General features: G+C 39.8%; 1 protein-coding gene, 1 long non-coding RNA gene and 1 pseudogene across 8 annotated transcripts; 2 read left to right on the top strand and 1 right to left on the bottom strand.

Annotated features, from left to right (window-relative positions):
* Nucleotides 1-35121: 35121 nt before the first annotated feature.
* On the bottom strand, nt 35122-98734 carry RNF182 (ring finger protein 182). 5 transcript variants are annotated; one of them, XM_038584201.1, is made up of 3 exons: nt 98579-98734; nt 97646-97835; nt 35122-38381 (listed from the first exon to the last, which is right to left on the bottom strand). In XM_038584201.1, the coding sequence occupies exon 3, from the start codon at nt 38170-38172 to the stop codon at nt 37429-37431; it is 744 nt and encodes a 247-aa protein (XP_038440129.1). In that variant the 5' UTR covers nt 38173-38381; nt 97646-97835; nt 98579-98734; the 3' UTR covers nt 35122-37428. The 5 variants fall into 5 exon arrangements, with proteins under 5 accessions (XP_038440129.1, XP_038440131.1, XP_038440130.1 ...); XM_038584203.1 differs by having other exon boundaries at nt 97737-97835; XM_038584202.1 differs by having other exon boundaries at nt 98619-98678.
* Nucleotides 54868-55482, top strand: LOC100685133 (annotated as a pseudogene).
* LOC102154515 lies at nt 98544-117980 on the top strand. 3 transcript variants are annotated; one of them, XR_005384346.1, is made up of 5 exons: nt 98544-98667; nt 99679-99927; nt 102710-102824; nt 115746-115984; nt 116662-117980. It is a non-coding gene; the product is annotated as an uncharacterized LOC102154515 (long non-coding RNA). The 3 variants fall into 3 exon arrangements; XR_005384347.1 differs by lacking the exons at nt 98544-98667; nt 99679-99927; nt 102710-102824 and adding an exon at nt 115038-115180 and having other exon boundaries at nt 116662-117977; XR_005384348.1 differs by lacking the exons at nt 98544-98667; nt 99679-99927; nt 102710-102824 and adding an exon at nt 115097-115253 and having other exon boundaries at nt 116662-117977.
* Nucleotides 117981-119415: the final 1435 nt, after the last annotated feature.

Below are 119415 nucleotides of genomic sequence, written 5' to 3'. Positions count from 1 at the left end.
CCCGGATACACACTGGGCCCTGTAGATGGAGCCTGGGCATCAGCACTGTGAGGTGTGGGGACCTCTGAGTCTCCCAAGAGCTTGGAGAATGCACTGGAGCAGTGGTGAAGGGCACAGAGGATTGGTGCAGAGCTGAGCTGACTGCCTGTGGGAACAGACAGTCCAAAGGAAGAAGGGGCCAGTGGCAGACAAGGTCAAAGCCACTAAGGATTGGGAGGAGGGTGTCCACATCATTTCCAGGAAACCTTCCTTAAGAAAGAGGAAGGGAAGGACTGGCCTCTCTCCCGTGCATGCTCTGCTCTGGCCAGTCACTGGCCTCGCTCACTCAGTTCCTCTCCTATACAGTAGGAATACTAATGCCCACTACATTGAGTGTGGTCTTAGGGAGGAAATGCAACACACCCAGTAGCCCGTCAGGAACTGACAAATGCTCATTATGTTGGAAAGCAGAGAGAAAGGATGGGGACCCAACAGGTAAGCTTGGCCCCGGAAAGGAGAGGAAGGGGGATGAGCCACCAGCAAGGACAGGGCTCCCTGGTCACACCCTGGGAAGAGAGGGAGCAGCAGGAAGGCACCCAGTCCTGGGGCAGGGGAGGAGGCTTCCCTGAGCAAAGAGAAAATGTCAAAAAAGGAGGATTGGACTGAACACCACTTCTCACAATGTTGGGGCTTGAGGGTTTTTGAAATTTCAAATAATCATACTAACATTTTTTTGGATGTTATACTGTTCTTTTTAGCAGGGCAGGGTCACTGTATGGAGTTAGTCAAAGGATGTGAGTAATTTTTTTTTATGGCAATCTGCTGCCTTACATCAGTGGGTCAGAAGTCCCCTGCCCTACGGTGACATCCAAAAGCCAGGAGAAAATGCATGTATTACCTTTCTCAGGGGACTTCTCACTTCTAAGGTTTTTTTTTTTTTTTAAACCTATGATCTTAGAAAATTCCCTGCAGGTTAATTAAAAGCTTTACTCTCCAGCCTCTGGTGTGTTGTGCAAAAAATATATTTGTTGGTTTGGATGTCAACAGCAACTGATATTTGTGAATAGCTTATGCAACATCAAAGAGTAAGAAGGGGGGAGGAAGCCTCAAATACTTTATGGCACAGTGAGTAACTGCCTCACCTTCTGTGCTTACTAAAATAATTGAATTCTACATTAGAAGCACTTTATTAAAAAGCTTCAGGTGAATAAATATATCCAAACAATGCAGACTTTTAAGTAAAGCACCCCTCTATGCACATGTGTGTATTAGAAGATGATCACACATTGACTGGGTCAAGCGTAACCGACAAATATTATGTGATTAAAAATGATTATATCTAAGTCTTTGATGGAATCTTCTCTCTCTCTCTCTCTCTCTCTTACACACACACACACACACACACACACACACATACTACCCCAGATGAGGCCTGAACAGACTCATTCATCGAATTCTATCCCATACATTAAATAGAATAATCAGGGTATTGGTCAAAAGTTTCAATCTCTTAAGCCAGAATTCTAACCTTCATTCAGATTCTAAATCTGCTGCCGTTGCTGATGATTCTTTAAAGGTTTCAAAACAAAATCAGAAATTTTCATTAAAATGCCCTTTAAGGGGCACCTGGGTGGCTCAGTAGGTTAAGTGTCCAACTCTTAATTTCAGCTCAAGGTCCCTGGATCGAGCCCTAAGTCAGCTCTGCCTCTGCAGGGGAGTCTGCTGGAGGAGTCTCCCTCTCTGTCTCCCTCTGCCCCAGCCCCTGCTCGCTCACATGCACATGCTTTCTCTCAAATAAATAAATAAAGCTTTTTTAAGAATTTAAGAACTGCACTTTAAAATGATTTTTCTTTTGAAAGATAGCCCTAGTCCAACTTGTTCTAAAACCCAACACCCAATTTCTCAGGCAGAGGGTCATGCTAATTAGATCTGATTCCCTTGGCTTATCAATAATTAGCTACCATTAAAAACAAATTTCATTAAGTCCTTCTCCAAATTCTGAACCCTCCGCTTCTATTAATTAGTTAACGATTGTACAATGTACTAGGGACCCACTTGGAAACGCCAGAGGCAATGTTAGAGTCATTTAACACTTGCTTACTTGGCTTCTGCAGTGAGTCAATATGTAGGGAGCTAGGACTCAGGGGGTATTGGGGGGTATTGCTGGGACAATCAGAGCCTGGTCATCTCCTGCAGGTAACTCCCTCAACAGGCACCATGATCCCATTGATTCCATCATCCCTGCCCCATCTCCACTTCGCGGCAAACACCGTCTGTTATCGCCACATCCTGGAGCCATCTCACCTTTGCTTCCATGCCAAGCTTTCCCTCATATACTTAGCCTACCCCTGATGCATGTGGCAAACAACAGGAGGCTGAACACGTGCCCAGGAAGCGAGCTTGCTTTGGAGTCGGGTAGCTGGATTGGCTAAACTGACATTAGCCATTTCCTTGTCCACGAGTGCATCCAAAGCCCTAGAAAAATAAAAAGTAATGGAAATCCTGTGGAAAACCAGAAGAAGAGAAGGCATGAGAAGGATCAGTTATAAGTGGTGAGAAAGTGACAAGTAATCATAACCAAGTGTTATGTCCATAACCAGGACTGGATGGAGCCTTAAAAGCTACTGTATTAGGTAAGATAACTGTGAGCTGCTAAAACAAATAAACCCAGAAATCTCAATAACTTAACAAAATAAAAATAAATCCACAAGGGAGGAAGGGAAAGGTAGTTTGGTTGATATGTAGGAAGAAAAGAAAACAGGTTGATGAGCAACCACCCAAGCTATACAGTAGTTCCCTAGGATGCTTTCCTCTGTCCCCATAATCACCTAGTAGATGCATACCTGTCTTTGAACACCTGCAGGGAGGGGTGCCTCATCTCTACCTGGAAACCAGGTTGCATACTCGGGGCCCAAACAAATGAGCAAGTGAAAGATCAGACAGTAAGGTCCTGCCTGTGGCTGGACAGCTTTCCACATCCTGGAGCAATAGAGAGAGACACCAACTGAGTTTAATTCAGAACTGACTCCAGCATTATCAGAAATGCAGGTTCAGTGATTTCACTGAAATCAAAATTGAAATTGAAATCAAAATTGACTAGTTGAAAGCTAGTCCAATTTTCTTCTGGGAGAGCTGGAGCAACAGAATCCACAGAGATAAAGACCTTGAGCACTTTGTGAGTATGAGTCTGAGTGAATAACACCAGATCATTGGTAAAAATCATTACCTAACCAATTCCTGAACCAATTCTTGCGCACTTCATTGTTTGCAGGAGTGCTGGGATACTTTGTAACCTGTAAAGGTCTAGACACAGGTAAACTATTGCTATTGCTAATTTGTAACAACAGGTATGTATTAATACAAATTGCTTGTATAATAGGTTTATTAGTGAATTCACTATTCTTTGGGAAAACTGAAGAAAACATCACACACACACACACACACACACACACACAAACACCTAGCACATTCTGTCTATCTATTCACTTCCACATCTGTAGATGCTGACTTCTCTGGGCTTCTAAATGCTGTGCAGCAGCCTTAAGCATGTGGATACTGATGCCTTGCACAGGCTATCATAACTAAGTGATCCTCTTGTGATAACTGTTACCTTACTGTGGATCGATCTGCAGTACAGGAAGTGCTGATTCCTGCCATCAGCTGTAGCTGTTCCATGATGCAAAGGAGGGAACCCTCGGAAGGAGGGGGGAATGTTAACCATGATGAGCAGCAGGATACAAAAATGCAGCAAAGGGCTTCGAGGGAAGAGGGAAGAGTGTACCAGAGTAGCACATATGCTCATAACATGCTTTTTCTGTCTTCCATCAGGGGACACCTCTAAATCTCACTCCAGAGAGCCTCATTTTCTAGCGGGCATTCACAGACAGACTTCATTGGTCAGAGGGCAGCAGCAGTGCTTACATTTGAGCAGACTCATGTCTCTGAGTTTCCCACATACCTCAAATGTGCTCACAGGCTTACCAGAGACAGGCGTAGTAAGAACTTTGGAAATATAGCAGATGACACCTGAGCAACAGAGGCAGCACAGGGGTAGGGGTGGGGGTGACAGAAAGGAAGAAGTGGGAGCCCCCTGGGGCTGTGGCCTTTGGGCAGAAGGTGGGGGGACACCGGGTATGCTGAGAGCTTGGGGCTGTGTCTCCCAGAGACTGCCTATGGGAATGAAGAGAGCCCCAACAGCAGGAGCAGGAAAGGACCTGAGGCTGTCATGCTCCACATTGGTCACTGCTGTCTCCTGCATGACTTAGAGAAAGGTGCCACGTTATGGAAAGGTAATGTTCCTAACAGGGACTTCACTGAAGCAACTTTTTTTTTTTTTTTTTTTTTTTTTTTGATTACTGATTCAATTTCATTGCTGGTCAGCAAGTCCTTTCTTGCACTCTGAAGCATCTCTCTAAGATAAAGTCAATGTCTAGAGAGTCAATAAAGAATGTTAGGGGCATTGACGACTTTCTTTTTTTTTTTTTTTTTTTTTTTTTTATTTATTTATGATAGTCACAGAGAGAGAGAGAGAGAGAGAGAGGCAGAGACACAGGCAGAGGGAGAAGCAGGCTCCATGCACCAGGAGCCCGATGTGGGATTTGATCCCGGATCTCCAGGATCGCGCCCTGGGCCAAAGGCAGGCGCCAAACCGCTGCGCCACCCAGGGATCCCCATTGACGACTTTCTCAGCCTTGATTCAGAGGCCCTTGATCACTCTCAGTGATGTAGACGTATGTGTCATTTGTAGCAGGCTAGTGAGAGACTTTTCTCTCCTTAAAAGCAACAACAGGGGCTCCTGTGTGGCTCAGTTGGTTAAGCCTCCAGCTCTTGATTTCAGCTCAGGTCATGATCTTAGGTTTCTGGGATTGAGCCCAGAGTGGGGCTTCATACTCAGCAGGGAGTCTGCTTCCCTTCTCTCTCTCCATCTCCCCCTTCTTGTTCTCTCTCTGTCTCTCAAATAAATAAATAAATCTTTAAAAGCAACACTAAACTTGACTCCAGCATTTATTTCTCAAATTTGCAATGTGGTATATTCCATGCAACCAGAAGCATCTTTGCATGCTGAGGCTAAAGGCTGCTTCAAAGAGCTCAATAGTATTGAATAAAAATGTCTGAGGAAGTGTGTTTTTTTATGAAGCCCACAAGAGTTTGTAAAAGAGGAAAAGAGAAAACAAAAATTTTTCAAAGAGGCTCAGAGCATTTTAACACATTCCAAGTAACCTACTAACAGCTTTATGTGATAAGGCAGGTAGAAATCAATGTGCCCATTTTACAAATGGAGAAAGAGAAACCCAGAAAAGACTTTCCCAAAGCCTAATGGCACACTGTGTAGGAGAAATGAGGTGACAGGCCAGAGCCTGCTGCAGACAAGCACCTCAAAATGTTTTCTGATGATGATTGGAAATCAAGGGCCTCTGAATCAAGGCTGGGAAAGTTGTCAATGCCCCTAATGTTCTTTATTGACTCTTTAGACATTGACTTTATCTCAGAAAGATGCTTCAGAGTGCAAGAAAGGACTTGCTGATCAGTGATGAAATTGAATCAGTAATCCAAACAAACAAACAAACAAACAAAAAACAAAACAAAAAAACAAAAAACAGGGACACTGGGGTAGCTCAGTGTTGGAGCATCTACCTTTGGCTCAGGGCATGATACCAGGGTCCTGGGATCGAGTCCCACATCGGGCTCCCCACAAGGAGTCTGCTTCTCCCTCTGCCTATATCTCTGCCTCTCTCTGTCTATCATGAATAAATAAATAAAATCTTAAAAAAAAAAAACAAGTACAGGACCACATGGCTTCACAGGTGAATGCTGTCAAATATTTAAAGAGTTAATACCCATTCTTCTTAAACTATTTCAAAAAATACAAGAGGAAGGAAAACTTCCAAATTCATTCTATATGGCCAGTATCACCCTGATACCAATAACAGATAAAGACACCACAAAAAAAGAGAACCATAGGCTAATACTTCTCATGAATATAGATGAAAAATCCTCAACAAAATATTAGCAAACTAAAAAAAAATTAGCAATCTGAATCCAACAGTATATTTTTAAAAACCGTACACCACAATCAAGTGAGATTTATCCCTTGGATGCAAAGGTGGTTCAATATTTACAAAACAATCAGTATGATATGTCACATCAATAAGAGAAAGGATAAAAACCTTATGATCATTTCAACAGATGCAGAAAAGCATTTGACAAAGTACAACATCTATTCATGGTAAAAACCCTCAACAAAGCAGGTCTACAGGGAACATATCTCAACATAATAAAGACCTTATATGAAAAACCCACAGCCAACATCATACGCAATAGTGAAAACCTGAGAGCTTTTCTCCTAAGGTCAGAAACAAGACAAGGATCTCCACTCTCACCACTATTATTCAACATAGTACTGGAAGTCCTAACCATAGCAATCGAACAAGAAAAAGAAATAAAGGGCATCTAAATTGGTAAGGAAGAAGTAAAACACTACCTATCTGCAGGTGATATGATACTCTATGTGGAAAACCTAAAGAGTCCTCCAAAAGACTACTAGAACTGATGAATTAATTCAGTAAAGTTGCAGGATACAAAATCAATGTGCAGAAATCTGTTGCATTCCCATGTACTAATAATGAAGCAGCAGAAGGTGAAATTAGGAAAACGATCCCATTTATAATTACACCAAAAACAATAAAATATCTAGGAATAAACTTAACCAAAGAGATGAAAGTCTTGTACTCTGAAAATTTTAAAACACTGATGAAAGAAATTCAAGAAAATACAAAGAAAGGGGAAAACATTCCATGCTCATAGGTCAGAAGAGCAAATATTGTTAAAATATCCATACTACTCAAAACAATGTACAGATTTAATGCAATCTCTATCAAAAAAACAAGAGAATTTTTCACAGAAATAGAAAAATCCTAAAATTTGTACAGAACCACAAAAGACCTACAATACCCAAAGCAATCTTGAAAAAGAAAAACAAAACTGGAGAGTTCAAGTTATATTATGAAGTGGTGGTAATTAAAACAGTGTGGTACTGGCATAAAAGCAGACACAAAGATCAATGGAATAGAAGAGAAAACCCACAAATAAAACCACAATTATATGGTCAACTAATCTTCAACAAAGGAGGACTGACCATACGAATGGGAAAAATACAGTTTCTTCCACAAATGGTACTGGGAAAAGTGGATAGCAGCAACATGCAGATGAATGAAACTGGACCACTTTCTTACACCACACCCAAAAATAAGCTCAAAATGCATTAAAGACCTAAATGGTAAATTAAAGACGTGAAACCATAGAAATCCTAGAAGAGAGCCCAGGCAGTAATGTCTTGGACATCAGCCATAACAACATTTTTCTAGATATATCTCCTGAGGCAAGAGAAGTAAAAGCAAAGATAAACTATTGGGACTACACCAAAATAAAAAGCTTCTGTGCAGAGAAGGAAACACGAAACCAAAAGGCAATTTACTGAATGGGAGAAGATATTTGCAAACAACATAAAGTGTTAGTATCCAAAACATATAAAGAACTGATACAGCTCAACACCCAAAAAACAAACGAAGACATTTCTACAAAGAACTCCAGATGGCCAAAGACGCATGAAAAGATGCTCCACATCACTCATCATCAGGGAAATTCAAATCAAAACGATAATGAGATATTACCATACACCTGTAAGAATGGCTAAAATCAACAACAAGTTGAGCAACAACAACAAGTGTTGGTAAGGATGTGGAGAAAAAGGAACCCTCATGCACTGTCGGGGGAATGCAAATTGATGGTGTCATTGTGGATAACAGTATGGAGGTTCCTCAAAAAGTTAAAGATAGCACTCCTCTACAATCCATTAATCACACTACTGGATATTTACCCCAAAAATACTAATTCAAAGGGATAAGTGCACCCCAATATTTATAGCAGCAGCATCTACAGTTGCTAAGATATGGAAGCAGGGCAGCCCAGGTGGCTCAGCAGTTTGGTGCCCCCCGTCGGCCCAGGGCATGGTCCTGAAGACCTGGGATCGAGTCCCACATCCGGCTCCCTGCATGGAGCCTGCTTCTCCCTCTGCCTGTGTCGCTGCCTCTCTCTGTTTCTCTCATGAATAAATAAATAAAATCTTTAAAAATATGTATATATGGAAGCAGCCCAAGTGTCCACTGATAGATGAATAGATAACAGATAAAGAAGCTGTGGTGTAGATATATATATTTACATGTATTTTCATACATATATTTATATAATATATATATTACTCAGCCATAAAAAGAAAGAAATCTTGCCATTTGCAACAACATAGGTGGAGCTAAAGAATATTATGCTAAGTGAAATAAATCAGTCAGAGAAAGACACATACCATATGGTTTCACTCATATGTGGGATTTAAGAAACAAAACAAATGAGTAAAGGGGGGAAAAGAGAGAGAGAGGCAAACCAAGAAACAGATTCTTAACTCTAGAGAACAAACTGATGGTCACCAGAGGGAAGGGGGTGGGGGTAGGGTGGGGGAATAGATGATGGGGATTAAGGAGGGCATTTGTTAATAATGAAATGAAATGAAATGAAATGAAATGAAATGAAATGAAATATGAAATGAAATGAAATGAAATGAAATGAAATGAAATGAAATGAAATGAAATGAACAACAACAAAAAAGAGGACTTGCTGTTACATAAAAAAAATGGGCATGGACCAAACATGGGCTTAAAAAATAAATGCACTTTGTGATTACTTTACAGATGGAGAGAGAGAGGCAGAAGGCAAATGGCCTCCTCTGGGCACAGCAGTAGCATGTGGCAGGGCCAGACAGGACCACAGTTCTGATTCCTCCTCCATCCTACCCCCAGGTTGAGGGACTCAGCGCTGAATCCGTCCTCTCAACCCCCCTTCGGCAGAACACAGACAGGCAGAGCTAATCGCTGTTTTGGTAAAGTCTGTGTAATATCGGCTCAGACTCTGCTAGGAGATAATCTCACTGACGTTTTGATTTCCCAAATGTCAAAACATGTAAAGGATCATGAAGTTCAAATTAAATCTCAGGCGAGTTGGAGAACATTGTCAGTTTTTAAAAGAGAAGGCAGAAAGAAATAAGGTAAAAAAAAAAAAGAAAAGAAAAAACCACTTAGTGAGGTTCACATGTAACAGCAGGAACCATGGTCGGCAGGGCGCTGTCTTCAGTGACATCAGACAGCCACTCTGGAAAGGCCTCTGCTGGCTGCCCAGCCATCAGCAGAGCATTTGGTGAAAAAAAATTTCCAAAGGTAGAAATTTTGGAAAATTTCTGGAAAACTGTTCATCGGGGATGCAGGGAGGGGGAGTCCTGAAAATGAAATTTGTATAATGGGAACATTTGGGAACATGCAAATGAGGGTGTAAGACAAGATGGGAATGAGTCTCCCTCCCAAGGTACCTGCCTCCCCTCTTTTTCTCACCAGGCCTGGCTTATGCACACAGAAAATGAGATACAAGAATCCCAGAGACCAAATCAGTAAATCTTTTTGTATCGAAATAAAACCAACAGACGCACAAGACAAGTGTTGACAAACTGTTATCAGGGTGTGTCTTTAGCTCAGTTGTTGCAGAGAACGTGACATCTTCACCTTCAAGAGCACAAAAGGACGATCTGGGTGTGAAGCTGATGGCCACTTGGTGGCGGGAGAAGTCCAATGGGGTGACCAGTGGGGCTGCCTACCAGGGAGGATGCCTCCCAAAGGGGAAGATGGCACAGGAGGTGCCTCATCTAAAAGCCATGCGCAGGTAGTAGATTTCTACTCATCTTCGATTTTCAGGTCAGTTTGAAGATAGAAACAGATCTTTTTCTGTCTGAAGAAGAAAATAGGTATTGTGGTGTAAAATCTCACCAAAATCCAGAACCTGGTTTATAACGAGCTCCCATTCTAAGGTGCAAATTACTTCCTCTGCTCTGGGCGTTCATTTGTCTCCCGTGGAGTCACAGTGGGGTACACCTCTTACCTGGGACCGAAAGCCATTCCTGTGATGAGTTAAAAGAGCCTTGAAATTCTACAGATGAACCCTGATTGGAGCAAAAAGAAGACACCAACTTTCTACTCTAAGTGCACCCTCAAATTTAGGGAAGTCCATGTCTGTGGTCCTTATTTTTGTGCTGCGTAGAAGGGAGCGTCAGGTAGAGCAGGAACCATGGCTGTGTGCCCATGACCATTGATGGAAACACCCGAGTGATGCTCTTAGTGCTGCCCTGACGCCTTACCCGCTGGAGAGCTCTGGGCTGGCTGGTCACCCACCCTCACCTTGAAAGTAGCCTGGAGCCCTCTGTTCGAATCTTAAGAAGAGGATTTTTTCCATTTTACTCATGCTCAGAGCACTTTACCATGGAGTTAGTCACTGGGACAAGAACAGCAGGTTTTTCTGAGAAAAGTCTCAGCAGCTGGGTAGTGTTTCTTGCAGCTGTCAATGGCTCCTCACCATTCATACTGGGGAGGCTTGGCATCTCCCGTTGCTATGGAGATTTGCGGTGGGTTGAGGAAGTGCACTGGCTTGTGCTTTCACCCTGGAATTTGAAATGAGAATATGTATTCTGATCTAGGCTTTGGATGTCACACGGCTCTACATAAATTAAGAGACCTGGTAAGCCAGGCACCTAGGCTTATTCCTCAGATCCGGCCATCCTCCTTCTCCCAGAGCATTGATTTCCAGCAACAAAATCCACAAGTTTCTTTTATCAGGATGACCTAGAAGACAACAACCTGCATAACTGGCCTCCGTCACTAGCAGCTTACAGGATCATTCCCAGTCTCCAACCTGAACTCGCATTTTCATTGGATCCCTAAGCACAACTTCATGATGACTATGGATCTGCATTGGAAGTGTCTGGGATAAGAAATGAGGGGAAAACGGCCCCTCTACGCTATTTCTCATACAAAACTCCACACCCCAAAGCATCTGTCTTCATAGTTAATCCAACTAATACCGAGTGAGCATCTTCAACTGGCAGAGAACCCAGTCCAATTGGTTACATGACCCCAGCACAGCCTTGGAGGAACAGGAGCTCGTATCCTTGTGCCTCAACTAACAAAAGAAAGATACAGGATGAAAGAAACACAGGCTATCTGAAAGACATTTGGGAAACACTGGCAGGTTTAAAGAAAAAAATTAAAATTGCCTCACTCGATGATCTGTCAATAACTACAGTGAACATGTTGCCTTAATCCACTCCAGCTCTTTTTCTGATTTTTCCCTCCACAGTGGAAACTGTACTGAACACATAAATTTATTTCTTGCTTATTTCCTTTCAACACTATAAGAAGACTATTCCCTCTATTGCCAGAAAAACCCTGTGGGCGCGACATCTTCCTAATTAGTCATTTTGCCTTCATCCTCCTGTGATAGATTCATTCATCACATTTTAAATGCTTTTGTTTCAAAGTTTCATTAGGTTCTGATTAAGTGAAGTGATGCTCTGGGGTTGCTGAGTTTCGTGCGAGTTTGTTTTAAAATCCTGAGAATAAGGTGGATGGCAGAGGACCATCTACACACACACACACACACACACACACACACACAAACACGGAAGGTTCAAAGGGCAAGCAGCTGATGTGGATGGGGAACAATCCTCCCTTCAGATTGGAAAATGTGCCAGAATGTTGTCAGGCTGGCAAATGCAGAGTCAAAGAGACAGTGGAGGGATTATTGAGAAAATCAAATTTACTACTGATCTAAAGGCCAGATTATATTTCTATTAAGTACAATCAAGTCCAAGAATCTCTAGTTAGAGGTAAGCACAGTCGGTAGGTGGTTATTCCTCCGTGGAACTAAAGAAACGCAGGAAAGGGGCACCTGGGTGGCTCAGTGGTTGAGCATCTGCCTTTGGCTCAGGTCGTGACCCCCTGATCTTGGGATCGAGTCCCCACATCGGGCTCCCTGCAAGGAGCCTGCCTCTCCCTCTGCCTGTGTCTCTGCCTCTCTCTGTGTCTCTCATGAATAAATAAATAAAATATTTAGAGAAAGAAAAAGAAACACAGGAAAGTTGAAGGATTTCTGAAATTCAGGGATAACACAAACATGTGCTCCCTCTAAGCCCAGACATGGGGAATAGCAGGATTAGATGAGCAATAGCTAATAGTGCAAATGGCTATGAAGTTTAAAGAGACTTTTATATTTCTTGAAATCTGATTGAATCACAGAGTTGGAAGTTGTGGGTTGCATCGCACTCCCCCCAAATTTGTGTTGATGTCCTAGCTCCCATGCCTCAGGATGCGACTGTACTTGGAAAGAGAGTTGTTGCAGATGTAATTAGGTAAGCCAACGTTATACTGGAGTATAACCAGTCCTGACCAGTGTGACTGGTGTCTTGATGAAAAGGCAAAATTTGGGCCCAGAGATGGACACACAGGGGGCCACCATGTGCAGATCGGAGTTGCATGGCCACAAGCCGAGACACGTTAGAAGCTGGGAGAGAGCCTGGGACACACGCTCCCCTGACACCCCAGAGGGAGTGTGGCCCTACTGACACCTTGACTGCAGACCTCTGGCTTCCAGCACTGTCGTCGAAGCCACTCAGTCTGCGGCGCTTTGTCATGGCAGCCCCAGGAATACAGGATATGGGGGTGCCTGCATGGCTCAGATGGTTGTGTCTGCCTTGAGCTCAGGTCGTGATCTCGGGGTCCTGGAATGGAGCCCCACATCAGGCTTCCTGCTTGGTGGGGAGTCTGCCTCTGCCTCTGTCCTTCTCCCCTGCTTGTGATCAGTCTGTCTCTCTCCCTCTCAAATAAACAAATAAAATCTTTAAAAATACAGAATCCAGAAGGAATCCTGGAAGTGACTCCAGCCAGCATCCTATGTAATGCAGATCTCCCTCCCCACACGGGTAGATGCACCCATCAGCCCGCCTCCACGGGACACCAGGAGGGACGCAGAGGCCACTGTTCTTGGGGCAACACACTGAATTCTTGAGTAGTTCCAATTATTTCATTGTGTGGGGTATCATGTCTTTGCAATGTAATTATTAGCAAAACCAGCTGACATTAAATGTTGCCATTTCTCTTTCTCACACAAAGTTCTCTTTAACATTCGATAAAAGGGTGATGATACATAGAAAAGTATGCGTGCATCTCCAGCTTAGCCTAGGGCCAGGCACTGTCGTTTGCTCAGAGGCCATGAAAGTACTAGGTGCTTGGATGCAGACCAAAGAGGCAAGAGCACACTTGACACTCTGCTGTGGCTCACAGAGCCTGCTGCCCTACACAGTGCCCGCAAAGAACAAATCAATGCTAACAGACTGGCCAACTGAGTCATAAGAGGCACAATGCATGAGCCAGAGCACAGCATCTTCCTTTCCGGCTACAAAAGAACAGGGAAGAAAACAGAGCTGTGAGTCATCAAGTAACACTGGCAATGCAAAAATCCCACTGGAGTAGTGGAGGGGACGTGAGAATCATCTTTGATGCGTTCCCTGACATTCTTTATTTCCAACCAGCCGCATTTCCCGAAAGGACTGAGAGCTAACTTCCTGCCATCTCCCCTTCAGACCATTCAACAACAGCATTTGTTGAATACACATGGACCATCAGCCTCCGGGGAGAAACAACTGGAGCCCTAGGGCTGATTAACTCTTAGGAGCTAAGAGTTGGTGCCTGGAGGCTAAATGACTCACAATCAGAGATCAATGCTTTAAGAAGACAGGGCAAGCCGATTTAATTTCCAGAATGCCTGGCTCTGGGTGCTGTTGAGAAAGCCTGTCCCTACTCTGTAACGTGGCCTCCAGCCAATACCCAGTGATGAGATCAAGCCATCTCCTAGTGGGAAGCAGAGTCTGTATTTTCACCCTTCAGGCCTATTAAGGATGTTCTAAGCCCCTGCCCACTGGGTGTGCCTAGACCTCTTGTCTCACACACTCACATTCAGTGTAATTCAGCAAACTCTGGGCAAGTCCCCTGCTAGGAGCCGGGAAGCTACAAAAATAAGACCCAATGCCCTGAAGGAGCTGGGGAAGGAAGCAAGACAATTACCCTGTCTTCACTTATTGACGTCAGTTCATAGGCTGACATTTCTATTTGTTTTTCATAAGGGGATCAGAGAGACCCAAGTCCATATTCTGGCACCTGTGTTTGCTTCCTGTGGAACACGAGGCAAAATCTTGGGAGGGATTTTGCCAAATTGGACAAACTGGTTTGGAAATTCATAAGAAAAGCAAAGGATCGGGACTGGCTGAGACAACTGGAAAGGTGACAACCAAGGTTTAGGGGTCTTTCACTGCAAAGATATCAGATTCAGAGCTGTGTAGAACTGTCGTGATTAAAACAGTGTGGTCAAGGGAGTATCACAGCAGAACTGAATGAGTAGAACAGTGATGCCCAAGAGAAAGCCAGCAAGAAACACACAGCAGGGTGAGAGCTTGTGATGTGACCAACGTGGCATTACCAATCAATCGGAAATCACAGACTCTTTGAAAAATGGTGTTGAGATAATTGCCTGGTCCAGGAAAAAATTAATTTCATCTCTCCAGTACTGCAGTTTTTTTCTCCTTCTGGACTCAGGGGGAGGTTGCACTTTCCTGCCTCCTTTGAGGTTAGACATGGTCATGTGACTTGCTTTGGCTACAGAAATGTGGCCAGAAAACACATGTGTCACCTTCAAGCATGGCCCTCAGCACCAGTGTTGAGACTGGCCACATTTATGGCTGCAGAGATCTTGGAGGTCCCTGTCTAGATAAGCCTCCATCAGTCTGGGTCCCTGAGGGGTTACGATGAGCAGAGACCCTGGCAACTCATAGTGGACAAGAGTGTAAATGAGGCATAAATTTGAGATTAAACCTCTGGAATTTGGGGTTGTTTCTTTAGCATAACCTAGCCTCTCCTAATACAAAAATAAACCTTAAATTAAACTCCTAGTGATTAGGGGCACCTGAGTGGCTCAGCCAGTTAACTGATTGACTCTTGATTATGACTCAGGTCATAATCTCAGGGTCGTGGGTTTGAGTCCTACATCAGGCTCTACATCCAGCAGGGAGTCTGCTTGAGATTCTCTCCTTCTCTCTCTCCCCCTCTGGTCTTCCCCCTCTAGTCACAGTCTCTCTCTCAAATAAATAAATAAATGTCTTAAAAAAAAAAAAACTAATAGTGATTAAAAACCGGATGTGGAAATTTTAAAATTTTTAGAAAAGGATAGAGGCAAATATCTGTATGAATGACCTCAGAATACAGGAGGACTTTGTAAAAGTTTTTTAAAATTATAAACCATAAAGGAAAAGATCAATATATTTGACTGCATCCAATTTAAAGTCCTCTGCTTGCCAATAAACACCACATTGAACAGATGAGCCGCAGACTGAAAAGGATACTTGCAGTGTGTATAACTGCTGAAAGGTAAGTGTGGAACATACATAAAAACACCCTGAAGATCAATAAAGAAAAGACAAACGAGTCAACAGAAAAAATTGGCAAATATGAAAAGACTAGAAACACAAGAAAACTGCTGAAATCATTGACTCATTGAAGAAATGCACAGTGACGCAGTTTAAACCATTTCACACAGTAGGTTTAGCAAAGATTAAAATTTTGCTAATACCTAGGATTGTCAAGGATATAAGGAAAAACTGCACTGAAGAGCAATTTAGACAAATCTCCTGAAGTTGGGAACATGCATAACTTTCAATGCAAGAATAATCATTCTCCTCAGTGCATTTCCTAGGAATCCTGGCACTTTTGCACAAGGAAACATGCTTTGCAAGCTTGTTTTTAATGTCAAGAAATTATAAACATTCAAATATCTACCACCAGCAGAATAGATGAGTAATTTGTGATACATAGAGTGAAAAGTACAGTCACTTGCTTCTAAGTGGATAAATCTCCAAAGCACAACTTAAAACAACAAAAACAGTTGCAAAATGTTGTGTGGTATGTGTGCCATTTATACAAAGTGTGAAAATATGTACACTTTAATAAATACATACACAAGCAGCACGTGGTGAGAGTGTGTAAGTGTGCATAAGAACGAAAAACAGAGAGAGAGGGTAGTGGGGTCAGGAACGTTGGTTTCTAATGCATATGTATCACTTTAACTATTAGGAAAAATTGAAATTAATATAGCACAACTTTAGATTGGGTTGAGATTGGACTGAGCTGGAAGGGAGTCACAGATGATAATCATGCTGTTCTCTATTTCTCCCCCTACGGAATATTTATTTTTCATGCTTCCCAAGAACTCCTATGAGCAAATGACAAGATAAACCTCAGAGCACTGTTTTATTCACCACCCCACACTCATGTTAATATACTTAAAATGAATAAACCCTAATTCTAACATTTCTGTACCTCTTTTGAATAAGCCAGCCTCTATACATGCTACACATGGCAATCTCTGGGGTCCCTGGGTCCCCACCCCAGAGGTTTTGATCACAGGCATACCTTGGAGATATTGCAGATTTGGTTCCAGATCACCACCCCCACCACCAATAAAACTAATTTCACAATAAAGTGATTCAAATGACTCATTTGCTTTCCCAGTGCATATTAAAGTTGTTTATACTCCACTGTAGACTATTAAGTGTTCAATAACAATATGCTAAATGTGGAGGCCGAGAAAAATTAAGGCCATTCCACCTCAAGTTTAGCATTAGCACAAGTACAGCCATCTTAGGCCCCTGTGAATAAGAGCTGAACTTTACAGGAAAAATTGCAGAATGTCCTCAGCAGGGAATCCCATATCAGAAAGACAACAGAGCTCAGAATTGCCCTTAGCAGAGAATCCCACATCAGAAAGACAACAGAGCTCACACCCGTGGCAGAAAGTCCCATATTAGAATGAGAACAGAGCTCAATGCCCTTGAAAACCCCATATCAGAATGTAAACAGAACTTGAGAAATTCCTCCACCCCTTCTGAAAATCCCCTAGACCAGCCCATAAAAAACCCAGCTGTAACCCACTTCAGGGTCCAAGTCCCTGCTCCGCTGTGTCGGGTATACTTGGACCCAAGCTCGAGCTTCTAATAAACCCTCGTGTGCTTGCATCGGTGTCTGCTCCTTGGTGGTTTCTCGGATTCGCAGTCTTGGGCACAACACTAAAAAATGCTAACCATCATCTGAGCTTTCAGTGAGGTGCAACCTTTCTGCAGGTGGAGGGTCTTGCCTCTATGTTGCTGGCTGCTGACTGTGGTCAGGGTGTGGTTGCTGAAGGTGGGGATTACTGCTCTGTAATCCTGGGTAATTTCACTATCAACTTCTCCATCACAACAATGTGGATAATAATACTTATTTGGGGGGATTGTTAGAAGAATTAAAAATGAATGATGTGAATAAATTACTGAGCACAGTACCCGATTTATGGCAGTAATAAGTAGTTTTTCTCCTTAAGATTAACAAATAAAATTGTGATGCATTTTATGGCAGTGAAAATTAGTTACTGTCCTGGATGATCTTACAAATGAACACCAAGCAGATTGCTCAGATCCCGGGAGTGGGCTGAGCGTCTTAACACCATCCTCCGCCCTGTGCCCTAGTCTTCCCTCTCCTCCTCCTCCATCCCACTGACTACCCTGTGAAACAGCCTAAAATCCTGCTGCTTTCTCCCAAGCATGCTTGGAATTTTGAAAAGCCACAATTGCATGTTTATACCCAAAATATAGCCCTTCAGCCAACAACTTGGTATGCTGGACTCTCAATATTTCTTTTTAACCGATATCATTATCTCAATGTGTCAGATAACATCATCAAAGTGATGAATGAAAATGTTTTTTTTTTTCTTTCTTCTTTTTTTAAAGTATTTTGCAGGGACATCTGGGTGGCTTAGTGGTTGAGCGTCTGCCTTCAGCTCAGGGCATGATTCTGGAGTCCCAGGATTGAGTCCCATATCAGGCTCCCTGCATGGAGCCTGCTTCTCCCTCTGCCTGTGTCTCTGCCTCTCTTTCCATGTCTCTCATGAATAAATAAATAAAATCTTTTTTAAAAAAGGTATTTTAAAATAGAGGGAAAGATGCCATATTACAAAGCCACAATCTTTTAAACTACCTTGCTCATGGATGAATCTTCTCTTGACTTCAGAAGATAGGACTCTATTCTCAAGGTCTATTGTTACTTGTTCTGCATATCATGGATTACAAAAACAACATTATATGATCACCATTTTCAAAACTACTTATTTTCTCAAATCCTTTCTTTTATGTATGTCAGGAGAGAGAAATGCAGAGTCTACATATACAAGCAAGAAGGAACTACATTCATGTAGGCTATCAGGTGGTTTTGCTGAACAGACCACATTCTGTGCCTCAAGTAAATGTTTAGTGTGCCTACCAAATACTAGACGTGCTGAAGATAAAGCAGTGGATAAGACATACTCTCTATTCACAAGACACTTGTAAAATATTTTTGAAGAATAAAGACATAAAAAGATAATTCATGGGGCATCTGGGTGGCACAGTCAGTTGAACCTCCAACTCTTGGTTTCAGCTCAGGTTGTGATCTGAGTGTCATGGGATTGAGCCCCACAGGGGTGGTGTGGGGGTTGCTGAAATTGAAATTCTCTTTCCCTTTTTCTCTGTACTTTCTGTTTATGCTATCTCAAATAAATAAATCTTTTTTAAAAAGATAATTTATAATACAAGATGGTAAACAATTTAATCACCTGGAGAGATAATACCTATAAAAATTCCAGGTGAGGGCAGCCTCGATGGCTCAGCGGTTCAGCGCCGCCTTCAGCCTAGGGCGTGGTCCTAGAGACCCGGGATTGAGTCCCACATCGGGCTCTGCATGGAGCCTGGTTCTCCCTCTGCCTGTTTCTCTGCCTCTCTCTCTCTCTCTCTCTCTCTCTCTCTCTCTCTCTCTCTCTCCCTCTCTTGAATAAATAAATAAAATCTTTTAAAAAAGAGAGAGAGAGAAAAGAATTCCATGTGAAAGAGAGATCAAGCTGTTTGGTGTAGTAAGGAGATCATCAGGGCAGGGAACAGTGCTTGATCTGGACATTAAAGGATGGATGGTCTGGCAACCCACAGGTTGGCTCCAATGTCATTCACCTGTTCCTCATTGCTTTTAGATCTCTGATTGTGTTTGTACAGAAATGTGCCCATTCTGAAAAATAAGTCATGTCTTATGGTAATCCTGCTGTCTTTGCAGTTGATGGATCTAGGGATGGGTTTAGGGTACAGTTTCACTCAAATTCTTGGAAATACTGTTTTGCTGTTTGCCCCACTTACTTATTTGCTTGTATCCCTGTCCTACAAAGATATGAGTCTGAAAGCTGAATCAGCCTTCTAGTGAACATTATAGAGGGCATCACCAAGACAATGAAGGTAGTAGAATACAAGGATGATCAAGTCTGGGTCACTGGTGATGTTGCAGAGCTATTCTGTCAACCCTGGGACCGCTCACCTCCAAATTTTCTGTTATGTGAAATAACTATGCCTTTATTACTTAAAATACTTTAGTTGGCTATTCCATTACTGATACAGGTGGCTCAGGAATTCCAAGAAGAACAGCAAGAGTTATTAGCATGTTTGGGGATGATGAATGGATGAATTTGACTAGGTAAACTAGAGGGCTTGATAAAAGCAATAAACACTGAAATCGAGTGAGAAAAAGCATGAAATTTAGAACCAGATAGATCTGCGATCCAATCCTGGTTTGGTCATTGAAGATCTATGTGACCATACCAAGTTCTCCCACTTTGCATCTGTAAAATGGACATAAGTATACCTTGTAGTAAGTGTTACTGTGTTAAATACATAAATAACAGGTACTCTATAAATGATAACATCATTATTATTAGAAAAAAAATCGAAAAGTTAGATTGAAGCCAAAATATGGAGGGCTTTGACTAAAGGAAACCCTTTACTAATAATGGGGAGTTCTGGAAAGTTTGCATCTTGCAGATGTTATACATAAATACATAAAAGTATATATTTATTTTAAGTATTAATTTTAGCCAGATAAATATGTTTTCACACTGATGGCCTATTTATCTCAGTTCCCAATATGCAATACAAGATGTCCAGCTTTCAATAGAACTGCCAAAATTCACATGCAGAGAAAGAGATATTTGAATAACTATCTATTAAATAAATTTAATCAATAATGAATAACCTTCCAAACAACAGAAAGCACCAGGCTTATATGGTTTTCTGGATATTTTACCAAACATTTTAAAAAGAAATTATACCAAATATCCACAACCCCTTCCAGAAAATATAAGCAGAAGGCATTTTTATTCCCTTATTTCTATGAGGTTGGCATTGTTCTAATACCCAATCCAGATGAAAGGCATTACAAGAAAGAAAAACTATAGACCAATATCTCTCATCAACATAGATACAAAAATCCTCAACAAAATATTAGTAAACCAAATCCAATGATGTATAAAAATTATATACCACAACCAAGTGGCATTTATTGCAAGTATACAAGGTTGGTTCAACAACCTTGAAAAATCAATCAATGTAATCCACCACATCAACAAGCTAAAGAAGAAAAAACATATGATCATATCAATTGATTTTGAAAACGCATTTGACAAAATCCAATACCCATTCATGACAAAAACTCAGCAAAGTAGGAAAAAGAAGAATTACCTCAAGTTGATGGGGAACATCTACAAAACTCTCCATACTTAATGTTGAAAGACTGAATGCCTTCTCCCAGAATTGGAGAACCATAAATATAGTCAACTCATCTTTGACAAAGGAGCAAAGGCAATTCAATAGAGAAAGTCTCAAAAAATAGTTCTGGAATAATTAGATGACCATCTACAAAAAAAAAAAAAAAAAAAAAAGATCCTACCTAGAGACCTTAAACTGTTCACAAAAGTTAACTCAAAATGGATCACAGGCCTTAATGTAAAACACTAAATTATAACATTTCTTGAAGAAAACAAAGAAGAAAAATATGGGTGATCTTGGATTTGGTGGTGAATTTTTAGATATGACACCACAATCCATGAAAGAAATCACTGATAAACTGTACTTTGTTAAAGTTAAAAACTCCTCTAAAAAAGACACTGTTAAGAAAATAAAGAGACAACCCATAATCTGGGAGAAAATATTTGCAAAACACATGTCTGATAAAGGGCATGTATACAAAATATACAAAGCAGTTCAAACCTGTGCAGTTCAAGTCTGTATTATTCAAGGGCAACTGTGATATTATTGTATTATAAATACCTGAAACAGCCTCCCTGAAGGAGGTGGTGGAGAGAAAGGTGGTGACATAAGACACTTAGGAAACAGAATCAGTAAGAATAAAGCAAAAGGGGGCACCTGGGTGGTTTAGTTGGTTAAGCTGCCGACTCTTGATTTCTGTTCAGGTCATGATCTTAGAGTCTAAATTCTTAGACAGAGCCCCACGTCAGACTCCCTCTGCTTGAGGATTTCCCCCCTCTCTCTCTGCCCCTCTCCCTGCTTTGCTCACTCATTCTCTCTCTCTCTCTCTCAAATAAATAAATAAATAAATGTTTTAGAAAAGGAAAGAATAAAGCAAAAGGTACTGTGTAAAAGCAAGGTACGTGGTTAATTGATAAAGTTGTATCCCATGGGGATATGGATTAACAATTCTGATACTGATATACATGTCTCTCCATGGTCTTCCACACAAATGCCCGTAACCCCAAGTCTAATCATGAGGAAAAGGTCAGACAAATCCCAGTTGAAGGACATTGTACAAAATAGCTAAAACTCTTAGAACTCTCAAGGTCTCCTTAACACTACAAATGACCTACACACACCAATCCCCTCCACCAACTAAAATCTGCATATAGCTTTTGACTTCCCCAAAACTTAACTACTAACAGCCTACTGGTGTCCAGAAGTCCTACCAATAATATAAACAGCCAATTAACACATATTTTGAAGATTTTATTTACCTCTTTATTTAAGAGAGAGAGAGCATGAGCTGGTGGAGGGGCAGAGGGAGAGGGAGAGGGAAAGAGAATCTCAAGCAGATTCCCTGCTGAGTGCAGAGACTGACTTGGGGCTTGAACTCACCACCCTGAAATCATGACATGAGCCGAAATCCAAAAGTCATACCCTTAACTGACTGACCTACCCAGGTGCCGCAACACATATTTTTACACTGTATTCTTACAATAAAGTAAGCTGGAGGAAAAAAATGTTAAGAAAACGGTAAGGAGGAGGGAAGCTTGCATGGCTTAGGCAGTAGAGTGTGCGACTCTTGATTTTCTTCACTTAATGCTGTTTGGAAGCACAGCAATAGGCCTCTCTCAGAGTCTCCATCCCAAATCAACAAAAAGCTAGGGTCTAAGAACCGGAAGTCAGCCAGTCATAGAGAAATAAGGTTGGGAGTTGAAATGCACAATTTAAAGTATTAACATAATCAACAGAAATATCACAAAAAGCATAACCAAGAAAACTGGAGAGAGATTAAATGAAACATAATGTGAGTTAACTACTTGCCCTCTCAGAGAAGGCAATCAAGCACTATGTAAGGTAGTGCTTACCTTATACTTAAAAGGGAATACTTCTAGAGAGTAGACCTGAGTTTGGAAAGAGAGAACTTTTATTTTTCACATAGTAGCTGCCTGCAGTTAGCTGCTAGATGGGGATAATGGAGTTGCTGTGACAACTGGCTGAAATAATGTGCTGAAGGCAGTTCACCCAGAGTGTGGCATGTGGTGTGTGCTCAGTAAATCCCAGACATGACTGTCATTGTAGGGTTTCCAGAAATGTATGCTACAGGAGGAGGTAACGGGGCCCCAGATTCCATAGGCCCTTAATTCACAAGCACAAAGTAACTTAAAAAGTGCAGGAAACAACTTTATGGCTCAACAGAGTACATCACTTCACTTTTAGTACTCTATATAACGTAGAGCACGTTATAATTCTACAACCCAATGTGAAGCAAGAGTTGGCTGGGGTCAGCATCAATGTCAGATACTTTTACAGACAACAGACTCCAGTCTCACATTTACCTGCATGATTGAAAACAAATGATGCCTGACAAATGCTTAATTATGTCTGGATTTTATATTAGAACAATGTCAGCATCATGCAAAATAGATTTTGACGAATAACTTGGCCACGGTGAACCTTTTAAAAGAAAAATACTGGCTTTGATGATCTGAGATTTTCAGATTATGAGGTCATTAATCATGGCAAGTGTTATGTCTCATTTCTGCCAGAGAGTTATTTTATACCCTTAGGGCTTAGGGCTGTAGCATGTTTATTAGACTGAAGTTAAAAAAGAAAATGATTTCTGCTCAGAGCTATTCAAATTTTATTAAAAATAATTTCTAAACCAGCAATCATTTTTCCTTCTCTTTATTAAATACAAGAAAGAGTAGGCTTAAAAAAAACCCTGCCAGGCTGTCCTGCACATTTTCCGTGTTCTAATATAGAGACAGCAACACCCACTGATAAAGAATCTTTCTCTTTGGTGAGATTGCTAGCGAAGATGTGTGTGTCTTTTGTGATTCTGAACTCCAAGTGAACCCACACAAGCTTCAGGTGGAATCATTCCATGGCACTGCGTGTGTTTTTGAACTGTTTTAACCCTCATGGTGTTGCGTATACACTTCGACCACATTGTAAGAGAAAGTTCTAAAGTTTCTAGAACCCATGGGAGCTCATTTGGAATCACCCCAGCTAATAAATACAGTTGGTGGGGGAACACAGGGCTAGCTGAGGACAAAGCACTAGCTTGGGGCAGCACATTGACAAGTCCTTGAAACAGGCAGAGGGAAATTCCTCTCTGGATTCAACTGCCTCAATGTTCATACTCTGCTAAGGGCAGAAGGCAATCTTAGCTCAACCCCCAGGATCCTGTAAGTCTACTTTAGCATATAAAAATTCCTTTAGAAATGTCCTTTATCTCTAAACCCCCAAGATACATGCTGACAATCATCCTCCAAGCACATGGCCCACCAATATACATTTGAAGTGTCTCATGACTCAGGTTTTATTAGATGGTAATAAGTGACCTTTTCCCAACAATAGCCACCAGCCTCAAGGTCCCTGAAAACTTGCTTCCAAAATTCCTTATAGAGTGCGCTATCCTCAAACCCCTCCCAACTCGCAGGGATATAATCAACCACCCCTCACAGCTCTGGGGCAGCAGCTCTTCCAGCCCATGGGTCCTGTCCCTGGGCTTTAATAAAACCACCATTTTGCACCAAAGACATCTCAAGAATTCTTTCTTGGTCGTAGTCTCTGGACCTCAGCTATATTCCAAAACTTCATCACAATGAGCATACATTTTACCGGAAGTTGCCCTTAATCCTGCAATAGGACCAAGTGGCAGAGGCAACAGGGAGAAGAATGAATGTCAGAAAGAAGCAAGTTTAACAGAAGCTTGGAATGGCTCAAGAATTAGAGGTACCAGCTACCTCTAGGATGGGGGTACAGCATGGTTGAGCATTGGCAAAGAGGAAATTACCCTCCTGGTTCCTCTTGTCTCTTCCTGTGGCCCACTAAAAGCCAGAAGAAGCTCACTTTTTCGAAGGATTGCATCAGAGAGGGCCTGTCCTGAGGCCTCCCCACTGAGGGCAGCAGTGGGGAGTCCTACTGAAAACAGAAGTATTAAATGACAGGTTCTATATTGAAAAGGGAGTCTGACACCCTCCTCCCCTAGCTTAGCTTCCAAATCACCGGCAGCCAGGATGGTTCTCTGAGGAGAAAACTCATTAACGTAAAAGACCCTCAGGGAGTAACAACTGAATGTCAGCCAGTAAAACAAGAGGACCTTCCCCTGAGGCCTGTCAGTTGACAAAAGCCCAGCCATGCAGACAGATTTCCAACTGCCTTATGGAGCTCCTCCACTAAACCGAAAAGACAGACAAGGATCAGATAGTTGAGAGGTGGTTCTCCATGAAAGACAGAGCCCAGAATAAACTGACGAAATCAACTTGAAAGAAACAGACAATGCAGGGAGTAAAGGAATACATAGAAACTCTAGAATTAAGATTCTCACTAAAGTAAGAGAAGATCCTGTGCTCATGAAGTGAGAAGAGAATATTATTTAAAAAAAAAAAACAAAAAAACATTCAGAGAACAAGAAAGCACTCTACGAAATTTAAAATGATGGCAGATACTATAAAATTAAGCAGAAAAGTTGATAGATAAAATTGAGGACAATTCTCAGAAAACGGATCAAAAAGGGAAAGAGATGAGAAACAGGAGAGAAAGAATAAGAAAATCAGAAGATCTGCCAAGATCCCACAGGAGTTCTAGAAACCAGAAGACATAAAATGCAGGGGAGGATATTATATTAAAAACCATTCAAGAGCATTTCTAGAACCAAAGAAATGAATTTCCATATGGAAAGGGCCTACTGAACACCCAGCATAATATACGGAAAGAAGCTGTGTAATAGTCGTTCACTGTGAAATTTCAGAACAATGTGGACTAAAAGAAGATCCTAACAGTTTCCACAACAGAAATAAAGATCATGGGATCCCTGGGTGGCGCAGCGGTTTAGCGCCTGCCTTTAGCCCAGGGCGCGATCCTGGAGGCCTGGGATCGAATCCCACATCGGGCTCCCGGTGCATGGAGCCTGCTTCTCCATCTGCCTGTGTCTATGCCTCTCTCTCTCTCTCTCTCTCTGTGACTATCATAAATAAATAAAAATTAAAAAATATATATTTAAAAAAAAAGAAATAAAGATCACAAAGACTCAAAGATTAGAATGCTATAGAACTTCTCCACAGCAAACTGGGGATTGCAAGGAGCAGAAGCAATGAGGAAGAATGAGTTCTTTCTTTTTCTTTCTTTCTTTTTTTCTTTCTTTCTTTCTTTCTTTCTTTCTTTCTTCTTTCTTTCTCTTTCTTTCTTTCTTTCTTTCTTTCTTTCTTTTTTTAATTTAAATTCAAGTTAGTTAACATATAGTGTAGTATTGGTTTCAAGAGTAGAATTCAATGATTCATCACTTATATACAACACCCAGCGCTCATCCCAACAGGTGTTGTCCTTCATGCCCATCCCCCAACTAGTCCATCCTCCATTCACCTCCCCTCCAGCAACCCTCTTAACTATAGAGTTTGTTCTCTTAACTATAGTCTCTTGTGGTTTGCCTCTCTCTTTCTGTTTTTATCTTACTTTATTTTGAGAGAAAAATGATTTCCAAACAAGTTGTGAATTAAGCCTATGGCTAGAATAAAGATATTTTCAAACACACAAGGTCTTGAGATTTTTACCTCTTAAGCCTCTTTTTTTCCTCCTGCAAGCTGCTGGAGAATGTGCTCCCCCACCCCCCAAAATAAATAAACCAAGAAAAAGATGGCATGCAATTCAGAAAGAGAGAATTCCCTGGATGAAAGAAAGTCCCTGTAGGCCAGCTGGGCAGAAAACAACCCATCCAGATTGCATGGAAACAATGAAGGGCTCCAGGAGGGCAAATTGGCAGATTACCCGCCATGTTTGATGGGAAGGAAAGGTCTTTCCTGAGTCAGAGACTCTCCGGATGATTCAGTTGTAAGTTCAGAGAAATTGACGTAAATTTTTAAATGAAGCAACTAACTCAAGGAAAATTGAAATAAGAAAATTAAAATAAGAAAGAAAATGGTGGTGGTTGACAGGGTCTGAGGGGTGGAGGAAACAGGGAGTTGGTGTTCAATGGGCATAAAGTTCCTCTCTTATGAGGATGAATTCATACAGGATGAATAAGTGCTAGACATGGGGCCCATAGCTTACAGTTCAGTATCGTTATGAATAGATTCACCTCCATTCAAGTATGGAGGTGACTGACATGCTGGTTACCTGGAGTGTGGGGATGGTTTTCACAGGTATAGCCACATCTCCAACCTCATCAAATTGCATACATTAAATATGTCCCAGGTTTTTTTGTATATCACTTATACTGCAAGAAAAGCTGTTTAAAAAATGTATTCACAATACTAGAACTTCAGCTATAATACTACAGTCATTCACAATCTAAGCACTGAATATTTATTTTACCAAGACTTGTGATAGAACTACACTGAGATGTAAAGAGTGAAAGAGTGTGTGTGTGTGTTTAGTGTGTGGTGGAAGGCAGACAATAAAAATGGAAATCCTCACTTTCCACAACAGAAATAATGAGTAAAATTGAAAAAAATAAGGGATTATTATATAAGCACAATTTTCAGAAATATGCAAGTAAAGATTTAAGACAGATTTTAGAGATTGCACATTGAGGACCAGGACAGATAGGTCAGGGGCACCTGTTTCTCATTATATGACCTTATACATTTAGCTTTTGATAGCATGAACATGTTTACCTTCAATAAAAATGTTACTTTTTAAAAAAGTTATCAGTCCTTTCGAGATAACAGTTTCATTACAGTTATAGTGGTAAAAGCCAATTGTGCACAATTTGATGTGAGCTACAGGATGATGGGTGGTGAGGACGTTGGGGATAGGGCAGGGGGAAGAGAACCAATCATGGGAGTTGAGGCCCAGGCACTGCAGGACCGGGGCACCAGAAGAGCATCTCCCTGGATGTGAGAATGAGTCCAGATACTGAGGAATGTCAGACTATAGAGCATCCTTCTACACCATACCTCAAAAACTATTGGAACTTCCAGGTAAGGGTGGAAATGAGGGTGGTGCATATTTACAAAGACTGTCTCCATGGCCTATCTTCTTTTTTTTTTTTTTTCAGATTTTATTTGAGAGAGAGAGTGCATAAGCAGGGAAAGGGGCAGAGGAAGAGGGAGAAGCAGGCTTCCCACTGAGCAGAGATCCTGATGCAGGGCTCGATCCCAGGACCCTGGGATCATGACCTGAGCTGAATGAAGGCAGACACCTAACCGACTGAGCCACCCACGCACCCCTCCATGGCCTATCTTTAATCAGGCTCCTCTGAGCCATCTGTTCAATTCTGCCTCACTTGGGATTTCCTCTCATCCCAATGAGGAATGGAGTCTTTGTAGAATCCATTTTGAGCAAGAGAAATCACCTACCCTTGGTGTCTTTTTTTTTTTTTTTTTTTTTAAGATTTTACTCATTTATTAATGAGAGACATAGAGAGAGAGAGGCAGAGACACAGGCAGAGGGAGAAGCAGGCTCCACACAGGGAGCCCAACGTGGGACTCGATCCTGGGTCTCCAGGATCACGCCCTGGGCTCAAGGCGGCGCTAAACCAGTGAGCCACCGGGGCTGCCCTACCCTTGGTGTCTGACCAGCCTTAATATCTTATTACTCTGGTCTACCTTCAGCAAGAATTATTTTGAGTGGGCCCAACAAGAATCCCCCTTACCCCTGAAGTCTCCTCTTAGTAATTTTCTATCGTCTGACCACCATCCTACTCCTTGGATATAAATCCCCTCTTGTCTTCGTGTAGCCAGGGTTGAGTCCAATGTCTTCCCCCCAGTACAAGACCCCATTCAGTGGGTCCTTCACCCACCTCGTGGCTTCCCTTGCTTTACCATGCTTGAATACATGTCATTTTTTTTCCTTAACAGAAAAATATTTTTCCTAAAGAATAAGGAAAGAAAAGATCAATGTGAGAGCTTGCAGATCCTGATGATTTATCACACATAAAGAGGTATGGACCTCTTACCTTAATACCCTCTTCCTTTTCCTAAGAATCACAGCTACCTGCTTCTGTGTGATAAAGCTCTCAGTATTTGTTTTATGGATAAGTTGGCCATACTCACTCCACTGGTTTGATCTTTCTTCTCCAGAACAAAGAAGGATGTTGAATGATTCTGATGATCATCTCATATCTTCATTACAAATTTTTGCAGCGAGATATAACTTCTAGGAACAAAATAATCTCTGTCCAGCTACATATTTTGTTGTCCATATGGAAAAAATAAGTTGACCAGTATTGACTATTGGAAAGTGGAGGATAAAAAGCAAACTCGGGGGGATCCCTGGGTGGCTCAGCAGTTTGGTGCCTGCCTTTGGCCCAGGGTGCAATCCTGGAGTCCCGGGATTGGGTCCCACGTTGGGCTCCCGGCATGGAGCCTGCTTCTCCCTCTGCCTGTGTCTCTGCTTCTCTCTCTCTATCATGAATGAATAAATAAATAAATCTTTAAAAAAATCTATATTAAAAAAAAAAAGCAAACTCGGATCTCAAACATCTTGCTTGGAACTTGGCTCCAGCACTTGTCATGTGACTCCTTCAATCGCTTTTCAGGGTGTAGGCTTTACTGTCTGTAAAATAAGGCGGTTGGACTATGATGTCTAAAATCTTCCCAGCCCTAACATTCAACGATCAAAAATTTAAATCTGGTACATGTCTTTCAAAATTTGGAACATTGGGTTCCATTCTTTGAGAATTAACTGTGGAAGTTTCATAGACTCAAAAAATAGCCAGTGGTTCATAATTCTGCTGGAGACTTCCTTCTGCACATATTTAGATATTTTCCCAGTGTAATGTAAAGACTGATGCTGACACAGGGCATAGAGCCATAGTTTCAATGTGTCATCCCATAAAACTCTGATAAGAATATAAATTGCTTAATTTGGAAACAAGTGGTATTATCAACATTTTACTGTCTCTGCTACTGGAAGCCTGTTCCTTTCCTCCTTTGCATTTTGGCATTCTACTTGGATGTACTGCCAAATTGTGACTTTCTTCTCGACTGTCTTTTTAATTCACACACTGGTTCAGTGATTTACATCTGCAGTCAGATTCCATATGACTGTTTTATCAATTCTCTAGTGAAAATTTCATAAAATGTGCCCCCACAGAACACTAATTCCATGAAATATTAATAGATGTTTGAGAAAAAGTTTGATGGTTTCTTAAGTTAGAGAAAACATTGGACTAAACCACTAAATAGGTTTCTTTAACTATCTTACAGGCCTTCAGTGAGGATCTTTGAGAGGAAGCCAGAGTTTGCACAGTTACTGAAACATACTCAGCCATGAAGCCCTCTCTTCTTGAGCCATCTACTTGGACATGTTCCATGTCATGTATTTTGGAATGACCTGCTTTAATATGATACTCTTTCCAGATACTGTGATTGTCTTTATATTTTTTTCACTGAAGCATGACATGCATGGACTCTGTCAAAGAGTCAAGGAATATTTGTATTCTATGCATAATAGGTAGTCAATGCTATGGGTTAAATAATGAATCTAAGTGTTTGATCAAAAAACCTGACAAAGTTCAAGTTCCCACTTGGAACAGAAAGGTATAGGTAAGGAAGAGGACTAAGTAATGGCAGTGTGGTCCTCCTCCTTGGCTCCAAGAACAGAAGTTAGTATTTTTGGCCTTCTGGTGCCATTTTACTCTACCCTCCACTCCAACACCAGAAAAACCCACAAAATTACAGTACATTTTGCTCCTTTTCAACTGGTGGTTAGAGTTTCTCAAATTATAGGCTGGAAATAGTTCTATAATATTAAAAGCTGTAACCAAAGATAAAACTTGTAATAACAACAAATTTAACCATAGAAATACATCATTCTAGCTGGAACATCTTGAAAAAAACCACACTAAATGGAAGCAGTGTCAACAACCTGTCCATCGTGTAGCTTGGGATGTTCTCAGTTGCTTATTAATGGTGAATGCTATAAAGGAGGAAATAATTACCCCCAAGACAAGCAGCTGAATCCATTATTCTAGTAGTCAGATACGTAGTTTGTTAGAGGTCACAAAAATATTTTGAAATGGTTCCTAAATGGATAATTACCAATAGGCAAAAGACTAATGTGGTACTCCTTTACAAATCTGTTTCGTAAAATGTGAAGACTTGGGATGTGTAGTGTGTGTGTCCACAAGCACATGCGCACATGAGGAGGTGTGAAGGAGGGGGACAATGAGGAGCACTAGGTTCTTCCATAAGTGGCATTAAAGAAATCAAAGAAAATAAGAAAGAAGGAAGAGTGCAGGAGGTTTTGGCTCAGGACATAACAAAAACAGATGTTCATTTGTTGACTCGAGATGTTAATTTAGCATAAAAATAACATTTCATAGCTAAAGTGTCCTCTTAATCCAATTAAAATTCCATGTTAGGAGAGAAGTTTTCTTATCTATAGATATGGAACAATAAAAAGCTTAATTTATTCTAAAGTATAGAGAAGGAATTTGAGATGAAGCCAGCTCTCAGAATTACCTTACTGTATAGTCCAGTACACATTTATTAGCCAGGGTAATTTATGACTGGCTCAACCAAATTGGAATTGTATTGGCAAGGATTAAGGGGAGATGTTAAGTTTAGAATCACGCAGCATACATTTTAAGAATAATGCTTATTAAAAACTTTACAAATATATCTAAAGACTACAGAATTTATTATGTGAGCTGACATAATAAAGAAGCTCTGCACACATCCCACTTACTACTCAAGGGACTGGAAAATCTAAAAATGGGAGGGTGCATACAGAAAAGTTCTAGACTATTATCACAACTAGGAAAATACAGTGAGCTTTATGGAGAATCCACTGCCTGGAAAGGATTTTAAGAAGGGTGAAGATGGTCAGATAATAAACAAGTGGTTATTGTGGTGAAACAGGAGGACTCTGAAGATAAACTGAGGAGTGCACTAATTGCTAGAAAAACAAGAGAATAGAGCTATCTGAAGTGAAGTGCTCAAGAAGATCTGACAAAGACTGAGGCAAAGGAATTTGGAGGCTTGAGGGAAATGATAAATAGTCCCAACATGACTAGAAATAATGAGAGTTGATTAAGTAACTTAAGCCAGAGAGTCATAATGTGTTTCTGGTGGATAAATATCCAAGTAGTATTTCAAAGGTTTGAGGCTCATCCAGTACATTATTTACAAGTTTCACAAAATGTTACTTCACAGAAGATTTGGGTTTCTTTTTTCTCCGAGATTATAGAAAGTATCTCAGGAGAGGGGCACCTGGGTGGCTCAGTCAGTGAAGCATCCAAATCTTCGTCTTGGCTCAGTTCATGATCTCAGAGTTGTGAGAGCCAACCCCAACTTTGGGCTCTGCACTCAGAGAGGAGTCTGCTTGAGACTCTTTCTCCCTCCCTCACCCTCTCACTCTACTCCTCCCCTTGCTCATGCTCTCTTTCTCAAGTACACAAAATCTTCAAAAATTTTTTAAATGAAAGTATCTCAAGACTGATTAAAGATTGTTATCCATTTCAGTTTATTCATTCAATAACTGAATGACTCTAATGATGCATTACAACCCTAAGATTCACTGAAGCTTCAGACAGGTATAGGCTCCTATGAGTCTATGTCCTCCACAGCATTCCTGCCAACACGTAACTGGACCACCCTCTCTTGAAATCCTCCAGGGAAAGAGAAGTTAGTTCTCACAGAATAACACATTCCAAATCTTTGGGAAATGAAATAACCAATTCAAGCAAGGATCATCACTGGATGCTAAGGACCTGCTAAGGACCATCAGGTAGAAATTATCAAGGAAGATGACATTTGCATGGTGCCCAAATATCCCCCCACAGATGACTGGGGAAATGAGATGCCTGGGTGTCACCACCTTAATTGAGTGATGAAACAGCACTTCGTATTGTGGAGCGGACTTTCAATCATGCCCCCCATGTGATGCAATACCAAGTATGCAGCACCATTTAGAAAAATTCTTGCCCCAAATCTGAATGCAATCAAAATCGTCTAATTTTGGGATACTTGGGTGGCTCAGTGGTTGAGAGTCTGCTTCAGCTCAGGTCATGATCCTGGAGTCCTGGGATCAAGTCCCATATCAGGCTACCAGTGGGGAGCCTGCTTCCCCCTCTGCCTATGTCTCTGTCTCACTGTTTCTCATGAGTAAATAAAATCTTCAAAAAAAAAAAATCCTCTAACTTCCAGTTTACAGGAAATACAAGTGATAGAAGAAGAAATTCTATTTCCTCACCACCATGAGGAAAAAAAACATCCAGAATGTGAGATATTGTTCAAGATAACAGGCCTTCTTTCTTCAAGCAGTCAATGTCACAGGGAAAACAGAGCAGGGGAACTGTTCCAGAATAAAAGAGAACAAAATACATAATAACCAAATGCAACACATGAATCTTGATTAGCACCTGCCTTGTGTTTTGTGCTTCAAGCTATAAAAGATATTTGGGAATAGAAAAATTTATTGAGACTGCATATTAAATAATTAGAAAGTTTTTTCAATTGTCTTAGATATAATAATGATATTTTAGTCAAATTAGAGGAAGTCTCTTATTTTTGGGGGGAGAGGAAAAACAAATATGGCAAAAGGTTAAGTGCTGACTCTAAGTGGTGAGCGTACCAGTGACAATTACACAATTCTCTGAACTATTTCTTCAGGAGAAAAGCTTGATAAGCCTTTTTTTCAATAAAGTAATCTTCATCTGCTTCCACTTGTATTCATCTAATCATCCTAATTCCACCTGCTTCCTCTTGGCCTTTGTGAGCACACATCCTCCAGTGTTTGTTGTTCTCTTTCCTGGGGCTCTGGCTATACCAATGCAGTCCCTTTGCTGGCTCCTCTACTGATCAAAGTTAGAACTTCACAGAGCTCAACCTTGACCCTCTCCTCTCTCCTGCTCTTCACTTCTCTACTTCCTTGGCTTCTGTTTGCTGCTAGAACACCAAAGACTCTCAAATGTATGTCTTCTGGCTAGACTGCTGATCTGAGGTAAATGGATCTGAATGCTGGTGGGAAAAAGAAAAACAATAACAAGAAAAAAAAAAGCTTTCTTACCTAAAGCACTGAATTTCATGGGAAAACGAAGATCTGAAATGACCTACTAAGTCAGAGCATGTTCTCCTCTTATAAAATCCCCACAGTCTCAGTTTGAAGGGAAAATGTTAATGTGGTGCAAATCTAATAAACTCCTGCCCAATTAAAAATGCTTGTAGAAAAAAGATGCTTGTAGAGTGATTGTTCCAAGTAATTGAAGGTTTTTGTTAAATCGAGTTTCGACCACTTCTAAAAATACATTACCACATAGCTCTACATCGTATACACAATGTGCAGGGCATAATTTATGATTTTTTTTTATTCCTAAATTTAAAGCACCTTCATGTCAAAAACCATAAATATCTGTATACTGAGTGTACTTGAGATTTGGGTTATACCAAAAATTTACATGACATAAGCAACTGAGTTGAATCTGTATTGCCTCCGGACTCACGTGGAATTTACAAATTTAACATCCGACTATCCACCTATTTCTTTTAAAAAAAAATCTCTTTCACACAAAAGTAAACCTGTCAGGGTAGACCCAATACTAAGCATCTAGTTCCCTACAGAAGAGTGAGACTTCATAAATCATTTGAGGCCGAGAAGTAAACATCTAATGGGCAGAGATGTGGAAAATACATCCAACTCAAGCTTCAAGAGCCAATGCTGCAACTTTTTAAGAGATCTTACCTGTCACCAAGCCTCCTATTGGTTTTAAAGAAAGCTCTGGAATAATATGTGGTTTTCTGTGGTGTTTCTAAGGAATTAAGGCAAGTATCTGCTTTTTGCCAAGAAGAGTGAAAAACAGAACAAGCCTCAAAAAAAAGTAGAAACACAGAGAACTGTAGTTGGCCCTCATTACACTCAGGTTAACTCTTTTTCACACCTGAACTCCAGAACTCACAGAGGTGGCTCTTATACTGTGGTATCAGTTTCTCTATCAATACAGGGTTCCTTTGGCATCTGTGTCTACCTGGATGACATATTAGAGCATTTCTTCTAAGCCAGGGTGTCTGTTTACAACCAGGCACATGCTCATCACTTGTGGGTCTCTCGGCAGGGAAGCATGACTCCTCTAAGTTATGACTAGTGCAGGTAATGCCTTTCCTTAACCAGATTCTTTGCTCATTTATGTGAAGATTTCAGAAGTGAATGAAAACCATTACTCTTGATTAATGTGTGGTACCAATTCACTAATTATCATCAATATGTAACCAGTACATACTTCCAAGTGATTTCTGCTTTGCCTCACAACGGTCATATTTAAAGATCAGGTAATTATAAAAATTTGCCCAGATCACAGAAGGTTAGTGATTCCCCAACTAAGATGGACACTGTTTTGCTGAATGGCTAGGCAGATTCTAGAAAATAAATCAAACAAATTTAAACCAAAAAAAAATGTATTTATCAAGATAAAGACAATGGTTTTTTTTCATCTTCCCAAATTCCCTCCCCTGTTTTGTTTTTTTAAGTGTAAAGCCTTTCAGAGGTGGCACCAGTTAGATCAGAAAGTTCTGAAATCTTCATCAATGTGAAAGAGGTACTTCATTGGTGTTTCTGAAAGCTCAGGTTTCCAATTAGCTAATATTAACAGAAGTCCAAAGAAATAACTGAATCTTAACCAATGAGTCAGAGAAATCAAACTTCTGGTATCGAAACAATAACAATTTAATGGACAAAATATTATCACAGTGAATAAAATAGTGAATGAAGCATTATCCTGTTTTCATTCAACAGCATTAAGAGTTTTTTGTTGTCTTACATTTAAAACTCTTTAAAAACAAATTAATTTACTGGCAACTAAAAAAAAAAAATCACAATTTACAAAGAAACACAAATTTAACACTGCAGACATTATACAAATAAGCAAAATACACAGTACCCACACCCAGAGCTTTCTAGAAACCTCATCATATAACTCACCAATTTATTTGATGTTACATGTCAGACAAAATGAACATTTTGTAAAAACCTTATAAATATATAAATCCAAATCACAAAACACCTCCTAAACATTTTGTTTACTCTAAGTACAATGGATTTTTGGAAACTGCATTCACAATGCTATCTAACCTAGATTTTATGAAATTATAAATGTCTTTATCTATAACTTGGGGCTTAAATTCATTGGACCACACCCCACATATGCTTTCTCATCATACTCACCATGGGTGTATATATTCTCAAAGTCAGTAGTTACGCGATTAAAATCAAACTACTAATCTAAAAATAAGTGTCAATTCTTCCTGAATAAGGAAATCCAACTGGTCCACTGCAACCATGTCACACAACAAATGTTTCATCACAAACAAGTGGAAGTCATCTTAGTATTGCCCTTTCCTAAGAGTAATAAATATTTTAATGTTAATCGTCAGTAATGGGTCTTAGAAACTGAAACGCTTTTTTTTTTTTTTGGCCCAGTTTCTGTGGACATTCTATTCCCTCAAACCTAAAATCTGCTAAACAATTTCTTCTCATAAATATATACATTCAACTTCCCCTGCATCACGAAAAGAAGTTCATTAACTCAAGTCACATAGCTTATGCTTTTATTTGAAATAAATTATGTAAGAACATGAATCCATTCTAAAATGGACTTTAAAGCAAGAGGCACAGCAACACATCACGTTGCTCTCTGCACCTGCATTTTACTGCCCTGGAGGGTCCTCTCCAGCAGGCATCGGCGCTGTGTGTCTCTTGCCCATCTCTCTCTCTGGCTTACTGCAACCTCGTTTTGCACATAAGCCTAAACCATTGTGTTTTGGTCCAACTCAGTACAGTACAGCAAAAATACTTCAAACGGCGAGCCAGAACATCCCAATAATTGTTTCTGGGTTTCCACGGCCACAATTCACCCCAAACTGTTATAGGATTAGGTTAAACAAGTCCATCATAGAATCTGAAATACAGTGGGGGAAAGAATCCTCGTGTGCTTCCAACAACTAACTGAAGTGGAACCGCATTCAGGGTAAGGCGTGGGGCTCGTTGAACAATGTGGTTAACAAAACTCAGTTGAAATGTTTCAGGGCAAGACTCAAGATTTATTTCCGTGAACAGTAACTGCTCTGTGAGAATTTCAGAGAAGATGGAGGAGAGAGGAAAATAAATATGGAGAAGATGGCTTCAAAGACAGGTGGCCATATTCTATCATGACATTTGCTTCCATGCAAATTCCACTCTCTAGTAATGTGGCAAAATGGGTATTTAATGGAAACCACACAAGGGCAGGAGGCGGTTTCCTCTTGGTGAAGGAGTATGTGCAGAGGGAAGAAGCACCTCACTGGAGCAGCAGACCACAGACAGTGGCATTAACTTGAGAACACATGAAGAGGACTCCAGGAAATATCAAAAATGGAGGGGTGTGGGAGGGCTGTGAGGGGGTTGTGGAAGGGGGATGCGGGAGGGGTGGGAGGAGGATATGGGAGGAGTGTGAAGAATTGTGTGGGAGGGGGATGCGGGAGGGGTGTTGGAGGGGAATATAGGAGGGGGCGTGGGGTGGGGGAAGTCACATTTTTCAAGTGGATGTGTCTTGGAACAGCTTTCCTCTCGTGTCCACCATCCATCATAGATTCCCGAGGATTAAGAGAGGAGTTAGTTCATCCCTGACGTTCCACAAAGCCCCAACTACTGCCTAACACACTACATCTCTGGTGTCTGTCTAGCAGGGCTGAGTGAAATCCCACCCTTTCTGTGGGAAGACTCACAAGAAGATCTTTATGAAGGCTTACCTTAAACATTTTTGTGTCTCTAACACCTAAGTAGAAATGAACATTTTTGATGTCCAGCACACAGGAAAACCAACTGAGTCAAAATTTTTATAGAAAACAGACCACAAACATTTGGCCAGTGGCTTGTTAACATCACAGACACTAATCAGAGAGAATATAAAATAAATAAACGATAAATTACCTAACTTTAAAGATGGCAATGTGTGTCAAATTTCTTAGTCTGCATATTGATTAAGAAGAAGGTGCCATACAGTCTAGAAATTCATGACAAACGCACTGGCAAAAACCATACACCATGAGAATAACAAGGCTCGAAGGGACGAGGCTGACAAAGACAACCCCAAGGGTGACCTTCTTAGACACCAGTAAGTAGATGCCTAAAGGTAAGGAGCTGAAGTAGAGCAAACCTAGCAGCCAAACCAACACGCGGATAGACGTCTGAAAGAGCAGGGATGTGCAATTCCACACAGTCCAGTTGTGTGACACAGTGGTAACAGAGTCGAAGCTTGCGGGCCTGTAAAATTCTACCACAGGAGTGGAGCTCAGAGATGGGGAGCTCTCTCGCTGTACCTCCATGATGGTTATGACCAGGCAGTTGGAGGAAGCATGTGAAGGGCTTACGAGAGATGCCAGCCTCTTGGGAGTCAGCAGCAGCTCAGTAGGGTTCTCTGGCAGGCACTTCTTGCCTCTGCCTCCACAAGTCAAGTTTACCAGGATGTTGTTGTCGTCCGGCAGGCTGCTGACTTCATCATCTGGCAGGCATGTCTCGAACCTGCAGAAAGGACAGACGATGACGCCTTGTGGGGAGTCCCCAAAGTCTATGATCTTGTAGAGGCATTTGGCACAAACCCGATGACAACACTCCAGCACTTTGGGTTTCCTCTGCTTCAGGTTGTACCGATTATAACAGATCTTACACTCGAGCTCGTCAGAGACCTGAGCCTCTGCTGTGTCTTCTGGAGGCTGACTGGCCATCTTGAACCGTGCGTACTACCTCTAGCTAGAGGCCACTCGCTGACAACAGTGTCGATTAAGGCGTCCCTCTGAACATCACCTCATCCGAATCAGGCGGTGATGCAAAAAGGCAGGGCATGTAGCAACAGAAACCAGGAATCTTCCAGGCATTTTCAGCTTCTACATTCACTCTGTCGCAAACCCACATTTACAAAGGCCACATGAGAGGTCTGCAAAGGAAAAAAGAGATTCTAATATAGTGAACAGTTCACTGCAGAGCACTTCATGGAATGTTCTGAGCTTCAGTGGGTAGAAGCAATAGGTTTCAAGGTTAGAGCCCCAAAACAGGAAAGTGCTTAGCTTTCTCAGGCTATACATACAATAGTACAGGAGGAATGAAGACTCCTATTGGTGTAAACACATTCTCACACACCATCAAGGAGTATGATGAGATAAGGAGATTTTTCTCTATGAAACCTGTAGAAGTTCTGGCCTCTTTGAAAACAGAACGGGACACGTATTGGAAGTAGATAAATTTGTAATCAAATTCTACTCAATATAGGCTGATTAATTCAGATTATCAATAGTGTAAATGCCAGTTATCTAAATACCCTTACTAGTGCCTAGGGATACACAAAAGAAGGAAAATCTCAAGGATAAATTCCCTCAAGGAAGAATGAAGCCAATGACACCTGACAGCAAGTCTCTCAATGAAGAGAAGTAAACACACACAACACGTGCATAGTAACATTCCCAAGCATGAAGAATTGTGCACAGGTGGCTATCAGGAAGAAGTACTCCATGTTCACCTACTCGCCAACTTCACATCATGTAAACTCTTTCTGTAGTGAACAGAAAGCATAATACAGCCCACAGGACTTCCTGCTGGCCCTCAGGTGCTTGTCACTGGCTTTAGCCAAAAGGTCAGGGTTGATTCCATGTGTATGGTCAGTTCCCAATTATTAGCACCAATGAAGGGGGCAGCAGTATGGGATATCCTCATAACATCTGTATATGGCTTTGACATAGGTGACTTTTTTAGTAATAGATTTGTCTTAAATGATGTTTTGCTTGGGGAAATGTCAACATGTATTTGAGTTTCTTTTTTTTTTTTTTTTTTTTAAAGATTGTATTTATTTATTCATGAGAGATACAGAGAGAGAGAAGCAGAGACACAGGCAGAGGGAGAAGCAGGCTTCCTGTAGGGAGCCCGTTGTGGGACTCAATCCCAGGACCCCAGGATCATGCCCTGAGCTGAAGGTAGATGCTCAACCACTGAGCCACTCAGGTGTCCCTGTATTTGAATTTCTGAGCACCCCCACACACACTGTAGTAAGGCTGCCACAATAGTTCTAAGAGGTAGAGAACAGCTATGCTGGAATTAACTTTGCTATGGGTCATCCTGCTTAACAGGAAAGAGGTGGTGGGTGGCTCAACTTGAATATATTTGAAATTATGAGTAGTTGGCTGTGAATACATAATACCTTCCTTTTTGTCACTTCAGCTAATTTTTTAATTGACTTCATGTAATATAAGAATGCATAATAGGTATCAACTGCAAGACATTCTTGATGGGAAAAGGAGGTCAATCAATAAATAGAATCTCTCTTGTCAACAAAAACACATAGATAGGATTTAAAAAAAAATTTATTGTATTTGAATGTATGTATTTCAGAACTACTATCATAAGCCGATTTCTGTATATTCACTCTTACACACATACAGACACAGACACCAACTCTTCTATGCCTTTCCCTTCTATGTGCCCTTAATTTTTCTTTACTCCTGAACCTGTTCATGAAACATGTGCCCATATGGTCACAAGATGTAACTGTATCTTGCCCACAATTCTACAAAGCTGGCTTCTTATTCTCCTGGTGGATGAACATCTATCCAGGAGGGGAGTCACCATTCCCAGTCCTTGTCATCCTTAGACAATGGGCTCTGGCCCTGGGCAGGTTATTGCAGGTCCACTTCTTGGACAGCTCCCACTCATCAGGCCTCCTGGCTGCTACATGCAGACCAAAAAGACCCATCTAAATGGAACATGTTCTGTACTCTTTGCAGCTACCCTCCCACTCAGTCTTAATTTCTTCAGGTGTACTGAAACTGACAGGAAGAGAAGAATTGACAGCAGTGATTCCCTCTACTGCCATCGAGAGGACTGATGTATATGAAGGTGTTTGGAAAAGGAAGAGACGGTATGTAAACAGACAGACATAAAGACACCCGGAAAAGAGAGTAAAATATTCAGTGAAGATAAAGAAGCAAAATTATATCTGAAGGCATAGAAAGCTAGAATATGCATCTAAAAACACCAACAAATGGCTTATGTGTATGTGAAAATTCAACATTTGATGATCAGCTCATCATATTAGTACTTTCTGTACCCGATTTCCAGCCATCAGAAGAGGAGCGGGAATATTCTACACTGGGCCAGCCACAATTTCTAGTTTATAGTTCTTTGAACAAAAAATCACTTGTTTGACAATATTGAGCTATTACTTGAAACAAAGCTTTCCTTTTTCTCAGAAACACACTTTCAGACTTTTGAATATGTTAAGATAATGTATAATACATTATAATAAGGTCCATATTCGTAAAACTTCACATAACATGCAAAGAAAATACTGGATGTTCACATATCCAATCAAAAAGACACCTACTTTGGGGTGTCAGGGTGGCTCAGTTAGTTAAGCATCTGAGTCTATTTCTGCTCAGGTTATGATCTCGGGGTCATGGGATGGAGCTCTGAGTCGGGCTACAGGCCCAGCAGGCAGTCTGCTGGAAATTCTCTCTCCCTCTCCATGCCCTTTCCCGCCCACGCTCTCTTCATGCCCCCCTCCATGCTCTCTTTCTCTCTCTCTAAAATAAATGTCTTCAAAAAAAAAAAAAAAAAAGATACCTACTTTAATTCTAAGACTAACTCTAAAAAACCAGCTCCACTAGCTTGAAATACTTCAAGTCCTGCCACTGAGAAAGGCACTTCGGGGCAGGACTGGCTGACAGCCTTGAGCTCTGGTGCATCCCTGGAAATGCAGCCAGCACAAGTGTTTCTTCCTAGAAATGTCATAAAGCAGCATGGTGATTGTTCCTCTTGGGAAGGCGGGGTACCAACTGCTCGAGTTCTTAAAAAATAAATACTTCATCTGTCTGTCACTCAAAGGTCCCTCAAAGGACTTGATTAATAACCTAAAATATATAACTTCATAGGGTTGCCACGAGTCAGAGTTATTCGGTTCTCTGAAAGCTAGGCGTTCCCATCCTGCCTTTGCTCTGGACAAAAGCGCTGGACAATGATTCTGATGCAGAGTAAGGAAGCAAGACCCAAAAGAGGACATACTCTATGATTCCATTTCTGGAAAATTCAAAAAACAGGCAAAACTAAGGTGTGTGGATACAAGTTTAGGTGGTGAAACTATGATGAAAAGCTAAGGAGTTATTCACATATAAGCTGGGATCGCTGCTGCCTTTGATGGGGTGGAGCAAGCAGTCTGGGGAAGACACATGCTGATGGGCTGGGGCTGATGGGCTGGGGCTGCTGATGGGCTGAAGGGCTGACAGCGCTCTGCTTCCTGACCTGGATGGTACTCAGGAGTGTTTGGTGTGTGATACACCATTGGGCAATACGGTTTTCTGTGTTACCTATCACAGTAAAAAATTTTAAACGTGTTATCTATCACAGTTAAAAACAAAAAGAGAAGGGAAAGTGAGGGTTGAGGAGAGAAGGGGAGGGGAGGGAAAGGAAAAGACATCTCTGGCTAAATATTTTAGGCATTTTTTATAGCACAGATTTTTCTGTCAATAGGTATTTTGGATCAGCTTATCATCTTTTCCTCTATGGTCTGTAATTGCATTTATTTTTTTTCACAAAATAGAAATGTCAATTATTTATCACCTAAATATCCAAGCACTACTGTAAGTCAATATTAAGATGGATAAAATCTCTAAGATGAGTGCATCTGGTGCATTCATTGATGAGAGCAACCGTCTCAGCAGGCACAGGGGAAAGAATCTGGCACATTCAAATTGCCTCAAAAATAAATGCATGGGATTACCTGAGATGACGGATGTGCTTACTAATGTTACTGTGGTAAACATTTTGCAATATATATGGGTATCATATAACGTTGTCCACCTTCAACTTACACAGTGTTGTGAGTCAATAATGTTTCAGTAAAGCTGAGGAAAAATACAAAAGGGTTTCTTTTCTTAGAAAAATACATATTCACATATATGAAGTAGATATTCCTTATTAATCTTAATAGACATCAATCCTTCTGTAAATCATCCGGGGGAAGGCTACGTGCATAAATAATCACCTATTATAAATCTTGATGATATTGGACAAATGTTTACTTTCCCTGCATGGGACTTACTGTTCGATTCAAAGCCACTTGCTCTACTACTTAATTCCTTTGATATTAAAGATGCAAACTTGGTCCTATATTTGAAGCAAAGCCCATCATTGGACATCTGTTGTTTCTAGGATCTTTTTTCCTCCTTTAGACTGAATTGGTCTGCCTTCTGCCACCACTTCTCTGGGGAAGCGCTCCCCACTCACTCAAGTCCTGTGATCATGCTTGCACTGTCACCCGCAGTACCTCCCTCCTCTCCAAAGGTGTGACTTTGTGACCCAGGTCTGGCCCATCGTGCTACTCCACTATTGCCCTGCTCACAGGGGGTAGCCAGGGTGGGCAAGGGACCCGGACCAGAGTCAGTGCTCTTCCCTAGGACTTTTTTAGGTGAAGCCAGGGGGAGAAGGAACACAGCAGGGGCCAAGGGAGGGAGCAATGACCAGAAAAAAGATGTTTCAAGGAAGTGTCTTGCCCTCAAGAGGGAGAACACAAGAGAATAAAGCTAAAAATAAAAAGAAAAACACAGGAAAGCAGAAAGCAGAGATACAGACAGAGGCAAAAGACAGACACCTGATGACAACTCCACTGACCTGAATGATGGCTCCCATGAGCCAATAAATTCCTTTTTTCACTTATGTTAATTTTTTCGTTGGATTTCTGCTTCTTACTTACAGCCGAAAGAGCCCTGAACACAATTACCATGCTGTATTTGATTTGAGAATTTATGTTTTCAGATCTAGGTGCCTCCTTAGTTATACAGAAATTGTAAATAATAAGATTAAATAAACATACTTATAAAATTCATTTACATGTGTATGTACATGCACATATACATGTTTAAATTTAATAAATATGCAAACATCATAAATATCATTGTTTATTACTAGCATGTGTGTGTTCTTTTTTATTTTGTTAATTTCCCCTCTTCACCTCCCCATAACCAGCCTCAGTGCTGCCCTCTTCCCCCCAGTAACACATATTAACTACCTGGTATGTTTCTTCCCTATATATTTCCATGTACACATATTTCTCCACTTACATATAATTACACAGATATAAGCACAATTTTTCCATTGTGTTCTGACTCCTATGTAATACCCACTTTTCTGCATCTTGCTTTTCCCATCCAATAATGGCTCAAGAAAAGCTCTCAATTCAACTAGTAAGAGCCTTAAACTCAATTTAATAAATACATATTTCACCATTTGGATATACTGTAAGACAGCCAACCATTCCTCTCCTAGCAAACACTCATTTACCCCCATTCCTCCCAAAACAAACATTACGGCACGACACAACCTTGCGATACACACCCTTACATATGGGTGTTTTTATTTCTGTAGGAGACAAGGAGTGGAACTCCTGAGTCAGATCCTACCCCTGACATATGCTGCCAGAGTGCTCTCCAACAGGAGTGTAACACAGACTTTGACCAGGAGTAACAGAAGGACTTTTTTCCCCCAACAGCAATAGATGTTCACGGACTATATATTTGCCCATCTGAGGAATGTCAGACCATGATTTGGGTTTGACTACCTTTTATGTGTCAGCCTTCTGCATCTGCTCCTCTCTGAACTCCACCTTCTTCTTTTTTTGCTTATTTTTCTATTGGATTGCTGGGCTTTTCTGGTCAATTTGTAAACGTTCATTGTTACAAGACATATCAAACTCTGTCCTCCGTATTGCACACACTCCCTCAAATTTTAGCATTTACTGGCTTTGCTTAGTATCTTTTGAAAAGCAGAATGTCTTACTCTTTGGACAGTCATAGGCTTATCCTTTCTCTTGTAGCTTCTAGATCGCCAATCTGAATTAATACTGTTCCTAATATTATGTGTGCGGTTATTTTCTTATAAAGTTTGTCTTGCTTTATTTTTAACTTGTTTTCAGTTTTACATACAGTATAAGATACAATCCTAATTTTATTTTCTTCCAAATTTGGACATTTATCTTTGGCAAGGAAATAACCCATTTCTTCTAGTTTTTCAAGTTCGTTGCCATAGCGTTGAATACAGTTATCTCTGTTGTCTGTTTTGATTCATTCCTGCCTCTCTGATTACATGTTTGCTCTCATAATTTTTTTTTACTATTTCTTAATCAAATACATAAATCTTTGTATCTATTTTGTTGTTTCAAAGAACTATTGTATGTATTTGTCCTTTACATTATTATTAACTTCAGCTTTTATCTTTATTATTTCTTCTTTCTAATTTATGTTAGTTTTGTCATTCTCTTTTTCTCACTTCATAATAAGAGTACACTTTGTCTTTATTCTTAAATAATGAAAACATCTAAAGGCTGTAAAATTTCCACTAGCTACAGCTTTCACTGTATTCCACGGCTTTTGCAATAAATTGTGCTCCTTTGATTGATTTCTAGATTGACTTTTGTTTTTTCCTTTGATGCTAAGGTTGTAAAGAATGTTTTTAAGTTTCCAAATAGTAAAGGTTCTTTTTGCTATCTTCTATTATTTATTTCTAATATTACTGGGTTATGATCAGAGAACAGGATCTATAAAAATCCCTTCTCCTTTCAATTTGCTAAGGTCTCCTTTGTAGTCAAATATATGATCAAGTTTTGTAAGTGATCCAGAAAACAAACATTCTGTATTGAAGGAATGTAAGGAGTCACATATCCATTGAATCCAATTTTTTTTATTTATTCAATTTCTACATCTTAGGGTTCTATAGATTAACACAGGTTGAGACAAGCAAGAGATGTTTATTAAAGTATCTCATAACTATATTTGCATTTCTAATACTTTTGCTTTACAGATTTAGTGGCTATGTTATTCTGTATATACAAGTTTGTTTACCTCCCTCATTAACTACGCCTTTTAAAAGTATTATATAATGCCTTTCTTCTGACTCTGCCTTTGCCTGGGATCTTTGTCCATCTTTTTGCATTCACCTTCTATCACTGTTTCAAGTGTTTTTTTATAAACACCAGATAACTGGGTTTTGCTTATTAACTCAGTCTAGTATCAAATGTTTCATGGGGAAAAAAATTGGTTCATTTTTATTTAATGTTAAGACTGTTACATTTTAACTTATTCTTTCCTTCCCACTTGAGTTAACTGATTAATTTAGAAAAATTCCCTCTGCTATCATCTCCCCTCACCTTGTGGTGTTTATGATGAAGTTTTTGTTTAGGTGCTTTTTGTTTGATACTCTTTCTTGGGTATCAAGAAAGAGGTTAGAAAATGGGGGATGGAATCTCTGATTCTAACAGAGCAGCAAATTTCTTATACCCTGACAGGGAGATAACAGCTTGAGTATGTATGTGGCTTTTGGGCTGCTGATTTTTTTGTCTCCATGGTCTACAGAAGTTACTCTACCTGTGTCATTCATGAAAAATCTGGGGTTGGTCTGATACTTCGTAATGGCAGATAACTTGTTCTCTCTGCCTGGAAGCTTCTAAGATTTTGCTTTTTATTCTTAGGAGTAAAGCACTTTCCCAGTATCTACTGGGATGTCTTTTTTCATAAATCTTGGCTGGAGCTTGATGAGCCATTTGAATTTATAGACTCAAGTCCTGACTTTTAAGCTCAGAAAATTTGCTTCTGATATTTATCTAATTATTGCCTTTCCTCCATCAATTCCTTTTCTCTTTTTGGCTTTCCTGTTACTCACATGTTATGTTTCCTAGATCCCTTTTCTCTTGATTTCCATCCCTTTACATTTCTGGCTCTGTGCTTTTAGATTCTTCCACTTGACTGACCAGGCTACTAATCAAGTCTCAGGAATGATCATCACCTCCTTTAATTCATTTTACTGAAAACACTTGATTGGAAAATCATGCATTTCATCTCTAGGAAGTCATTTTATCTTGCATTTTTTTTTTATTTATTTATGATAGTCACAGAGAGAGAAAGAGAGAGAGGCAGAGACACAGGCAGAGGGAGAAGCAGGCTCCATGCACTGGAAGCCCGATGTGGGATTCGATCCCGGGTCTCCAGGATCACGCCCTGGGCCAAAGGCAGGCGCCAAACCGCTGCGCCACCCAGGGATCCCTTATCTTGCATTTAAATCCCCTTGTGTGCTCTTAACTATTTTTTGTCAGGTTGTCATCTGTCTCCAGCTACTGCTGTATTGCATTAATCCTGTGTCCTATCTGTCCTCGTGAACTATCCTCTCTTTGGCTGTGATGGCATTATTTCTCTTTGTCACATCACTGGGGTTCAGGTCTGACTGTTGGAGGATGCATGTGGCATCCAGGGCCCTGCCAAGGCACCAGGAGGAAGGACTTTATGCTCCAGTCTCCTTATACTCTCCCAGCCTCCCAAACAGGGAAGACTCAGCTCAAGTGTTCATTTTCTCCTTGGTCTCTTATGGGAAACGCGCGCGCGCACACACACACACGCACACACACACAGAGAGAGTCACACACATACAATGGGTGAGCGACATTTTCAATCTTCCTCCCAGGAGTCCCTCGACCCCTGTAGATCAAGCTCTATATAGTAACCCATGTATTCTGATCCTCTCCTATGACCCATCGATGCCCGCCTTTATTACCAGCCCAGCCCAGTCCAAGAAGAAAGCCCCCACCTGTTGTCTTTCACCCTTAACTTCCACACAGTTCAGGGTTTCACCTGCACTGAGTGCTCGGGCTGGCTCCAGGAATGGTCTGGGTCAGGAGAGGCAGGGTAGAATGGAAAATAGCACGAGAGTGAGCCATTTTACCTTGCGATCTCCCCAGAATCCTCACCAACTGTAATTCCTGGATTTCTTTTTCAAATACTTATCCAGATGGGAAATGTGGGAATTTGTGACAAAAGCTTAACTAGGGGGAGGAAGATGGCAGTCCTCATCATGTTTGGTGACTATTATGTAAAGATACTATCAAACTGATATTTATCTCTAAGTTCATAACTATTTTTGAAATTCACTTTTTAAAAAAATTCTCCTTTCTATATATTCTTTTGTTTTCTTTCTTCTATACCTCTAGGAACACATGAACTGGACACCCAAGAGTGCCAGAATCATTTTACTTTTTTTCTTGGCTATCTTGCCTAAATAAGACCTGTCAAGTTCTACTTTTTATATCAGAGAGTTGTACTAGCTAGCACATATCAGTTATACCAAAAAGCCACTAGATAAGAATTCTTCATATTTTTCTATTTTTTAATATTTTTCTATTTCAAAAAAATTCATATATACTTTTAGAAACTTAGACGGTTCGTGGTCTTCACTATTTGGGTCTTAGGCTATTTTGGGTCTTCTTATCCAGTTTTTCATGATATAACTCTATTTAAATTTTAAATTTATTAGTAAACCATTTTACCTAACTATCCTTTGCCCTTCCTGCATCATGTGTAGTAGATTGTTTGCACACAAATAGGACTATAATAATTCTCCAAAGCCCTTTGCAGTGGGACTTTTCCTTTATCCCATCAACAGGTAGAAGAATCTGCTTCCCCACCCCTGAGATCTAGGCTGGCCTTGTGACTTGCTTTGACTAACAAAATAAGGTTGTCCCCTTGGAACCGTGGCATGGCTATGTGAAGAAGCCCAGGGTAGTCTCCCTGAAGCCGACAAACCCAGACAAAAGCCAGCACCAATATCAACATCACTCATGTGAATGAGACCATCACAGAATAACCAGTCTCTTGGGGATACCTGGGTAGCTCAGGGGTTGAGTGTCTGCCTTCAGCTCAGGTCATCATCCTGGGGTCCTGGTATTGAGTCCTGCATTGGGCTTCCCGCAGGGAGCCTGCTTCTCCCTCTGCCTCTGTCTCTGCCTCTCTGTGTTTCTCATGAATAAATAAATAAAATCTTAAAAAAAAAAAAAGAACAACCAGTCTCTGTTGAACTACCAGTGATTATAGCCATTTGAATGAATGATACCAAGACAAATCAGCCAAAGAATCATCCCTACTTAACCCAGTAGAATATACTGAATCCTGAGCAAGTAAAATGGCTGTTATATTAGCCACCATGTTTTGAAGTAGTTTGCTTTACAATAGATAACCAACATACCATGCTAAACTAGCCCTTTCTCACCTAATCCAAAACTAATCTCGGTCCAAAGAAATTATTTTCTTCATTTATCATGGCCATCATTTCTACCTAGAAGACTTGGACTTTCTTACTTACTCTGAAGCTGCCTAACCCTACAGTTCTTGCAATTCTTGTTTGTGTTAAAAAATTCTTGGTCATAAAACAGTTCACATATTTTTTCTATATATAAACTCATAATTTTTATTATCATAGCTTCTGTTAATAGAATCTAAGAAGCTCAAAAATTTTTAGAAATATTACATAACCTTCATAACAGTGAAGGGCAATTATATATTCCCACTTAATAGATGGAAAAAAAGCTTATCTTCTATGGGCATTTACACAAGATGCCATAAGTCAGGACAAAGGGAACTCAAAAAACAAGCTTCACTGTGATCCTATTTTTTACCCATCCAAGGCTCTGTCCTATATATCACTCTGCTGTCTGTATGAGTTAATTTTCTACATCTCTGGGAGTTCAGGTTCTTCCAAAGTGTTTCTCACACAGGTTTCATTTAACCTGAATCATGCTCCCAGAGTCCATCAACCATTTTAATTTGGCACCAATAGGACAGGTTATATTTTTTCCCCCTTATGAAATAGCAACACCTGCCAAGTTTCAACTCCCATTTCCTGGATCCTCCTCCCACCCTGGAAAATAAACATTATTAACATTGCTTTCTACATGATGAGTCAAGATATTTTAAAGGGCTCTCTAAAAACAACAAAAAAAGATATAGACTAAAGGACCATTATTTCCATGATCCATGGTTTCTGTTTTTAGAACTGGTGCTAACAATTTGCTTCTGTCTTTAATTTTTTTTTTATTTTTGCAAATGGACTGTCACTCTTCAAACACTGAAACGTTGTCATTTAATGAGCACTGCTTTTTATGACAGCCTACATTGTTTAATAATTCTATCCCCCAACATATAGGAGAGATTTGGGCACTAGAGCATCATACTTCTTTGTGAATGATCAAGGCAGAACATTGGTTTTGGAGCTTTATTTAAGATTTATTTATTTGTTTGAGAGAGAGCAGAGAGGGAGACAAACAGACTCCTCGCTGAGTACACGCCTGACATGTGGCTTGATCTCAGGACTCTGCGAGTCAAGAGTTGGATACTTAACCGACTGAGTCACTCAGGCACCTCAAGAACATTGGTTTTTAAACTTAGCTACTGATATATGATATACACTTGCCATCTCTCTAATGACAAGTCTCTCATTCACAAAAACCAAATCTTAGCGTCTGTAGTACTTGAATCTCAAATTAAGCTGAAACCATACATGTGGCATCTTACCCTCAAGAAAGTCCAGTTTTTTCATCTAGATATTTGTAATTTGGCTTCCAGTTAAAGTATGAGAAAGTCTCATTACCATCAATAATTACTAATCACCAATATTATGCTGGTCTCAGCCCCAGTTATAGTTCTCCCTTGGGAAACATTAGCAATATTTGAACTTTCTTTTATAGCACAATAGTCTCAGAGTTCAGGTTTTTGCCATTACGGCTTTTCTTTAAAAACAATCTTTCATATTATAATAGAAGGCTATAACTTAGAAAGTCCTAAAAGAATAGGCTCAACAGATGGCAAGCACTCATTTTCAAAGGATTGACAGCTGACTTTAAATGAATTTAAGCTGCAACATCAATAACCTTTAATGGTTGTTTGGCAGCATACTGAGAATTCCAGAAAGATTCAAAGACTCAAAGATTAAAACTCTTATTTTACCCCTTCTCCAAAACCAAGCAAATTAATTTGATAGGGAATCATAATCTATTAGAATACAACCAAATTAATGATCTAGAATTCCAGGCCATTAATTTTGGAGAAGCCGCCATTTATACACATGGAGACATTAATGATGCATCCTTTGATGCTAACAATCTTACGATGCTACAATGAATGTCTAACAACAGGAGGAAAAGATAGGTACTCCTCACCCTATGCATGCTAGGAGCATGACCGTCACTTTCAGGCAGTCCAAAATGGAAACACAGGGATCTGGAATCAGGAGACCTAGATTTGTGGGCTGGCTCTATAAAGTGACTGGTTATGTGATCTTGAGCTAAGAGACCAAGAACACTGCCTCACAAGGTTGTCGTAAGGATTCAATGAAATCATACAGGCATAAATATTTTGCATAAACAAGCACTATATGGATGCTATTTGGAATGTAGAAGTAACATATCCATTGATATTTTTAAAGTACTTCAGCATTCTCAATTGGTAGTACATCTAAGATTCCACATTGAACACAGTACCAAAAGCTACCCAGGTTTTCTATCTATAGATAGAGCGCATTGCAAGTCAAGTATAACATACCAATTTTGCAATAACATAGTAACCTCTACTACCATAGTTGAAAGAGAAATTTCATTATGTTTTTCTTATTTATCCTATCTATACGGGGTATTAACAAATAATGAATAAATCTTATAAATTCAAATTGTTTGCTCTGTACCTTCCTCTATACTTAGAAGTAGCAAAGCTATGATTTAAGATCAAGAGTTATTAGGAATACAGGCTGAAAATTACATTCTTAAAAGTGACTGAATCCTTTCCCATTATAACCAATCTCTTCGCTATTAATGCCTTCCTCCATAATTTCCCTTGACCAAGGCTTTATAAAATTCTCTAACCATGTCAAGAAAGAATAAAATGTCTAAAAAAATTAAAATAGGTGGCTTTGTATCATTTCTGTAATTTCAAACTTAGGTGGAAGTAGCTTAATTATTGTGCTGCCAATTTCACCAAATGAAACTAATATTACACACACATACACGCAAATATTCCCTTCTTCCAAACTAACATAGCCACTTTTCTTTTAGAACACAGAATATACCTACAGATAAAAAATTATGCAGTTATACTCTTGAAACCATTCTGAAAGTCAAAGACTTCCAATATATTTTTATCAGTATATTAGTAATTAATAGAAAAGTTGTATCGACTGCTATGGAAACTCACAAGAGCAACAGTTGGATTTAATTTGGGATAGACTCCACGAGGTAGCTCTCTTTTGACTCTATCTCTTTCATTTAATCTTTGAACAAGTATTTTCCTAATGCCTATTTTGTGTCAGGCTAGATGGTAGATGCTAGGGATGCAAAGACAAATAAGGCAAGATTTCTTTTTTTTTTTTTTTTTAAAGTTTATTTATTCATGAGAGACAGAGAGAGAGAGAGAGAGAGAGAGAGAGAGAGACGCAGAGACACAGGCAGAGGGAGAAGCAGGCTCCATGCAAGGAGCCTGACGTGGGACTCGATCCCGGAACTCCAGGATCATGCCCTGGGCTGAAGGCAGGTGCTAAACCACTGAGCCATCCAGGGATCCCTGAAAGCAGAAGCTGATTACAAAGGTAAGTGGATCCTTTTCTGCCCTCATCTTGTTTCACCTCTCAATAGCTTTCTACCCAGAGACCAACCCCCCCTTTCTCCTGAAACCCTCTCTTCTCATTGCTTCAGCGCTGTAACACGGTTCCAGCTCTCTTCCTGACCACTCTTTCTCAATGTTCTCTCCCAGCTCCCCTTCTATCAAATCTCTAAATGCTGGAGCATCCTAGTACTTGGCCTTGAGCCACACTGTTCCTTCTCTGTTTGCAATCTTTCCCTTGGATTGTCTCATCTACTCCAACAGCTTTAAATACCAACTGACACCTCCCCCAGTTTTGTATTTACAGCTTATACCTTTCTTCTGAGTTCCAGACTGTCTATTGAAAAGCACTATTTGTATTCTTATAAATATTTCAAATTTGGGACTCCTGGGAGGCTCAGTCAGTTAAGCATCCAACTCTTGATTTCAGCGTCGGTCCTGACCTCACTTGTGAGATTGAACCCCACATGGGGCTCCATGCTCAGCAGGGAATCTGCTTGGCTTTATAATTTTTCCTCTGCCTTTCCTACCCTTCCCCCCACTTTTACGCTCTTTCTTTCTTTCTAAAATAAATAAATAAATCTTTTAAAATATTTCAAACTTATTGTAAGTCTAAGACCAGTCTTAGTCTTCACCTCTAATTCTCACTCAACAGTTTCCCCATCATTACAAACAATACCACAATTCTCCCAATTTTTCAGGCTAACAGTGACTTCAGCTGAGAGTTATCTTTGATTCCACACTGTCTTATCTTCACACCCAATCCATTACCAAGTCAAGTCAATTCTGCTTCCAAAGTATGCCTCTAATCTACCTTCATCTGACCTTCATCCTTGTCCACTATAAAACTGCCTCCTAAGTAATCTTCCTGCTTCCAAGTGTTTCCTACTACCAACTGTTTTCTTTGCAATAGCCAAAAGTGAACTTTTAAAATATAAATTAGATTATATCTATTGCCTGCTCGATAGTTTTCTTTTAAGTACAGATTGAAATCCAAACGCCATATAGCAAGGCAGTATGGAGTTTAGAATACAGTCCCTCCTTGAACCCCAGTCCACACTGCCTTCTATCACATGCAGCTTTGTTAAATTCTATGAACACTCCAAGCTCTTTCCTGCTTAGGATGGGGAATGTCCTTGCCACACTCATTCCCTCTCACAGACCTCAACTTCAGGATAGTCTTCCAGGGGCACCTTCCTAATTACCTCATTTTTAAAATTCCTTTCCATTTATTTTCTATTATAACATCATTTTCTATCTTTGACAGTCTTCCACAAGCCCAATTTGACTAATTAATTTGTCAGCTCTCAACCTCCACTACTAGAATGTAATTTCTAAGAATAGAAGAGCCTTCGACACATTGTTTACCACTGAAGCACAAGCACCTATCAGAAGCCAGCACAGAGTAACTACCTGCCTAATAGATAAATATATTAAATTGTCTCCAAGATTCCTCCTCTCTCCATCAATTTATGATAGTGCACTGTACCTGGCTAAGTGTGGTGCAGTCAGCACTTTGTCTTGATATTCTTAAATGCTATACATTTTTTATCTAAATTTTTAAATTTTAAATCTAATACCCCATAATTTCCATATAGAAATATAGAATCTGATCAGCTGAACTTCTCAAAAACCTATAACTATAAATAAAATATGTATGTCAAAATATTCATAAATCATAGCAACTAGGAAGCCTTAATATATGTTGAACAAATGAATGAATCTCTTTATCTTTACCACTGAAAATCAGTTTTCATACATATTTGTCTACCAGTTTCAGGTGTGGACTCATCAAAGACATGGATTCATAAAATCTGTAGGACACAATTCCTCTGGGATTGTTTCTCTGTAAATGTCCAGACATCAACCTGAGAAGGTATATGTTGTCTTTAATTTTCTCTTAACACACCCTTATATACTAAGCAAAACAGTCATCACTACTATATCTAAATACAGCTTTCTCAAAATTATTATAGACATAAGAAAAGCTAAAAATATTATTTTTAGCACAAAATTATTTTTGTACTATTACTCTAAAATAAAAACAAAGTGACAAAAATATTTTTCCTTTTCATCTCTCCCCAAAGTGTTTTGCTCACTTCCCATAATTCTAAAGAATATATCATCTCTTCTCCAGCATTAATAAAAATATTCACAGCACCTCCTGAAAGGGAATATATTTACAGTTACCAAAGTCCAACTGTGCTCTGACTCAGCAAAATGAGAACAATCTAATTCATGAAATGCTTCAGTTAATAATGAGCAAAAAGATTTATGAAGGGAAAAGAATCACTTTCCAAATCCTACCACATTTACTATAGGTCTTAATCCAAGATTGGCAAGGAGAAACAGAACTATAGTTAGACTTTATTGTATTTATTTGCCCTAAAAGGCTTTTCTCAAAAGGCCTTTCAGATTCAATCTTAATGAATGTGTCACTCTGCAAAACAGCTACATAATGTAGCATTACTGATTGACATATACTCCATGGTGAAGATTAGGATAAAGTGAAAAGCTACAATGTTTTTCCGATGAGATAAAAGTGATATTTGTACAGGAAAAGAAGCACATTGTTAGGGAAGATAGTTTTATATTTATTACATATTAAGTTTAAGGGATTGTGTTGTGTGACAGACCCATTAAACACTCATGCCCTTAAAAAGCAAAGCCAGAAGAGCACTGCTTTCTTTCTTATCAGCTCAGAAAATAACTGGCTTACAGAAGCTTTTAAGTTATGAAAAAAAATTCCTCTTAATTTTATGGTTGAGAGAAAAATGTAGCTCAGCTGCTGGTCTCTTTAGATGGTCAGAATTAGTCTGGAAAATCTTCATGAAAAGGAGGGAAACATGCAGTGGGACAAGTATGTTAAATACAGAAGTCATAGATGTGTCTAAAGCAAAGGACAGCCAGCAGAGCCTGGGCCAACACAGGCAGGATGTAGTGGAAGATTAAAACAGATAGCTATTAACAAAAGGAATGCAGTGTGAAGTGCAGAAGCAAAAGAAAGCAAGGATGTACGTAATCATGAAGTGAAGGCTTAATCTCAGGAGAGGCTTAAAAAGGAGGATAGATTAAAACCTCTAAAGAGAAAGAAAAGAAAGATCCCAGTGCACTCAAGGAAAGAGAAGTCTCCCAACATCCTTCCTGCTTCTTTTTCCAATATAACACACAGCTGGACCCGCCTTACCACATCCTGGTTGATACTAACTTTATCAACTTTTCCATTAAGGCCAAACTCAACTTAAGCACAAAGATGGACTGTCTGTATACCAAGTGTATCCCCTATATAACTGGTTTGTGATGGCTGAAACTGAGCAATTGGAGCAGAAATATCGAATGCCTCTAAGGATTGCCAAGGATCCAAGATTTGAATGATGACCATGTACACACAAAGAAAGCAGATGAGTGCTTAGTATAGAGAATAACTCAGCACAAGTGTTACACTGTAGCCACAGCTAACAGGGACCCTAAATGAAGGATGTGAAGATCCCTGGAGTTCCCATCATGAACATTTCTAACCACAGCTACAACACTGAGTGGATGCCAGAGGATCATGGAGGCCCCTGTTCTAATTCTTTTTTTTGCTTTTAATTTTTATTTATTTATGATAGTCACACAGAGAGAGAGAGAGAGAGAGGCAGAGACATAGGCAGAGGGAGAAGCAGGCTCCATGCACCAGGAGCCCGATGTGGGATTCGATCCCGGGTCTCCAGGATGGCGCCCTGGGCCAAAGGCAAGCGCTAAACTGCTGCGCCACCCAGGGATCCCCCCTGTTCTAATTCTTAATAGAGTTTCTCTGCCTTCCTTTACCAACTTTTTCTACTGCCAGATCATATAGCTATATGAGTTATAGAATGAATTATTATTCCACTTACTCATCTGCTCTGTTATGAGCTGAGTATGGTTAAATACACTCACTTTCTGATGTTGTTTTGAAATTGATATTTCACATCATCTTATAATTTGTTTCAGGGTGCCTGGGTGGTTCAGTGGTTGAGTGTCTGCCTTCGGCTCAGGTCACAATCCTGGGGTCCTAGGATCGAGTCCTGCAACAGGCTCCCCAGAGGGAGCCTGCTTCTCCCTCTGCCTATGTCTCTGCCTCTCTCCGTGTGTCTCTCGTCAAAAAATAATTAAAATCTTAAAAAAAAAAATTAAAAATAAAATAAAAATTTTTAATCTTTTTATAAATCAAATGATTGCTCACAAATAAAATAAAATTAAAATAAATAGCATAAAGAGCTTATCAAATTCAACACCCAAAAAACAAATAATCCAGTTAAGAAATGCAAAGACAGGAATAGACACTTTTCCAAAAAAGGCATCCGGATAGCTAATGGACGCATGAAAAGATGCTCAACATCACTCATTAGGGAAATACAAATCAAAACCATGATGAGATACCACTTCACACTTATCAGAATGGCCAAAATTAACAACACAAGAAACAACAGGTGTTGGCAAGGATACGGAGAAAGGCCCCCAAGAAAGGGAACCCTCTTACACCTGTGATGGAAATGCAAACTGGTACAGTCACTCTGGAGAACAGCATGGAGGTTCCTCAAAATGTGAAAATAGAACCCCCCATGATCCAGCAACTGCGCTACTAGGTATTTACCCGAAGGATACAAAAATACTAATTCAAAGGGGCACATGCACCCTAGTATTTGTAGCAGCATTATCAACAATAGCCAAACTATGGAAAGAGCCCAAATGTCCATCAAATCATGAATGGATGGACACACACACACACACACACACACACACGGCCAACACAATGGAATATTACTCAGCCATCAAAAAGAAAGAAATCTTGCCATTTGCGGTAATGTAGATGGAGCTAGAGTGTATAATGCTAAGTGAAATAAGTCAGTCAGAGAGAGACAAATACTGTATGATCTCACTCACATGTAGAATTTAAGAAAGAAAACAGGAACATACAGGAAAGGGGGAAAAGGAGAGAGGGAAACAAATCATAAAAGATTCTTAGTTACAGAGAACAAATGGAGGGTTGATGGATGGAGGTGAGTGGGGGATGGGCTAGGTGGGTGATAGGCATTAAGGAGGGCACCTGTTGTGATAAGCACTGGGTATTGTATGTAAATGATGAATCTACTTAATTCTACTCCAAAAACCAATACTGGGCTATATGTTAAAAAAAAAAAAAAAAAAAAAAAAAACTAAAATTTAAATTAAATAAAAATATAATAAGCTCATCTTCAAAATCTTTCACGGATTAGCCAGCACCCAGGCGGGCTCCATGATGACATGAATACATTTAAAAGGTACCTCTCTTCCCTTGGATTTTATTTTTATTTGCTAGAAAAAGTCAAAGTTGAAACATCTGATATTCCACAATAAATATGGAAATAGAAACATCAGAGCTCAGAATGAGACAGAGTTATACAAGTCATCCGCATACGAGGAGTAACTGAAATCCTGAAAATAAGACTGGCAAATCATGAGCTTCCCAGGGAAGTTAGAGCAACTTAGAGAGAGAAAAATGCTTAGGATACATAAAAAAGACCTGGGAACATTGTTAACATGCTGGGAAAACAGAAGAGAAAAAAAGAATCAAAAGGTGAGAAGGAAACAAAGGTTATCCATAAATCCAAGGAAAGAAAGAGTAAAGGGAAGTGTCAAAGTAGCCAGCAGACTGATGGGACAAACAAGAAGAGGAGATCACACATAACCATAAATGTCCCAGAAGACAGACTACAATGGGCCTGGGTAAAAGTTTGGCTGTAGCAGAGAGAAAATACAGACAATGAATTTGAAGAGCTAAAGTAACCAAGAAAAGAACTGAGGAAGGAAATTATCAGAACCAGTTGAGCTAAGTGAAATATAGATGATAAATCAGGAGAGAGCTTTTTGGAATGTACCAAAATTTGAGCTCTTCAAATATGCCCGTTTTTCCCTACTTGGCACTAATGAAAAAACATATGGTATTAAATCAAATTTCACATTGTAGGCTAATGAAATAAAGTTGCATTTTGAACTTTCAAATGTCAATTTGGCTCAACAGTGACCCAGCCATGCTAAAAAATAAATACATAAACAAGTATATTAACCCAGATAAAAATATGTAAAATTACAAGAAAGAATCTAATTTTTTAGTTTAAGAAACATTAAATGTTTTCCTTACCTAATAAAGCTGTAAAACTGTAGCATCATGGATTTTACAGCTGCAGAAAGAGACCATTGCTTTACTTGATAATCACTACAAGTGAGGCACACACATGCACAGACAAGGCTCTTGCTGCATTGCCAAAGCCTGTGGGCACACGCAGACAAGATATTTTCCCACTGCCTTTCTGAAGCGAGCATGGCCCACCAAGTACACTCTCCAGCTGTCTTGCTCATGCCAGAAGTCATGGGCAATCCACAAAGGAGACATCTGGGCACCTGGCCCTGGTGACCAAGAAGGCTGGTGTTCCAGAGCTCCACAGGGATGTAATGATCAGAGAAATAGCTCTTGGCAGGCCACCATCTCTAGGGCACCACTACACAGACAACAGAGGGAAACACAACCCTAATCTTCCTGAGGTTTTAAAAAAAAAAAAAAAAAAAAAAAAGGCCTATTTACTTAGCCTGTAGCTTCAGCCTGAAGGGCAGGCTAGGCCACACATCTAGTAGCTAAGCACACCCAGGGAACATAGCAGGGAGACACCACCCTTTGCACAACCCTTTGGCCTTGCTACAGCCATGATTATAGCCCCCACAAGACTATATATACTTGATACTTTAAGAGCTGCTGCCTGAGGGTCTGGCTTCCAAACAGCCTGTAACTAGGTGTTAAACAAGATTCTTCCCCTTGGATCACTGACAGGTCTTGGCACATCTGAAGCAATGAGGCCCATTAGGAAGTTTTGACAGTCACAAAGGCTTGAAAGACAACCAGGAGCTAAGGCAGGTTTGAACAAGAAGGATCACACCTACAGAAGGCCACGCCTTCAAGACTGAGAGAGGTAGATGTTCCACCTAATACACAGAAACAATACACTCTCTCAAGACTGAGAGAGGTAGATGTTCCACCTAATACACAGAAACAAACAAACACAGAGAGTCAAGCAAAATAAAGAAATAGAAAAACATGTTCCAAACTAAAGAACAAGACAAAACCTCAGAAAAAGCCCTTAATGATACAAAGACAAGAATTTTATCTGATAATTCAAAATGATGGTTAGAAAGATGCTCACTGAACTTGGGAGGAGAATGGATGAACACAATAAGAACTTCAACAAGAAGACGGAAAACAAAAAAAGTACCAAACAGAAGTCATAGAGATGAAGAATACAGTAACTGAATGGAGAAATACACTAGAGGGGTTCAACAGCAGTCTGGATGAAGCAGAAAGATGTATCCATAAGCTGGAGAATAAAGCAATGGAACTCATCCAGATAGAGCATCAAAAAGAAAAAAGAATTTCTAAAAATGAAGATAACTTGGGACACTTGTGTGGCTCAGTGGTTGAATGTCTGCTTTCAGCCCAGGGCATGATCCTGGGCACCTGGGATCAAGTCCTGCATCAGGCTCTAGGCAGAGAGCCTGCTTCTCCCTCTGCCTAAGTCTCTGCCTCTTTCTCTGTGTCTCTCATGAATAAATAAATAAAATCTTTTTTTAAAAAAATTAAGATAACTTAAGAGATATCTACAACAACAGGTGGAATAAGTCATATATTGGGGTCCCAGAAAAAAAGAACTGAAAAAGGAGCACTTATTTCAAGAAATAATGACTGAAAATTTCCCTAACCTAGGGAAGGAAACAGACCTCCAGATCCAAGAAGCCTAAAGAGTTCCAAATAAGGAGAATCCAAAGACAGCCATACCAAGACACATGAGAATTAAAATGTCAGAAGTTAAAGACAGTATCTTAAAAGCCTCAAAAGAAAAAAAAAAGTTGTTATGTACAAGGAAAACCCCATAAGGCTATCAGATTTCTCCACAGAAACTATGCAGGCCAGAAGAGGGTGGCATGACATATTCAAAGTGCTGAAATACATTTCCAACCATGAAAACACTACACAGCGAGGTTCTCATTCAAATCTGAAGGAGAGATGAAGAATTTTCCAGACAATCAAGAACTAGAGGAGTTCATCACTACTAACCCAGCTTTACAAGAAATATCAAAGGGATTTCTTCATGCTGAAAAGAAATGACACTGATAACAAGGGAACATACAAAGGTAAAAGTCTCACCACAAAAAGTAAATATATAATAAAGGTAGCATATTAATCCCTTATAAAGTTACCATACAAGTTAAAAGACAAAAGTAGTATAATTAACCAAAACTACAATAATTAGCTAAGGTGTAAAAAATGACATCAAAAGCACCAAACATGGTGCAGGGAGTAAAAATATAGAGTTTGAGAATGTGTTCAAATTTCAGTTGTTATCAACTCAAAACAGACTGTTATATACATAGGAAGTTATAAGTGAACTTTCTTATAAACCACAAAGCAAAAACTTATAGTAAATACACAAAAGAAAAAAATGGGAAAGAAAATGAAACATAAAACTAAAGGAAGTCATCAAACCACAAGGGAAGAAGAACAGAGAGAAACTACAAAACAGCCGGAAAACAGTGAACAAAATGGAAGTATTATTTTAAATGAAAACAGATTAAATTCTCCAACCAAAAAACATGGAATGGTTAAATGAGTAATAAAACTAGATCCATCTATATTCTGCCTACAAGAGACTCACTTCAGAAGTAAGGACACAGACTGAAAGTGATGGCATAAAAAAAAAAGAATACCCCATGCAAAGGGAAATGAAATGAAACCTGGTATACACACACTCATAAAGACAAAATAAACTTTAAAACAAAGACTATAATAAAATGCAAAGAAGGGCACTACATTATGATAAAAGAGTCAATCCAGCAAGAAGACATAACATTTATAAATATATATGCACCCAACTTAGGAGCACAAAATATAAAATATATAAAGCAAATATTATTTTTTTATAAAGCAAATATTAAAAGGTAATACAGTAACATTAGGAAATTTAAACACCATACGAACTCACATCAGTGGATAGATCATCCAGACATAAAATCAATAAGGAAACCATGGTTTTAAATGACATTAGGCCAGATGGACTTAATAGATATATACAGCACATTCATCCAAAAGCAGAAGAATACATATTCTTCTCAAGTGTACATGGAATATTCTCTGGGATAGATCACATGGTTGGCCACATAACAAGTCTCAATAAATTCAAGAAGACTGAAATCAGATCAAGTATCATTTCTGATCACAATGGTATGAACCTAGAAATCAATTACAAGAAGAAAACTGGAAAAACTATAAATATATGGAGATTAAACAACTGGTCATAGGACAACTACTAGGTCATAGAAGAAATCAAAGAAGAAATAAAAAAATATCTAGAGACTAACATAAAAGAAATACAATACACCAAAATAGATAAGATGCAGCAAAAGTGGTTATCAGAGGGGAAGTTCATAGCAATACGGCCCACCTCAAGAAATAACAGAAATCTCAAACAATTTACTTTTACACCTTAAAAATACCTTTAAAAAGAAGAAATAAAGCCCAAAGTTAGTAAAAAGAAGAAAAAAATATAAAGAAATAGATCAGAACAGAAATAAATTAAGACAAAGAAATAAAAAAGATCAATGAAGCTAGGAGCTGATTCTTTGAAAAGATTAACAAAATTAACAAGCCTTTAGCTACACTCACCAAGAAGAGGGTTCATATAAATAAAATGAGAAATGAAAAAGATGTTACAACTGATACCACAGAAATACAAAGGATTTGTGAACAATTACATACCAGCAAATTGAACAATCTAGAAGAAATAGATAAATCCCTAGATTTTACAATCTTCCAAGACTAACTCATAAAGAAATAGAAAATCTGAATAGACAGATTACTAGTAAGGAGATTGAATCAGTAATCAAAAAACTCCAAAGATAAAAGTCCAAGGCCAGATGGCTTCACTAGTGAATTCCACCAAATACTCAAAGATTTAATACCTATCTGTCTCAAACTCTCCCAAAAAAAATTATGAGAGAAACCTTCCAAACTCATTTTATGAAGTCAGCATACCAAAACCACACAAGGACATCACACATGCACACAAACACAACACACACAAAATTATAGCCCAATATCCCTAATGAACATACGTGCAAAAATCCTCAACAAAATACTAGCAAACTGAACTCAGTAATACATTAATAGGACCATACACCATACTCAAGTGGGATTTACTCCAGCAATGCCAGGATAGTTCAACATCTGCAAATCAATTAATGTGATAGACCGCATTAACAAAATTAAAGATAAATATCACATAATCATCTCAATAGATAGAAAAAGCACTTGACAAAACTGAACATCAATTTACCATAAAAACTCTCAACAAAGCGGGCATAGAAGGAATATACCTAAGGCCATATATGACAAAATCAGAGCTAATATCACATTCAACAGTGAAAACCTGAAGGCTTTTCCTCTAAGATTATGAACAAGACAAACATACCCACTATCCCCACTGTTACTCACCATGGTGTTAGAAATCCTAGCCACACCAATTAGGCAAGAAAAAGAAATTAAAGGCATGAAAATTGTAAAGAAAGGAGTAAAACTGTTACTATTTGTAGATGACATACTATATATAGAAAACTCTACAGACTCCATCAAAAAAACTGTTTGGATAAATGAATTCAGTAAACTTCCAAGATACAAAATTGTTATACAAATATGTGTTGTATTGTTTGTATGCACTAATAATAAGCTATCAGAAAAAGAAATTTAAAAATCCCATTTACAATCATATCAAAAAGAATTAAGAGCCCATAAATAAAATATGCTTATATGGACAATTAATTTATGACAAAGACAAGAATATACAAATATATAAAGGACAGTTTCCAATAAATGATGTTGGGAAAACCAGACAGCTACATGCAAAATAATGAAACTGGGCCATTACGTTATACCATATATACAAAAAAAAAAAAAAAAAATCAACTCAAAATGGACTAAAGACTTGAAGGAAAGACCTGAAACCATAAAATTCCTAGAATAAAACCTAGGCAGCAAGCTCCTTGACATTGGTCTTATGATGTTTTTTTGTTTGTTTTTTGTTTTTTAAGAGAAACACTTTTACAATCCTGAGGTCTTTTATTTTCTTTCCAGTTATCATGCCATGAATTCATAGGGAATGGGTTCCAGCAGTTCAGGCTCCTTTCCATTGGTTCTCACAAAGTGTGCTTCTCTGGGTGGGGCAGGCTGGCACTTCAGTTGGACCCAAGTACCTTTCTCTTTGGCTTCCTCTTTTTCTGATCATTTTCCTTCACACGCTTCAGTAAGCTATCTCGGCTCTTTGAGTGTTTAATATCCTCAATGCGGACATTAATTCTCTTGGCAAGAATCTTCCCCTTAACTTGTTTGTTTACAACAATGCCAACAGCATGCTGAGTAACATGGTAGACTCTTCCAGTTTTGCCATGGTAACATTTGTGGGGCATTCCTTTTTGAATAGTGCCCATTCCCTTGATGTCCACAATATCACCTTTCTTATAGATTCGCATGTATGTGGCCAAAGGAACAACTCCATGTTTTCTAAAAGGCCTAGAGAACATATAGCGGGTACCTCACCTCTTTCCCTTTGTGTTGGTCATTTTGGCGAATTACTGGAAGATGGAGGTTCCCTTATGATGTTTTTTTGAAGATCTGACTCCAAAGGCAAGCAGGGCGCCTGGGTGGCTCAGTCAGTTGGACATCTGCCTTTGGCTCAGGTCACGATCCCAGGGTCCTGGGTTTGAGCCCCACATCGGGCTCCCTGCTCGGCAGGGGACCCTGCTTCTCCCTCTCCCACTGCCTGCCATTCCCCCTGCTTGTGCTCTCTCTGTTAAATAAATAAATAAAATCTTTTACAAAAGAAGAGAAAACGGCAAGCAAACATAAGACAATATCAAACTAAAAAGCTCTGATAGTGAAGGAAACCATCAATAAGATGAAAGAAAGGACCACCTACTGAATGAGGGAAGATATTTGCAAATCATGTATCTAATAAGGGGTAAATATCCAAAGTACATTAAAAAAAACTCATATGACCCTATTACAAAAACAAAACAAAAAAGCCCAAAGAATCCAATTTAAAAATGGGCAGAAGATCTGGATACACATTTTTCCAAAAAAAGACATAGATGGATAACAAGCACATGAAAAGATGCACAATATCACCAATCATGGAAATGCAATGAGATACCACCTCACACCAGACAAAATGGCAAGTATCATAAAGACAAGAAATACCAATTGTTGGTGAGGATGTAGAGAAAATGTAATCCTTGTTCACTGTTGGTGGGAATGTAAATTGGTGCAGCCACTATGGAAAACAGTATGGAGGCTCTTCAAAAAATTAAAAACAGAGCTACCATATGATCCAGCAATTCCACTATCTATCTACTTGCATCTATCTGAAAAAAATGAAAACACTAATTCAAAAAGATACATGCAGCCCTATGTTCCCTGTAGCATTATATACAATAGCCAAGATGTGGAAACAATCTCTGTGCCTATCTGTGGATGAATGAATAAAGATGTCACACACACACACACACACACACACACACACACACACACACTGGAATACTACTGAGCCATAAAAAAGAATGAAATGTGACAACATGGATGTACCTCGAGGTACACAACTACACTAAGTGAAATAAGACAAATGCCACATGATTTCACTTATGTTGAACTCTATAAAATAAATAAAACAAAACCCAGACTCAGAGATACAGAGATAGGTGGCTGCCTGAGAGGAAAGCTGTTGAGGATGGGGATGAAATGGCTAAAGGGGATTAAGCAGTACAAACCTTCAGTTATAAAATCAACAAGTCATGGGGATGTAATGTGCATCCTGGGAATACAGTCGATAACACTGTATTAACTTTGTAAGGTGACAGGTGGTAAGAGGACTCATCATAGTAACCATTTTTGCAATGTACACAAATGTCAAATCACTATGTTGTACACCTGAAACTAACATACTACTTACTGTATGTTAATTATACCTCAATTAAAAAAAAAAAAAAAAACTACAACAGACATTCTGCTATGGAGCTAACGGTGCCTCTGAAGTTTCACATGGCTGCAGTGTGACACTAACAGCCACACGGCCTATGTCTAGGAAGACTGAAATATCAAATACGTTTAATATCCATAATTTCATGATGATTCTTAAACCAAACTGATTAGCTTTGGAGGATGCTAAGAAACCAACTCCTTATTCTGAAAGTAGATAATAAACAAAGGGAAAGACTCGAGCATTTATCCTGCCTTTCCTCTACAAATAGTTCCTTAGAGTAAATCAATAATGGATGAAGTAAAATTCTTCACTACAGAAGCACTTCAATTAATAAACAAAGAATGACAGAATTACTATATTATTTTGCAACCCCGAATGAAACAACCGGTGTAGGTCAGGAGTTGGCAAACAATGGCAAATACAGTTTTACAGGAACACAACCATGCCCATCACTTACGTATTCCCCAAAGCTGCTGGCCCACCACGATGACAGAGACCACATGGTCTGCAAAAGCTGAAAACATGCACTACCCAGCCCCTTACGGAGAAAGTCTGCTAATCCGTGATCTTGACAATAATTATCAACAGTTGCTAAAACCATTAGGCAAGAAGCAGATGACAATGTTTATAATGCAGGCATCAGGCTGACAACAGCTGTGCTCACTGTTCAAACTTCACCTCACAAAGGTGGGGGACAAGGTATTATGTGCCCCTGATGCCATGCATTAGAAAGCACATACCCCACCTCTGAAGTCCTGCCAAAAAATTAAAAATATGATCAAGCCTCTGTTTCTAATTACCAGTTTACAGGAAATATAGCAAATAGAAAAACAAATTAAACGACACCATGGGGAAACAATTAGTAAAAATTCACACTGTGAGAAATTCTACAGGCAAAGGATCTGGTTTCTTCAATAAATAAACTGTAAGGAAAAGTAAAAGGTGAACCTATAGATTAAAAAGTCCTAAGGGAGGGCACCTGGGTGGCTCAGTCGGTTAAGCGTCTACCTTCAGCTCAGGTCATGACCCCCAAGGTTCTGGGATTGAGTCCTGCTAAACAAGGGGTCTGCTTCCCCCTCTATCCCCACCCCCTGCTTGTGTTTTCTCTCTCTCCCTCCCTCTCTCTTTCTCTCAAATAAATAATATCTTTAAAAAAATTTTTTTAATAAAAAACATGCCCTAAGAGATTTGAACCCACAACTATACGGTTAATCAATCTCTAAAAAAGCCGGAAAGACTATCCAATGGAAAAAAGACGGTCTCTTCAAAAATCAGTGTTGGGAAAACTGGACAGCAACATGCAAAAGAATGAAACTGGAACATTTTCTTATACCATACCAAAAATAAATTCAAAATGGGTTAAAGACCCTAACTGTGAGACATGGAACCATAAAAATCCTAAAGGAAAACATAGGCAGTAACCTCTTTGACATTAGCTGTAACAAATTTCTACATATGTGTCCTGAGGGAAGGGAAACAAAAGCAAAAATTAACTACTAGGACTTCAAGATAAAAAGCCTCTGCACAGCAAAGGAAACAACAAAATGACAAGGCAACCTATGGAATGGGAGAAGATATTACCAAATGACATATGGATATGTTAGTATCCAAAACATATAAAGAACTTAATAAAATTCAACACCCCAAAAAACGAGTAGTCCAACTAAAAAATGAGAAGAATGAATGGATATTTTTCCAAAGGAGACATATACGTGACCAACAGACTCATGAAAAGATGTTCAATATCACTCATCATCGGGGAAATGCAATCAGAACCACAATGAAGGGACACCTGGGTGGCTCAGTAGTTAAGCACTTGCCTTCAGCTCAGGGTGTGATCCTGGGGTCCTGGGATCGAGTCCCACATCGGGCCCCCTGTATGGAGTCTGCTTCTCCCTCTGCCTGTGTGTCTCTGCCTCTCTTTCTCTATGTCTCTCATGAATAAATAGATAAAATCTTTAAAAAAAAAAAAAAAAAAAAGAACCACAATGAAATATCACCTCATGACCGTCAGAATGACTAAAATCAACAATGCAAGAAACAGCAGGTGTTGGTAAGGCTGTGGAGAAAGGGGAACCCTCTTGCACTGGTGGTGGGAATGCAAACTGGTGCAGCCATTCTGGAAAACAGTACGGAAGTTCCTCCAAAAGTTAAAAATAAAACTACCCTAGTATCCTGCAACTGTACTAGTTAGGAAATTTACCAAAGAATACAAAAATACTAATTCAAAGGGCTACACACACCCTGAGGTTTACAGCAGCATTATCTGCAATAGCCAAACTCTGGAAATAGTCCAAGTGTCCATCAACTTATGAATGGATAGGATCCCTGGGTGGCACAGCAGTTTGGCGCCTGCCTTTGGCCCAGGGCGCGATCCTGGAGACCTGGGATCGAATCCCACGTTGGGCTCCCGGTGCATGGAGCCTGCTTCTCCCTCTGCCTATGTCTCTGCCTCTCTTTCTCTCTCTCTCTCTCTCTCTCTATCATAAATAAATAAAAAAAATTTTTTAAAAACTTATGAATGGATAAAGGAGATGTGATGTATAAATACAATGGAATATTAATCAGCCATGAAAAAGAATGAAATCTTGCCATTTGCAATGACATGGATGGAGCTTAGCATAATGCTAAGTAAAATAAGTCCATCAGAGAAAGACAAATACTATATGATTTCACTTGTATGTAAATTTAAGAAGCAAAACAAACAAGCAAAGGGGAAAAAAAGAGAGAGGCAAACCAAGAAACAGATTCTGAACTATAGAGAACAAACTGATGGTCACCAGAGGGAAGGCAGATGGGGATGGGGGAAACGGGTGATAGGGATTAAGGAGGGCACTGGTCGTGATGGGGATTAAGGAGGGCATGGTGTTGTATGGAACTGCTGAATCACTATATTGTACACCTGAGACTAATATTACATTATATGTTAACCAACTAGAATTTAAATAAAAACTTTTTAAAAAGTCCTAAGAGATTTATCAACTAAATCGTGTATAGTCCTTATTTGGATTCTGATTCTATCATAACCAACCGGACAACAAATTTATGAGACAATGGAAAATCTGAGTACTAATCCAATATTTGATAGCAGTAAGGAATTACTGTGCTATTTCCTGGTGTGTTAATAGTGTTGTGATTGGACTTTTTAAACAGCCCAGTCTCTTTACTGTTTTAAAGACACATACTGAATGTATCCACAGATGAAATAATATGACATCTGGGCTTTGTGTAGAACAATCCAGTGGGGAGGGGGGAGAGATAAATGAAGCAAGATTGGCCATATGTTGATCATTGTTAAGGCTGAGTAATTAGTAAAAAGGGATTAATTCTGCCATTTTTTCTACTTTTGAATATGTTTAAACTTTTTCATAATAAAAAGATAAGAATTAATACAACTAAGAAAGCTTTCTGTCTTTACTTCCAACATATGCATTCATGGATATTTTGTTTCTTGCCCTGTCCATCCACCATGTCTATCTGTTCACCCCAAATATTTATTGAATACTTACTACATATGGTCCCTATGCTAGGCGCTGGCAATGACCTTCCCTTCCAGTGATCTACAATGTAGAGGTTGAGCCCAATGAGTAACTCAGCTATTATACAACTGAGGATAAATGCTGCAAGAGAAGGACCCAAAGTATGCGAAGGGAACAATGCAAAGGAAGTAGAGCTACACGTTTCTGCATTCCTCATTCCTACCCCCTTAATGTTATCTTGTGGTGGTAGTCTATCCTGATTTTCTACTTTCCTCTTCTAAGGACTAGTTTACCTTTCTCTGAGTGGTCCTGACTTACCCCATCTTAAAACCCAGGGTTTCCCATTGCCTATTCCATTACTCCATGAAAGTGAAAGACTGGATTCCACCTCCGTCCTGTCTCCCATAAGCCCCTTACATCTGTAGGGATGGACTCTCATAAGCCCACACTCCCATCTCTGCTCTCTGCTGTCCTAATTCCGTCATGCTCACTGGTCATTAACAACCACACACACTCACACTCAGTGCAGTGCTAACCTCTCTCTTCACATCTTCACTAGTAACTCACCTGCCCACTGTGTGACTCAAAGGCATCAAGAGTCCCCCAAGGTTTCCATGTCCAGGGATCCCCTCACCAGAATAAAAGGGACGCCAGAAAGGCAGAGGAAAAGTGGGACCAAATCAAACTGAGAAGCTTCCGCAAAGCAGAGGAAACAATTAACAGAGTGAAAGACAACCTGCAATATGGGAGACAATGTTGGTAAACCATGTGTCTGATGAGGAGTTAATACACAAAATGTATTAGGAACTCCTACTACTCAATAGCAAAAAACTTATAAGCTGACTAAAATATAGGCTAAGGATTTAGATAAGCACATTCCCAAAGAAGACATACAAACAGCCAACAGGTATATGAAAAAGTGTTCAGTTTTGCCCATTAAGGAAAAAGGCAAATCAAAACCATAATGAGATACCACTTCACACCTGTCATGTTAACTAGTATCAAAAATCCGAAAATACTAATAAGGCAAATGGCAATAAGGATGTGAAGAAATTGGAATCCCTGCACACTGTGGGTAGGAATGCAAAATGGTGTGGCCATAATGAAAAACATGCAGGCTCCTCAGAAAATTAAAATTAGAACTACCTGGGTGGCATCATCAGTTAAGTGTCTGACTCTTGGTTTCAGCTCAGGTCATCATCTCAGGGTTGTGAAATCGAGCCCTGCTTGGGGGTCCACACTCACTGCAGTCTACTTGGGATTCTCTCTCCCTTTCCCTCTGCCCCTCCTGCTCCTGCGTGCTCTCTCTCTCTCTCTCTCTCTCTAAAAGAAATAAATAAATCTTAAAAAAAAAAAAAAAAAAAACAGAACTACCATATTATCCAGCAATCCTATTTCTGGGAATTCATCCAGAATTGAAATCGAGATCTTGAAGAGATATGAGCACCCTATGTTCACTGCAATACCACTCACAGTAGCCAAGATGTGGAAACAGCCTAAATGTCTATTGACAGATGAATGGATAAAGAAGTGGCAGAGAGAGAGAGAGAGAGAGAGAGAGGAATACTCAGCCACCCCCAAAAAAGGAAATTCTACCATTTTCAACAACATAGATGAATCTTCGGGACATTATACTGAGTAAAGTAAACCACGTTATATTAAGTGAAACAAACTAATCACAGAAAGGCAAGTGCTACAGGATTCCACTTAAATGAATGTCTAAAGTAGACAAATTCATAGAATCAGAGTGGAATAGCAGGGAGAGGGAAATGAAGACTTACTAATCAACAGGCATATGTTAGAAAGCAAGACGAGTGAGCTTCGGAGATCGGCTGTACAACACTGAACCTTTAGCCAACAAAATGGCATTGAACACTTAAAAATTTGTAAGGGAGGTACAAGTCCTGTTTAGTGTTCTTACTACAATCCTTATAGTGGGTTATTTTAGCCCAAAAATAGCAGTGGGAAAACTGTTAAAATGAAATTCACCCACAGCAATGATAGAGGTTAAACAACACGGGAGGAAAAAAAACCCAACTTATTGTTTAATACCCCAAACAGCATAAATTAAAATGTTTGGACACAAGGAAGAGGAGTGGTCTTAGTTCAATCTTTGAAATTTTTAAAACATTGTAATGGACGTATTTAGGCAAAAAAAAAAAAAAAAAGTTTAAAAGTTTGGTTTTTTAGATCTGTGTTAGCTGTTTTGTTGTCATATCGCTGTTTATTTTTGCTGAAAGTGTAATGGAGGTGGGGCGGGTCACTGGAAAGAGACTTAGCAGATTCAGGCAGGAGTGTCTGACACAGAGAGCTCTGCTAAATCACCTGATGGGGCTGCGGAGACACTGCTGAGTCACTGTCACCTCCACCTACAGGCAATTTCACCTCTTTTGGTTATTTTCTAAGAGAATGCAGTAGTGACGCTGTGGCAGTTTGACACTGGATAAAGACATTCTGTGATGATGACATCTTAGGGTAAATCCCCAAATTGGGCCACAGTAATTTTCGGTTAAGCCAATCCCAGCTTTCCCTAATGAGCAAGCTCTGGGATCTTGAGTCAATCACTTGGGGAGATCACCTAAACTTTCTGGGTCATAGCTTTTTCATGGGAGAAATTAAGATTCTGGGCTTGATGGCTACAAACCTTCCTGTTTCGGCACTACTGAGATCTGTGATCAGGAGCAGCTTTTCCATGTGTATTGGGATGTTAGCAGTAATTCCAATGACAACTGAGAGCATTTATATCCTCCAAAAGCAAAGGACTAGTAACACTCTTACTTTCTCACTCAATGTTTATCAAGACTTGCTAAATTTTCTTCTTAGGATTTGGTACAGACAGTAAAGAGCTTATCAATGCTAACTGTTACTAATGTAAGTTATTCCTAAGAAAAGCAAGTTGCTATATAAGAACACTAAAATACACATTGGTAAGCATATATGACAATGTGTTGGCAACTTGAAGTCAAATGACTCTGGGTCTGAATACCAACTCCAGCAATCATGAACTTAGATGACCTTGATCATGTTACTTAAAACATCTGAGTCTGTGACTCATGATTCAATATGAAGATAGTATCGACCTCACAGGGTTATTAGAAGGATAAAGTAAAAATAACAGATGTCATGTGCCTGGCTAAACAAACATTAGTTCCTTCTCCCCTAGCTAGTCCTGGACATTAAATTCTAGATATTCTTGATTTCTACCTCTTTTTTTGGTTTCACTTTACATGTCCACACATAAAATACCCTCGTTTTCTGTGTTATTGACAGACTCTTTTTTTTCACCAAGCTTTGTCCAGGCTCCTCTGAACCTTCTCCTCAATCAGGCTTCAACCTTGGTCTATGAAAACTGTAACTTTGAGCACAAATTATTTCATTCCCCACCCTAAGAGACTTCCACAATCACGAGCATAGTTTCTATCAGCCCAAAGCCATGTTCCTAGTAGGAGGAACTCAGGTCTCCCAATCATCTATCCAAGAAAGTTCACTGCTGCTGATGAATTTACTGTTTGTTCTAGTCCTAAGGCTGATGACAGGCCACTAAGGATAGGCTCCCTTCTCTTAGAGCACTTACCTTAAAAAGCTTGCAATTGTAAATCCCTGTACTGCCCCGTTGGGTTGTTAATCTTCTACCATCTGAAACATCTCCTTAAGGACCTGGAAGCCACCTCTTTGAAATGCAAACATCTGGGGAGGTGGCTCTCCGGTTCCCCTGGTTTCTACAGGAGGGTAAGAGCCTAACTGGGTTGGGTGCCTTGCTCAAATTTGCAAAACTACTTCCTGTCCTAAAGATAGGAGAAATCTGTTTCTCCTCCAGATAATTGCCAGATTGCCTAACCATACAACCTCTCTTAAAGACTTTTTGGTACCTTTCCTTTTGTGCACCCCAAGATGGAAAAGGCCTCTCCCCTTTTGTTTCAGTGGTGTCGAGCTCAGTTTACACTGAAGTCTCTCTCTCCTACTGCAGCAGTACTAAAAGCTGTCCTTGCCATTTTTAACAGGTGTCTGGTACAAAATTTTTCTTTGATGGGGTTTACTTAGCCAGTGTTTATGGAATACTTCTCATGTACCAGGTACCGTATATCCAACAATGAGCACAAGGCTGTCACCTTTCTCAGAGAGCTCACAACCTACCAGCTGGGACAGAAATATATGCCAAATATAGCAGTTTCCGGGCAGCAGGAGAAGCAGTGCACACTTCTACTGCCACCTTCATATTCATTTATCTCATAATTTAGTTCCTACAAAACGTTCTGCTTCTGTGTCTCCATCAAAGAAGCATGAACTTGTTTTTTGAAGGAAAGTTAGAATAACTCTAAGAATTTCAGAAAAAAAGAGAACAAGATTTTCATATATTCTGGAAAGTCACTGATTTATCTCTTTTTTAGTCTCCAGTGTACTATACACATCCATAAACTTAACATCTTGAACAACAAAAACAAAATTTATTTTAAAATGTTATCACCTCAACTTTTGAGCTTCTATTAATTCAAAATCAATGGCTACCAAAAACACATCCTTAAGATCATTATAGTTCATCATTATATTGGTTATTTACTACAGGAGTATAAGGAAAAACAGCACCTAACATATTTAGGTTATTAATTTAGAGTTAATAATTAAAGCTTATCCAGCATATATCAGAGTAACACTGGTATATCAGAGTATGTAAATGCAATTTCTGTGGATCTAGTAAGTTTTTTGAAAACTTTAATGTTTTTAGAGCAACTTAAGGTTCAGAGTGAAATTGAGAGGAGGGTACAGAGATTTCCCATATACATAGACCCCACATTATCGAACATCCCCCACCAGAGTGGTATATTTGACACAATTAATGAATCTTATCTAATAATTTTCGAAAGCTATTATCAAGACTGATTTTTACTTTGATAATGTATTGAATCCCAAAGAAACCAGCATTACAAATTAAGCATTCTATGTCATTTCACTAAAAAACTAAAAAATAATAATTTGACAATGAGTTAAGCTAGATGTTTGTGTTTTTATAACAATAAATTCAAATAAAGTTGGTCTTAATATTCCATAAATTACAAATAAAGATCAACACTAAAAGCCATCATCAAAATTTTATAAAATTGCCTTATATATTTGATTTTACTCTAAGAAATAATGAAGAAATTCACCAGTTCAAGAGAAAGTATTCCAAAGACCAATATTATAATAACACTGCAAGTCAGTTTATCCTTTTATGCAAAAAAAGTTTAGTCTCTTAGCTATTGATCAATATTGAATAGAGGTTCCGTAGCTCAAATTTTGCAAGATATTTTAAAAATTTTTTCTGCCTGGTCTTAGTATCTTGAAGAGACAGCCTTGGATGATTCTAAGAAAAGACCCTCATCTAGAGAAAAACAATTGCAATGATCATGTTTTTGTCAACTTAGGTTAAATAAAGTAATGATGCTAAAGAATGCTTTTGGAGATCCACTTCCATAAAGAAGGAAGTCATTTATATCAGACCAACCCTCCATGAAGAAAAGCTAAGCAAAATTCACAAAAGCAAAAAAAGTTCAAGTTTTCTGACAGCAACCAAAGCAACCAGGGCTTGATAGAGACCCTGGAGGGAAGAGAAATGAACTGAGCTGACATTCTCTGCCATTTTTGATCAAGGCATTTGCCAATTTCTTTGCACACTTGGGGGGCCAGGAGGCCAGAAAGAAAGCAACACCTCAAAAAGTCTGGCTTACTGAGTTATGCTCAGAAATAAAAGTTCAGGTTTACCAAAGCAGGTGGGACTGGAGGAGCCAAGATCCCCCAAAAAGGGGAAGTGCAAAGAACCAAGACCAATATTCTATACAACATTTCCCTTCAAGTTTCCAAAACCATATAATATGAGAAGCCAGAAAACCAAAGAGAAAGTGGCACACATAAAGTTAAAATACCAGCAGAGTTACTGGCAGATTTGTAGGGCACAGGAAAAAAGAAGTAGAGCTCAGGGTCACTAAAGAGGAAGGCCCCAGTAACACCTCAGGCTTGTAGCTGGGATCTCTAAAATGCTAGGAATAAAGGAAAGCCAAGAGGAAGATATCTCTCAAAGGGAACAAACCCCAATGAGATTTTTTCAAACTCTGACTAAATAAAAATAGGCTACCCCTACCCTGTCTTCCAGGAGAAAAATAACACCATCCAGGGCTTCCACAATCTTTTCAGATACACTGTCTCACTTTCTAAAACCTGGGCTCAGAGGGAATGAGAGAAAGTGGTAATTCAAATACTGAAGGTATCAGATATGGACATTAACAGAACTATGATTGATATGTTCAAGAAAATAGATGACAAGTGAAGAATTTCACTAGAGAATTATAATCCCTTTTAAACGGGAAAAAGAAAGGATCAAATAAAGATTATAAATCTCAAAGATACAATAACTAGAACAGACTCACTTCAGCATGATGGAGTGAGGAGGCTGATAAAGCCTCTCCCCACAAGGCAACTACAAAACTGCTCAACACTGTCAAAAATGATAGTTTCAAAAAAAAAAATGATAGTTTCAACACTTCAGAAATTCCAGCATACAACAAACTGAGAAGCATTCATCCATGAAAACAAGTGACTTTAGGTGAAATTCCCATACATACTGTAGTATTCTTGCCTGGGGCTGCTCCCCTCACCCTGTATCCTTCTTCAGCATGGTAGTTCAACCAGGGCATACCCACCTATGAGAAACAGCTTCACTGCTACTGTCAAGGAGGTTCACTTGATATGAAAGTGCTGTTTAAAGTGGTCATCTCAGGGGCACCTGGGTGGGTCAGTGGATTAAGCATCTGTCTTCTGCTCAGGTTATGATCCTGGAGTCCCAGGATTGAGCCCCACATCAGGCTCCCTGCTCAGTTGGGAGTCTGCTTCTCCCTCTACCTTCCCCCACCCACTTCCTGCTCTCTCACCCACTCTCTCTTTCTCTCAAATAAATAAATAAATAAATAAATAATAAATAAATAAATAAATAAATAAAGTCTTTTTTAAAAAATGAAGTGGGGGCAGCCCCGATGGCCCAGCGGTTTGGCGTCGCCTTCAGCCCGGGGTATGATCCTGGAGACCTGGGATTGAGTCCCATGTCAGGCTCCCTGCATGGAGCCTGCTTCTCTCTCTGCCTGTGTCTCTGCCTCTCTCTCTGTGTGTCTGTCATGAATAAAAAAAATAAAATATTTTTTTAAAAAATGAAGTGGTCATTTTAGTCACAAGGTAGCAGGGAGACAACAGCTTCACAGCCTAAGATAACAATTCTGTTTGGAGCCAGTCATAAACTGACAGATGAGCCAGATATGGTATTCAAGAAGTTATTATTGAAAAACTCTCCACATGGCCTCAGTTGACCAGAGGCTGAGCACACCCATAGTAGAGACTAGAGCTTAACACACAAACATATTAATGACAAAAGAGCCTAAATACATGCACAGAGTGCCCAGTGAAAATAGAAACTAAGGCAAACTTGAAAGCAGTCTGAACTTTGAATGGACTCCCCAACCCACATCCAGATTTATCTGTAGAGAGTGGAAGCCATGCTGACTTGAGATATTTGACCATAACCTCTGACTAATCTTTAGCTGTAACTTCAGCTATGCAGACACAGGAAAGATCCCTAGGAAGCCAGGTTTAAAAAAAAATAAAAGATGAGGGGCACCTGAGTGCCTCAGTCAGTTGAGCATCTGCCTTCAGCTCAGGTCATGATCTCAGGGTCCTGGGATCAAGCCCTGAGTCAGGCTCTGTACACAATGGGCAATCTGCTTCTCCCTCTCCCTCTGCCTCTTCCCCAACCTCCGTTTGTGCTCTCTTGCTTACTTACTCTCTTCTTTCAAATAAAATCTTTAAAAATAAATGAATGCATAAATAAATAATAAATAATAAAAGATGAGAAAAAGAACTGAACAGAGACATCAGCTGCATGTTATGGGGAGACAGATGTCACAATTTAGGCCAGTTACATTACTAAACACAAACAAAATAAAACAACCACCATCACCACCCCCCTCACCACAACTGCTATAATGTTTTTCAAAATATCTGAAATTCAACAAAAAAAGTTAAGATATGCAAAGAAACAAGAGAGTGTGACCTATAGTCAGGAAAAAAAAAGCAATCAATAAAAACTATCTCTGAGTGACCCCAAGTGTTACATATAGCAGAGACCTCATGCTGCTATTATGATTATATTTATACAACTTTTTCTTAAAAGCTCAAAGAATTAAAGAAAAGTCTGACAACAGTGGTAAACAAATAGAGGTTATCAAAAAGAGATATTATTTTAGGGGAGCCAGAGTGGCTCAGTTGGTTAAGCATCCTGGGATGAAGTCCCACATCAGGATCCCTGTTCATCAGGAAGCCTGCTTCTCCCTCTCCTGCTCCCCCTGCTTGTGCTCTCTCTCTCTCTGAATCTCTCTGTCAAATAAATAAATGAAATATTTTTTAAAAAGAGAGAGAGATTATTTCAAAAGAATTAAATAGAAACTAGGAGTTCAAAATTACAGTAACTGAAATGAAAGATTCAGCAGAGTGACTCAATAGTACATTTGAGGTGGTAAAAACAAAATCAGTAATATTAAGATAAAGAGATAATATCCAACCTGAAGAACAGAGAAAAATGTTCAACAACAAATAGAGCCTGAGAGACATGTGGGACAACATAAATATATCAATATATGTATAATGGGGGAATCAAATGGTAAAGAACAGAAAAAAATGTTGGAAGCTACACTGGCCCAAATATTTTCCAAATTTGATGTAAAAAACTAGCCCACAAATCTAAAAGCTCAGTGAATTCTAACAAAGGTAAGTACAGAAATCCACATGAGGACACATCTCAAACTGTTGAAGACCAACAGAATGATAAAATCTTGAAAGCAACAAGAGAAAAAACATTCATCATATACAAAGGAACAATGAGATTAACAATTAACTTCTCAAAAGAGATAATAGAGGCCAGAAGTCAGTGGATGACATATTCAAAGTCTTGAAAAGAAAAAAACTCTCAACCAACTGAACAAAACAAAAAATGAAGATGAAAGGGACACTTAGGTGACTCTGTCAGAGGAACATGCTTCTCTTGATCTTGGGGTCATGAGTTTGAGTGCAGAGATTATTTAAGGAAATAAATAAAACCTGTATATCTTTTTAAATGAAAATGAACATATTCCCAGAAAAAGATTGAAAGAATTTGTTCCTAGCAGAGACCTGTCTTATAAGAAATACTAAAGGAAATCCTTCAAGCTGGAAGAGAATGACATCAGACGTGGGCTTGAAATGGCAAGGAAAAATGAAAAGTGTTCCAAATTCTAAGCATGTAGGTAAATACAAATGTATCATAAATATATTTTTCTCAGGCACCCAGGTAGGTACAGTTGGTTAAGCATCTGACTCTTGGTTTCAGCTCAGGTCATGATCTCAGGATTGTGAGACTGAGCCCTGCATCTAGCTCCATGCTCAGCAGAGAGTCTGGTTAAGGCTCTCTCTCCCTCTGCCCCTCCCCCTACACTCATGCACTCTTTCTTGCTCTCTCTCTGAAATATCTTTTAAAAATCTTTTTCTCATTTTTTCTCTTATCTTCTTTAAAATACACAAAATTTATAAAGTAATAATTATAAAATTTCTAGATTTGAAATATTTAGAGGTACAGTTGTTTAGTTCTTAATATATGCAGACATAACACTTATGGCAATAAGAACTCTAAGGAAGGGAGAAGAAAAGGAGAACCATTAGGAACAAAGTTTCTATATTATACTGGAATTAAGTTACTATTAATCTGAAGTATACTGCTATAAATTAAGACATGTTTGCAATCCCACTAAAATAATAACAACAGAAAAAAAAGCAAGCATAATTTAAAAGTCCACAGAAAAAACAGCTGACTAAAAAGTAGTTAATGCAAAAGGAAGTCAAAGAGAAAGAGATATGAAATAGGAGGTATATCAAACACCAATAGCAGAATGGCAGGCATAAAACCATATTAATAATTACATTAAAGGGATACCTGGGTGGCTGAGTGGTTGAGTGTCTCCCTTTGCCTCAGGTCCTGATCCTGGAGTCCCAGGACTGAGTCTCGCATCGGGCTCCCCATGGGGAGCCTGCTTCTTCCTCTGCCTGTGTGTCTGCCTCTCTCTTTGCATCTCTCACAAATACATTTTTTAAAATTAACAATTACATTAAATATAAATGGACTAAATATCTCAATCAAAAAGTAGAGACTGACCAAATGGAAAAGCACAACTGAATTAGGTGCTATCTACAAGAAACACACCTAACATACAAATAGACTGGAAGTCAAAGTAGAGAAAGATATATCATGTTAACAGCAAACATAAGTAGGCTAAAATGGATATAATATCAAATAAAACAAACGTTAATGCAAGAAATATTGCTAGAGTCAAAGAGACACATTTCATAATAATAAACCTATTAATACATCAGGAAGACATAACAATTATAATTTATATACAACTAATAATAGAACCCCAAAACTCAGAAAGCGCAATCTGACCGTCATTACAGGAAAAACAGACAATTCAACAATAACAATTGGAGATTTCAAAAACACACCATCACTAATTGATGGAACATCTGGTCCTAAAATCAACAATGATAGCCAACACGTAAATAAAACTATCAACTAACTTAAGCTAACTGATATTAGTAGAAAACTCTATTCAATGACTACAGAATACACATTCTTTTCAAGCACACATGGAACATTCTCCAGGATAAAACACATGCTAGGAAAAAACAAGTCTCAAGAAATTAAAAGTTATAATCAACAAAATATATGTATCACAATGGAACTTTGAGATCCACGACAAAAATAAATAAGGAAAAATCCCAAATATTTGGAAATTAAATAATACACCTAGATCAAAAAATGAAAAGAGAACTATAATAATATTTTGAGGGGCATCTGTGTGGCTCAGTCGATTAAGCATCTGTCTTTGGCTCAGGTCATGATCTCAGGGTCCTGGGATTGAGCCCCATGTCCGGCTCCCTGCTCAGCAGGGAGTCTGCTTCTCCCTCTCCCTCTAACCCCTCTCGTGCTCTGTCAAATAAATAAATAAAATCTTTAAAAAATAGATATAAATAAAAATATGTTGAGCTAAATGAAAATGAAAGCACAACATACCAAACTGGATGGGATGTACTGAAAGCAAAGCTTAGACTTATAGCTACAAATGTCTATATCACATTAGAAGAAAGGTCTTATTAACCTAAGCTTCCACTTCAAGAAACTTGATAAAAATAAACTGTCCCAAAGCAAATGGAAGGAAGGAAATAATAAAGATTAGAAAGAAAATTAATGAACCAGAAAACAAAATAATAGTGAAAACCATTGAAACTAAATGTTGGTTGTAAAGAAGAAATAAACAAAATTGATAAACCAACTAAGATAGTCAAACTATTTCTAGCAAAACAGAAGACATAAATTACCAAATTATCAAAATAAATAGAGGAAATTACTACTGATGCTACAGAAATTAAAAGGCTTATAAGGAATATTACAAACAACTACATATTCATAGACCTATACAAGGAAAAAAAAATTGAATTGGTAAATTAAAATCCTCCCACAAAGAAAAGCCCAAGCCCAAATGCCTTCACTGGTGAACTCTATCAAAAATTTAAAAACAAAACAAAGTCTACTCTTCACAAACTCATTCAGAAAATAAAGAAGAGAATACTTTCTAACTGTGAGGCCAGTATTGCCTTGATTCCAAGGCCAAATAAGGATATCACAAGAAAACTATAGTTCAATATACCTTATTAATACAGACACAAAAATCCTCTTAAAAAGTTCTAGTGGGCTAAATTCAACAATACAGCAAAATACAGCTAAGACAAATGAGATTTAATCTTGAAAGCAAAGTTCACTTAAAATTCAAAATCTGGGGTGCCTAAATGGCTCAGTCACCTTTGGCTTAAGTCATGATCCCAGGGTCCTGGGATGGAGGTTCCGTGTTGGGCTTCCTTCTCAGTGGGGAACCTGCTTCTCCCTCTCCCTGCTTGTGCACATGCTCTCTCTCAAATTACTAAAATCTTTAAATAAATAAGTAAATAATAAAATTCAAAATCCAATAATGTAATGAACTATATTTGTAAACACAATATTAATAAGAAGGAAATTAATAAATATTAATAAAGGGGAAAACATGATTACCTCACTACATGCAGAAAATTATTTAATAAAAATCAAATGTTCATTTATATTTTTTTAAAACTCTAAGTATAGAAAAGGTCTTCCTCTATCTAACAAAAGGGCATCTATTAAAAAACTACAGTTAACACCATACATAATGTTGAAAGACTGAATGCTTTCACCCCTAAGTTCAAGAACAAAGCAAGGATGTCTGTTTTTGCCACGAAAGAGGCAAGATTGTCCCATTTTACTACAATATTGTAGTAGAAGTTCTGGGCACTGTAATAAGGAGAAAGAAAGAAGTGAAAGTAAAAAAAAAAGAGGAAAGAAAGGCATTCTGATTTGAAAGGAAAAAAAACAGAACTTTTTAATTTGTTGATTATATGGTCCTATATGTAGAAACAATTCCTGGAACTAATAAATGAATTTGGCAAGACTGCAACACACAAGAACAAACACAAGAGTCAATTATATTTCTTCCTATCAGCTATAAACCAGCTAATATGCTACACACTAGCAACAAACAATCCAAAAATGAAATAAACAAAACAACTTCATTCATAAGAGCATTAAAAGGAATAAAACACTTAGGAAGAATATTAACAAAAGGAGTGCAAGACATACACACTGAAAACCACACAACAGTACCAAAGAAAATTAAAGATCTAAGTAAATGGAGACATTCCATATTCACTAATTGAAAGAGTCATTGTTGTTAAGATGGAATTTCACCCCAAATTGAGCTATAGATTCAAAAACAATCTCTAACAACAATAGTGTTGTTGAAATTGGCAAAGTTAAAATGTATGTGGGAGTGCAGAGGACTTCAAATAAGCAAAACAATTTTGTTAAAAAAGAAAAAGGAAGTTGGAAGATGACTTATTTTACTTTAAAATTTGATGTAACTCCACAGCATGATACAGGGTGAGGACGGATGATAGACAGCACAGAATTAAAAGTTCAGAAAGAAACCCTTCCATCTACTATCAGTTGACCTTTGACAAGGATGCTAATTCAATGGGGCAATTATAGTCTTTTCAGAAAATGGTGCTGGTAAAAGATTTGACATCTACATGCAAAAAAAGACAGATAAACAGACCTTTACCTCACACCAAATGCAAAGAATTAATTCAAAATGGATCATAGGGATGCCTGGGTGGCTCAGTGGTTGAGCCTCTGTCTTTGGCTCAGGTTTTGATCCCAGAGTCCCGGGATCAGGTCCCACATCAGGCTCCCTGCATGGAGCCTGCTTCTCCCTCTGCCTGTGTCTCTGCCTCTCTTTCTGTGTCTCTCATGAATAAATAAATAAAATCGTTTTAAACAAAAAAAAAGGATCATAAGCCTAACTGTAATAAGAATGCAAATCTTCTGGAAGAAAATAGAGAAAATCACTGTATCTCATAAAAACCTAGTAAACCTCAGATTAGGCAAAATTTCGTTGGTACAAACAAAAGCATGCCATACAGGGCAATGCTACTAAACTGAACTTCATCAAAATTAAAATGCTTTTTGTACTTCAAAAGAATGCGTCATAAAGAAAATGACAACACTAGTCATAGAGTTGGGGGAAATATTTGCAAATCACAGATCTGATAAAAGGCCTGTATCTAGAATATACAAAATACTCTTACAAATCAATAAGAAGACAACCCATTTTTTAAAATGGGCAAGAGAACTGAATAGACATTTTACCAAACAAAACTTACAAGTGGCTAATAAGCCCATAAAAAAAGGTGCTCAACATCATTAATCATTAGGAAGATGCAAATTAAATCACAAATTAAACTCAACACATCCACTATAATGACCATAATCAATAACTATTGACAATGATATGAAGAAACTGAAGCCATCATACACTGCTGGTGGGAATATAAAATGTTAGAGCCTCTTTGGAAAACAGTTCAGTAGTTTCCTAAAAAGTTAAACATACACAAATACCATGTGACCCAGGAATTCCACACTACCTCTTTTACCCAAGAGAAATTAAAGCATAGGTTTCCACAAAGACTTAAATGAATTGTCATAGCAGCATTATTCAGAGTAACCAATAACTGGAAACAACCCAAGTTTTCATTAACTGATGAATGGATAAACAGAACAAAGTATATCCATACAATATAAATCTACTCAGTAATAAGAAGGAATAAAATACCAATCAATGCATATTTCAATATAGACAAGACTTGTACGTTTCAAAAACATGCTAAGTGAAAGAAGATACAAAGACTACATTTGTATGATTCAATTTATATTAAATGCATAGAAAAGGCAAAGTTATAGAATAGTGGTTACCCCACAGCAAAGAAAACACTCACCAAAGCTTAAAGGGAGCCTACAGAATGGAAGAAGATACTTGCAAATGACATATCAGCTAAAGGGTTAGTATTCACTACCTGCAAAGAATTTATCAAACTCAACACCCAAAAAACAAATAACCTAGTTAAGAAATGGGCAGAAGACATGAAGACACTCTTTCCAAAAAAAGATATTGATATGGCTAACGGACACATGAAACAATGCTCAACATCACTCATCACTAGGAAATGCAAATCAAAACCAGGATGAGATACCATCTTAGACCTGTCAGGATAGCTAAAATTAACAACCTAAGAAACAAAAAGTGTTGGCAAGGGTAGGAGAAAGGAGAACCCTCTTACACGGGTGGTGGCAATGCAAACTGGTGCACCACTCTGGAAAACAGTATGGAAGTTCCTCAAAATGTAAAAATAGAACTACCCTATGATCCAGCAATTGCACTATCAGGTATTTACCTAAAGGATACAAAAATACTAATTCAAAGGGGCACATGCACCCTAATATTTGTAGCAGCATTATCAACAATAGCCACACTATGGAAAGAGCCCAAATGTCCACCAATTGATGAATGGATAAAGAAGATGTGGGGTGTGTGTGTGTATATATATTTAAATATATAGGAATATTGTGTATATATATAAATATATATAGGAATATATATATATAGAAATATTACTCAGCCATCAAAAAGAATGTAACTTTGCCATTTACAATGACGTGGATCGAGCTAGAGGGTATATAATACTAAGTGAAATAAGTCAGTCAGAGAAAGACAAATATATGATCTCACTTGTGTGTGGAATTTAAGAAGGAAAACAGAGGAACATATGGGAAGGGGGAAAAGAAAAACACAGGAAACAAACCATAAACTCTTAACAGAGAACAAACTGAGTTGATGGAGGGAGATAGGTAGGGGGATGGACTAGATAGGGTGATGGGCATTAAGGAGGACACTTGTTATGATGAGCACTGCATGTTGTATGAAAGTGAAAAAAAAGAAATAGTAAACAAATAGATATCAACTGCCCAAAACAATGTATTGTGTGGTGTACTTATGTGTGAAATTAAAAGAAATGACAGTAACAGTAGAGTAGCGGCTTTTACAGAGTTAAAGTGTTCTTAGAATCCTGTATGGTGAAGGAAGTTAAGTGATGAGTAAATTACTAAGTGAGGATGGATGATTCTATAGACAAACTATTAAGACTAACAAGTCAATGTAGCAAAATCCTTGGAACCTGGGTCAATACACCAAGATCTACTGTATTTTGCAAACACAGGCAACATGAAATTAAGAGGTAAAACTTTAAAGACATCATTTGCAACAAGAACAAAAAGAATCCTGATGAAAGATGTGCAAGAATGGTACAGAGAGAACTTGAAAACACTACTTGAAAACTTTGAGGAATTAAAGACAACCTAATCATACAGAGAGCTATACTGTGTTCATGGATTGGAAGACCCAACTCTGTTAAAATGTCAACTCTCTCAAATTGATCTACAGATTCAAATGCAATTCCAATCAAAATCTCAGCCAGTGTTTTTGTGAATATTGATCAGGTGATTCTAGAAATTATATGTAAATGCTAAACACCAAGAAAAGGCCAAAACGAAATTGAGAAAGAAAATCGAAAGACTTACATTATCTGGTATTAGGACTACAATAATTTAAGATATTTTAGGGGAACCTGGATGGCTCAGTCTGCCTTTGGCTCAGGTCATGATCCCAGGGTCCTGGGATCAAGTCTGGAGTCGGGCTCCCTGCTCAATGGGGAGCCTGCTTCTCCTTCTCCTCCCCGCTTATGCTCTATCTCTGCCTCTCTCTCAAATAAATAAAATCTTTAAAAAAATTTAAGGTACTTTATTAGACAAGTAGCCCAATAGGACGGAATACAGAAAGTCTCCAGAAACAGATTCACAAGTTTTAAAATAGGCAAAACTGATCAATAGTGATAGAATTCAGACTAGTGATCACCTTGTGGGTGAGAGTTAACAGCTGAAAGCATGAAACAAATGGATTCTAGGATAATGATAATATTTTATGTTTTAATGTGAGCAGTGGTTACAAAGGTGGATTACTTTCAGAAAATGCAAAGAGCTACCATCCTGCAACTTGTGCACTTTTCTGGATGCACATTAATCTTCAATGACAAAGTTTAATTAAAAATAAAAATGGGGCAGCCCTGGTGGCCTAGCGATTTAGCGCCGCCTTCAGCCCGGGGTGTAATCCTGGAGACCCGGGATCCAGTCCCACATCTGGCTCCCTGCATGGAGCCTGCTTCTCCCTCTGCTTGTGTCTCTGCCTCTCTCTCTCTCTCTGTCTCTCATGAATAAATAAATAAAATCTTAAAAAAAAATTTTAAAAAATAATAAATAAATAAATAAATAAATAAATAAATAAATAAATAAATAAAAATAAAAATGATCCTGGGGTGCCTGGTGGCTCAGTAGGTTAAGCATCCAATGCCTGATATCACCTCAGGTATCACTCTCAGGGTGGTGAGTTCAAGTGCCACACTGGGCTTCCAACATGAACCCTACTTGCGTACTTACTGACTGATCCACCGACCGACCGACCGACCAACCAACCAAATAAATAAACAAACAAATAAATAAGTAAAAATGCTGCTGCCTTGTATCTTTACACAATACAGGTAAAGAATGCTGTGATTTTGAAAAAGTCTATATAGTTGGGACACCTGAGTGGGTCAGCAGTTGAGCATCTGTCTTTGGCTCAGGGCATGATCCTGGGGTTCGGGAATCAAGTCCTGCATTGGGCTGCCTGTGAGGAGGCTGCTTGTCCCTCTGCCTATGTCTCTGCCTCTCTGTCTCTCATGAATAAATAAATTTAAAAATCTTAAAAAAAATAAAATAAAAGTTTACAGGCAGCCCCCAGAGAGATTTTCTAGAACTCAAATCTGATGATTCACTCCCCTCTGGAAAGAGATTAAGGTCTTCCTAATCTGGCCTTGCTGGAGCCATCCTTCATTCAGCATTGATAATAATTATTCCCAAATCTTGTTCGGATGCCTCTGCTATGTGCTTCCATGGGCATCATACACGCCCTTCACATCACAGGTCTAGTGGAACGACTGGTCATTACCCTATCAGCAAGGTGTTTGCTTCAGGGGTCATGAGTGCCTGGCACAGTGCCTTGTACATGCTGGATATTCATTAAGTGCTACAGAAAAACTTAAGTAGTAAAGTCAACAGAGTCCTTGATGCATTTACCTAAGAAATTTGTCCTTTCTACAACACAAGAGTTTTATATGGGCTGTCTAAATTTTCTCCTTTTTTAAGCTGATTTAGTCTGGCAGAAAAACCTATCATCTATAGACCAATCGACCATGACCTAGAGGTTAATAATCAAACCATTTAAATTTACTGCAGAACAAAGAATAATTGAATCTCAGGCCAGATATAAATTAGACCTCTAAAATGCTTTAAGCTCTTCCTAATTATGTGTCCCACTGTCTGAATAAAATTGTTTAAAGGTTTCAGACTCTTCCATCATTGTCTATAAAGACAGGAGGAGAGAAAATATTTAATCCGTTATGTTGCTAGTTGCATACCAACACTACATAAATCAGTATCATGGTTCATTTCGAATGCCCCATTAGAGTAAGTGAGGTCGGTCTTAAATAAATCACGGTTATAGGTCTGATTTTTTCTAATTAAATGCTCTAAGACATCTTTTATGTATACTCAGATGTAAATACACAGAGTAACTTTCCTACTCATAAATTACCATGGTTTAGAGATCATAACAATCTCAATGGTTTCAGTGACAACATATGGTTATAACTAACATGGCATCATTTTTGACTACCAAACGTTCCCAGATTCCTTGTGAAAATACCTTCCACTCACTAATATGTAGCTTGTCGCATTTCCACTATCAGAGTAAGAGGAAGGACTAGCAATTCTAATCTGAATATCTGAATAAAGCCCTTGCTATTAACGACTTCACACATCTTTTTCCTGTTAACTGTAATAATTTCCTAGGCCATGATGCATTCCTCGATCTTCTAGGCATAATATCAGAAAAACACTGAATGGACAGTTACACCAACATATATGGACTACATCTTATTCATTGTTTCTCATAAACCTTATTCTAGCTACTCAAGTACCATGTCAACTGAGTGCCCATATGCTGCCAGTCTCTCGAATAAACACTGAGAATACAACTTTAAGGAGGGGAAAAAAAATTGCCTCTTCCCTCATGTTGCTTACAGTTCACGGAGGGCAGTATCAACCGAATGAGCACATAAATAAATGTAAAATTACAACTGTAATAAGTACACCACATTTCACCCTGGACTACTGCAATAGGTTCCTAATAATTCTTCCTGCCACCATTCTTGCTCACCCATGACCCAACCTCTATGTACAAGAATATTTCTGAAATGTAAACCAAATTATTCCCATTTCCCCAACTGCCACCTCCACAAAAAGCTCTACAACTGCTTCCCATGGCACAAAGAAGAAAACCCACCCAGTCCTTGCCACGAATTATAAAACCTTGAGCAATCTGGCCACTCCTTCCCTCTGTGACATCGTCTCATACCATTCTCCTACCTTCTCTCTGCCTCAGGGCCTTTGCACTTGTTCCTTCTGCCTGAAATTGCTCTGCTCCTGATAAAGGCTCCCCTTGTCACTCAAATCACAGCTTAAATGTTATCTCGCCTCCAAATCTAAGGTAGCATCCACTCACTTGCCTTACATATCTGTGTTGTATTTGTCCCTGCTAGTTTTCTTTTTTATTTGGATTTCTGTTTGTGTGTGTGTGTATGTGTGTGTGTGTGTGTGTGTGTGTGCGCACTCACACGTGCATGAGCAGAAGGGAACCTTGTCTGTTAATTTTCCCAGAGCTTAGAGCTCTGCTGGCCCACTGTGGCCACTCAATAAATATTTGTTGAATGAGTACAAGTGTCTGATCTGGTCAAGAATGTAATGGAAATTTTCACTAAGCAAGTAACAACTGAATTGAGATCTGACAAATGAGCAGGAGTTACTAAGTGAAGACAGAAGGAAAGAACATCCACACAGAAGGAGTGGCCAATGCAAAGGCCCAGGGGCAGAAGAAAGCACTGCACAAATGAGGATTAAAAGAAGTCCTATGAGGCACCTAGCTGGCTTAGTCAGTGGAGCATGCAACTTGGTCTCTGGGTTGTTAGTTTGAGCCCCACACTGGGTGTAGAGATTGCTTAAAAATTAAATCTTAAAAAAAAAAAGAGAGAGAGAAGCCTCATAAGTTCAGAGTACAAAAAGATAAGGAAGATGTTAGAACTATTAGCTGTATAAAGAATACAAAGGCAAATATTACACAATGAAATTAATATGCCCATCAAGTTTGAGCAAAAACAAAAGCCAAATTTAAAAAAAAAGAATTACTGAAGAATTATTCCATAATAATAAAATCAAATAAGGTATAAAAAAACAAGATAAAAATGTATCCAATTAGTAATAATTTTAGAAAAGGAGCTACTATAACATAGTTAACCTAAATCCCACAATTTAATCATATCTGTTCTTATTTCTCTGTCCTGATTTCACTAAATTGCTGTCTTAAAAAAAATCTACTACATGAAAAATGTCTTATAATGCACATCAACTGATGAAAATTTACTTGTAGATTTAGTTTAATAAGAAATCCTTATTTTATTAAGATATTACTGCCACTATATGTCTGACATCTTAATATGTTATACTATTAAATTTTTTTAAGTAGACTCACAATGTAGTTTTATAATTACATATTGGATTCACAACTTTATATTGGAACACAACTATAGAGACCTTGAGAAAAGAAAAAGGTAAAATGCCAGAATTCTTTTTTTTAAAGAAATGATTTAAAGTGATCTTCAAGTAATTAGTCTTCATCTTTTAAGGGGAAAAGGCAGAAAGATGGGAGGTCATGTGATGGAGGGAAGAGATGCCAAAGAGCATCAGGCTACCTTTAAGTGCTTTTTATCCATCATCCATGTGGTGTACCTTAAGTGCATCTGTCTGTCCATCACGTGTCCTCTTACCACAACCCACCACACCCCCTGCCCAGTTCAGATCCCCCCAGCTCCTGGTACAGTTCCTGGCACCTGTGCCATTTCTCCAAATGAATACATTCTCTTCTAAAACCAAAAGTTCATGGGCTAAGTACAAGATTCCCAGCTTCAGAACTAGGCGTATAGGAGTTTTAACAGAAAGAGCTGATTATCTGGCTCCTTAAATTTAATTTCATACCACCACCATCGACCAGTAGGAAGAACTTCCTACCTTATTCCAACAAATGTATTTGTTCCCCAAATTCTCCAAATTATTCCATCTCGGCCCTCTCTTCAGAGGTAGAGTTAAATCTAAGTACTTCCCACCAATAGACTGGTACCAGTTGTAAGATACTAAATGCAAAGCCAGGATCCAGCACAGATCTGACTACTAGAAGTCCAGGTTCTTTATGTCCCTACAATGGAGGCACCATGAACTAATAAGTCAGACCACACATTTTTTAGCTCCTAAGAGCTGACTTAATGATCTTTGATACGTCTATCCTCTTTCTCAGAGACATGGATACAAGCTCAAAAAGAAAACGTTCATAAGTGACAAAGATGCATCAGATACAACAAATAGCAGAATTGTTTAAATCCCAGGGAATGCGGAAGTGTTTTGTAGTTTCTATAGTCCTGTCAACTTGTCACTGATTAAGAGACCATGAAAATCTTTGCTAAAGCACCACTTGGCAACCCCTCTCCCCCAAAATACACTTAGTTTAAAAAAAAAAAAAAAACATAAATCAGAAAATGGTTAGACTGACTTGATTTTGCAGCCTCCAGCTGTTGGGATGCTTTATCATTATCATTAGTATTTGAATATCTACAAGCAAACTGTTAATTCAAGCTTATAGAGCAGGGGACTTCTCATGTTTTCCTTTTTATTTCTTCACCCTACAATTGCAATAAGAAATTCTAATTCATATTAACATTAGCAAGGGCTCAAAAATTATCTCCAAATAGTTTATATTCATTTTTACAAAGCCTTTGAGAAGAGAAGGGGACTATATGGTACATTTTTTTTTTAAGACTTCAACAAAACAATTAAAATAGAAAGGTATTATTAACAGCTCTCTACCCATTTGAAAAAGTTTCTGCCATGGAAGTGTTGATGTTTCAGTGATTACAGAGGTCTCAAGTTTCACCAAGTCAGTAATTCTGATCTGTTCACTAGAATAGAGGATGGCATTTTCTGTGCTTTTCTCTGGGATCACTTAATAAGCTACAGAGACAACCACTTGACCACATTAAGCAGACAGAGACTTGACTATGAAAATCTAAAACTTTCCTATAATATTCCAGGGTTTTCCTAAGACGGGTCCCCTCTACCAGAAACTTGAATGAATAAGATTATTTTATTCATTCAAGAAGTGTTTATTGAGCATTTACTATGTTCCAGACATATTCTCAAGGTTAAAACTTCCGTAGCAAAAAATTAAAAAGTAAAAAAAAAAAATTTTTTTTAATTAAAAAAAAAAAAAAAGAGCCACTGTCTTTATGGAATTTTACACAACGGAAGAGTAAGACAAACATAGATACTTTTTTGTTTACATGATGTGCCAGGTGGTAATAGTAATGTAGAAAAGAACAGATAAGGGGCGAGAAAGTCCTAGAAACAGATCACAATTTTGTATAGAGTGCTTAGGGAAGGCCACTCTGATAACATCAGCATACAGACCTGAAAGAAACAATAGGGTTAGTCACACTACTATTTGGAGAACAAGCAGTCCCAGCAAAACGGACATTTGTGCTAAGGTTTGGCAACCAGACCGGACTTGGTATGCTCAAAGAACAAGGCATCTAACTTCATCCAGACCTCCAGCATCCTAAGACAAGGACGTCTCCTTATGTGATGGAGAACATATTGCTCTGACCCTTGGAGGAGTCCACCCTGAGGTATGGGATGGGCACAGAGTTCTTTTTCATTTCATATAATAAAACAAAATAAATTCAGGAAATAGAATATAACTCCACTTAATTTTGTTTTAAACTCTAAAAGTTAATTTAGATTGAGAGAAAGTATTCACCTCTCCTTCTACCCCAAAACCCCACCTGGTGTCTGCAGCAGTAAGCATAAGCAAGGATATATTTTTCTTGGTTTTCTCCTGAAAACTCCCCCTTCCTCTAATGGACCACACCCACCATTCTGAACCTGCCCCACCTGGCCATCCTCAATGGCCTCCCTTCCCAAAGCACACATCAGCAAAAAGCATCTTTACGGCAGCAGGAAACAGTCTTTGCCCATAATTAGCAAAGCAATCCTGGTCAACTTCAGCTTGTGATTTAGTCACACAAATCATATATTTAAATTTACCACCTCTATGCAACCTAGATAAGCTATTTATTAGCATCTTATGGCTGCTGGGAAACAAGAGTGAGGAAACAAGAGTTACTCTGAAAATCAAGAGAGATTGCTTGTATAGTATATGTTATAGATTATTATAGATTACCTGGCACCAAGTAAGTGCTCAATAACTGGTAGCTATTACAATATTTATTAAAAGAACCTACAGAACTCTGCTTCATTACTTGCTTTTATGGACACTTGTCTCTTAATCTTTTCACGTAGCTTAAATAAGAAAAGATCAATGAGGGGGTGCCTGGGTGGCTCAGTCAGTTAAGCATCTGCCTTAAGCTCAGGTCATGATCCTGGGGTCCTGGGATCGAGTCCCACATCAGGTCCCCACTCAGTGATGCGTCTGCTTCTCCCTTTCCCTCTGCTCCCGCTTATGCTCACGCGATCGCTCACATGCACTCTCTGTCAAATAAATAAATATAATCTTAAAAATTAAAAAGAGAGAGAGAGAGAGAGAAAGAGAGAAGAAAAGACCACTGATGGGCACCTAGGTGGCTCAGTCAGTTAAGTGTCTGCCTTCAGCTCAGGTCATGATCCCAGGGTCCTGGTACCAAGAGCCCTCCATCAGGCTCCCTGCTCAGTGGGGAATCTGCTTCTCACTCTGCCCCTCCACCTGCTTATGCTCTCTCCCCCCCACCTCACTCTCAAATAAATAAATAAAACCTTTAAAAAGAAAGACCACTCAAGTTAAAATGCTTAATCACTCTTAATCATTTTACACGGAGTAGTGGAGGAGAAAAGGAGGTAAAACACTGAAATTATTGTAAGAACAAATGTAAACGATTTTCAGAGATCCATTTTTTTGCTCCTTGACTAGAATAATCAAAAGCTTATCATAATTGCTAGTATAAAATTAAGCTAGATACTATCTTTTAAGTTTTTAAATTCTAGTGAGTTAACATACAGTATAATATTAGTTCCAGGAGTATAATTTAGTGATTGAACACTTGACATACAACACCCAGTCCTCATACAATAAGCTAGCTACTATTTTTTATGCTTTTTATATATAACCTTTGAAACACGAATATCAGAAATCCATATTAGTTGAAACAGAATTGTGGTATATGATTTTTAATGTTGTATTTTAAATAACTAAAAGCTTAGATTAATTTTATAGGGCCCTAATGATACATTAAACTTGAATCAGTTTCCTAAGGCCCTAAAATTGATTTTTTAAAAGCCCTCACTACTGACTTTGGAATTAGAATAAACTGTAGTAATTTTATATCACATAAAAAATCTTTTAAGTATTCAATTAAGAAAAGCATACTTGTGGGACGTCTGGATGGCTCAGCAGTTGAGCATCTGCCTTTGGCTCAGGGCATGATCTCCAGATCCAGAATCGAGTCCCACATCAGGCTCCTTGCATGGAGCCTGCTTCTTCCTCTGCCTGTGTCTCTACTTCTCTATCTCTCCGTGTCTCTCATGAATAAATAAAATCTTAAAAAAAAAAAAAAAAAGCATACTTGTACCTACCTTATTTTTAGAAATGAGTTAAGACTTAACTCTTGTTATTCAGAAGCTTACAGTCTAGCACAAGAAAACAGATATGTTTTTTTTTCAACACAACATGCCAAATTGGTTTTTTTAAAAGCATACACAAAATTCTCTTGGAAGAGAGTTTAAAAAAAGGAGTATCATTTAGCCCTTAGGGCAAGAAGTTAGCTAAGGACAGGTGAGCCCAGATTAAGGATAGCCCACAAAAGGCAATGCAAAATAGACAAACATTCAAAAGACATATTTACATGTATATAGCAAGCTAACACCATCAAAAAGATGTATTCTTTTTAATATTGAATACAAATAATAAGTGAAAGGACAAATATCTTCAGAAAGTAGCTTTTTTTGTAAATCAATCTGTTCTAGTTCTTGTTTTTTTTTTTAAGATTTATTTTTAAGTCATCTCTCCACCCAATATGGGGCCAGAACTCACAACTCCGAGATCAAGAATCACATGCCCTACCAACTGAGCCAGTCAGGCACTCCCTAGTCTCTATATACAGAAAAGAACACTGGTGCATGTCACAATATGCTATGAAGAAATGCTTGTTTTATGATTTTGGGCTTTGTTTCTTATCATTAAAATGAGAAAAAAAAGCCCACATGCCATTAACAATGAGTGCCATTATTTCCACACTTTCAACAAACATACACACATACACATCAGTGACATGAAAAAAAGCAAAGCTTCCTGCATTCCTTCACATAAAAAACACTAGGATCCTGGTATGTTTTGTAGACCTTTAGGTCAATACAACAGAGAACGATCACACCAGTTTTCTCCATCTTCAATTGGAGCTCACCAAAGTACCCACCCCATACGGTTCCCGGGAGGTTTAAATAAGCTACTAGTTGTGCCATGCATAGAACAAAACTGGCTCGTACGAAGCACTAGAGAGGGTTTGATTGATTGACAAAAAAAAAGATAAAACTGCAATCATACTACACAAGGTCTGAAGAAACCATATGTAACAAGAGGAAATGCCAGAGAAGAACACACACAAACCTTTTATTGTAGATTTACAATTCAAGAGTTTGAGTAAGCATCTGTTCTTCAATATAATTATGCCTGACATGTCACAGGGCGATGAAATTGTGTAAAATGCTACATCTCCATTCAATGACTATGGTTTTAAGAAAGGGACGAAGGTTCGGGGCACCTGGGTGGCTCAGTGGTGGAGCACCTGCCTTTGGCTCAGGTCATGATCCCGGGGGCCTGGGGTTGAGTCCCACATGGGGCTCCCCGTGGGGTGCCTGCTTCTCCCTCTGCCTATGTCTCTGCCTCTCTCTGTGTGTCTCTCATGAAAAATAAAAGAAAGGGAAGGAGGACTGATCCTTAGAAACACAGTTTTTCATGTAAATACAACCAATATATTAGTTCCATTACTGTCTTGATTATCTAACTGGTCTACCCTGACCAATTAGATTACGTAATACACCCAGGCAGCAAGCAAACCTTTGCGCTCATACCTTAATTTGTGGTTTATAATATTCAGAGTGCACTTAGCCACAGTTCAAGGGAGTCATTTTTAGGTTAGTCAGGAGAAAAAGTGGGGGTAAGTGACCAGGAACAGCCCTCTGAAAAGCATGGAAACAGCCCTCTGGTGACCGCTTCCGGAGTTTGGACCATAAAGTGATTAAGACATTATTAAGGTCATCAGAGTCTTTTTCCTTCCTATCCTTGGGACCATGTAGCCCTACAGCCTTTCAGCATGTACTAAACTCCCTTTTTAACATCTTTTAACTCACTGAAGACTCCACCTCATGGTTCTTTGGTTTTCACTTCAACTTATTACAAGGTAGAGAAGCAGGGGATCTAATGTAAGACACTTGTACAATTCATCACCCTACAGGATCCGAAATTTTCCTAATCACCTTACAACTCTGTAAACGTCCAAAATGTGAGATTATAACATGCGCTATTTTTTTTTTAATGCACACCACTATAAACAAAGTTTCAGATATTCTTCTGGTTGAATAACAAATTAACCAAATCATATTTTTTTAAAGCCCTGGGGATATAAAATTATTTAAGAAGATTAAGGAATTAACTTTCCCCATAAGAAAAGAGAAGGCTAAAAACCAGGCCAATGAAAAATACTTGGATTTCACATATAACGATTTATAGATAAGAGAAATAATCATGATAGTTGGAAACAAATAATTCCTCACCCTAAGATCTCAGATGAGACTTTGATCAAGCAATACAGAATATACAGAAGGAAACACCTGATACACATTTGTTGCCTGATATCCAAAACTGAATCGTTACCAATAACTGACAGGTAAGGAAATCAATCATTAACTTTGAATTGTATTTATAACACTCCCATCAAGTGCCAGACAGTATAAATGTACATATTTTCCCCAACCACTTGTGATTTATAAAATGGTGAAGACATCTTATCTTCATATTCACTGGGAGCACAAAAAATGAAACATATGCCCAAACATTTCTCAATCTCCATCAGTCACTATTAATAATCCATGTCACAAGAAAACCACTTCCTGTGACCAGTGCCATGCTCTCTCCTATGCCTTGTGTCAGCGCCATCATTATGATCAACAGCCACCCACCCTGCACAGCAGGTCACTTAACCTTCTATTTATGCCATTTTTCCTCGAGGTCTCAGGGGCCATATTACTCTCTCCCTAGCCACAAATTTGAGCCTACATGTTTTGAAAATGGAGAAATCATTTAAAAAAAAAAACTATCATCCTTCACAAATGTACTTTTATAAATGCCACAACACATTGTACTCGATGCCAAATTACCAACCAGGCAGCATGTTAGCACAGGGCAACTAGAAACTGCAAGAGAACGCTGACCCAGAAACCACCAATAAAGGCTTCAGTGGCCTTATGCTGCCAGGCAGGCTCAGATGGTTACAAAACAACCGACTTTCAATGGCACAAATATAAATGTTAATCCTAACTTAACCGAGAACCTTTCGTGGCTTGTTTCACAATCGTGGACCGGCTTGATTACGTGAAGTTGCAGAATTTTCCAGGGACAATAATGGCTGTGATTACAATTATCAGACCATTTTTTACAATTTATCCCCAAAACTAGGACCAGTGTTCCCTATAAAATTAAGAGTTTTAAGCCTAGAATTGCAGAAGACTCACACTACTGTGAAAAATCGAGAGTGACAATTTAGGATTTTTTACACCTGAGGATGTGCTGTGCTGGTCTCTACTTCCACCAGGTGGCTAATCAAAATCAAGGCCATAAAGCACACTCTTCCTTTGCACTTCCTAAGATACTGAGGAAATGAGTTATTTTTTTTTCTTTTATTATCTTGGTATGCACATACCTCCAAAAGCCAGCAACATATATGAACATGCCAAATGATTGTTCTTTACTGCACTGATAAAAGCTCCATTTCATGCTTGAGAGCTTGTGTAAATAAATCACTACAAACCGATGCCTGCAGTCCATGACTGTGTATTCCTGATGTTTACTGACTTTATTTCTTGGCAGAAAAAGAGACAGCTTTAAAAATGCCACACTCTATTGAACGTTGTGCCTTTAGCAAAGGCAACACATGAGTCCTTATCGTGCTGAATTAACACTGGACAACTCCACTCTTCAGAAATACAAAATTCCACAATGTAAATGTTTGGGCTAGAACCCATAGGGAGGGTTCCATCTGGCTGAAGAGCAGGTCCAGAGTCCTTGCACCTAATACTGGATTTGCTAACAAATATTTGAATAAAGCTGTATTCTTGATACCTCCGAGCACAAAAATAATTATTTCTACTACAAGACATGAAACTACATTCTGTGCCTATTTAGTATGCCTAGGCTTCAATATTCTGATTGCCTTTCATGCTTAAATGAGAAAATATTTATTTTCTCTCCTGGTTACCTTCTCAAAGCAGATCTACTACATTTTAATCAATGTACCATTCATTACCACCATCAAAGAGTATTTAACAGAGCATCTGTGAATGGCTGTACAGGTAAAATCAGTTTAGAAACAAACCCAATTGTGAAATAATCCGCAAAATGTTGTTGCAACTTAATCCTTTGGTTCTCAGTACAATCTTCTCATGAAGTAGCATTACTTAAAATTGCCGGCAAATACAAACTGACTTAGAAACCTAGTAATCAGCCGGCTAACAGGTGTTGAAATCCCAAAAGAGAGAGGAGGTATATTAGATAATCACTTCATGCCTGGCACCTTAAGTAGCTTTAATAGCCATAATTCTAATCAACTTAACTCCAATTCAAAATGATCCGTGCCATTGGCTTTTTTTTTTTTTCCACGAACTACCTTTTAGCAAACATCATTTCTTGCATTCCATGTAATGTTGTCTGACTGACCTATTCCAACTTGCGTATTATTTTACTAAATCGAGAATACAATTAGTGGAATCATTTTCCAGTTACCAACCGACCTCTCTCCCCAATTAAAGTAACACTGATGTACTATTTCCTTCCGGATTGATAAACCTCTGCTTCTGAAAGTGAATACTGCCGTCTTTCACATTATCACACCCAAGATGGTATATCTAAGTAGTAAGAGAGTCTCGACAATCGCTATCTTTAATTCATTCTTTGTGTCTGCAACAAACTAAGTATCACGAAAGGAGAGCAAGGCGTGGGGCCCGTTGAGAAAAGGAGCGATGGACCCCAACTTGAGCACATCCCCACCCAGGGCCCACACGCCCTTGGCAACAGCATCCGAACACAGGTGCAAACACCGCCCGGCTACCTGCCTCCAGAGGGGCTCTGGACCACGTCCTCACACACAACAACGCCGGGCATGCTGCAGCTCCTTAAAGCACGAGCAAATACCTCCCAGAAGCAAGCGGCAGCAAGGACACGCGCGCCGAGCACCTACCCCCCACGGTCCTGCGGCTGCACCGACTCGGCTCGTTGCCTGGGTGGGAAACGCGGCTCCCCTCCCCGTCCCCTTACAGGTGTAACTGCACCTTCCACAAAGGTGGCCGTGCTCGAAATCCAAGTGAACTTCGGGAGCACCCGAAGGCTTCGGGTCGTGGGCACCGAAGTATGGGCTCACTTTCCAGAAACTGCAAAAAAAAAAAAAAAAAAAAAAAAAAAAAGAAATGTGTGGCTTCTTGGCCCTGCGAGCCTCCCCCTCCCGCCCCGTCCTCAAACAGGACCAGCGGGGAGGCAGGCGCGTCCGAAGGGCGGCAAACGCCGCGGTCCCCGGGGGCACAGTCCCCGCGGCCGGCCGGGCGGAGGGAGCCCCGGGCCCCGCGCAGCGCCCGGGATGCTCGGCGGCCGTCGGGGAGCGGGAGGCGCGGGGAGGCCCCGGGGCGTCGGGGGCGCGGCCCCCAGCCCTCCCCGGCCGCAGGCGCGCTCGCCTTACCTGGCCCGCGGCGGCGGCGGCGGCGGCGGCGGCGGGACCCGGAGGGACCGAGCGAGGGAGCGAGCGAGGGAGGGAGGCGCCGCGGAGGAGGAGCTCGGCCGGGAGCGGGCGGGCCGCTTTGTTTCCACTGCGCCGAGCCGCCGACCCTGCGTCACCATGGCAACCGCCGGGGGCCCGGCGGGCGGGGGGCGGGGACCCCCACTCCCGGGTGCGCAGGGGCCCGGGCGCGCGGGGCCGCCACGGCAGTCCCGGGCTCCGAGGGGACCAGCCCCCCCAGGAGCGGCCGCACACACGCCCCCTCGCCCGCTCCGCACCGCGCGTCGGGCTCGCCCCAGAAGGGGGCAGCGGCCGGGCCGCGAGCCGGGGCCAGTTCCTAGTTCCACCCCGGCCGGCACCCCCGCCCCGCCCTGGACCTTCCGGCACCCCCACCCCCCACCACACCTTTCCTCTACGGAGCTCTTCCCTCAAAATGGAAATTCACCGGAGAGAGAAGAAAGAGCAGTGCAAACTGATAAAGTGTTGAGCAACTGGTACCCCATGCTCCTGTGGCCACTGCCGCAGCGCGCACGGAGCTGCCAAGGGACACCATACCTCCCCCTCCTCCTGGCCCTCCTCCTCCTCCTCCTCCCCCTCTTCCTCCTGGCCCTCCTCCTCCTCCTGCTCCTCCTCCTCCTGGCCCTCCCCCTCCTGGCCCTCCTCCACCTCCTCCTCCTCCTCCTCCTCCTGGCCCTCCCCCTCCTCCTCCTCCTCCTGGTCCTCCTCCCCTCCTCCTCCTCCTCCTCTTCCTCCTGGCCCTCCTCCTCCTCCTCCTCCTCCTCCCCTCCTCTTCTTCCTCTTCCTCCTGGCCCTCATCCTCCCCCTCCTCCTCCTCTTCCTCTTCCTCCTCTTCCTCCTGGCCCTCCTCCTCCTCCTGCTCCTCCTCCCCTCCTCCTCCTCCTCCCCCTCCCCCTCCTCCTGGCCCTCCTCCTCCACCTCCTCCTCCTCCTCCTCCTCCTGGCCCTCCCCCTCCTCCTCCTCCTCCTCCCCCCTCCTCCTCCTCCTCCTCCTCCTCTTCCTCCTGGCCCTCCTCCTCCTCCTCCTCTCCTCCTCTTCTTCCTCTTCCTCCTGTCCCTCCTCCTCCCCCTCCTCCTCCTCTTCCTCCTGGCCCTCCTCCTCTTCCTCCTCTTCCTCCTGGCCCTCCTCCTCCTCTTCCTCCTCCTCCTCCTCTTCCTCCTCTTCCTCCTGGCCCTCCTCCTCCTCCTCTTCCTCCTGGCCCTCCTCCTCTCCTCCTCCTCCTCCCCTCCTCCTCCTCCTCCCCTCCTCCTCCTCCTCTTCCTCCTCCCCTCCTCCTCCTCCTCTTCCTCCTGCTCCTCCTCCTCCTCCTCCTCTCCCCAGCGTTGCTCCACCTGGGTCTGCTTTCCCTCCCGCCAAATCACACCCTGGTCCCACGCGGGGCACCAGTAGGAGAAACTTGGGGGGGGGGTGGAGGAGGGGGGCTTTGTGTTCTTATGATAAACAACAGGATGCACTTGCAACCCTACAAGGCAAAACTCAACTTTCAGGCTGCGTTGTGAATCCCAGCGGCTGCCGCTGCTGCGCATCTCCCGTGAGCCTACTCTGTGCCCGCAGCCTGCCAGGCGCTACAGACCCAGACCGTGCACGGCCCTTCCCAGAAGAGAGTGGCGAGGCTGACCTTGGCACATGGCTAGGCGTCCCTTCTTAAGGAAATTCTTGGAGAGGGAGGAAAAATACTAGCAGACCCACCGTCAAGCTGCCTCTAAAGGACAGAGCTACAGAACAGCTACCGTGGGGTGAGTGAGTCATCACCCCATCCTAGGTCTTCTTGAAAGATGAGCTACAGAATCCAGAACCCACAGTCTCTTCGTGTAGACCCTGGGGACCATGGCATTTATTTTCTGGCATTTGTGAATCACCAAAGGAATGTCAATAACTTAAAAAAAAATCCACGGTAACTGACATTTTCTGGGTTCGCTACCTGTAAGCCATAAAGCAGAACACTGTTATTACCAACTGAAGCCGTACATATTAATCAAGGAAAATATAGCATCCATTTTATGGTGGAGAATAGAAACAGCTTGCTCCTCAGGAAGGCTGGCCAGTTTCCTGTAACAGGAACATTGGTACTTCCAGATGAAGTCAAGAGACAAGGTCTTCCCGACAGACTGTTAAGCAGTTTGGCAGTATTTGTCAAAATTTAATGCACAGGGGCGCCAGGGTGGCTCAGTCGGTTGCACGTGGGACTCTAGGTTTCCACTCAGGTTGTGATCTTAGGGTCGTGATCTCAGGGTCGTAAGATCAAGCCCCAAGACAGGCTCTGAGCTCAATGTGGAGTCGGCTTGTCCCTCCCCACCCCACAGCCCTCCTCTCCCTCTCTCTCTCACTCAAAAATAAATTCCTTAAGAAAAAAAATTTTAAGATGTACATACCTTTCACCCTGCGATCTCAATTCTTAGAAATCTGTTGTGCACAAATACACAAGTGTGCAATTACAGATGGACAAGGATGTGCCATGCAGCAGTTTTGTAATAGAAATTTGAAGCAGCTATTGATATCCATCAATAGTCACATTGCTAAACAACTTTGGCACATTTATACCGTATAATACTACACAGCCATTACAAATAATAAAATATAGGGGCGCCTGGGTGGGTCAGTAGTTGAGCAACTGCCTTTGGCTCAGGTCGTGATCCCAGGGTCCTGGGATTGAGTTCCGCATCAAGGTCCCTGCAGGGAGCCTGCTTCTCCCTCTGCCTCTGTCTCTGGTTCTGTGTGTGTATGTGTGTGTGTCTCATGAATAAATAAACAAAATCTTTAAAATATATATATATATATATATGATACATAGAAAGATACTGGTTTCTTATTTTAAAAAGAGGGGCTGCAAAACAATGTATATGGGGTGATCCATTTCTGCACAAGAGATTTTCTAGATAGATAAATAGGTAGACACATAAACTTGGTCATATAGATAAAGATCTAGAAGAATACATACCTAATTATTAACAGTGGTTAGCCCTGAAACTGGGGTAAGAACTGAAGGAACTCTTTTTTTTTTTTTTTTTTTAATTTTTATTTATTTATGATAGTCACAGAGAGAGAGAGAGAAAGGCAGAGACACAGGCAGAGGGAGAAGCAGGCTCCATGCACCGGGAGCCTGACGTGGGATTCGATCCCGGGTCTCCAGGATCGCGCCCTGGGCCAAAGGCAGGCGCTAAACCACTGCGCCACCCAGGGATCCCAAGAACTGAAGGAACTCTTACTTGTTACTACATACAGCTCAGAATTATTTGGTCTGTTTGGTTTTTATTCTTTTTTTTCTCAATGAACAGGTATTAGCAATTTTTCAATGAAGAATTAAAAAAAGAGCCCTACTAAATGCTTGTTGACGGAAACATTACTGCTTGGCTGGGAACAGAATACAGAACAGTGAAGGCCTACTAAGTTGGCCAGCCCTGCCCTCAGATGCCAAAAGCTTGAAAAAGCCCATATTGGGCCTCCAAAGTGTGAATTCCTTAGTGACCTGGTTATGCCTTATTCTATGAGTTATTCTTACAGACAGACATTCACTTTCCTCAAGGAGATTTAGTTTTATCTTAAGGTCTGCTCTATTCTAGCTTTTAGACAAAATGACAAAATTGTCAGGAAACCATCCTTCTAAAATTTGTCACCTTACCTGCCAGTGGATATATATCATTTGAACAGGTTATGTGGCAGCCATTAATCCAATGTAGTTAAGTCAGAAATGAAGGTACTCAAGCTGAAAAATGTTTCTGTGGATGCCTGACTAGCCTTTCTAATTCTCAGCCTTTCTGAAATCTGTTAAATGATAAACTTACTTTCCTAAAAAGATTTTCCAGAGCTGCATAATCCAATTCAGGGGCCACTAGAAGCCACATGAGGCTGTTGAGCACTTAAAATGGGGCAAGTCCAAGTTGACATATACAGTAGGCACAAAATACACACCAGATTTCACAGATTTGGAACAATAACCCCAAAATATCTCATTAAGAGTATTTATAGTATGTATTATAATGATTTTAATATGTTGGTTTAAATAAAATCTATTATTCAAATTATTACATTTCTTCTTTTCACTATAACATGGTTCCTAGAAGGTTAAAGATTAAGTATGTGGCATATTGGCTAGTTCTGTTTTAGAATGACTGTTTCTGCTAAAATAGCATCAAAAAGTCCAAAGTTGGGGCACCTGAGTGGCTCAGTGGTTGAGCGCCTGCCTTTGGCTCAGGTCGTGATCCCAGGGCCCTGGGTTTGAGTCCCACATCAGGCTCCCCGCAGGAAGCCTGCTTCTCCCTCTGCCTATGTCTCTGCCTCTCTCTCTGTGTCTCTCATAAATAAATAGATAAAATCTTAAAAAAAAAAAAAAGAGGCCAAAGTTAACTGTTCTTCTTAATTTTCAGTTAAAACAAAATATAATTACCTCACTAGTGCTTCCCAACCCATAGATATGACGTAATATAGCATTTTATGTTATATAATGTCAACTTATTAGAAAAAAAAATTATATACTGACATTAGCTCATTTGTTTATATTTTATAAAAACTTTACCGCAGACAGTAAAGCTAGATGACCCGGGCCTGAATCCTAGCTCTGCTGTTTATCAGCTACATGACATGAGCAAGCAGTTTGATACATCCAGTCTTCGGTTTCCATATCTGTAACATGGAGGTAATAATGGTACTTATCTCACTGAGTTGTTATAAGAATGCAATAAATAAGTGCATGAAAGACTTAAATTATAATGCCTGATCATATAAATGCTGAGTAAATTTTAGTTTTTTTCCTTATACTTTGCCTCTGCTGTTTTCTGATGCTATAGCTCTGATATACATAGTCTATTAACCTTCAATTCAGGTTAGTCTATATTTATAACAAATCTTTCATCTTCCTTTAAATAAGCTGATTGGAACTGTGGCTGAGCCATCAAAATTTAATTCTCCTCAACCCAGAACTGGTTATAAAATTACTATCAAAATCAAAGAGATATTTTAATCTATTTTAAGTTAGCAAAATAAGCAAGAAATTTCAATGACCAAATCAGCATTCCATGATCATTTAAATAAATATTAAAAATTCCAGGTTTAACAAAATATAACAAATATCCTCAAGTGGTTTATATTCTGTTTATGATCATCAAATTCCTGATGTGTAAAATAAATAAGATATCCCTCATGAAACATTTGTATAAAAATGTTCCTGTTCTAATAATTTGGCATCTGTCTTCCCAAGTCCTTCTTTCTCAGTTATAAGTCATAATAAGAGTAATATTCATTACACACTGGGTACAAGGTCATGTAGGTGTTTAGTAGGAGAATGACTAGACTCTTTAACCACACACTAAGAAATATCTTTAAATTATTTGAGAGCTTGAGCTCAAACATGTTTTATTACATTAAGCCATGGGTTTTGGAATAGGCAGAGAGAAAAAGCAAATTTCAATGTGTCCTCATTACAACCTCATTAAGCCACTACTCTTCAGCCCCTGCCTTCTGGGCCTGTTCTGACATTGTTTAATGAGGTGATATGAATGCATTCAAAACACGTAGAAAAAAATGCTTCTGTTGTCTATGCCTTAAAATTAGTCTTCTTCTTGAGTAGTTTTAAAATTTGATTGGCTCTAACCATTCAGAGAGTTTAAAAAAAAAAAAAAAGAAAAGAAAAGAAAAGAAAAGAAAAACAAACACCCTGTCAAGTCTATAGAAGCTGAAAAATCCAGAACTCACAAATTCCTTTCTTCCAATAGCCCCGCCAGGACACCAGACAAATCTGCTCTAAAAGGCAAATATTGACATATTTGCAATATCCCTGCAAGGAGGGAAAAATGCACTCCTTTATACACTTCTCCTGAGCAGTATGAATATCCTTGCTCAAAGAAGGTGTATTGGTGCCTTGAATTAAAAAAACACCTGTGGCCATACAGGAGCCTTTAAGTCATATTTGTTTCAAAGGCTCCGGAAGATGCCCAATTTACATTGTCAATTCCTCCATCATAGTGAATCTCTTAGAGAAATAAAAGATGCAGCCAAATCGCAAGCATTTCACCTAACTTGAAATGAGGTCCCTGTACGTGTTGGTTGCCAAAGATTATAGACTACCCTAATGGCTTCAGAAAGTAAAGAAATAAAAAGACATCCAGCCTTCTTATCAGTGCCAAACACTTCCATAACTGCTTATAGAACTGAAGGAGACTAACTTCTCCCTGCAATTCATTCCACAGAGATAAGATGAATTTTGAAATTACATTGCTACTTAACCAGGTATTGTGAAAAATGTTGTCAATGTTGGTAGTGGCGATATATTTAACGACTGGGCTCACGGATGTAATACCAGCATGAGAAAGTTGTTGCTAATTAAAGAAACATCCTCTAAGAATTCCAAAGAACACAGCCAAAAGGAGATGGGATTGAGAAGCACTGTCTTAGACATCAATTATTATCCCCTTGCGTTTATTGTGCAAGTTCATTGAAAAATATATACAGATTATTTGCCAATGGGGAAAATGGCAGGTAAACAAAATTAGAGACACGAATACATCACAGTTCTTTGCCAAGAGCTCCCTATGGAGAGATCCAACATAATATCTCTGCCAGAAGTATAATTTGATATTGATCAAATCACATTAAAGTAAACTTTTGCTGTCCTTTTTGATCTGGTTTAAAGAAATTTTGTTTGAAATAAGTGAACTCCCAGCTTTGTTCAAAAATTCTGTATTCATGGAGATGGTGTAAAGATGTTGCTTCCTTTTCTTGAGTCCTGAAGTAGAGGCTCACATGTCTTTTCAGGAGTCTCTGGCATCAGACCTTCTCCACACTCAGCTTATCTTGTTTCGGTGCCAAAAAAAAAAAAAAAAAATGTGTCAGCATATCAATCAGATCCAATATTATCTGTTTTGAATTCATAGTTCATTTACTTATTGATCCCTGACACAGCTGCAAATTAGCTCTTAGCAAAATGGAAATGATTTGTTTCTAGTTTCCTCATCTATAAAATGAGGGTATTGAAGCCTGCCCTTGTCCCCAGTAATGGATTTCATAAGTTTGAATTAGATCATTTAGTAAAGCTCATTGATCAAAGGTTCTCTGTGACTCTAATGCCATAATACCATTGGAGCGAGAGCCTAGAAGAGGTATCAAAGGGAAACTATGCATCGTACACATCATTCTAATAGTAAAATTATTTTAAAGGCCCTCTTTGTGACTAGATCTTTTGAACATTATGAATGAGGAATTTGACCCCATCAAAGGCAAGCCAAGGGTGTTATGACCAGACAGACTCCTTGTGGCTGAGCTACGCAACATGTCAAAGAAAGGACGCATGGCGCCATTTCCACGGATGCCTCACCATCACTTTGAGAGCATACCTTGCTTTGCTAAATTGGCAGAGATAACCGAAAATAACCAGATGCAGGCTTGTTAACTGTAGCCAGATGTGGCAGAGAGATCTTGAACAAGCTCTTTAGCGGGGTAGGGTGTACTCTAGGCAAAGGGCAGGTTAGAGTTGCCAGATAAAATACAGATGAGCAATATTTGGGACATACGGATACTAAAATGTGTTCTTTGTGCATTTCTGAAATCCAAATTTAACTAGACACCCTGCGTTTTCATTGGCAAAGTCAGGCAACCTGAGGCAGAGCACAGGGAAGATTTCAACAGGGGCAGATGCAGCTCCTCTTCTAGGGGGCAGAACAACAGCTCTAGTCAACACGATCATAGTCATGGCTAATAATGGCAGTGCAGCTAAGTGCTTGGGCGAGGAAATGAGGATAGATGTAGGGAGGCTGGGGAGAGGAAGAGCACAGTTATTAGAACTGGGCACAAGATCAAGACCACACGAAGAGCGAAGCTGATGCTGACTCCCAAATCATTGGGCCACAGGTGTGGGTCTCAATGCTCCTGCCTCCAGACCATTCACAAAACCAAATCCTCCAACTGGGCATACTTCAGATTTCCCAGAGGTGTATCAAATTGCCCAACAAGGAGAGAGTCTGAAAAACCCACCCCAAAGCCTCACGCAGGCACTGCCACCACAAATGAGCAATTAGCAATCAGCAGTTTTTGGAAGATGATTCTAGTTTAGGGAGAATGGATTTGCCATGACCAAGATGAAAGCAGGGAGGCCCACAATACACTAGAAGGGTAGACCAGGCGAGAGAGGCTTGTGAGTTGGAGTAGACAAGTGGTGGCAGCCGAAATGGAGAGAAGGAAAAAATCAAGAAGCATTCTGGAGGAAGAACAGAGAAGGGGGTCTCCTTTAAGGGGTCTCCTCTAGGGCATCAGGAAGAAGACAGTGCCAAGAACACATCCTAGGTATCTGGCCTGCCATGAAGGATTCCGTGTTGAGGGAGAAGTCCCCGGCAATTAGATGATCTCTTCTGGCAAAAAAAAAAAAAAAAAAAAAGCAGAAGCAGGTGGAAGTGGATACAGCTGAGATGTCATGCTGCACAACTAGCGTCAACTGTGCTGCCCATCCTGGGACAAAAGGAAGATAAGGAATGCAAAGAGAGAAGCAGAGACAAGAGTTCTGTGGCCCCCAAAAGGCCGATGAGGTTGTCTCACAAGTTCTCTTCTGTTCTTTGAACCCAACAAGTACATTCCCATCTGAGTCCCCAGCCCTGCTCTTCCCTAACTTGGAATGCTCTTCCCGGGGATCTACCTCCCTTGTGTCTTTCAGCTACTCATTCAATGTCACCCACTCAAAGAGAACTTTCCCAACCACCCAATCTAAAACAGCACCGACTTTCTCATTATCACATGGCCCTCTTTTATTGTTTTCCAAACGCCATCTTCTAAATTGTTACCGGTTAACGTTATGTACTGGCCACCACCCCACTCTCTAGAATGCAAGCTCCCAGACGGCAGGACTTGCCTTCCACCTGATGGTGGGAACCCAGTAAACACCTGGTAAAGGGTTTCTCAGCAGATGGCTTCCTAGTTCCAAGTTCTGGTTGACAGGGAGCCAGCCATAGTTTGTTTCCTAGCCAGCTCCTTATAATAACCTTTTCTTTTCCTTCATCTTCTTCGAACTGGCTTCTTTTCCTCACCAACAAAGGGGCTATACCAGGACACACGCAGAAATCTAAATCAGCAGAGGGGCTGGAGGAAGGCTGGGGAATGAGCCAGATATGTCAACCTCTAATAAGGAGAAAAGCCACAGATTTAAAAAAAATTAGAACAGATAGTCAAGAGAAAAAGAACCCACTAAGATATTAATGTACTACCTGTTGATGAACATCAGCCGATTCAAAGATTTTATTCTTTTGTGCTGCCTCCCTTCCATGTACAATCTCTGGGCTGGGCCAGAGACCTAGAGATAAAGCAGGGGCAGCCTAGCCATCGGGAAGAGCAGTCTGAAGCGGGCAGAGAAGGGAGAGTGTGTCGGTGGCAGCACAGGTGGTAAGCACTCTGTGGCAATCCACAGATCATGCTTCAGGCCACCAAGGAGGCAATTTTCCCACTGGCTCTCAAAGCAACAAAGGAAGGGAGGTCATTCCAGGTAGAGGTAACAACAGATGCAAGGCTCTAAGGTGCTGAGCTAGCATATCAAGTTCGGAGACCTTGATTCGGTGTGGCCAGAATTCAGGGTGTTTATGGGCTCGTGGCAGGAAATGATATTGGGACAGTAGTAGCAAAGAGCAGATTGGATGGAATAGTGTAAGGAAAAGTCATTCTCTTTAGTAAAATTAAAACCCAGGATAGTAAAATCTATAAGCTCTGGAAAAATACTTTCCTGGTGAATAGGACCTCACAGAGCCTAACTCTGTCCCCTCCTGGATTTTCCTGCCCCCTGCAGTATTAACTCAATATTATTAACAGTCCTAGAGATCCCTTGTCCTTCCAGCCGAGAAGCTGAGACTTCATCCCCTAGGTGACCACAAACACACACACACCCTTCTTTAAATGCTCTCTTATGTCCTCTATGAGATTGCCTTCAAAGGACCTTACAGCTGACCAGGATTAATAATGAAGTGTATTGGAAGTTAAGAGGCCGGCTGGTCCCAGGCCAGGTTCCCATGGATGGATATCTAGTGTCGCCAAGACCAGCGCGATTGTTAGCCTCATCAATGACAGCTTGCCTGAGAGAGGCAGGGAGCCAGGAATCCTCCAAGGCGGCCTGTTGTGTAGGCTGCTGGAGACTGTGGAATCACAGGGGGCTTCAGTTAACTCATCTAACAGGAAAGACATTCATGAGAACAGTTTGACTTTAATAAAAACAAAACCTGTGCGTTGGCAGGGTACTCGGTCCTTTCAGAAACTCACTTTATAGGGGAAAGCTTGGGTGAACTTTTTCATCTGCCGTTTGTACTGGCCATTTGCCACATTCTATCAACTCAATTTTTAAAATACTTAAGTTTCAAACCGCCCCCCCCCCTCCTCACCTTCATTTCCATAACCCTAGTAAGGGCTTTACTATATTGTATGTGAAATGTCATGATAGCTTCTTAACGGGTCATGTGACCCCAGGCTCCCCAACCTTTACTCATTCTCCCGTTGTTGCTGGCTTGAGCTTCTTCAACACTCCGTAACTCCCCATTTCCCCATTGCCTATAGAATAACAGCCTTTCCAAGTCTTTTGCTCTCCATAAGCTGGCACTAACTTATTTTTCCCATGGTAATGCCTGCTACATTGCCTTCATTGCCACAGCTAAACTAAAATAGAGCTTCTTTTCTGGAATGGCAGGTTTATTCTGCCTGGATTGCCCTTTTCTCTGACTCTGCTCAGGTTCTAAGATTACCCACCTTTCAAAGTTCAATTGAAATGCCAGCCCCCATCTCCATGAAGCAATCTCCTACCTTTTTTTTTTCTTTTTAAGATTTATTTATTTATTTATTTATTTATTTGAGAGAGAGGGAGAGCACAGGAGTGAGGGGAGGGTCAGAGGGAGAGAATGAATCTTCAAGCAGACTCCCCTCCGAGCAGAGAGCCCAACATGGGAATCGATCCCAGGTCCCTGAGATCGTGACCTGAGCCAAAACCTGGAATTGGATGCTTAACTGACTGAGCCACCCAGGCACCCCAATCTCCCACCCTCTTGGTGGGATAGAATCTCTCCCACCTGGTACCTCCCATAGCACATGACCTAATATCTCTCTTGTAAAACTTACTACCTTACATTTTGTGCTAGAGTGGTATTTGCATATGTCAGGAATAAAAACTCCCAAGCCACATAAGCTGGGTGTCTTCTCTTTGAATCCCATGCCATCCGTAGCACGGCATCTTTCCTCCGGACATGGTATCGTGCCCTCCACTGGGAGTTTGTTGAATTAATTAGTTAAGCATTTCATCCCAGGTAGAACTTGCATTTGGGTCATTGCCATGGCATTGTGCTTAGCCATCAAATGCCAGTGAAGAGTTTGTTTTGTCATTCTGCTCTGTACGTACGGGAGGTGGTGCTTGATTGTTCTGGGTTTTGGGTGAAGGCAACCTGAAGAGGTGCCAGTTTGTAAAATGTGGCCTGGAAATTAACTCATCCTGTTGCTCTGACAGCGCTCTCACTGGCACCAAAGCACAGCTTTGGAGTTGCAATCTGAGCTTCCTTTCCTGTGTCCCTAATTACTCACATGGGCTTCTTTTGTTGGAGGTTTTTTTCCTTTCTTGGACTTTTGCCCTGTTTAACAGCCCTGAACACCCTAGCGCTAGAAACACATTTGTTCCATCAGCTTTTACTCCGAAAGGACTTTATAGGATCAATTTGTTTAAGCAAACTTTTAATTTGGTTTTGTTTTCTCTTCAGGGACTTTATTTGTAAAACTGGGATGTGTGCGCACAGAATCAGATGATTAAAGAGATTGAAATGCCAGGGAGCAGAAAGATAGCTCAGCCTCAGGGGACACGGGTACAAAATAATGGCATATACCCCAGATGGTTGTCTTGACTGTTTTCACATTTGTGGCAGCAGACCGTTAAATTATTCAAATACCTGTGTCTTCATCCATTTGGGCTGCTATAACAAAAAGACCTTATACTGGGTGGTTCCAACAATAAACATCCCTTCCTCACAGTTCTAGAGGCTAGGAAGTCCAAGGTGGAGGGGTTGGCAAATGCATCTTGGTGAGGGCTCACTTGCTAGTGCACAGACAGTGATCTTTTTGCTACAGCCTCAGATGGCAGACGGGGAAGGGATCTCTCCTTGGTCTCTTTCATAAGAGCATCAATCCCATTCATGAAGGTTCCACTGTCATGACCTCAGCACCTCCCAAAGGCCCCGCCTCCTAATACCATCATCCTGGGGATGAGGCTCCAATATATGAATGTTAGGGGGACACATTCAGACCATAGCACCTTGTATCTGGTAGGATGCTTTCCATGGCAAGGAAGGAAATAACCAAGTAAAAGTAGTTCAGATAACAGGTGTTTATTTCCTAAAACAAGACATCTAGAGGAAGACAATTCCACAAGAAGAGAAGCCTCATAACACCAACAAAGGATGAGCTCTTGTTATCTCTCTGCTCTCCTCTCCTAGGAAGCTGGCAGCGGCAGCTCTTATAGTCACAGAATGGTCATCGTGGCTGCAAACTTCACATCTCCACTCAAGTGCCTCCAAACAGGAAGAAGTGGGATGGCTCAGAAGGACTTTCTCTTGCTCCCTTTGATCAAGGAAGAACACCTTTGCCAGAATTCCTCAGCAGCTTGAGTCTTAGTGGACTGATCGGGGTCACAGGTTCATGCCCGGGCCAATCACAGCTGGAGAGAAATTCTAAAGCCATGCTTGGTGTAGGCCAATGACATCATGCCCTGGAGGCGGGCACATGGCCAGATGAGACCAGCGAGCAGGTTGTTGGGCCGGCAACCTACTGCACCTGTCAAGGGCTGCGTCGTACTCTCCGACTGGTTCAATACGCATAAGGTGCTTTATAGGCAGGAAATCAGTACTGATAGGAGTGAATGAAGGACTTTCCACAGAGATCAACCCAAACACAATCAAATAATGGTAATAACTGTTTTGCTATTATTTCCATCATCATCATCATCATCATCATGAAAAGGATGATGAAGAAGAGCTGAATCTATAAAAGCTAGACAGTCAAAAAATAAAATAAAATAAAAGCAAGACAGTCTGCCTGATTTATTGTTTTATGGTCCTGAATATTTTCACATACTGTTACTGAAAGTGTTTATCTTATGTTTACTTCCATTAAGCTGAAAGGCTCTCGCTATTCATTCTTTTCGCGTGGATCGCTAAGTGAGTAGTGGCTTATGTATAGTGGCTGGGCCTAGAGGCTTATCCTGCCTTCTGGGGAAATTCCTACCAATCTGTCCATAACCCAGAGCTGTCACTCAAACTGAGTCACCAACCTTTGTCACTTCCTGCTAGCCAGAGGACAGCTGTCATTCACCTTTTATCACTGCTTCACAAGGACACTTCTCTTGCATTCCTCCTTTGTATTGTTGTTCTTTCTCACCCCAAATTCACTCTATCTACTTTTTCAGGGGTTGTTCTTCCCCTCGCGTCTGGCATTCACACGTTTGCTGACAATGTCCTTGTGAATGTCATTGCCATCTACACTTGCCCACAGACATATGTTGTTGAATTAATTAGTTAAGCATTTCATCCCAGGTAGAACTTGCATTTGGGTCATTGCCATGGCATTGTGCTTAGCCATCAAATGCCAGTGAAGAGTTTGTTTTGTCATTCTGCTCTGTACGTACGGGAGGTGGTGCTTGATTGTTCTGGAATTCACATATGAATTCCCCTGAGGGGTACCTGCAAGATTACCAATCCAGTGCGAGACTACAAATATCAGAGTGCTCTTTGAAGCAGGGCTCTACTTGGAGCCATTCAAGAGACAGCAGTGGGAATGAACAGAGCAATTGAGCAATTTCCAAAGGATGACTGAAGTGCCAGGCTCAAGGAAAACTCTGAAGACCGTGGGCCAAACTGGCTGCCAACATCATAAAGAGACAGGAGGAGCGCAGAAGCTGTCGGAAGTCTGTTCCAGAAGGCTGACTTAGGTAAACAAGGGGATGATGCCTGCGAGATGGCTCTGAGGAGGAGCAATGATGGGCAATTTGATCATCCGCTACTACCAAAGGCTTTCTTTGATACTCAATGACTTTAAGTCATTTTAATAGAATGGCAGTTTCCTTCTGGTTTCTCCTTATTCCCCACTGCCTGCCACCGTCCACCCACTGCCTCTCTAGATGTAACAGCGAAGCAGAAATGGAATATGGAGTACCTAATCGTTTCTCATATGAGAATCATTCTAACTTCAGGCAAAAGCTTTCTGCAAATTTAGTCCCCTTGAAATCTTCTTGTAATACATAATGAAAAATGAAACAGGCCCTATTTCGTGGGCACGGTTGCATATTATTTCACTTTACTTCTCACAAATTCCCAAATCCCCAACCAATTTCATTGCCTGCGCCTTCATTTTCTTCTCTGTAACATTCTTCCACCAGCTCTGCGTTCTGACCTACCTCTCCTTCCAGATTCAAAAATAATAAAGGTTAGAAAAAACTGTCTTCCCATGTACGGCGATGGCTTGGATTGTGTCCTTGCTAACCCTGCTGCACCTGGTTGCTATGATGCAATGGAGAGTCCCAGATAGGGAGCAGTAGACAGAGCTTCTGTGCCAGTTCCCTGTAAGCGTGCCCTTTTTTCCTCTATATAAAATGAGGAAAAGATTAGCTAGGTGATCACACACACAGATTTCTCTCTCAGAAGCAGAATTCCTATGACTCAGAGTAGGTTTGGGACCCTCCTAGTTCTACCCAAGAGATTCTAATGCAGCCTCTCACAAGCTAGGCGACCTTGGCCAAGATCCTTCATCCCCTGTATGTCTACAGTTAAATCCCCCTAACTGTAAAATAGAAAAGATTAAAATACCTACTTCATGAGATTGTGGTGAAGATGACAAGAATTAACATATGCAAAGTGCTTAGAAGAGTACCTGGCAAATAAATTCTACAAAACGAACTGTAGCAGATTATGGATTCCTTTTTTTTTTTTTTAACGATTTTGTATTTATTCATTTGAGAGAGAGAGAGAGAGCATGAGCCAGGCATAAGCAAGGGAGAGGGGCAGATGGAGAGGGAGAAACAGGTTCCCCACTGAGCAGGGAGCCTAACTCCGAAGCTCTATCCCAGAACCCTGTGATCATGACCTGAGCCAAAGGCAGATGCTTAACCCACTGAGCCACCCAGGTGCCCTTGGATTCTTTTCTTTAACAGCTTTGTTGAGATATAATTCACCCATTTCAAACATATAATTCCATATATTTACAGAGTTGTGCAACCTTCACTAGAATCAGTTTTAGAACATTCTTATGACCTCCAAAAGAAACCCCATATTCTTTAGCTATCAGCCTCCCAACCTCCCTCATTCCACCTCCAGCCCTAGGCAACCCCTAATCTACTTTCTGTGTCTATAGATTTGTCTGTTATAGACATCTCATATAAATGGAATCATAAAATAAGTGGTTTATTCGTGACTAGCTTCTCTCACTTGGTGTAGTGTTTTCAAGAGGTACCTATGTTGTGACACGTATCAGTACTTCACTCCTTATTATTGCTGAATATCACTCCATGGTATAAGTATATCTGTTCATCAGTTGATGGACATTTGGGTTGTTTCCACATTAGAGCTATTATGAACAATGCTGCTATAAACATCCATATACAAGTTGTTGTGTGAACAAACATTGGCATTTCCCTTGAGGATAAATCTAGGAGTAGGACTGCTAGGATCTATGGTGACTCTATGTTAATTATTCAAGGAACCACCAAACTGTTTTCCAAAGCAGCTGCATATTTTTCATTCCCAGGTAGTAGGGAATTTCTACATATCCTCACCAATATTTGTGGTTTTCTGACTTTTTGATTCCAGCCATCCTTATGGGTATAAAGTAGTATCTCATTGTGGGTTTGATTTATATCTTCTTAATATCTAATGATGTTAAACATCTTTGCATGTGCTTAGCACCTATTTGTAAGCTATGGATTCTTATAAAATACCTTGTGTCGATGCCTCAGGAGACCTTACACCACCAGAGATACCTTGAGAGCAGATATAGATCCTAGGTTCCCATGAGAGTTTGAAAAGATCCTCTTCATACAACTTGGCCCTTGCAAGATGAGGGTACTGGCCATGTTCTTAATGTTATACCAATCAAGGAAAACTAGAAAAATATGATAGTACCTCTTAAGTTCACCAGGCTCCTGTTTAGCTTCTATTTTTCCACCCAGGCCTCTTTTATTTCTATGAAAAATTCTTATTTCAGTGTCTTCCAAAGGCTCCAATTACCATAATTATAAATTCTGCTCCCTTGACATCTTTTTCCTGTGTGTGAGCCCAACCATTAAAAAGTATGGAACATTTATATCTTTCATAATACACACGGAAGTAATCTATACATATTGACTAAGAAGGTCAAAGTCTTACCACTTCTCAAGAAGGAGCCTCCTTACACAAGCCAAAGAAAGCAGTTTAAACTGAATTTATAAATGTGAACAACTTAATTTCCTCACTGGTCGAATGAGATTCATAATCTCTAATTTATGGAGTACTTGTGAGTATTAAATGAGATGTATATAAAGCATTTGTGCTAGACACATAATAAATACAAAATAAAAGGAAAAGTATATGTATACCCGTCAATCAGTTTATGCCTATTTTAAATTATTCTGTCGAAAATCACCTGCAGGTTGACTCTCCAGCCTCGTGGGGTTGCTGGTATACATGGGGGGGGGGCACCCCAAAATACAATTTGCTGGGAGGTTGGGAAATAAGAAAGAGACAGAGACTGCAGACCCATAGAGACCAAAGGGACAAGACTGAATTTCCAGAAGAACTTCCATTTTACAACACTTGAGTTGAATGAGTTGAGTTGAATGAGACCACAGAAGACACTGAGCGATCCAGGAAGCCCCAGGCTACTTGCCCTCCCTGCCCGGCCTTGACTGTTCCTTCAATGTTGCTAGAGTTCTTTCAAGCCTCAGAAGAAGAATCTAAAGAGAGCAAAGTTCTCCAGCTCTGAAGAGAAGAGCCATATCTCAGACAACTAAACGAAGCATCCTCCGAGGATGTGGTATGCTGTCTTCCACTTTCCTCCCTTTTACCATGGTTTTACAACACAGGCTGACCCGGACTGGCTGGGCCAGGTGGGTTAGCAGAGTGATCACTTGCTGCCATCTATGGGTAGGACATGAAAAGTGACCAAAGGGAAAATGAAAATTTCTCCTATCCATTAGTGCACGTTCAAATGTAACTCTATGGAGAGTACCAAAGAATGTCGTTTGCTTTTACACTGATTTTCCTAAATGTGGAAATATGAGAAAAAAAAGATTTAGGATTTCTAGCAACCCTGCAACAAATACCTTCAAATCTGCCTGAGACGAGTGATTCACAGATAATGCTATTGACTTGAAAAACTAATCATTTCTGATTTGTCTGGCCCACCATAGCCTTTAAGTAGGAGCAAGTTAAAAAATAGAGATCAAGTTAGGTTAAGGTATTTTTTAATAACCAAAATTGTCTTTGTTCTAACTAAAAATAAGCCCATCAAAACCTATTATAACAGAGGTCTATTTGTCATGGTTACCATGGAATTAGAATCTTTGCAATTATTTTAAAATAGTACTTTCTCTCCACAGCTAGAAACTTCTGCATACGGAGACAGGAGAACCAGTTTTAATGAGAAAAACTCAATTGTGTCCTGAAATATTTATACCAGCTTTGCAATTAGGTATAAAACATTTACCAGTTCTGCCTCCAAACACATCCTTGAAAAAGATGGAAACTGTTATCTCTGATTCACCAAAAAACAGAAGAAAAAAAAAACTTGTTTTGACTTATCTGGTCTGCTAATTTTAGACAAATTAAAAAATCCGAGGTAAGTGAATAGAACAGGAAAATAGGAAATGGCAACTTTTTTTGGAGAGATTGAGGCAGACAAACTGTGCACACAATTCTTAAAGCATTCATCATATTCCTGGTTGATAGTCTTCTCTCCTAACTAGATGTGAGGTCTTTGAAAGCAGCAGTGGTATTATATATTGTATATTGTCCTTGTATATTCTGAAGCTATTCCTAGTGCCTGAAGTTTTAGCAATAAATATTTGTGAGTATTTAGTCAACAAAAATGTATTTTCTAGATACTTATTCCAGGTATCATCATAGGTAAAGGGAAAGAAAGATGGATGGATTTTAGTGTGTGTTAAAAACTGAGTGTTAACTTCAGCAATGCAGGCATAATATAATATAACCGTAGCTTGTTGAATGAATAAGTTCAGATAGGTCACTTAATGTGACTAATAAGTTGGCCATGGTGTAGCCTGCATTACTAAGATGTAATGCAGAAAAGCTAAATTTTGATGGGATATGTCAACTATGTACAGCAGGTGATTACTTCCAGCTGAGGAAGGGTAGCAACTGGTGGGGTGGGGGGGAGTGGAATCAGTTCTCATCTATTTTGTTTACAGCTGTATCTTTAGCACTTGGAACAGTTCTCAGGACACAGGGCTCAATAAATATCTAAGAATGAACATTATTATTATACTTTCCCATTAGAGCCTTTTTGTGGCACAGTTGTGAAAATGAGGCCTTCAGAGAGATGGAATGATCCTCCCACGGTTATTTAACAAGAAACTTTTGGAATTCCAACTGGTATCCAAATGCTTGATTTCTGAGATCCCAGGATATGTCATCAGACCAAACCGTGTCATATGCTCAGATCTCGGATTCCAGTCTTCTTGACACCAGCAAATAAATACACACAAAGCAGCAAATATAATGAATCCACAGCTTCTTCACCTGCCTTCCTTACTGTCCACCTTCTGTCTGAGACTATCTGAAGGGTTCCATGATCATCACTGAATTACATAACCATCCAAATGAGATTGTTCTTCCATCTGTTAAGGGCCATCAGAGCCCCCGTGCAATGAATTTCAATTTAAGGAGCTTTATGTCCCATCTGGAGCAAGAGGATTCATTCCTATATAAGAGAAAAAAGATCATTGTGATTTTAACCTGGTTTTAATGGAAATGACTCAATCCAAACCTTAAAATTTAAATGATGTTTAAATATTGCATGTCTCAGCGCACTGAGATAATGATCTTGCCAGCAATTATTTTCAAAGTCCCATTTTCACAGCAGTAAATGCTCATTAAAAATAAACCATATATACAAGAGCGCTCACTGCAGCAGTATTTGTAAGAGGAGAAGACTTGAAACCAACCCAAATGTCTATCAAAGGAGATGACACAAAGAAATTGTGCTGTGTTCATACCGTGCAGCTATTAAAAAGAAAGAAGGAGGCCTACATGTGCCAGTGACAAGATATTTAACATCTATAAATAAGTGAAAAAAAATGCAAGATGCAAAACACTATGCATGTTTCTAATGTTGGTAGTTACAGCAATAAATGTCAGTATGTGCATATCAAAAAATCTGGAAGTGTATACAAAATAAAGACAGTAATTTCTCTGGGAAATAACATGAGGGGGCAATTTGATTTTCAACCTTATTCAAAATCATCACATATTGCTTCCTTAATTGAAAAAGACTTCTATCTCCTTTTAAATATGAGGTGTAATAAATACATTTCGCACTAATAAATTGAAAATTTCAAATGAAAGTTTACATGAAAATGGAATATGCTCCTTTCAAACAGTTACTGTGTGCTATAAACACTGCATTGTTTATATTCTTCAGTCCACTGATTGTTAACATAGAGAGCCTTTATTCATAATTCTATTGTGACAGCAGAAAACTAGAAACACCCAAGTGCTTGACAGAGGAATAGTTAAATAAACGGCCACTCCCAATAAACTGTTATGCAGCCATTTAATAAGAAGATTAAGAAGACTATGAAACACTATGAAATGCCCACGTTAAGGGTGACGGTAATGATAATGATCATAATGTGAAGAGTAAATGGCAAGACACAGAAGTGTCTATTCAAATGCGTGCAGTAGGATCTCTGAATGGAAAATATAACAAAAAGAAATTTTTCCAGAGCTAAGAATAACATTGTTTAGATGGTGGTCCCCTTGATTATTTTCCTTCCTTATACCTTTCCATGTTTTCCAATTTTCTAAGTAACCACTTACTACATTTATAATGGAAAATAATGCAATCACTCCTATCGATGGGATATTGTAAATAGCAACATTCTTCTTACTGGCATGCCATACAAATTTATTCACATTTTTCTTTCATTCTACCGTTGGGTTCATTTTTTCTAAAAAATGATTTCTAGTCCTACGGCTGCCCCTAACTTTCCCAGTGCTTTGGAGTGCACCACCAAATTCTCCACTCAATAGCTGTAAAATTAGACTATTTCATTAGGCTAAGTGAGAAATCAAAAAATTTATGAAAAATGGAGTTCCCACAAAAGGAGCCCTATTTTTCTAATGGCTAAGCACCCAGGGCTTATCACAGAGATCCATAGGCCAACAGCAGAAGAGCTGGGTTCATCACAATTCAGACATCACAATTTAGACATTGTGAATTTACTATGTTGAGCTAGAATCTAAACTTTAGTCTTAGAATTTTCCTAAAATAAAGGGAATAGAAATAGGCTAATAGGCTGTGTGCCTATTAGATAGCTATTGTTACCTTGTTTGACATACAAAGAAACGAACATACAAAGGGGCTGAGAGAATTGCCCAAGATCATGACTAAGCTGGGGTTCAGTCCAGGGTGTGTGAATCCCACTAAGATTTTGTAGGGCTGAGAGGTGAGGTTTCAGAGGGATGAATGATTTGTCCAAGGTACACTGCCAGTTAGCAGGAGGCCGACCCAGATCTGTTGACACCACTCATACATTCACTTCACATTTTCCTCTTTCTATATTTTTACAAGTTCATTATCATCAATTATCAGTATTTTCCCTTCTCATTTTATTTTAGGTTTCCCTTTCATTTCCTCTCTTCACTAATTTGCCTCCTGGGAGTGTTTGTGGACCTGATATTTCAGTTCACTAATTAATGGTTCAACTACATGCTTTCTGCTCTGTACCCTATCTCTTGAGTTTGATATTGTAACCATATTTTAATCTATAATCAGTATATCCTTCTATGTACTGTCTTGTCCTTACATCATGTCACAGGCATTCTCTTATCTCTTTGAGGATCTTTATCTATTTGGAACTCTTGATCTATTCAATTATTTCCAATTCCTATAGTAATGCAATAGCCAAGACAGGATAGGATATACTGCAGTAACAAGTATTGCTGGAGAGTTCAGTGGCTAACTCAAAACTTTGTTTCTCACTCACAGGCAACTACCCTCTCTCACCATGATCTTGTCCCTCAGGTATA

Source organism: Canis lupus, chromosome 35 (genome assembly GCF_011100685.1).
Source record: "Canis lupus familiaris isolate Mischka breed German Shepherd chromosome 35, alternate assembly UU_Cfam_GSD_1.0, whole genome shotgun sequence".
NCBI lineage: Eukaryota > Metazoa > Chordata > Mammalia > Carnivora > Canidae > Canis > Canis lupus.
This window is presented reverse-complemented; position numbering and strand designations above follow the sequence as displayed.

What these genes read in the sequence shown, in the direction of transcription:
- RNF182 (XM_038584201.1), bottom strand. Translation starts at nt 38,172, where the DNA reads ATGGCCAGTCAGCCTCCAGAAGACACAGCAGAGGCTCAGGTCTCTGAC.